Source organism: Neopelma chrysocephalum, unplaced genomic scaffold (genome assembly GCF_003984885.1).
Source record: "Neopelma chrysocephalum unplaced genomic scaffold, ASM398488v2 Primary Assembly neopelma1_62, whole genome shotgun sequence".
Classification (NCBI taxonomy): domain Eukaryota; kingdom Metazoa; phylum Chordata; class Aves; order Passeriformes; family Pipridae; genus Neopelma; species Neopelma chrysocephalum.
The window spans coordinates 9520437-9664615 of record NW_020897719.1 but is presented as its reverse complement, the minus strand read 5'-3'; the positions used below and the strand labels follow the sequence as shown (position 1 = coordinate 9664615).

Here is a 144179-nt window from a genome sequence, read left to right as displayed (position 1 = left end):
TGTCTCTAGTCTTCTACTTCTATTGCATGATTTTTTCTGTTTTGCTTCATTTGGTGATTTGAACACATTTTCAGATAAAGAATATTGCTTCTTATGCATTAAGATAATGCAAATCAATAATAATGAATCAAAAGTGAAATCATTAATAATACACTTACACAAGATGAGAAATGAACAGAAAAGCCTGAAGGAGTTAAATTAAATTAAATGAGACCGACAAAAGAGAAAGAAACTCAGGAAAAATAACCTGTGCTTTTTTGTGGATTGTTGGTTTTTTTTGGTTGGTTGGTTGGTTTTCGGTTGGTTTTTTTTAAGGTAAAGAATATAATCTGTTTTCTATCTGAAGAATAACGGGATTTTCACAAGATCCTTGTTGGCTAACTTAGACACACTAAGATACCAGAATTTTATTATTTTACTCTTCTCTTTGAGTAACCACTAGGACAACAAACAGGAGATTCCTAAGCAGCTGCCTAAAGTGATGGTTTCACTTATTCAGCTCTTTGCACCTGAAGAAACCTGCAGAATATAAGGTGCATTTAATGCAGAGAATAGGCATTATTTGCTCACAAAAACTGCCATGTTAAAATACCACATGTATAGCTGAGCTGGTCTGCACTCTCTGATCCAGCTCACAACTGAATTGCAGATAAAATGGTTAAATCACTACCTCACCTTTGTGTCCTCCCTTTCCCTGTTATCCCAGCCAGTACAGAGGCAGAGCGGAAAGGGTGGCATGTGGCTCAGCATTCCTCAATTTCAAAGCCACTAAAAATAAATCCATTGATAAACAGGCAGGCAGAAGCTGGCAGCTGGTGCTGCAATGAGCATGGGTGTGGCAGAGCCTGCGGGAAGCGTGGAGGTGTGAGTAGGTGGGAGTACTTCTCACAGGGGGTACCCAGGCCCCAAAGGAAGACAACTCATAACGTGGAGATTGGCACTGCATATTTGCAGTATGTAGTCAGTTTAGATTGCGTGGAATGTGGGACCCAAACTGGCTCCACTTAACCCAAAACAGCATCCAAGATGCCTCTGCAAGCTCTGTTTCCATGGAAATTAACATTAGCATCAGCTTCCCTTGTAATGTGACTCTATTACACTGAGTTCAGTAAAACAGGTATTTTATCCCATTTCAGTCTGGGAGAAGATAAGGATTAGTTTGAAATCTGCATGTGGCATTATAAGAGCATGATTTGATTATTCCTTCTGGGCTTTAGATTGTGGCCTACTAGGCTGTATTACGTAGGTAGAACAATACCCACTCAAGCTAAGGCTGACTCACATGCATTAACTCTGCTAAAACCTTATAAAACTTACACCAAAAGGAGGACAAAATAAATTTGAACGTATTTGCCCTCAAATTAGGCTTTATTACTGACATGATTGTCCTTCCAAAAAAGTAGAACTATTCTGATTTCAATAGACAAAAGGTTGCCCAAGCAACTTTTTAAAATATAGGATGTATTTCCTACAAATAAACCCTCTTCTTTACCACAACATTAAATTATTAAATCATCTAAGTAAAGTGAAAAACAGGCTTTTTCTGTAATGACATTAAATAATAAGATAAACTTTATCTCAAACATGAAGCAACGGTGGGATTTGTATGGATTTGATCTCAATATACATTACCAGAAACACTGCCTGATCGATTTCTCTCCAAGCTGTCGAAGAAATGGCAAATCTCCAAGGAATATTCTGGAAAGGAAGTTTTCAAATAAACCAAAAGAGGTTTCAAAGCTATTTTCAAAGCAAGGTAGATCACTGAAGTTTGACAGAATGAGTGCAGTGTTCACTCAGTTTAAATGTGGTAATCTTATTTAAAGTGGTCCGTAAAAGGGCAAATGCAGAAAAAAATGGAACAATTTTCACATTCTCTCTTCATACCTGTAAGCACTGGAGAAACACACAATCTCTGGGGGGGATCATTGTCCCAGTCCATGGTTTATTAATATGAATCACAAGTCGAAACTCAGCTGCAGAATCATTAGTTTCCTTCCTTCTGTGAAAGAAATGTAATAAGACTTCAGATCCCAGCTTAGATTTATGGAATTTGGTTCATATTTAGTAAAACCAAAGATTATTTGGCCCCTCAGACAGAAAGCAACTAAATTCTATGTAATTTTAAGTGTGGTTTTGGTTCTTTTGAGGCAAGGTCTTGACATAAAATAACAGAAGGTTGTACGTGGCCTATTATGCTAGCATGACTTCTGGAGTATAGTATATGCTTTTGTAGAAAATAAAGTAAGCACAAGCAAGGTGCCTCTCCTGAAGTGCAGGAGTGACCTGGTGAATTCAGGAACATCCTCCCCTCCCAACAAATCCTGCAGGGCAGAGTGTGACCATCATCCCACTCACATTATCAGCATCTTACAGCCATGCCATCCTAGTGGCTGATTGGAACAGATATTGACAGAATTGATGTCTTTTTTTTTTTAAAGCTGAGGAAATTTTCTCCGTAAGTCCAAATTTTCCAAGACCTTCTGTGTAACACCCATACTAGTAAAGTTTTCAGATGAACATACAGAGTCTTTGTTCCAAGTCATTATTCCTTCCCTTGCAAACCTAGAAGTATACAATAAATCTAAAATCCTTAAAAATGCATCCTTCTGTCATTCTAAAGCAAATACATATAAAAAAAAACTATTTAAAAATTCCACATAAGAAATAAAATTCTTTCTAACAGAAATGAGGTTATAAGTGTCTTAGTTTAACACAGCTAATTCTATTGGGGCATAACCTGATCTCCTACCCTGCAACAATATACTGTTTATAACCTGTTCTTTTAAATCCGTTCCTGATCAAATCCATCCCCAGTTCATTAAAAATTATTGTACAAGAGTAGCTAATAAAAGAACTAATTGGGACACAGGCCAAATTCTCCCAGCTTTGTGATAGAGTTCTGACATTTCAGTACTTTTAATGAAGTGTATGTGCTGGCATTATAGCGTTCAATAAATTCTGCAGTAAAGATATGGGAAAAAATTCAGAATTCTTTCTTTGGGGAGGAGACAAAGTCAAAGTTTGGTTTTGAAACAGATGGACAAAGCCCTCTTAGAGTTCCATTCTTGAACAAATGGACAAAATTTTGGAAGCTTCTTTCCTCCTCTTGGTTTCATAATCCTGCAAAATCTTCTTTCTGTTTCTCAAGCTTTTAAAATTTCATTGCCTGTAACAAAAGAATAAAACTTTTTTTAGTTAGTTTTATTTCAGTAGTGATACCATAAGCAGAGATCTGAAAAAGAGAATGAATTCTGCAAATACATTGAATTTCTGTCCTGTTGCCAAGATCACTTCATATTTTCATTTCTCCTCTCTTTAGTGTCCCACTGTGTTTGAGATACAGTTTATTCTTCTTACAGCACTTTCCAAAATCTTTGTTCCCATCATCACGTAGGTCAATAGAAGTTCTGCAGTGGACCTCTGTGCAAACAGACTCAGCCTGGACCACAGATATGTGCATACGATGGGACAGATCATGGACAGAAAATAGGAGGGGCCTAAAATGACTAAGGACATCACAATAGGGGTAGGAATCTTGTTCACGCCCTTTCTATCCACACACAAAAACTTATTGCTTAACATGCCAGTGGCCCTTCTAACTGACACAGCTGAAGGCTGGGATGAAACTTTGACTGGGAATTCACTTGGACCAACCCCTTCCTAGAAAACACAGATGTGCACAGTGCCACACATGACCTGGTGGGCAGTTTATGCCTCCCCGCTATTTGCTTAAGAAGTCAGAAGAAGAAACAGGTCTTTCTGTAACTCAGCAGGAAGGAAGAACCAAGGAGCTCAGGCCAAGGCAACAAAAAGACATGCTGCAAAGACTCCTGGCTGCCTAGAAAGTCTGCAGCATGGCTCTGCATATCCAGGTGGAACCCAGAAAGTAGCTAATTTTCAGTACAGTCACAATCTGAAGGCCATTGTCATCTAATAAATATTTCCTGAATTCAATCACCTAAGAGATGTTAACCCATTTCCATTTCAATCCACTTATTTTGACTCTAAAGCTATCACAGGTATTTCCTTTTGTTTGACCTTCTTAGCTGAGTAGGTAAATGCTGGGTAGACAATAAGCAACTTCCATTTCACCCTTATAGACTGGGTCTCTGCCTGTGTCCTTGCCTCTGTAGTGTATATTTGTTGTTTAGAATAAGTTGGAGGAACAATGTGGAAAGTTGATACTATGTCTGCATATATTTTTTTATATTTCTAAGAAATCTTATTTTATGTCCAACATTGCCTGTAGGATACTTTTTATAGGCGTATAACTCAACTAAAGGAAGTTCAGTGACATTTAATACAGAGCGTGATATATTTCATATATCAAAGTTTTAACTATTTTTAATTGTTTGTATTTTGAACAAGGATAACTGACTGTAATTATTATATCACAACTTGTAATGAAACAATTAAAAGAAGAAACAAAAATAATGGATTTGAGATACATTTATCTGTCGACTGCTATATGTCTGTTACCATGCTAAAAATCCTAGACAACAGCCACAAAATTTAGGTTAAGGAAGATGATAAAGCGATTAGTATCTGATCAGGCATCTATAAACAAGCAATGTAAAAAAAGCTTTTTTCACTAAACCCTAATTACTTTGGGAGAAAATCCTTCTTTGCACACAGAAGGACAGATCATGTGCTAGCTCTAATTTATGCTGATCCTTATATATTGTACAGTAGGGATATGCCTTATCCCTTGGCTGTCTCTACGTGACATGCAATTTTTCACAGTACTTCCCAGTGATTTTCAGAATCCAGGAGCAATTCAGCATGGAGAATAATGGCAAGCAGGACCTGGTGAGTTGTGCCTGCTCGAGGCAATGCAGTTATCTTCCAGCATCATGAAAAGAGATTGCATATTATCATGACTACCACCTGCTCTTGTAACAATGGTAAAGTAGCAAATAATTCCTACCTTGTCTTTCACAATAAAGACATCTCTCCCTTCTAAAGTAATTTTAATCTTTTCTCTCTCTTCATTATTTATTCTGTATCAACATCTTAATTCATTAAGAGGATGAAACGATGTAACTTCATCTACAACAGCTACCAGATTTATTCTATCAAATACAAAATGTTTCTTCATTATAACATTTATGTTTATGACCTCTCTGAAGGCTCTGCAAAATCCTTGGGTGATATTACTGGCACAGTAAGCATGGTTATTTTAGGTATATGTTCATATTTCAAGATTAGCACAGGAATTTTTTTTAATATGGCAGTTACTATAGTGACAGTGACAGTTTCAGAGAGGAAAGATGGTATTGCGATAAAGATATTGTACTAAGATTCAGCTCAAGTTGTCAAGAACTCTTCAGAAAGAGTCACATATCTTTTTACTTTCTAGTATTTTTTGATGTGGCAGTGCTTTGGTGAACAAGTTGTTGATCTGAATTACAGAAGTAAAGCTGGCTGAGAGTTGTTCTTTCATTCTGCAGAATTCTTCTACATTTAAAAAATATTTTTATTCTGTATCAAAACAAACCCAAATCTCTTGAAAGCTGTTTTGTGTTAGTAAAATTAATCATCCCACCAAAATCTGGTGTGAAGACCCATACTTTGTGCTGAAGGGGGAACCGATCCCAGGCTGTCAACCTGTCCCAAAAAGCCTAATACTGCTACAGAAGTGAGGAAGTTCTCTGATTTACCTTGTTTTGAATAGGAATTTCATTCTGGATTTGGAAAAAAAACCACTACCTAAAATTTGTCTGGCAATAAATTTGTCATCATTCTTTGATGAATTTCTAATGAATTGGTATTTTTGCAAAGACTTTCTTTTCCCTAAAAACATCTGTAGCCTACACAACTATGCTGCTCAGTTTACAATTATCTACATAAAAATCAAGAGAGAATTGATCTGTATTGATTTCATAAATAAGTGTGTGTAATTCTACAACTTACGAGGCTGAGCTCTAATTCAGGCTTGGTCAGAAGGTGCCTGTTTACATATCAGCCTTTCATCTATAACTAGCAAGCTACAGAAAGCCTGTTCTCATAGTTGCAACCAAATATTCTCCTCACCCTTGCCCAAGATGCAAAGATGAAGCTCTGTAGTCCAAACCTCTTCAAAACACAACTTGTAAGGGGGCTACCATCTCACAATGAGTTGTCAATGCCCATGATCATTATTGAAGTAGCCATGGTATGATATTATATCAGTGATGGCCCAGGTGGTCCATTCTTGCCTCTAAAGAGCCTTTGACAGCTTAAATTTACTGTACATATGGAATCATTCATGGCTGCTGGCAGGTGAAATGCTCATGGCTAAAGTCCCAATTACAGCTGAGACAAGGTTCAGGCTGCTGATCTCTACTCCATTTCAGTAGCTGATTGCCAACTTAGAGCTGGTAATTAACTACGTGAAGCATTGCTGTCTATGGCCTGCAAGTGTAAGCCGTTGGTGGACACAGCCTAGCAGAGGATTGTAGGATGCTGGTCACCAGCCTCAGCTAGGCAGCATCAGTAGTCACTGATTTTTCAGTTGACTCCTAAGAAAGATCAGCATCCAACTGAATGAGCTGATAGAGAAGATTTAAGACCAGAATTTTTGTCCGGTTATAACAGAGAAACCCATTCCTTATCTCTTAGCTACCTGTGAATATTCTAGGGGAAAATCTACAAGCTCAGCTTACACCACTACAATGTTCATTGAACTGTGAAACACTGTCCTGGAGGGACTGGAAGTGTCAACATAATCAGTTAGTGCATCTCAGGAAGCAATTCCAGAGAAGCTTTCTAGGTTATCTCTGTACTGAGGTCTTCAGGATAAAGCCTTACCCAGTTTACCCTCCCAGCAAGGACAGTATGTTCCAGAGTGTCATAATGCCACATGGTAAACTTCTGGTAATGCTGTTGTATCCAGAAACTCCTATGAAGGGGGTGTTGGTCTTTGGTAAGACGAAAAGCCTCTTCTCCCATTTTTCTTTTTTTTTTCCACCTTCTGGCTTTGGTAATGTTGCCTCTAAGAGAAAAATTATGATAAACTCTCTCCCTATTCAAGATAAAGAAGCCAGATTTCCTTATTTACACAGTATTATTGGAGTGGTGTGATGACAATATTGTTATATCTTATTTGGAGGTGATTTGGCTCATGTGGGCAGCATTGGCATTATTTCCATTTGGCATGGAACTGAAAGGCCTAAAAAGCTGATTATACTGAAGTGTTTGAAGGAGGGATTCAGGACACAGCCCCGGGAGCATTATAATCCTGCTCAAGCACAATGTCCCTTTAAAGCCCAGTGTTCCATTCAGTTGTTTCTTCCTTATGCCTGCAAACCTTCTCTATCCTTCAGACCAAAGTTTATTTCTTATTTTGAATAAGATGATATGGGGTTTGAAAGAAATATTGTTGTCACCTGAGTTTACTCCATAAATTAGCTTTTTGAAGGGCTATAGAATCAGAGCAAGTCTCTGTTGGTCCTGCTGGTAGAGGGTAAAACAAACGGTGTTTAGGTCTTAAGAATATAATTTTACTTGAGCTGGTTCTTCAGCTGGATCTGTAATGTTAAGTAAGATGGGTTCAATAGGTCACATTACTTTGGGTGAGTTGGTTCATAAGTGAGACCCTGTTCTGGGTACAAGCTCTGAAATCTACCACCAGAGGAAGACAGATGCTAGAAATGGTTAGATACTTTATAACAGAGTAACAATAACGACAACAACAATAACAATAATAATAGGGTTATAGAAAACAGGGTTACATCCAGGTGGTATACAGTTCACTAGTGGGGTTCTGTAGGACTCCATTTTAGGGCCAATGCCCTTCCATGTCTTCATAAAAGACTTGGATGCAGGACTCGAAGGAATACTAAGTATGTTTGCCAATGACACTAAATTGGGAGGAGATGCTGACTCCCTCAAAGGCAGAGAGACCTTGACAGATCAGGGGCCTGGACAACCACCAACTGTACAAAGTTTAGCAAAGAAAAGTGCCAAATTCTGCACCTGGGACAGGACAATAAGAGGCTGTAGAGCAGTGCCACAGAAAGGGAAAGGGACCTGGGGGTCCTGGTCGATGGCAAGTTGAATATGAGTCAGCAGTGCCCTGGCAGCCAGGAGGGCCAATCGTGTCCTGGGGGGGCATCAGACAAAGCATCACCAGACGGTCGAGGGAGGGGAATGTCTCACTCTGCCCTGCACTGGTGTGGCCTCACCTTGAACATTGTGTGCAGTTGTGGGCACTGCAACATAAAAAAAATATTAAACCACTAGAGAGTGTCCAAAGGAGGGCAACAAAGACAGTGAAGGGCCTTGAGGGGAAGCCATAGAAGGAGCGGCTGAGGTCACTTGGTCTGTTCAGCCTGGAGAAGAAGGGACTGAGGGGAGACCTCACTGCAGTCTACAACTTCCTTGTGAGGGGAAGAGGAGGGGCAGGCATTGATTTCCTCTCTGTGGTGACCAGTGACAGGACCTAAGGGAGCAGACTGAAGCTGTGTCAGAAGAGGTTTAGGACAGATATTGGGCATAGATTTTTTTCCCCCAGAGTGTATTTGGGCAGTGGAACGGGCTCCACAGGGAAGTGGTCATGGCTTTCAGAGCTCAAGAATGCTTGAACAACTCTCTCAGACACACAGTGTGATTTTTGGGGTTGTCCAGGACCAGGAATTGGACTTCGATGATCCTTGAGGGTCCCTTCCAACTCAGGATATTCTGTGATTCTATGATTCTGTGATTCTAGCCTGTTATAAGAGGAAGGTGAGGTTCACAGTGGGAAGAAAATGGTAAAGATGATTTAAGGTTGTCATGATTCAAGCCCAGCTGGAAATTAAGAAGCACACAGCTGTTCATTCAACCCCCCTCTCTCCCACCCACTCCAGTGGAATGGGGGGGAGAATCAAGGTAAAACTTATAGGTTGAGATAAGAACAGTTCAATAATTGAAAATAAAATAAAATACAGTAACAATAGTAAATGATGATAATAATAAGAGAAAAACAAGCAATGCACAATGCAATTGCTCACCACCTGCTGACCGATGCCAGACCCCCCCTTTCCGAACCCAGATTGGCCCTGCCCCCCTTCCCAGTAACTCCACCCAGTTTATATACTGGACATGACGTTCTATGATGTGGAATATCCCTTTGTTCAGTTCTGGTCACCTGTTCCAGCTACGGTCCCTCCCAATCTCTTTTGCATACCTCCTCACTGGTAGAGCATGAGACTCCTGGGAGCAGGGATGGAATTGGGTCTTATCCACCAGGGCAGAGACTTAAGCATGGTTAAGTCAGCACTCGTCTTATTTAGGCTCTTTTTACACCTTCACATCTTGGATTCCTATCTGCACAGTGGCCCAGGTTAAAAATGGAGCTGGAAAATAACCCCACCACACTCATATCATTAGAGCCACCACCCACACTCATGAGATGGATTGGAAACCATTTAGGTTGAGGAACCAAAATTTATCCTACCAGGCTGGGTGATTGCTGCCTCCTATAATGTATTGCTGGTTTGGCACATATTCCCCCAAGAAATCAAAGAAGAGCCTGTTTGGACACAGACTATGCCTGGGGTTTCCTGTGGGTTAGTCCTTGGCATCGCTCTGCACAACATCCAGGATCATTCCATCATGCAAGTTCCTCAACACCCTACAGTTACAAGAAGGAACTCAAGATGCCATCTGAGGTATCTCACTCTTTGTTGCACTGATGTGTTTGTCTTTTAATAATTTCAACATCTGAACTGGAAGGCAAGGCTCAGATTTATCTCACCCATATTAAACCATCTGGAAGATAGATGCTTGGTCCTGACTGATTGTTTCAGCTCTGTTATGTTTTAGCTCAGTTATGGCGTAAGGATACCTCCAGGGATCAGTTCTCATATATCTCACATACCTGTTTCAGTGTGCTCTGAATCTGCCTCTGCAGCTGCCTGTCTCTCCACAGTGATTTCTTAGGGAGATTGCATCATTATTTTCAACTGGATGTCCACTTTTAGATGGCTAGGATATCATTCATTTCTACAGTACTACATCAAAATCTGGTATATCGTAGTCCATACATGAGCCACAGTGGACTAAATGCTAGAACTGCTAGATCACCAGTGCACAGCTTCTATTTTTTTCTGAGGAGCTTTCAGTTAAAAATCTGTCAAAATTGATTCCATATAGATATTGGATAATAAAGTCTTGAGCCCGGTCAACACATTCATATTCAAATTAAATGAAATTTGAAAGGGAATGGAGAAAATAGTGGTCCAGGATCTACACATTAGCACACACAGCACAACAAACAGACTCTCCCAAAGGGGAAAATTATGAGGTTGTAACTTTTGCAGTGTTTGAACTTTAAAAGAAGTTATTTAACAACACTCTTCAGACATAACTATGCATCTACACATATGTAGGACACTGAAAGAATGTAATGATTTACTCAAGGGCAAAGTGATACCCCACTTGCATAAGCTGTTCATCCCTTAGGCAATGTGAGATTATACTGTCTTTTCCACAGAAGCCTTACTTGTGGCATTTAACCAGATCTAACACACTTGCTATTAAAGAAACAGTGGGAGCTACAGTACCATAAAGATTCAAGGAAGACTGCTTAAAGCAGAGGGATTTTATCATATTATAATAGTCGTATTTACTGCAGTTTAGCTCTTTGGATAGTATTTAATATTATTAAGAGATAGTTTTCATAGCTTTAAAGGATATGCAAAGGTACTTTAAAATAATGTTTTTAATATCTGAAGGGAAGAGGATTATGCATGTAGTTTGTGTAGAAACTGTTGTTTTCAACTCTCTCTTTAATTATAAAAGAATAGTTTTAAGAATCCTGATGTTTTAGACTGGTAAGTTTACATATTAAGCAGCTTGATTATCTCAGAATAGGAATTAATGGCATAAATCCTCTTCTGGTACCTGAAGGGCAAAAGCATAATTGAGGAACAGTTTGCAGTGGTGGCTATAAGCCATATGAGTGCTGCTTGGTCCTAGACCAGCTGTATGGTGATCTACTTTCCAGTTTCAACACAGTAGCCTCAGGGCTGCTCTTGCTTGTACCAGTTTCCCAAATCCCCGGCACTGCCGCTGTGATTGCTGAGAGCACAGTGAGACACATGGAGGGGGGAAGGTGCCCTTACCAGAAGAGCCCACAATCTGGAACCTTCCACGACGTCCTGTGCAGAGGAGCAAAGTCACCTATTGAATTAGACTGGCAAAGTTGCTTAGATTTTACGGGTTTTTCATTTTGCTGCTAGAGGATTTTTGTATGGATTTTTTGTAACACTATTGTTCTTTGTTTGCATTTGTCCGAGTGAGGTTGTACTAATTAATATTGATCACTGTGTTTTCATATAGCTTTCCACTATGATGGGAAAGCTGAGATATAAATAGTTTTCAATCATTATTTGGGTATCTTATATATGAGATACTTTTAAAATATTGCTGGGAGGTAATTAAAAAAAAAATAAAGTGCTACTTTCCTTCTCTGAATCCCTCTTTTTTTTTCTTTTTTTTTTTTTAATGTGACAATCATCAGTTCTTTTAGTTCCCCTCATTTTTGCAACAGGAAGTGAAATGACTGTTCTATCTTCAAAGAGGATGGGCACAGCAAAATCTTCATGCTCCTGAGCACATATCACCGATATTAGTGCAGGTCTTGGAACTGGGCTTGTAGGTAGGGTTTTATCTAGGTGGGAGATGCTTAATGCACTGTAGAGGAATTTCTTTACTGCTTTTGGTAGAGTCTATGGAGCAAGTTTGTATTATAAATGTCTGCAATATTTCTGCATAAATGGCAATTTTTCAAATGAAAATATTTCAGAAATTTTAAACAGAAGAGAGAGAAGGAGAAAGATTTTAGTAGTATGGTTGGTAAAGTACTGGCCCTGGGAAGCAGGAGGTGGCCAGTCAAGGCCTTGTAGTTGCTTCAAGATTATCTGTGTTAAAGAACTTTCATTCACTGCATGTAGATCTAGATTTGAAGCTTTGTCACTCTTTGAGAGAAGCTACTCCAAGGACACACTGTATCAAGGCAGAGCAGCAGATCCCAACACACTGGCTTTTACTGAGGCAGGGGTATACCAGGGCAGCGGGGAGAACTGCCAGGAGCCAACAGTGCTCTCATGGAACAGGACTGATTAATGTCTTTATCACTTACATAGACAAAGGGATCGAGTGCACCCTTAGCATATTTGCAGCTGACACCAAGCTGAGTAGTACAGTTGACATGCCTGAAGGATGGGATGCCATCCAGAGGGACCTGGACAAGCTCAAGAACAAGGCCCATGGGAATGTCATGAAGTTTAACAAGAGCGAGTGCAAGATGCTGCACATGGCTCAGGGCAGCCCCCTGTATCAATACAGGCTGGGGGATGAACAGGGGGAGAGCAGCCCTACCCAGAAGCACTTGGGGTGGATGAGAGGCTGGACATGACCCGGCGATGTGCACTCGCAGCCCAGAAAGCCAATTGTGTCCTGGGCTGCGTCAAAGGCAGCGTGGCCAGCGGGTCGAGGGAGGGCATTCTGCCTCTCTACTCTGTCCTTGTGAGACCTCACCTGGAGTGCTGCATCCAGCTCTGGTCCTCAGCACAGCAAGGACCTAGACCTGCTGGAGTGAGTCCAGAGAAGGGCCACCAAGATGATTAGAGGGATGAAGGACCTCTCCTGTGAGCTAAAACTGAGAGAGTTGGAGTTGTTCATCCTGGAGAAGAGAAGAATCTTGGGAGACCTTATTGCAGCCTTCCAGTACCTGAAGGACACCTACAAGAAAGATGGGGAAAGACTTTTTACCAGATCCTGTTGTGATAGGACAAGGGGTAATAGTTTTAAAATAAAGTAATATATAAACAACTATATATTGGATAAAAGGAATAAGTTTTTTTACAATGAGGGAGGTAAAATACTGGAACATGTTGCCCAAAGAGGCAGTGGATGCCCCATCCCTGGAAACGTTCAAGGTCAGGTTGTGAGCCTTTCATCTAGTTGAAGATGTCCTGTTCATTGCAGAGTGGCTGGACTAGACAACCTTTAAAGGTCCCTTCCAAAACAAACTGTTCTATGATTCTATCATATCCTGGAACATATCCTAACCATTTTAAGGCATCCATTTTCTTGATGGAATCGTCAATATTTTTCGCTCAATTGTGCTCTAAGGAATCTCTTTGGAAGGTTTCAGTTTAATTCTACAGTGTAGTGGAACTAAGTAGTCAACCCCCAGCAGGTGCCACAAAACACAGTAATCTTGAATTCTGTTTAGAGTGGATGTAGGTGGGTCTATGTATGGCAGTAATTTTAAGAGTCTTTCATGGTGTCATTCCAAAGATACCCACCTGTAAGTGTAAACCATATCTGCTTGCATTCCAGTCTTAGCAAATATGAGAATCATATAGTCACATATATTTTAGTTTGTTTCCAGTATTAGCTAACAGCATCTCTTTCCTGAACAAATGCTCTTCCCTCCAAATACACATAAAAAAGATATTCAGCAAACTTCATAATCTTAGTAGCAGATTTTCTGTACATAAAATATAAGAGGTTTTCCACTAATTAAGTGTAATATTTCATGACACTATAGGTCCAGAAATAACAGCTTTATCCTTCTGAGTACAAGAAATTCACAGACTACCAATGGAACCCATAGCTAGTTGTCCACCTAGGTCTCTCAATAATGTGCTCAGAAGGCATAATATAGGTTGTTTTCAGTTATTTTATGGAGTACTGTTAACGATAAATAATGTCAATTTAAAAGGAGAAGGATTTGAAAGTAGGTGCAGTACCATTTCTAAAAATGCCCTTAAATATTGTGCTTTCCCTGCCCTCATAATATATGTGACATCTCCCAACATCATATGTTCTACTGGAGGTGTGAGAATTTTGCATACGTAAATTTTCTATCAGATATTTAACTGGTTCATGATTTGCCACTTACTTGTAGATAACTATCCAAAATCCTGATGATATTACTTTTATGTGTCATCAGATAATTTTATATTGAACTGCAAAGTCCTTAATAAATTTTTTTTAAAAATAGCTATGATGTATAAATATATATGCATGAGTTTCCTCTCTTGTTTTAGGCTTTAATTTTATTCACAAATGTCCCTTGATAGTCATTGCGTGAACATCTATAAGGAAAAGTTCTGCTCCAGATCACACAGAACACAATGTGGGAAATTTCCTCAATGGAACTGAGCAATTTGTATGAAGATTAATACTCATGTCTAAATCTTGACAGTAGTATTTTAACCACATTTCAAACAAAACTATACACAGTGTGAGAAAAAGGGTTAATGACAACCTTCCCTGGAAACAACATGGACAAACATAGTTCACTATATAATTTCATTTTTAAAAACTAGATTTATAGATTACATCCAGCTGAATAAATTATTCCTGTAAATAACTGTCTTTCCAACAAGAAGCAGCTGTGTTTTTCCAATACTATTAAAATTTGAATTAATACTTAAAGAAAGAAAAAATGAAGGGAGTAAGTGGATTATAGCCATGACTTGTTCCAAATGACATAATTCCACCACAGGCTCCACACTAAGTATTTATGGTAAAATGATACTTCAGCTTTAAACTATGATTTCTGAGCCCTTATTTGTATTTACTGTAAACTCTTCTCTGTGGAATTGGTAGTCACTCTCATGAACAAAAGAAAGAAGTGAAACTTAACATGAATAAAAAGCTTTTAGTTTAAAATGTGATTAATTAAATCTCAGCTCTGTTCTTCACAGATTTTTTTCATGAGGTGATGGCCAGTAGGGACCAGTATAATCAGTTGGTCTGACCTCTTTCTGCACACGTTTGCTCAGAAGCTGGATTAAAGCATATTTTATAGGAAGATGCATAATAATTTCTTGAAGACCTAAGGTTGTGATGAATTTACAGCCTCCTGATAAGTTGATCCAATTTTTACCTACCATCACATCCAAGAAGTCACATGTCGTTTTAGGGTTCAAAGTTGTTTTTTTCCCCTTTTATCTTCAGTCCCAGCTACTGGATTGTTCCAATGCCTTTGCCTGCAGGACAGTATGTGAACAAAAGCTTTGTTCCTGGATCACATCTCAAAAAAAATCCAGAAGTAGTCCTCAGTGTCCACATTGTAAATTGTGTCTATCGTGACCTGAATTATTTGTGGGCCCCTTTGTACAATCTGCACTTTTTACACTGTTGCTTAGATGGTACTATCGAGAATCAGAAACAGGACCCTAGTAATGATCTTAGCACTGCTGTGTTCAGAGACAAAGTGCCTTCCCAGTTTATTCTCATGTTACCCTTGGTGCATGTGCAAGCTTCTTACTAAATGCTTTGGCTAGAACATTGAAATGGGCTAGCGAAGAACGCTTGGGTTTTTCTAGTGAATCCTTCAAAGGTCTCTCACCTGGGAGACAGCTGGTGTTCTTTGTACCCAAACACACTACACAGCACTTGCTTGAATTAGAGTACATTTTGCTGGACTATGATCAATAACTTGCCCATATTCTCATCATTTACTGCCTCACCCATCTTGGTGGTATTGTTATTCTACAGTTGAACTATATCTTCTATGGGTCATTGATAAAAACATCCAATAACATTGGAACAAACTCTTCTGCAGGTTTCAGGAGGTTTCAGGAGACACTGTGGGTGCTGGATCTAGGACTAAGTATGACATGAAACTCACTAATACCTTAATTTCATTAATATCTTAGTAGGCACTCCTGGGTGGAGATTAGCTTTTCACCTCTCCATTGCCATTCACTGTACCTTGTTTTTGCTGCTGTCAGCATTTGTAGAAGTTTTTGAAACAATAAAAGAGGGACCCTTTAAAATTAATGGTGGTTAAATTTCTCCAGGACAGGAAAGAACCCACACGTGGTCAAACAATGTGACCAAAACGCAGATGGATTTGGTTTGTCTATGATACCATAAAGAAGTATAAGAATAAGGCAAGGCATTTTAACAAACCATTGTTCACAATGCTGGAGGAACAGCATGAAACTATAAGAGCAGCTGAAAACTCAAGGAACAGAGCATTCCTTGGGAAGTTTTGTTAGCAGCTGCAGTGCAATCAAGCAGAGCACAAAGACTGTGCCTAATAAGAACACTTAATAAGTAGTCATCCCACAATGCTGTGGAAAAGTCAAAAAGATACAAAGAGCATTATGATTTTATGTAGACAGAACACACTACTGTTGAATTTCGGACCCTTGCTAAGTCAACATGCAGGTTTTACAAATAGCTATGCAACAATCAATCAGGTTTAGAGTAATGATGTTTTCTCTAGCATGTCAGTTCTCTGTGTTGCAGGTCATATCAGTAATCAGGCAAAATCTCTCATAAGGTGGACACTGCAGAGTGCTGCTGTAAGAAAGTTCACTGACTTATCAAACAGCCAGAGGAAATAGGTGCACGATGAATGGTGCAAAAAAAAAAAAAAAAGGTAGGCAAGAATCTAACAATTTTAATGGAAATACCTCTTCAGTAATATGTGGTTTAGGCAATTCTTCATATGCAGTTCATAGGCTAAACCCCTCCTCTCTTGCTAATACTTTGTGCTACATAGATTGACCTAAGGGCAGGATTTGAACATGATGACATGATGTTGTCCTTGAGGCAGGGATTTTGCAGCCAGAAATGCGGGAATTAGCTTTTTCTCCCCTTAAATATAGATTTACCACCAACACAGAAGCCTGTGACGCATTTTCCTCCTCTACCTCTAATGACACAGATGCCTAAAGTTCTTAGCCTGAAAACCTGAATTTACCTCTGCTTCTCTCTCCATGTAGGATGAATGATTCATTTTGTTCCATGACGCTGTTTCCAACTGCAAAACTGTTACATAAAGGCATTCAAGCCTTCTGCTTTTCATTCAGCTTTGGGAATTTCCTGTACTTTACCACCAAGACCTAAGTAGAGTGAACTTCAGGATGATTTTGAGTCAGGTGCCAGCAATCCATGCAGAGTATATTTTTTTATATTTGTACTATTTTTCCTTAATAGTGCACTTTCTGATATTTAAGTCATCCCACTTCAGTATGTTCAATATATTCAATATGTTTAAGCTAAATACTGCTTCACCTTGTCCATGAAAGATCTCATTTCATATCGACATGACATTTACTCAGTCCCAGTTCAAGAAGATTGTCCTTTTCGGGAAGGAACTCAGGAATCTGTTTAAATCACAAGACTAGCAATGGGAAGAATTTATATGGATTTAACTAATGAATAGGAGTGGCTCACACTGGGAATAGGTTACTCCACAAATTAACTCGATTACTTCTTTTTCTTCTTGTTTATTTTTAAAACAAAAAGTGTATATATGTCTTTTAATTGTGAAGTTCTTAGTCCTAATTATCCTCCTGGTTCTCATTATTATTTTTTACTTCTACTCATCAGTTTTATCTTGTCCATAGATTCTAAGGTACTTAAATATGTATCCCCTGACTTGGTAAGCCCCACACATGGGCAGCATCTGTTCAACACAATGAGTCTTCATAGTGGTGAGAGCTGACCTATATAGAGATGGGTAATGGAGAGTTGAGGTCTTGTCTTGCTTTCTGACCCAGGTTTCCTTTCTTCATGATACACTAGGCCACTGCTTTGATTGTAACACAGTCACCATTCCTAACAAGGTAATTTCCAGTAGAGGAAAATTTTCAGTTTATTAACATTTTTTTGACTTTGGAAAACTGATAATTAGTATACGCTAAGATGGTATACGTCAGGCTTTCTTCTATTACTTCTGAAACAGGACAAAAAAAGCCAGGAGTAATGGAACACTATTGAATTTAGTTTGGAAAGTGTTATTAATATGCTATATATAAAATAAAGCAGCTATTTCTGTGCACTGTAAGCTGTTATTGAAACAGATTAAAGGCAATCACCACAGTATGCTAGACATCATACTATTCTCTGTCAGTGTGTTATTAAATAGCATCATATATATGTCAAATGTGTTCTCTAAGCATTTAAATGCTTTGTTTTGTTTGGGGGAGGAGGGGAAATGCAGCAAAACAGCACTATCAGGCTGTATTTTTAGCTGCTGCAAATTAACATAGCTCCACTGGGAGTAGTGCCAGGAATTTAAAATTATTGTTGAACTTTACAGTAGAATCAGCTACTGTGGTACTTCAATTATATGGAGGGCTGGGGTGTAGGAAAGATTTGAAAGAAAGCATAATAGATTATCTGTGGATATGCTTTGCTTTAGTGCCAGGTGAGCTGAATAAAACATTTCCAGCTGCAGAATATTGAATGTCTGTAATATGTTTCAGTACTGGCATCATAAATGCCTTATAAAGGAAAAACTGGTGCATACAAAACCTATACCTTTTTAACACAGTAGAATTCCCTGCATGCAGACTCTGAAGTAATGGCTAAAAACCCTGTTGTTTATAATCACCATGGGGATTCATATATTCTCTAATGGAATCCCTGCAAAATAAGCCATATGGTTGTTACACTATGGTTTGAAGCAAGAGAGAAAGTATTATTCTGGATCGAATATCAGATAAGAGGCATAAGATGAAACAGTTAATAATTTTCTTTTTTTCAGACAGCAAAGTGATATAGCAAAACCTGTGTTGTAAAAGTAGGGTATATTAGAAAAAAAACCAGCACAGTTTGGAGCCATATTATCTTTTAAATGCTAAGAAGTGAAATGCAATATATATTCAAAGAAAGGTACTAAACTGTTCATGCAGTGTGGCTGAACATTAAATTGATTGTATCAGTACTGAAAAAAGCATTTGGCACCATGGAGGACAGGTCAGTATAGTCATTGCAATCCAGCGTGAGGTCCTAAGAATATAGATAGAACAGAGTAGAAAACACAACTGAAAGTAGTCTGATATTGTGTAAATCAATCTTTCCTGGAATGCTTTGTTCAGTTCTGCTCAGCTTACCTTAGTAGAGCTATAAACAGGAAGAAGAAGGGTTCAAAACTGGGTCATTGCACCACAAATACTAGTGGAACTCATCATTAGCAGTCGTCATTAAAATCAAGACAAAAAAAGGAAGAAAAGGATTAATCTTATGGTGAATGAATGTTGAAAACATCCACAGTTATAACAAACAAGTCACTATCTGATAGAGAGGAAAACCAAGTAAGGAGTGAGCAGGGCCAACACGGGTTCTTCTCAAAGGTTATAAGTAATTTCCCCCAGCTGCTATCAGTTCACTGGCTGCCTCACCAGCTGGCTGGACAAGCTCCATCTACATAAACTAGAAACAGGAATTGTGTCCTTGGTAACAATACCCAGTTCTGGCTGTAAATCTCAAAACAAATAATTACTATGGAAAACAAAACTGAGGTGCCAAAATAATTCCTTGGTTTGTAAAGGGGACGACTCTTAGAAAAAAATATATAGAGGGTATGATAACCATCAAATAGCCTAGAATTAAACAAAAGGGGACTTGGCAGTGCCAGGTTAGTGGTTGGACTCGAGGATCTTTGAGGTCTTTCCCAACCTAAACAACTCTATGATTCTATGAAAATCATAATCCTTAAAGAAGAAATAAAGCCTACAGATGGTTCACTGATGCCAGGCTGGTGTACAAAATCCACTTCTATGTGAAATTCAGACCCTACTGGAAGTAGAATTCCAGTAATGAAACACAAACTGTTTTTATTAATTTCCACCCCAAATTATGGTCTCACTATAGGGTTCTAGTTTTAGCCCTTTGGAGAGCAGAAATGAATGAGGCATTTTCCTCACTTAAGATGTAACATTAATGTGCAGCCTCCACTAATTTCTTTTAACACACAATTATTTCTTCCTTGATAAATTTCAAGTAATTGATGGGATAATGAAGTAGCTATTCCCCAGGAATTATTATGTAATTTACATTGACTTGTCCTAATACAATGGGAGATAATAAAGTTGGAAATATTTTATTTCTTTGATGTTTTCAGCTATTTTGCACATTCATTTTAGACACTAAATATTCAGTATTTTAAAAAACTTCTAAACCTCAGGCATGTGGTGATTTATCAGCACATCACTAATTTGCTCAGTGAATGTTTGTTTTGTTCTTGTTAATTACAAATATGTATGTAATGATACACTGGCTATCTAAAGCCATGGCCTAAGGACTACAATACAACCTAGTGAGCCCTGGGCAGATTTACAGACTTCTCTGCATTAACCTGTAGTTCATGCATCACTGCGTGTTTTCTTCTCCAATTAGAGACCAGACAATTGCACTATTTATAATTACTCAACATGACAAGGACTTACGTAAAGAAACGTTAAATAAAGGGAGATTTAGGAAAAAACAAAGAACAAATTAAACATTTCATTCACAAGGCAGTAAGTTTCAGGATACTAGGATCTCCAAAATGTCCTTTCTATTAGTTCATTCTTTTGTTGTTTGAAACTAGTTTCTCCAGGTGGAAAACACGTTGACATAGTCATAAAACCCCCTCAGAGTCTTACATAGAAAACACTAACACAAAGTATTCTTGATTTGAATAAATATGTTAATGTAGATAATAGTATTTCAAGCTGTGCCTCTTAAGAAACAAGAGTATTTGTTTCATATTAAAAACTAAAGTCTGTTAAAATACAAGATTATTGGGGTGTGTTTGGGTGGTATATCTCCTCTTCAGATTTCTTTACGCAAATTTTTGTGAAGGTAATTCAATTATTTATTCATACTAAAATTTGGGGGAAAAAACCTGCAGAAAGCATGTGCGAGAGCAAGATGTGCTCTTGCTACTTTCCTGTGGAGCAAGACTATTTATAACCCAGTCCAGATCAGAGCTAAGCACTTGAACTTTCTTTCCTTTTGTATCTTCTCCTTGCCTCCAACAGATTTCATATTGCAGGGACTAGGGCAACTCACACTGGCTCAGTAAATCCAGTTGCTTGGTTCAGTAAATCCAGTTGCTTGGTTCAGTAAATCCAGTTGCTTGAATGATTTCTTCTGTAGCAAACTTAGACTAAACTCTTAAGGATACAAATATGGAAGTAATTGCTCCCTTGTTCTCTGATGCAGTCTATCTGGTCAAAAATAAAAATAAAAATAAAAAGGGCTTAAATGTAGTGTTTCCCTTAACCCAAGTCACACTGACAACTGTCAGGGAGCAACTGTCTGTTACGTTATGCCAACAGATCAGAGCTGAGCATCTGTGAGTGTGTGAGGGAAGCGACGATACCCTGATCAGCTGCAGATCTTACCACAGTCCTAGCAAAGGAAAATATTTCTGTTCTGTTTTCAAAATATTTCTAACTTTTCTGTGCTCATCATATCTACAAAGTAAATCAGAGGATGAAAACTGTTTTGCATAAAATCTGATCTGGAAGTATCTTGGGAAGGATAGAGTAAGATTTACATTCAAAGGCAGAAATATAGTATATGAACAAAGCTATGAAATTTTAAATCCTAGCAAAAGTAAGATGAAGAAGGAAAGTGTTTTGGAAGAACCAAGACAAACATAAAACAATATTGCACTTCAAAACAACTAAGCAATAAAGAACATAGCTCGTCATTTGTCAGCACATTTTTGAGTGCTTTCAAACACTGCTCTTTAACATTGCTCAACCTATAATATTTACACAAAAACAAATGGATAAAAATGTACCACCATGAAACAAGGGGCTACTGAGTCCCAAGTGTCATTGCTAATCTGTGCTACAAATCTCCGGAGATGAAAGGGTCCAGGGGGAGTGTCTCTAGATGAAAGAGCACAGGGTTCCTTGTGGTGTCTCTCCTTATGCTAATACTGTATAGTCCCATTTGCTATTGACAGGATGCTGTACACTGAGACATCAACACATATTACAAATGAGCACTGGTTATGTATTGTGTATCAATAGTGTAAAGGAACAGCAGAGGAGAAAACCTTTATTCAGCAAAGGCATGGATAATCTAGGAGCAGTAATGAATCTATAGCAGCATATGTATTTACTTCGAAAAATGTGTCAATAGGTCTCCAAAGACAAGAGATGAAGCTTTAAGAAGTGGTGGGTGGACTGTGGCTTCATGTTTAACTTCAAAGACAAAATTACTTCCACCTAATCAGCATATTTCCTAATATAATCCAGTACAATCTCTGTTGAATATTTCTAGACTACCAATGCATACCACTGTGAAAAAAACAACTCATATACTCTGGCCTAATTCAATATACTGGACTTCTTTCAAACTCTCAAATGCACATTCATTTAAGAAAATATACAAAATCTTCAGTGACTTGCTACCAATGCAGTTCTGTTGCAAAACAAAATGAGAGGACAAAGCCAAAACCAGTTGGATTATACCAGTGCTGGGGACTGATGGGGGCTGTTGGAAGGACATGCAGCAGGGAGGAAGCAAGGTAGTCTCACACACAGGCTACTATTTTCCGGCTGTCTCAACAGTTGGGCTCTTAAGCAGTATGGATGGCCTGAAAGGAAGGTCCAGCACTGGCTTGGACAGGTAGTACTGCTGGAGGTCATCTAAAAATGTTTTCAAGATAAAAGCTTGTATTTATGAGATTTAGAATAATGCTGCAGCAACAAACAATTAAGCAAAGAAACAGAAGCTCTGAACTCTGCTTTATGCTACTCTTCTCAGTAAGGTGGGTTCTTAATCAATGCTTTAACTTTTTGCCATTCTACAGTGCATCTATTGTATAAATGCTATGAAAGACTCATGAAAGCTGTTGTATAGAGGAAAACTTGTGCAAGATATGCCAAAGACTTCGGGCTAATCGCTCATCCTATTTTTGTATCATACAAGACTGTAATGTTTGACAAGGGTAGCCAAGATCAACACACAATTTCTTTGCTTCATGTTGTGTGGAATGCTCATGTTAGAAAACTGATGGTTTATATCATATATTGCAAATATCACAGTAATCATATGAATCTTACCTTTGATACAAAGAATTTTCCTTAATGAAGGATGATGTGTTTGGTGTGTTAGTTTTGTCACCCAAATTGGTCTCTTGTGAAACATCATGTACCTTCCTGACTGTGCTGAGCAAGGTTGTTCCAGATATTCGATGGCTATTATTTTAAAACGCAATTCTCCTTCCTGAAAAGATCATTTCTTTCTTAGAAGATAAACAGTGGAAGGTTAAAGTTAGCCTGAAGGTAAAGTAAGGTCAAAGCTGTTCAGAGTCATCAAACAATTTATCCTGAAAAAAGAATACTGGTAGGCTGAGCTAGTCAAAAGTTTGGTTGACTGAACATTGGCTATCATGCTAGGGCACTCTGTTGACCTTCCAGAATTTGTCAATCCCTTCAGCCTCCCCTGCATTACTGCAGCCATCAAAGAACGATGGGAGCATCAGGAGTGCTGCTACAGTTCTAAATGAAAACAGGGCAAATAATTCTGAAATACTGCTCAGTGCCCTTTAAACCTAAGCATTTCCGCAAGCTGACAAAAAACTTTCTAAGCGCAGTAAACTATTTGGAAAAAAGTCTCTTTGCTTTCCCAAGGAACGTCTGGAAAGTCATGTGGCCTTGATGTGCCTGTGAAATAACATCAGTTGTAAAAAATCCTCTGCCCGCCTGCCCCCTGCCAAATCCTGACAGTCGTGCAGTCTTGGTTATATACTTGTACAAAAGGGAATAGCATTTGTAATTTAGGTTATATATGACCTATACAGCTATGTTTTTCCTAAAAGGGAGTGCCTATTATCAGCAATTGTTATTGCTATACTGTATTGCTCCCCTGATGGTTTACAAGCAAGAATTTCAACCTCAGCTTGTGTTTCGCCTTTATTTACAAAGACCTTCCTTTGCTAGCAGTCCCTGGCTGCCACAACTCTTTCTCCCGTTCTACTGAATGAAGATCTCACAGCTTTACTTCCTTCTCTTCACATGAACTGCAATCAGTTTGACCTTTTATATAGTCTCTTCAGTTTAACGAAATAACATCCAGTCAAGTTCCGTACAGCTCAAGAAGGAATTAAAATTTGTAAGAAAGGGATCATTGTAATCAATGGCAAAAATGGGGAAAGAAATAACTAACCATATTCAGAGCAAGAAAAAACTCCCTAAAAAGCTCCTGCCCTCTCAGAGAAACCAGATGGTTCAGGACTTACATGGTGTATAGCTGTGTTGCTATCTGAAAGCTAGAGAATTTATAGAGCTGCTAGGACAAATCCTGCACTCACCAGAGCATAAATCTGCAATAATTCCATTAGCTTTTATGGATATATGTCACTGCAAGGGAAATCAGAATGATTCTTTGTTTTCCCTGCTTTATGTGATGAATAACATGATCATCATAAATACAGAGTGTCAGGAAAACCCAAGTATTGTATCACAGGGATTAGAATAGATGTCCTTTAATGTGGCTGGGCAGCAATTCTGACAGATTGATGTTCCTAATGAATACACATTCTAAAGTCCAGCTCCCGCTCATAATACAGCAGGTGCAACATTGTTTTCAAACTTGACTTTAATGAGACCTAAAAGAAACCTGGTCATTTGCAGTCTCCTTTTCCTAAGAGGTTTGCCCTAGGCAGTTTTTAAATGACAGCTTAGAAAGTGTGGAAAGAAATAAACAATTTAGGTTGACATTTTTAATTTCCTTTGGCTAGATTTCAGATTTTTATGGGACTAAAATGTTGCAACCTGATGATCCATCTTCAGGTGTTTTAAGTTTAAACAAAGGTAAGATCATAATAAAAAAATAGGACAGTGTATTAACCCTTGTTCATCCTTGTCCCTATTCTGGATATTAACTGATTTTTTTTTTAAGGTAAAGAAATTAAGTATTTTATATTTATATATGTGAACCCTGGATGCCCAAATACAAATTAGCCTTGTACTGGACAGTACTTACAGTGGAAAGTCAAGGTTAGTCACTTATGGTGACCGTTGGAAGGCTGAACTCTTATATGAAGGTAACCATGACAGTCTCCAAGCAGGGAGCAGCTTGATGTATCCAAGTCTGGAAAAGGAGCTGTGAAATTATTTGGCAACAGAGGGGGTGGTAAGCACCACGCCCAAGTTTCTGTCTGGGCTACCTAGACTCATGGGTCTCCAGTTTCTGATCCTGGCCTGGGAGCAAAGCAGGTCATCCTGAGACTGTGTGTGCTAAAAGTGGTGCTTTGATTCGCAAGCTGAAGCAGGTCACAGACAGAGATATTTGGCTCTCAGTCTCACTGTGTTGCTTCTGGAGCTCTGTGACCTGGTTTGGGGAGGAGTAAGGAAGTAAGGAGAGATGTACATACTGGCTATTTTAGAACAGCACAAAATATGTACAGGTTGTTACCACCAAATCAATCTGATCTCTGGCTTTGTGTCTGAATGTGCAGGAGTTGTGAATCATTAGAAATCAGTTCATAAGCCAACGTAACTGCTTGTTTATCTAGCAGGCAATTATTCCAATTAATCACTTCTAATAAATACTTTTAGGGTTAATGATGTATTTCCATAAATAGTATTCCTAGAAGCCATTATGAGGTCAGAAACTAGTCATGATAACAGGTATCCTAAAATATTGCAGATGATATCTACTATCAGCCAGGCATGGATTTACTGAGCAAATATATATTTATAGCCCCATATTAGCACAGCGTGAAGCACCAAAACTCTGTTACACACTGCGGAAGAGATAGTGCCATGGTTGCCACCCATTTCAGAAAAATCAGGAACTGAAAGGAGATGCATTGCAGGCAGTGATGGTTTACTGAAAGGTGACAGGTTATGGCAATAGTACTCTGAAAGGCAGACTTCTGCCATAGCAAAGCTGTGGATGCGAATGTCACAGCACCTAAAGGAGGAAAAATGTCTCAAGGTGTCACACTGCACTGACCTCATGACAAAGGGGGTAGAGGTTCCCGTTCACTACTAGGCCAGCCTGCAGATTCTTGCCATAGGCTCCAATGGAAATATTTTGCTGTTTCTAATCTAAAGCATATCTGTGAGAGTGTATGCCTCACTGCTGTTACTGCCAACCATTTCTGTTGATGTCAAGATGTGCACTTGACATGAGTCAAAGGTTCAGCTCTCTGATCTGACACATCTTTCTGCGTTGTACTATTAAGTAACAAAGTGAGATTGCTTTTATATCCCATATCATGGCCTAAGCAAAATTAAGGTAATGCTGTTGGTGGCATACATAAGTTTCCTTTTTTCATAATAAGAGATTCACACTTTTATTTTATTTTAGATATAAAGAAGCCTCATATTTTTACAGTATTCATAAAAAAATTAGAATAAAAGCGTTAAAATCTGAAGGGTACAAAATTTACACTTTGATGAAGTTCAAAAGTGCTATGGACTTCTAGCTTTTACTAAACATGTCTGAATGTATTATTGTGTTGATTTATGTTTGAGATAATCTGCAACTCCAATGACATAACAGGAAATCTGTATTTTGAAGTGCACAATTATTCTAATTCTCTGTCAAAAGTCTTTAGAAATACAACACCTTTATCCAGTTGCCAGAGTTTGTATGGGCTTTAGCTGCAGAAAATGGACACAATGAGAAGTGTCCCAGCCAAAGACTTCATGGAATTGATATCAGCATAAATTTCGGTTTATCTGAAGTAAAAGTTATTTCTTTGTTTAGCTGAATTTATTTCCAGACCTGACAGAAATTCAGAACACGCTTGTGAATGAAAAATAGACAGGTTTATGAAGCAAAAATGTAATAGATCTTATTTTCAGGATGATTCTAGTTGTTACCTTACGTATTCAAAATCGGAGTGTTCTCATGTTAAAAATTCACCTGTACCAAAGACCTTTTGAGCATTTCCGTTGTACTGAATTTCCAAGTGGAAATCTTCCTTAAGCTGAAAAAACACAGTAGAGAGCTGTAAGTGTATGCACAAGAGAATTACAAACCAGATAAGCTTATTTTGAATAGGACATTTCACACACTTTTTTTCTCTTAGAAAATTATAGAAGTCCATTCTATTTGCTAGAAAAATCTTGAAAAAATTGAGGAAACACACTTTAGAAGATTAGTCTGATTAAATGTAAGGTCTCAACAAACCTGAACACGCCTTCAAGTGTTTTTTTCTTAGCTACTTGAATGTGTTATCTGACATAGTGCATTTGAATTGTCATTTAGAGAAATGTCCTTCAGTAACTCTAAGTAATAAGGTGATAGAAAGATGATCCCCTATTGGAGTTACATTTGCATGCCTTGAAAAACTGATTGACATTTTGCATCTCTGTATGGAGAGCCTGAATGAATGAATTCTGCTCTGCCACACACTTCTGCAACAAATGGATCTAAGAATCCTGATGACAGTGATGCAATCAGGATTCAACTTCTATATGAACATGCATCTGAAATGGCAACCTAGGTCAATAAATACATTTCCTGGTGCTAGCAGGCAGCTGCAGAGTCTTGAATGGCCTAATAATTTCTGCTATAATACTGCCTGAGTCTTATTTAGAGCAAGCAACAACTACAACAAATACTTTAAAAAAATTCTATAATGACCTACAGAAACTACACAGAATAAATCAAAGATATTGGTAATATTGTAGGTACTAGCATGGCAGGATATTTTTTTTATATTTTTATAGTCTCTAGGTACCTAGAACAAAGACTGTGCCTTTCAATATGGAGGAATGCAACAAAAGAAGCAAAAAAACAACCATAACCATTCCACTTGGATTAGGGGAAAAATTCTTTCTGATCCTAAATCTGGCTATCAGTTTAACTGTAAGCTTACTTCAAGTGGCACCAGAAGCATTGCAGCACTGTGCTTTTGCATCCTGTCTAGACATGTGGCCTATTTCCCATTGGCTGGTCATTAGAGGAACAGAACAAAAGTTAAACCAAAAAAAAACCTAGGAGACAATTTATACCTCAAGAGAGAAAAAGAAAAAAAGTTCTTCTTGGCCCAAAGGCAGCCAGTGAATGCCCTGAAGTAGAGAATCAATGTAATATGATATATGCCATGAGCAAGCAGTGATTCAATTTCCTTTCAAAACTTCTTGGAGACTTGGACCCAAAGATTTACATCTATCAAACATTGTATTGGGTATGGGAAGGCATAGCCATCAAAACCAGTTTTCTGCAAGCGTAACTTCTCACTCTGGAGAAAAAAAAAGATAAGATTTTTATCTCTGTAGAATCTAATAATAATCATGGCTAGGCTTCGCGAACGAAGATTTGGGAAGGGCCCTACCCACGTTTGTTGCAAGCGCGTTGATGGCAAAAGGCACAGCAGAAAGACTCCTTAGGTGGTATATTCTGCAAGGCACGATTTTTTCTGCATTGTCTTTTCTCCTCAAGGGTGATCCTGCATGCGTTCTCAAAGGCATCAGCAGCATTACAGATAGTGTGTCTCCAGACCTCCCGATTAGAGCCCAGAGTAGACCAGTTATGTAGATCAATATGGCCAAGTCTGAGATGTTGTTTCAGGGAGTCCTTGTATCTTCTCTTCGGGGCTCCTCTCATGCGGCAGCCGGTGGCAGGTTCACCATAAGGCAGGATCTTTGGGAGGTGGTGATCTTTCATCCTTGAGACATGCCCTGCCCAACAGAGCTGTGTTCTCAGCAATAATTACTGATATAATAAGGCATTTCAAAACCTGAAGCAAGCAAAATAAGTAGCCTGCTGGTAGCTGGTCATTTGGGAAACAGAGAAGGAAAGCAAACGCGCAGGCAAAGAAACTGGGAGCAAACGTTTCACAGAAGCATGCACAGTGCCCCGTAAGAGCCTTCAACAAAAGGTACATACTATTCTGTTTCCATATCCGTATTAAGATTCATTGCTTGGACATGCTATTACTCAGAAGACCAGTGCACAAGAAGATGTATGAGTAGAATTGGGTACTTGACTGGATTTCTGGGAAGTCTCATTTCGTGATCTAGGCACCACACTTAAATTCTGTCACAAGAAGCATTTTACATCAGTAGAAAGAAATAAAATTGTGGTGATGGTAGTGGGGATCGTAGGAAAATGTGATCCATATGCATCTGGGGATGTAAGAGTTTTAGTTTATTTCTGTAGCCTCTGAAGTTCTTTTTTCTGATGTATTACTTTGATTTTGTGGTTTATTAAATTGCCTGTTCCTTTGATTACATAGGTTAATCAAATACAGAACCTATGGAAGGTGAATATATTACCCTCATTTAGACTAATGTATTTGTGTGTCTGTGTGTGTGTGTATTTAGGGACAGAAAGAAAATAACAAATTGTTTTTATTTCTCTTAACTTGGGAAGAAAAATATTCATTATTTTGATTGGAGGTAAATTTGTTTCCAATAATATTGTTTGTGTTGCAGTAGTGCTACAATTCCAACTGGAGATGAGGGCCTTGACTTGGCATTTGTTATATACATCTATAACAAAAAGTGTGCCTGATCCCAAAACGTTATCATCTGCACAGTTAATGAGAGATAACAGTGGATACAATAGGCCAGAGCAGAATGAAGAAATGGAGATACAGTTTAATCAGCATAACAGGCATCAACCTGAAATGAGCCAAAGACTGATCTTACACTGCTTACATACAGCGTTCTGTTATCTTCAGGCACCCCTGTTTTGCACTGTGTAGAAGGAAAACGTTTTAGAAAGGTCATTCCCTTTCTGGTCATCATTTGTTGTCAGTGATTTCAATGACAAAAAGAAGACTACCATTAACTGAGTATATACATATTATAAAGAGAGATGTTTACTCTGATCCACGTGATCATGGCAATTAAAAAAAAATGGAGTCTTCCTGTACAAATAATATTTTAGATTTCAAAAAATGGTAATACAAATGGCAGTAGAAAAGCAAAGGTATTCCAAAGGAAAGAGTATGTACAGTCAGATTTGCTAGTAAGTAAGTAAATAAATGTTCATTTCCACTAGATAGGACTAGACAAATCAAGAAAATGGTAATTTTCTTTACATGTATTTAATACTATCAACATGCAAACTGCTTAGATTGTTTATAGCTAAAAGTTCCGTTCAGTGCATACAATGTGTGAGAAATTTTGACCATGTCACACATTTTTATTTAATTCCTTTTAATGGCAGGTATTATTGCATCAAGCCAATTTCTAGCAGACAATTTTCACACTCCCAAAATCACAATGACTGAGCAGATATGGTCACTTAGGTTGTATTTTTAGGCAGTTTGGCAGTTGCCAACCTGTTGAATGTTGCATAAATGAATATATTTTGTGGTAAAAATTCTTTTCAGGTAGGAAAAATAATTTGCCATAATTCACAAGCTGACACCCACCTTTAATTTTGAATGTGTTGCATTCTTGAAAAACTAGAAAAAGTAAAATTATAGCTTCTGAAAAAATACAGCTTCTTCAATATTATAAATCAAAAAATCTTTCTCCAAATACATACTAATAAAATAGATTTCTCCTGTGCATTTAATACATAGCTAGTGACTCATGGATTATAGCTCTTAAGCACTGAACTGGATAGCCGACAACCCACAAAGTGAGAAAATGCCTTCCCTCTCCTCTGGACAACCTTTTCCCAGGGCTTCCTGATGAAGGAGGAAAAAAAAGGCTTCACAAAATGTATTTTTTTCCCCAGTTATTGGGGGTAGGTTTTCACTGAATTAATGATTTCCTGATTTCACATTATAACGAACCGCAGATTTCTCTAGTATTAGTACCACAGAAGCTGCATGCTCCCCTTGTCCTCTTTAGGCTATCTTGCTGCTCAGCCTGCTTCTTCTGATGGCCCCCACCCACTGAGTCCCATCAGGAATGGATGTCCTGGAAATATACTTGGAGTAGTGATGAGGCTATAGCAGAATGAACACATTGTCAAACTGAGTATTTCTTTTATTTATTGATTGAAGGAAAAGATAGCTACATATTGCAGCTAGTAAAATAGTTCATAGTCCAGACCTGAGCTTATATATGTATGTAGCAAATTCAAAATATCACATAACCAGAAATCCAATACTTAGAGTACATAATACCACAGCACATTGCTGGGGCTAGTCTAGGTCCATACGTGGGTGAGGTTTATCTGAGGACATACATGTGATTACAGAAAGACACTGCTTTCTGGCTATTTTTTGAAGTAGAAAACAATCCTTTCCAAAATATATAGTTTTGCATATGTATTGAGAAAAGGAAGACGTGACATTCATTTGATACAAGGATGGACTAATTATCAGGCAGCCAGATGGCAAAATACAGACTATAATTCACAGACGAGCATTCAGCACAGATCAACACCTCCTGTATGGTTCCCACACCCCAACAGCATAAAAACACAGAGCTACAGAAACTAAATGCTGCAAGGGTCTCAAGAAACCATCTAATTCATCTTCTTGCATCCAGCAGGGAAATTTTGGGGCAGTGCAATACAATTTTATTCCACAGAAAAACGGTATGAACAAAAGGTTTCAATAATTAAAAATTCCTTAATATGCAAAATGGACAACAATAACAAATCCCCCCAAAAAACAGAGCAAAATCTTGAGGAATTCACCAAAATCCAAACCACAAAAACCTCAGAGGAGAGAATAACCACAACACACATCCTGACTGCTGCAGACACATGTGTTTCTTTAATGCAGTTACAAGTAGAGCATGCAACAGGAACCATTCATTGCACATAGGATCATTCACATACATACTGAGCAAACAAAAAAATACATTTCTATAACATGTGCAAAAACCCCCAGCATCTGACAGACTGTAAAATGAACTTTGCTGTAATGGGCTTACAGAAAGGAATGTGATGGACAAGTTATAAGAACCTGAATAGAATATAAACAACATTCACCACACATCAGAGCCAAGAAAAGGCAACTGATGAGTCTGCACAGTCAGGGACGCAGCTGCCATGGGCTGGGTGGATGTGGGACAATGTACGTGCTCCTGCCTGCCATGTAACACAGACCATGAGCTGTCCTGAGCACTTGCAGTAAGAAGGGGACCTAAAATATATGAACACTTGTAAATTTATCCTCATAAAAATTGATTTTAAGGGACTAATTCCTATTCTTGGTCTGGACTCATACATACAGAAGTCAGGGGTCTTCTTTGTGTAACTCTTGATTTGTACAATCACACCTGAGAAACATTGCTGTGGCACCCTATGGTGTGGAGATCAGTTTTGGGTTTGTCTGCCTTTGTGTCGTAGTGCTGGTGTACAACACACCACCTGCTGACTGCTAAGGTCCAATGGCAGAGGATGGCATCTTTGTGGTTTTTAATTAATTCTGTATTTCTGTGCTAGGATCTGTAAGATAGAAGAGATGGTAGAAACCTTCTTATGCATTTGCAATTATCTGCAGAGAATATATGTGTCTGCTCTATGCTTGGAAGAGAAAATAAGAGTCAGAATATACGTACTTAATTAGTGCCATTTCTGCACAAAACTCCATACTAACATTCATGTTAGTCTGATATAAGGAGCCGCTGTTGTTCCTATTTCTTAGATTTGCTGTTGGTTTTTTGTTGTGGTTTTTTTTCCCCTTCCTGAATAACAGAAAGCAGGTCAGGAATTTTGAGTTTCTTTCCCTTGAAAACTTTACTGATGAACACTGACCAGAGCCACTTCTGTGCTGGCACTGGTGGTAGACAAGACATAGCTCTCAAAGAGTCCTGGGCTTTTGGTGCTCTCCCATGTGAGCTGTGGGTGACAAACTCTGCTCTAAAGTTGCAAAGTTGCCACAGCTCAGGCTTCTGGAAGCTTGACATTCATAGGGTATGTAACACCAGGAAGACAATGGTGAGCACTGCAGGATATCTTTGACTTCAGACATATGTGGGATATGCAGATCACAACTGCTGCCTGGTTCTGCAAGCTAACGGGTTTTGCCTGTCACCTTTAGACCCAAATCCAGTGGAGTTGCATGTTTAAATGCTGGGAAAGGGTACATACATTAGAACATTGCAACTGGATCTTTACCTAGGACAGTTTTTGAGGGAAGGGAAAGGGTTTTACCTTTGAAGTTTAGCCTTCACGCATTTGCACAACTCCTGTGGCTATCAGTGGATGTTAAGGGCTTTTCTCCTGGCTGGTCTTTTGAAATTTAACTTTCTATATGAACTGCAAATGTAATAGGCATATACCTTTTGCTTATATTTACATTTATAAACTGACAAGTTTAGAATATTTTGTGACCTAAGTACATAATGGAAAAACAATATATCAATGAAATGGACACATAAAATGTGGGAAATATGTTTGTGTATGCATATATATATAGTAAGCCACAAATTTAACTACCTTTTCTACAAGAGCTATGGAATGGCTGGTAGCAGATTTGTTTAAATTAACCTGGCTATATGAGATTTAACACTGGGATGTAATAAGGCTGCAAATGTCATTTACTTAGCTGATATACAATTATCTTTCATATTCATATTCTGCTGGAATGCTAAATAGAAATTTGAATTTCAGGGCCTTTTTAATAGACTAGACTCTGAGAGTTACCTTCATAAAAACACTTTCCCTCCTCCTCCATTCCTCCTGTTGGAGATGACCTCTGCCTGAATTCTGCTCTTCCTACAGTACTTTAGATGCTCAGGGAAAGGTTGCTGTAAGTCAAGAACCCAGAGGAACGAAAGTGGCTTTGTTGTACAATGTGAAAACACTTAGGAAGTATGTGAAGTGGGTACTATGTACTTAGTTTCCCTGGAGTTTCATTTTCATGAGATTACAAAACAGTATATTTCAAATAACAGACCAGATGGGCTGTGTTTCAGTGACTGCACAGATTCCCAGCTCAGATGTTCCCAATAGCTCTACTTTCCAAATGGGAAGGATTTTAGGGCTCCCACCATGAACTGTCACTCCTTACTTCTACACATGCAAAATCTTTTTGAGGATTCATATTTTTTGTTGCAATATTTACATAGTGCTTGACATCTGCAAGGTAATTTAACAATCTTAAGAAATATATTCAGACAACCATATATTTCTAGACACTTTTTTCTGCAAGAAGCCCTGTAGCAGATCAAAGGGAGTTTTTTTGATTTTTTCAGAATACAAAGTGCCAACTCATGTAGTAACAACATCAGAATCATGTAGTCAAATGACCTAAATACTCCAGGATGAGGGTGGTTGCTCCTGGAATTTGATAGCTACCTCTGAATTTCTTGATTTATATCTGAGGCCAACTCTGCATTTGAGCATGAATTAAAGATTTCTGCAGTCTTTCTGAATTATTATTGTAACTATTGCAACTACAGAAGATAATTTAAAATATCGACACAAAAAGCTTTTCCTTCTTCTGAGCAAGTTTCTGTCCTTACTGGAAAAGAAAGCCAGAGGGCAAAGGAAAATATTCCACTTGCAGCTGATCACTTTGCTGAGAATAAAATAGAAAATGTATCCCATAGTGATGTCTTAGTGACACTCAGACTCTGCTACACAAGTGTAATTACTGTGAAATCATGTCCTCTGTTAAGGCCATTAGCAAGAACTGATTTTGTAAAATCTTTTCTATGTATTTACCCAAGGTTAAACCTGATCTGCACTGTGACATTATCTTGATAAAGCAAAGGATCCTAAGAGGTTAAGACAAACATGACTTGAAGACAGGATATTTTCTTTCCAGAACATCCATATTCACATGAATTGTCAGCTAAAAGCACATATGATGTGTGCTACAATCACAGTCATGACTACAGTGGGGCAAGAGAGGCACCAGATGGTGACAGATGTGAGGGCCATCACCTCGGGGTGCTCCACAGGTCCAGGGCAGACTCTGGAAGAAGCATTTGGCAGGTGAGAGGAGCAAAGAGGGCAGTGAGACCAAGGGGAGAGAGCTCCAGAGAAAAGAGCACCAGGGGGAATAAAGCAAACGTGACTGGCATACCAAAATGTCCTGCCCTTGTCTGAATACAATAAACAGCCTTGTGCATGGACCTGCAAGGCCTGTGTATAATCAGTGCTCGGTTAATCTATCTTATTAAAATCATATTATCTGAGGAGAGAGAAAAACCCACAAGCATTTACGGCATCCGAAATTCACTCGTATGAACAAAACCTCTAGTATTGCTTTATATATGATTTCACTTACCTCTATTTCATACTACTGTAATCCCAGTTAGAATACATTTTACACCATGACATCTGAGGTCAGAGTGAGTCCCTTACAAAAGACTTCAAGTATTGTGATACTGGAGGGGACCTTTCATCTTGTGGGTTAAACTTTTTTTACTGGGAATATTCAGATCATACTTTTTGTACACAGTGTATAAGGGGCCATAAAGAACCTCTGTGGAAATGAAAGTTTGAAATCATTATGCTGAAGGTTTCAAATATTTGTGAGACTCACTGTTCAGAGATTGATTAGATGTACAATCCTGCCAGCAAAAAGGATTGTTCTCTGCAGATTACCTATTGTTCCTATTTATGCCTATCCCTTCTCACAGATCATGCATTGCATTAAGTCTAACATGTAGGTCAGAAACCTAGTTTTGAGATCTTCTCTTTTAATTTCTTAGTCTGCAGTATTTGACATTAAACAAAGATTAATTTTTGCATATTTCAGTGTGGGTGGTGATTTTGTTGGAATCTTAATTAGGGGGCTCTAAGGTAAAATTCTAACCTCTGTCATGCTTAGTTTGTAGCATTCATGGAAATACATAATGTATACTGTGCATCTTCATAAGGGAACTTCTCTTCCTTAAACTTTTTGCATTAGCAACATGGTCCCCTGTTAAAAAAAAAGTCTGCACAGAAAAAGTGAATAGTATAACTCCATTAGCATCACCCCTCCCTCTATCAGTACTGTGTCCTGCTGCTCTTCATTCCACATCCTTAACTATGTGCTGCAGGATGGTTGTCATTATTCTGCTAAGAAATGGCCTCTGTAATGCTGAAATGCTATTAAAATGTGGGGAACATGTCTAAATCCACTGCAGCCTGCTGAAATAAAGTGAAGAGCATTATGAGCATCACACTCCTCCCTGTAGCACATGCATTTATAAGACTCCCCCAGGCACTGCATGACATTGTGAGGACACAATGACTGAAATAATGAGTAGCCACTGTGCAGTAAAATGTCATTTTACGGCAGGGAATCTGTGTATGGTAGGCATGGTGCCACACAAAGATTGATTAGAACCAGATGGTAAGAAATGCATTGCAGTTGGCACCCTGATGAGCTTGCTGCAGTGAACATTAAAACAGTGGACTGGTCCTCCTGAAGCATACACACCTTCCCTAAGGCACTTTTCCAAGTTCTAGATATTGATTCTGGGATGGAAATTGTTGTAGTTGACCACACTGATGTATAAATGTAATTCTATTGGTGGTGTACAGTACAGAGCTCACATGCCTACCAAACTCCAATCAAGACAAGAGTTCCAACATTCCCTTTTCTGTTCCAGAATTCAGAAAACCTTCACTCAGTTCCTGTCTCTACTGTACCACTCTAATATCATCCTTGTGAGTAAAAGCCTAATCCAGTTACTGTTACTGGCAAAATTCCCACTGACCTGCATGGAAGGAGATTTTAATTCTTAATATTCATGTTTCTCATCTAGTAAATAAAGAAGATATTTCATTTTTCCTAGTACATCTGTTTATCTTTTCTTTATTTAGACTATATAATCCTTTTGGAAAAAGACTCGCTAATTTGTGCTGTTGTCTAAAATTAACATCAGTAATAACCCATGTCATCCTCAAATCATGTGACAGCCCAAATATCAGTAGGTTTCTAAAAATCAAGCACACTCACCAACAGGTAGAAAAGTACAGCTAACGATTTGCCAGAGGCTTACATGATCATGCAGTGGCATGCAAGTGGTCCTGTCCTATGATTAGTCATCCAGTACTTTTCCCACATATTCATGATCAGCACTATACCAAATGCCCAGAAAGAATAAAGATGCTGTCCTGCAGTTCAGTGGGAACCTAGAGCAGCTCATCTGCCTCAAACACACAGAACAATTAGATCATTCTCTATACTCTTACAAAGTCTGATTATTGCAGCACAGCTGAAGCTTTGTGAAGTGGCCATTCTCTATTGAGCTAGATTAGTATGATTTAGAATATTAAACTTAATCTTAGATAATATCTAGCACAATATCTACTTCAGCCTCATCTGAGATATTTCTGGGTTATAGTGATATAAATAATACTTAAATAATTACTGTGGGAATTAACTGATATTTAACAATTTCAGTTTTATTACATCACTTGCCCTTCGAAAGCCAAAGATGAAGTGATAGATTCTATAGGAATATTTGATGCTTATGGAAACACAACCGTAATTAATGACAACAGAAAAATCTATCGAGACAAAAATGGAATGAAATGTCATCGCAAGTTTACAGTTAAAAAAATATATGCAACATTAGCACATAATAAGAGAATTTGGTTTACTTGTTCTATGTGTTCAACTAAAGTTTTAAATATGTAAGTACCGAAATCATTCTTATTCGGTCCAGAACTGCTGAATTTTAAATTTTATTTGTAGTTTTCCCTTCAGTGTGACAGTCCATTCCACTGGCAAAACCATGTATTTTTACAATCTAGTAATATCTTCTTCCAGTGTAATAGATTTTGTCTTACACTACAGTACAGAGTGAATATTTTTCCGTTATAAGTAGGACTGTTTTCTCACTTCAGCAGAAAAACAAAATACTTCATTTTCATACCACCAGCATTTAATTTACTTTGGTCTATTTTTCATTCTAGTCAGTTGTGTAATTCATGCCCATCTGTTTCTCTGCAAGCCAAGTGATGGGTTTTATTTTTGAAATGTGTTCTTCTTTTTGTATATTGCAATAAATCTTCGAGTAATATTTTGCTGATCGTTTGACTATTTCCACTTGTTGTAGAAGACATTTTAAAAAAGAGCACTAGAGAGTTCCTTAACATCCATGAGGTTCCCAGTAAGTGCAGAAATTTTCTTCAGTCACAGTAGAAAGGAAAGCAGGAGTGCCAGGTTTATGCTATGCATTCACAATCAAAGGCAAGTTCTAGTTTCTAAATGCAAACCATTTTATATGGTCCCTCAGCTCTAGAAGAATATAGAAGAACAAGGAACAGAAATCATACCTTAAATCCACATGGCAGCATTCTGCTCAGATCATGAATAGACAGTGGGAAGCAAAACACACAAAAGAGGAAAAGGGAACCAGTTATTTAGCAGTAAAAATAATGAAATTATTCTTGGAGGTCACTTATAATGGAAGATTAGATTCTATAGTTTCAGGTGAAAATAATAATGTAACTTGAAATGGTGTAGAACATTTTTATTGGCATAAATTATACTGTTTTGTCATAACTTGTCCTACCTGTCATCCACACCAATGGGAAAAGTCTTGTTCCCTACCTTAGAAGCACTTCTCAGCTTGCGTTCCAGCTGCTATGTGAGAGCAAGATCTCTTTACTCATTCCCTTCCCATGTGGGAGAGACCAGAGCAGCTATTAGATTCATATGTTTACAATCATTTTCTCTGTACCATATTCAAGGGAGGAAGGAGAGCACAGTGTGTCAGAGACCAAACCACCTCCAAGGGATGCTCTTGGAGGGAGTAGGTTACCCAGTACACTTTGCCCAGAGCTACCCTGAAGACACAACGTGGTCTTTGGCTTTTTGGCTCCTGTGGCAAATAATCTTTCTCTATTCAAACTTTCAGAAAAAAGTCAGTTGCTTTAATAAGACATTTCAAATAATATCACATGGTGGTGAATAGCACTGTTGGCAGCAGGATATCACTTTACTGTCCTTCTATAAATATAAAAAATACAGAAGGGCTCTGCTCTCAGACCTCACTTTCATTTGGAAGTAAGCTATTGGTTCCCTAAATTTGTGTTTTCTACTGCAGGGCTGCTGTAACAAAGTGAAACAATCATTTCTAAGCAACTCTGAAGATACAGTAGACTAGTTTTGTCTGGTTTGGGGCATACTTGCTTTATTTTCTAGCCTATCTTTCCAATGACATGAAGTTTACAAAATTACACCCTTTGTTTCTTCTTTTAGCAGTCTGGCAGGCAGTTCCCCTGCCCACCCCACTCACTTCTCATTATTTTTTATACTCTTTGACCAATTTCAACCCCATACAGCAGATGGTTAGAGATCTCAAATACAACAAATGTCTACACTGAAATCCAGCTGCTGATTAAAGAAGAGAGACCCTACTGGCGCTTCCTCTGAAGTAAAGGCAGAGAGAATTCAGTGAGATTTCTTTAGCAGCATCTAGCTGGTCAATCAGCAGACATGCCCTGACTGGCCAGTTAGCATCCACATTTTACCAGGCTATACAGCTAAAAGCAGAAAAAATAGCTTGGACTTATACAAAGTGCTGGTGTGTTGTCATGGGAAGAGCTGGGTTAGGGAGGTAGGTAGGCTGGGGGACTACTGTGGTGTGAGAAGAGAGCACAGCATGGGGCTTTGGGAGGAGGCAGTGTGTACTGCAGGGGAAGATAGAAGGGTGACAGGTGTCACAGCAGCGAGGCAAAGGGACATAAGGATGAGCTGAGTGTATTGTGGTGAGAGTATTTTAAAGTATATACTTAATTCACACATACTACACAGACCCTAAGAAATCCAGCTTCACCAGTTTCACTAACTGTGGATTAACTGCTTTACCATAATTACCTCACCACGACTTCAGGAGTGAGAAAGAGTCCATAGTTTCGAAATCCTGACAGAACTCAGACAATTGAGCATGCAGTATGGGCCTTCCTGCTGTTAAGCAGGCAAGACTGAGGAAGCCCAGTAACAACTTCGGGATCAACTCCAGCAATGCTGATTCAAAGGGATCCCAGAAAGGTCAAATGAAACAATCACTTTTTATTTTCCGTGTACAGACAAATCAATCTGGGACTAGATTGCATATCTTTTATGTTGTGTGACTAAATTTTACCTGGCTCATTGCATTTCCATTTTGAATTCATAGCTTGATTCTCTGCTATCTTAACATGCGTAACTACATTACTTATTAATTTCCACGGATCTGAATCAAGAACATGGAAGAGCAGAACAGGAAGCGATTTTCCAGGCTTGCAGAATTCTCAGCCTTCATTCACACCTTATCTAACTGCAATTGATATTTTTCAAAAACATCAGAGGAAACAAGACAAAATGTATACCTTCATGCTGGAATACCCATGTGATGTGGGGATTCACACAGGATCTGCATCACCACCTGAGCATCCAGAGGAGTTAATTTAGAGGGATTCATATACAAGCTTATAGCAGTTTATGAATTTTTGATCTTTAATATATAGTGTGTGTACATAAACATACAAAATACAAAAAGATATACACCTGGATCACTTGTCTGTATAATGTGTGATACAGAAAAATCTGCAAAACCTGTCTTCCCAGCCCTGTCATCAAGCATTTCCAATTTTCAGATTTTTGATGCATACATGTTTGTGTGTGTGTATATATATAAACAGAGATGCGCATATGCAAAAATTTGATAATGTTGTCAGCTTGCAAGTATGATTACGGAACAGCTAAGTCAAAATTAGTCCTTCTGCATGCAGCTCCAAATGCAGTGCAGTGAGGTCGGATGTCTGTTCACCTCAGCCATCAGTGAAGCCACAGACCTGGGACAAGCCTAGCCCCATGCAGTTAAGGTGCTTTACTGTTTGTGTACTCTTTTGTTTTCCCAGTGAAGGTAATCTGTGAGGGCAGCTAAATTACAGAATGTGATAGCAATTCCCTCTCTGAACAGGTCCAGTGTCCTAGCAGGCTGTAACAGTCCTTGATTGGATTCATCAGCCGAAAGGGAAAGCAGTGTGGAACAATTAGAGAGAGTTATATTCCTGCTGAGTTGTACTGATGGGCAGATAAGCTGCTGCATTATGCACATGTCCTTTAATAGATTAAATAGTTAAGCAATAGGTGGACATCCCTTCCTTAGAGTTTAAGATCATTAAGCAAAATTACTTGGAAGCATTCCTAGACTTGCAATTATTCCTATTAGATTTGATAGTATCACAGAATTATGTGGGCAGCCAGCATCTTTTCTGATTCAGTTCAAGTGATGGGCTTCATGCTGTGTAATTTGAAGTACAGTCATATTACTACTTGCCTTTATTTTTTTCCACATTCAAATATTTTTCTCTCAGCACTGTGCACACATGATATCTTAGTGCTGGAAAGTATTTGTGCTATCTGCCTTTCAACAAGCCCTCCTTGTTCACCAACAATTCACTTAAAAATTAAATAGATCAATAAAGCGACAAAGCAGTTGAGCGGCCATTGCTGACTGCCTCTTCCTTGGTAATGGTCATCAGGCAAATATACTGGTATGACTTTTCTACATAAGGAATAAAAAGACAGCTAACTGTACAGACTATCTGGATGAACGATTACCCCATCTCCCCCAGAAGATAATTTAATGAAATAATCACACTTTATCTCCAAAATGATAATATTCTATGCGGTGCCCTGGTAATAATATTGTTGTTGCTTCAAATTACATTATATGAAGGGGCTCTTTTTTTTTTTCTACTAGTACTCACTTCACATTTATCTAGAACTTGGCTGAGATCCACCTTTACTGCACAGAGAAGAAAGAGCAATTGTGTCTCCAGTTGTTTGCTCAAACCTCTGTGAACTTCTTCTGACCACCTGGAAAGCTCCAGCCACAAATGAGTGTTACAGGCACATCACTGTTCTCTTCCTTTGGAAAGATCTAACTGTCACTAAATTTGGAATCCAGATGAGCATAGGAGGGGAAAGAAGAGTAAGATGAAAGCATAAGCAAAGTTCTACTTCTTATACCAGTCTGTGTACTAACAGGCTGTTTGTGTAGCAACTGGTAATGGTCCCTTTACTGTCTCCAATTCATCTAACTAAGGGTGTTTGCTGAAAGAGGCTCTTGCTGTATTTGAATATGTAACTTTATCCATCATTGAAAGTTATTATTAGAAGATGGTGTCTCTCAACACATCAAAACATTTTATTTAGATGGAAATTAATGATAATTTTCAAGTACCAATTCTTAATTTTATAGTATTCCATTACTTAAGAAGTCAAAATACTTACAATAGAAATATTAGTGGAAAATACCTAGGTCAGCTCAGAGCAAGTATGGTCCAGCACAGTGTCTGTCTTTAACCTCTCTGAAACAATTTCTTTTTGTCTGCTACACCTTCTTATAAAGACATTTTGGTCCACATGCCCTAGGGTTCCAAAGCTATTGGCGTCTATCTCTGACTCTCCAGTTGCTTCCCCTCTCTAAAAGTTTATTTTGATTGGAAACCTGTTTTAAAATTAACCTTTATTTATGACTTAAAATAAAACAATAAAATACTAGTATGTATTTCCGTTCTTCAGTTTTTTCCTCAGAATAAGCACTTTCTAAGCTTAGATCAGGTTCCTCTTCTGTTTCTAAGATATGGCTTCACCTCTAGTTAGTCCATTCCCTTTCTTCTATGTTGTCCTGATTGAGCTTATTCTGAAGGAACCTCTTGAATATCTACCTTGTATTTCAGGTAATTTTATGCTCAGTCAGACAAAATGATCAAAGCTCTCAGGAAAAAATCCGTTGTTCTTTTCAGATTTGAAAAATCTGTCTTGAGAAGTGACCATTTCTTTCACTCAATGATATCCCATTTGAATGGATCACTACAGAAGTTCAGACAGCACATCTTTTCATGTCCATACAGGTTACAGGACTTTTCCCATTACATCACATGACAGGAAAGCACAGGAGGCTGAGTAGTTCCATGTTCAAAATGGAACCTATGGTTTAACATAGATATACAGAGGAACCACACAAAGTTCACCAGATGATCACATGAGGTTTACAATACCTGCTTCGTGATAGTAGAGCTGGAACAAACATAGAAGGGTGAGTAACTGTAATTCTATCATGAAAAGCTTTTTCTTCTTCAGTTCCACCCATGTGTAGCAACTGAAATCATAAACATTGGTATGGCATTTTAAGTGACAGGATTCCTTACTGCCTTATCAGTAGGGGCATTGGTAGCTGCTTTCTTTCTCCTCTGTTGCACTCACAGACTTTGTGCCTCTCTTCAGTTGATTAGTATTTTGAATTTTGCCACAAGATCATTCTGTTTCTATAGTGATCTTGGCGCCACTAGTGTAGGCTCATTTCCTATCAGTCATGGTTTACTTACGTCAGCAAGTGCATTATTTTCAACTACGTTTCTTTCATTCCTGCATCATGTAGGTCATTATATTTATACGCAGTCAATAAGACCAACAAGTTTCTAAAATGGCCAGAATATTTAGAACAGTCTGACAAACTGTACTATATTCCTGCCTATTAATGTGCCATCATGTTGGGAAAACAATGCATAAATAAAGACTAATTAGGAAAATAGGTATAAAACCCAGACAATTTCAGTACAGTGCTCAGAAACAAAAACCTAAGAGATCCAGAAGTTAAAAGGCCAGAGTATGCTAGTTTTACAGAAACACAGGTATAGCATCATAAAAAATAAACCAGGGGCTTATCAAGAAAAAGAAGAGGAAAAAAATGCTAAGAAAGTCTTCAGAAAATCCATTATCACTGCTTCTCCTTAGTTGAGGCTCTGGCTATTTCTTACCATAGCACAGGGCAGATCCCATGTTCTGAACTACCTTTTAAGTAGGCAGCTGTAAATCAGACAAATGAGCTTTTCTAATTCTAGGTACTGCAAACACTTCACAATTGTCTACACCAATCTCTCTTTTTAGCCTTCAGCAGACACTATAACGATTTTTTGTTCTCTTGGACTATGAGTGTATATGATGAAGGAGGCCTCTGTTTCCAAACAAGGAGGGAATTCAAGAAGAATTTGTCACTGAATGGGACAGCTAGTAGACTAAAAAAAAAACTTTCCCCAAAAGTGTTCTTCCAGTACAAATAATACAAAATGTACTGATGTAGCTTAGCTAGGACTATGAAAAGAGGGATGTTGTTCAGTTTATTTAATTATATTTGACTTTCTCTGATTTTAGATTATGTTTTCAATAAAAGTATTGGAATTCTAGATTATCTTGAGTTAAGCCTTTGCAAAGGAAATTAAAGCAAGTAGAAAATGCTTCCATGCCAATGGAATACAACTAGAAAAATGTAAAGTTTTGTAGTGATGATGCGTAAATTCCTTTTGGTCAATATGTTCTACATTTCAGTAACATGCATGTGAAGAAAAAGAAAGGCTAATAAGAATGACTTTCCAGGGACAGAAATTGAGGTACAGCTACTGAATGTCATGTTTCTATTACTTCAGTTAATACAAACCTGAGAAGGAAACTTGAAACCTCAGACAAATTTATTTCATTTAGAACCTGAGTACATCTCTAGCCCTGTCACCAGTATTGCTAGCTGTTTTATTAAAGGTACATCCATTAGAAACAGACCTAAGGACTTTACAAAGCCTCATTCTAAAGTAACATTTCTGATGAGAAGAAAAATGTTTATTTCAGGATTTTTAGGGTAGGGACCAGTTATCATTTGCATTTGTGTTTCTCTCAGCTCTTTGAACAAATTATTTCTTTCCTGTAATCCTGCTGGCTAAACTGTGCAAGAAAGGTTCTTCTTGTTAAGTAACAGTATAACCTTCAGTAAAGCTGCAAGAAAAAGTGAACTAGATGGGACAAGTGGTTTAAGCACTTATTTCCAAGCACTGTGGAACACTGAATTGAAATTTTTACTTTTTTTCTTTTCTTTTCTTTTCTTTTTTTCTAATAGGTCTTTGAAAAATACTGTTCTGGCTTAAGCAAATTACAGGTCAGGGTCAGGTCTGCAGTTAGTGTGCATTGGCATTGATTTATTCTTTTGGCTATTTTGTACAACAGCCAAGAATCCAGTCTCCATTAAATATGACAAAGTTCAAGGATACAAAAGAAGGTGATATCTCTCTACACCTACAACAGCTCATGTCCAGATTCTCTGAAATCTATATGAACAAAGTGGGACCAAGGCTTCAGAATCTTAAAAAGCCCTGCCCCTGCTGTCTCTTTCACAAAATAACCAGTTTCATAAGTGTAAAGTCCTAACCTAAGGTGCTTGTGATGCTGGATTTGGGTATCTCCAAAGCTAGCTTCTAGCTTGCTGGGCAATCAGGCAACAGGCTTCTTTGTGGATCTGGTTCTGAGAGAAAACATTGCTGAAGACAACTGAATCAAGCATAATAATATCATAGACAGACACTGAAGTGGAAATGAGATGACAGTTTTAGTTAAAGTCAGTAATTAAATAAATAGCTGACTAAGGAAAACTTCTGATCAAAGAATCTTAAAACAAATATAACTTATTCATAATGAGAAAAATGAAGGAAGTAAACAAGATACACAACAGGAAATAAATAACTTGAGGCCCACGATTCACTGTGTCAAATTACTAGAAATGGTGCAGAGTTACTGAAAGTAATATCCCAAAATGTAAGAAAAATAGAGAACATCAATACACATAAATATAATGTTCATTTATCTGAGGTTTTTAAATCAGGCAAGTGAGAAAAAAGACAAACACATTGATCAAATGAATATCAGGTAAGAAGGAGGAGGTTTTTACAAAGATGTATAAGATTGCAGCAGGTAGTCAAAAATCAGTATTACAAATAAGGAAGGATGTGACTCACACTTATTTGTAGATTGCTGTGTGAGTTCTGTTACATAAACAAATTGGTCAGGCTCTAGTACAGACACATCCTGAGTTAGCCTGAAATTTGTGGTTACCATCATGTAGTACATCTTGGCTTCTCAGAACTAAGCAGTGACGGCAAATCCATGTGCTCTGGAAGTGCTATCAAAGGAAAATCTCTGCTATCTGAATTAAAGATCTTCCTAAATATATAAATATATATGAACAATAGGATGTTATATGCATTCACATTCATTATAAAATTACAGTATGTTAGTTTCCTTTTTTAGAAGACTAATTTAATTTCTTCATTTCTCTGCCTTAACATGTCTTTGTGGAATAATCTTTTAATTTTTAAAATAACTGATTTCCCTAACATACTACTTCATCAAAAAGCACACATACTATTGGTAAGATGCAATGCTTGGACAACAACATTCAAAAAATGTTTGTCTAGCTTTCATGGAAGCGTATTTATCTCTATGAAGGGCCAAAGGATTGTAATTTTGTCTCAGTTGCATATCTGTCAAAACCATGAATGAAATAAGTGCTCCTCATATCTTTCCAGTTGGAAGCAGTGAAAAGAAAAGCATTCAGTGGCCTCAGCAACTGGGCAGTCATGTTTTGGAACTGAGAACTGTTATGGAGACTGCTGCCCTCATTCAATCGAAATGGAATGTCTGGACTTCTTCACTGGAAGAAGACAGGTTCAGTCTTTTTCTGATTTTATCATTTTTCTTGCCTACCTGATAATTTTGCTGGCAAGCATGCTCTATGGGTATTTGAAGCAGCATAGTACCAGTCTGATTAGTCCTCCATTTTCCGAAGCATCTCAAAGCAAATTTTCAGACATCAATAATCATGACAATTTTCTGCCACATATCTATCTAAAGACATGCAACTCAGGAAACAGAGTGGGAGCTTTACCCTCCAGTATGGGTCTCATCTGCAGGTGGCACAAACCAAGAGCTTCCAGTTCCCCTTTGCTGCATTTCACACTCTCTCTGCACAAATATTAGTGTATTCAAGATGTGGGAGAAGGCATTCTTCTCTGTAAAAATATTTTCAGTCACACAATCTCTTATTAGTGTCTCCTTGAGCCTGTCCTGTCCGCAGTCTCATTTTCTTTCTTCAACTGGAAAATAATTAGAACTTTTTCTCTTCCACTAATTGATAAAAGTCTAATAATTTCTTTCTCTAATTTTCTTATTACTTAGTTCATGTCCTGAGACAGTAATTTATTTGCTTTGTTGTTGGTTATATTTTGTCACTGTCACTTCACAGGAGTTTCCAATATGCTGCTGATTACATTGTCCCCTTTTTCCATTTTTCTTTGCACTAACTGGAGTATCTTCTTGGCTAACCTGTTTAATTTCATGGGGTATAACTGGTCTCATACAGTATCCCCTTAAAAGTGGAATGTACCACGTATATGTCCTGTTACACTAGTGATGACTAGGTAGGCAGGCAATGCTAGAGAAGGAAGAGCAGCTCTCCCGTAAATACAAGCTAGCGTCACGAATGAAATGAAGAAACTTATCTCAAGGTAGACACTATCAGACTACACCCTGCCTCTTTCACAAGATTTAATTTGTTGGTTTGTTTGTCTCTACATCTGTATTGCAACATGCAATATTTTATTTTATAGCTTTCATGTTCTAAGGCTTTCTTGAACTACTATTTTGAACTACTCAAAATAAAGTGCTGGTAAAGATCAGTTTAGAGCTAGGCACTTTAATCAGGGAAACAAATGAAACAATAATATATTCCAGTTCAGAAACTTTAAACAGCCTACTGTAACCATATTTTTATTCAAATCCCCTTGCTGCAATTGCAAAACAATATCGTGATAAAAATAAAATATTAGACTTGGCACAGTAAGTCATCTTTGAACAATTTATCAAATTCTGAATTTTCTGCAGATTAAAAATGCTTTCCATCAGAATGCAAAATTACTTATACTGTGATGTGTCTAATTGCATATTTTCATCTTCCATTGGAAAGGCCCATGACGATAATTAATACCTAATGCTATATACACTGCAGTTTGGGGTGTTGCCTAGCAACCAGCATCCTGTAGGCCTCCTAAGGGGCCTCAAATAAAGGCAGGGGAGCGATCCTTTCACACTGTTATGGACAAGAAGCAGTTTTGTTCTAGGTTGCTGCTCTGTTTTGGTTGTTTCTAGAGTGATCTCTGCAAAACAACTCTCCCTTAAGAGGTCATATATCTGAAAAGCTTTTCAAAGGCTAAACAGAAGCCAAAAATCCTGCACATGCTGATTTTTGTATATTTTGGGATACCTTTTACCTTTGGAAATACAACCACTATTCTCTTGTTATATACCAATAAAGAGTCTTGTTTTCAAAAGAAGTGTTTCTGTGAGTTCATTTATACTTCTAATTGGAATAGCTTACCCTCCACGACAGGATGTCATGTCAATGTTTTTCACAATCAACTGTTTTTTGGACAAACTACATATTAAATTTAAAAGAGGACTTGCATTGTGAAGTGCTTTTCTATAAATATTGCTGTATCTCAGTGGTACATACAGCAGAGAGTAGAATAAACTTCATTGCAAAGCAGTCCTTCTCAGCTGTAAAAGCATTCCTTTTTGACAGTGTCATTTTTTAAAGTACCAGTTCATTTCCACTGCAATTTCTTTATTTTGGCACAGGAACATCTAAATCTCATTTCATTAAATGTATATATTTACGCAGATGGTCACTTCAATAAGAGCAAGAAGTTGGAAACCAGTATTCCAGGGCTTCCCTTCTCAGCTACATTTTCCAAACTGTTCTATGGTCCTTATCAAGTCACTGATCTTTCCTTTGTCTTTGTTTTTAGATTGAAATAATGGCCCAAGTATTGTCAGACCCAGAAAGATTGTGGTGCTTACTTAGTAGCTGTTGTTTATTTGATAGTCCTTAAGAAAAAGCCACCAATATCTATCAGGATATATTTAATTATGTCATAAATAATGCAGAATTTATATAGTTTTAAGCTAACACGTTCAACATTATTTGAATAGAAAAAGATATAGCAAAAATTCTGATGTTAAAGTGATCATTTTATTGACAGGACTATGTAATACATATTCCAGGATCTGGAAGAGGTTAGGCTAACTGATTAGTAATCCAGTCCTAGGTTAGTATGAATCATATTTTGTAGTTGCTTTAAAATAACACAGATCAAATATTACATAAATATTTCTCACTCCAAATCCACTGACTTTCTTTTTTTTCTGTCTTTGTTCTGCAGCAAGATTATTCAGTCTCTTGAGATATTTTGTAAAGTCATTATATTCATACAGATTTCTGGCTGCAGTAGATCTTCTGTAGAGCTTTTGGTTTTATATTCATGGTCAATGTTGAAACCTCAGAGCAAATTGTCAAGGCACAGAAGGCAAGAGAGTCCCCAGCATCCATTGCAAGCTCATGAAACTCAGGAGCCTAAACATTATTTTTACTTTTGAAATAAAGCTAGTTCATATTCATTTTTTGAATTTAATTCCCACTTATTTCCCAGTGAGGTAGACAAATGACACATTGGGGACCAAAGTCCCATACAGTCTAAGTGACAGTGTACAATATATCAATCTTGAGGGACATGCTGAGCAAAATTCTAATGAAAGATAATCTTATGGATATCCAGAATTTAAATGGTACGGCAAAGGCAGAATCCCTAATCCCTGACTTAAAGATTTTAGTGCAGTTGTACATTGAAAGATGCTTGACAGGAAAAACTAGACAGGGTTATCTCTCTCTTGCTCATTGCTTTTCCTCTGTCTGCCTCATTTACATAGAAATAAGTGATTTTTGCATACATACAGAATGCCACATGAATTATAATTTCGCCTTTTTAGCTTATGATTTCACAAAGTCTGTTGCAGTGAATTATTTTTTTCTGACTAAAACATTCAGAACTTGTTTTACCCATAAACTTGAACCACAGACTTTCATGAGTCTTGGCAATATGATCACATTTGTTCAGTTTATGGAACACACATACACACACACACTGAAAACTCTTGTCTTTTCATAGGATAATTTTTCAACTTTGAAAGTATACAGAAAGTTACATTGCAAAGGTTGAATTGCATCGGTGAGTAAGTGCATCACTTTCCTACAGGCAAGTAATTTTGCTTCTTTATTCTAGTAAATGCTTGTTTTTCAAGTGGGAATTAACTCCTCAGCACAATGATTTCTGTTTTGTGTCAGCAGCACAGGAGCTAATTCACTGGGGCTGTGGTTCCACAGTGTCAGTGTCGGAGCTAAGAACCTATTGAAGCAGTTTTGTTTCATTAGCAAGGGAATTTTTCCCTAGTGGAGCATTTCAATACGAAAACATTTCAATGCCAAGCCTTCACACAGATGTTCAATCCAAGTGCTAAGGTAGTTACCACCTTAGTGAGACTGATCCTTCTTGCCAATGAGTTGATTAACCTTCCTTGAGGTTTTATTTCTACAGTTACAGAGTAAAGGTCCTCTTGAAGCTGTTTCATGTGCTGAATGCCTGCACACAGCGCTGTGCTTGCCCAGTGAGCTCTTGGAGCCATAGCAGGGCTTTGGTAGGGAGGACAGCCTCCACTGTGTGCACTACCATCTCAATTCCAGGCTAGTTTCTTCTAGAATACAGAGGTCCATTTTGGCAGTGGTACAGCCTCAATTCTCCAGGGGGGCATTTAGCAATCCAATTTTGTTCACAGGATGTCAACAGCAGAAGAAAATGTCAAAATTAACCTTTCGTATAGTGAAAAGGAGCAAGTGCCTAAACGGTAGGGTTAGCAATCAAGGGATTATTGGGGGGGGGGAAGAAAAGAAAAAGAAAAGATAAAAAGAAGATATTCTGCAATAAAGTGATTTAATAATCATTGAAAAAATTAATTGCATCATGTGGTGATTTGTGGGCAAAGAGTTAAATTCCAGAATGAGGTAGTGTACTTCCCAGCACTGCAGATCACTGCATAACTCCTGCCAGTGAAGGAACAAATTCTTCCACGTCTGGCACTTACACCATGAATTCCCCTGCCTCCTGCCACTACAGCCAATATGATCACAGCAGCAAGCATTTCTCCTGTGTCCAAAAAAAAAAATGTGGAATTTTTGCTTGGAAGTGCTGATGCCTGTAAAAGTATGTTAGTCATCATGCCTACTTAGGGAAACTGGTTTTGAGAATTCTTGATTCCTGTACCTTTATTGCTTCAGTTAGAAATCTCTTCTGGATTTACTTCACATTCCTTACTGGTACCAATGAGAAGATGAATGAAAAAGAGAAACGAAAGAGGGCTTTTAGCTTTTCTGAATATTTTCATATGTTTTCGGTCTGATAATTTTAACTGTCGTATATCTTTCTGGAATTTAAAAAGCTGTATACACTCCTTTTTGTCCTGACAACAAATGAGTTATCATTTTCTTCCTCATAGGAAAGCTTGTGCATTTGAACTCCAGGGAGATAGCGTGTGATCTTTTTGCATAACACAGCCTGCAAAACTTCTCTAAAAGAAATGTTTCAAATTCACAGGCTGTACCCACTTTTAGTTTCTGGATTCTATTCCGGGCTCTGATTTCCAAAACTTAGGCACAGCAAACACTCACATTTTAGATTCCAGTTGGAATGAGCTTTACCTCTCCTTGTGTTAAAATGAGGTCTCATTTAGAATCCTCCTGCTCAAGGTTAACTTTTTGAATTGTCACCTGTAATTTTTAGATATTTACAGGATGTTACACTATTGGCAGAATAATGTCATTCAAGGTGAAGGCTCAGTGATAGCAGCTTTCTCTTCCTTTGTAAAAGATACTTAAGGATCTTGTCATTTTGTTCTTTCATATGATGTGAGGTTTGCGGTAGGCACTAAACGCTTCATTTTATGTTTTAAACATTAAAGCACAATCCATAAACATTCAAATAACCTTTTCTGAGATGTCAGTAATGCTGACACAAAGAACACTGTATTTTGATTTTTTCCTTTTTTTGTGCACTTTTCCCTTTCTAAGCAGACTACAGCCAATTTTCTACACTCCAGTCATGCGAAGCATGTTACCAGCTTACAGTAATATTCAGCACCATTGAATTTATGCTCATAAATCAAGAATTCCAACACTTTTTTTATCACCTATGCTCCTTCTACATAGTCAATTAAAGCATCTCTTCTGTTCATGCCTATTGGAGATTCTATTTTGTTCTCAATGCTTTCATTTTTGTCTCCTTCTCACCTTTCTTTTTAACGTAAGTTTAACACCACCTGCCTTCTAGAATACTGATTCTATTTCTATTGAATTGCACCTGGACAGTGGTGTGCTATCTTCCAAAGAAAGCAAACCCTTCTTTACAAAGCCCAAGTTAATGGTTCAGAGCTCTGTATTGCTTATAAGTCTTCAAAATCAAAGTTCCCTGAAGAGGTAATCAGTGCAGTATTTGAATTTTGTTGTTTGGCTTGGTTTGATGAGTCCTAGATGAGGGTGACGGTGGAAATGTCTTAAGTTGGCACTGGGATGACCTTTGGAGAGATTGTGATGATAGAGTGATTAATCACTTTTTCTCAGATATCCAATATTCTGTAAAAATTTATCTTGGAACTTCAGCGTCTCCCACTTGCTTTAAATTCAGACACAGGCTTTTTTTTTTTTTAAAAAAAAGGATTTACATAGGTTTTTTGGTTTGTTTTCCCATGTAAGTGTTTAGTTTCAAGGCAGGAAAGCCACAATAGATTGTATCATTGAGATACATAGCAGTTTGCTTCCCTATCAATGTAAAGCCAAGGCACACATTTTCTATCACAGCAGTTGTGTGCTAATGGAGGGAACGTGCACCATTCAGCCCAGCAGTTGCATCCTGCAAGGTGTGGACACATTACACTGATGTGTGCCACCTCTCTCTAATCACAGAAAAGAAATACATTTAAAACTACACTGTCAGGCCTGCTCCTAGGCTTGAGCTTTTCTTTATGTCACTCAAGCCAGATAAAACTAGAACAGCAGAAGAAGAGTTAATTGCATTCAATTTGCCAGCTATGTGCTAGTAGTAAAACAGTGAGCACCTTCCTCTGTGAAAAGCAACTCCTTTGCCTTACTGTAGTGATAAAATTGTCTATAAAGCAAAAGCAATTTCTTCTCCTAGAAGGGCTCTGACTTAGCCATGCATTAAAAAAGTGTTTTGCCCTGTATAATGCAGGCATAGCAATGACAGTGCACTACAGGAGCAGTCATGAGGTCATGCTGTCCCTCACTTTGAATTCATTCATTATGTGTGTAGATGTTGTATTACCCAGGGTTTAAAGCCAATTGTGAGAGAGGATGTCAGTAGCATAAACCAAATAACCAGGGAATAACTAAGACCTTGTCCAGAGATGCAGTACTAACAATCAAGGAAAAACATGTTTCCTACTTTGAAGATGATCCCAAGTGTGAGGTGTTCTTTGTGCAGGAAAACTACAAACACATTTGGACCCTACCACCATCATTGATGATGCAGCGGTTGCTGTGCAGCACAAGAATCTACTCCCAGTAGCGACTGGCAATATCTAATATAGATTTTAGTGCTCTCATGCCAACCATAAGCCTTGTTGTTCTCATTAAGAAAAAGAGTGAAGAAGCATAAACATGTAATATAGTCTCATACAATTACAAAAATCAATAATATTTTCAAAATGTTGTGACAATTCATTTTTTGACATAAAGAAGAAATATAGACCACTCCTCCTTCTAAAGAATGTCTGTCATCTTTCTGACCACAACAGCAGGTCAAACTACCTACAACACTTAGATGACATGCTGGATATTTGTTGTCTAGGGACAAGCTTTGAAATTAAGTGTTGCTGGTCCATCTATCTTATTAATTTTTTGCTGGCTGAGATCTGAGCACTCCCATCTCTCTCAGAGATCAATCTAAATTTATCTTCAGATGAGGAAAGAGAGATCAGTTCTCAAGTCTGAGATGGAAAGCTATGACTAATCTAATATTCATTGTTATTTTGATAAATGTACACTTGGTAATTGATAAAATATCAGCTAAACCAGTTTATGATCTCAGCAGAGCAAGAGATAAATAGCGTAGTCTTTGCTGCATCATTGCTGTGATGTGGATGGAGTTAAAAAATAGTACTTACACAGTATGTTGCGTTCATGCTTTGTACCAACTCAGAAAGACACATAAGTAACTGTGATGGTCAGCAGATGATTCTAATGAGACAGAGAAATCCTGGCCATAACAATGGTAGATAGGAATCAATAAGAGAAAATATATTCTCAAACAATTTTAAAAACTTCAGTATTTAAAGCCATTCTGGAAAGGATTAAGTATGACAGAGTTCATAGGAAAGAAATGACTTTTTGTTGAGTTTATTGAAGGCAAAGCAGCAAACACTCTTCCACATTTACCTAAATAACAACTATGAGCCATGTATGTTACTTTGCTGTCAATAAAACCAACAGTTTATCCTAAACAAATTAAATGGTAACAGAGTGCTGGGAACTGAGAAAAACAACTTGGTTTAGGTTATGTGTCATCAATAGAGTTTCTCAGCTTCAGTGGTGGAAAGGATGTGAGCACTTACTACAGTTATAAAAATGTAAAACTTCAGTAGGAGGAGACCTAGATAATTTTTAAGGAGAAAGAAAAAAACAAACTCTAAACCAGAAAATATCTGTTTAACTCGATTTTATATGCCCTATGATGGATCCTATACACTGCTTTCTGCTCACGCTGTTCAGTGCATATTTACGTTACGGTTGGAGTTTATTGTGCTAATCATTCATCAGTTCCCTTTCTGGTAATGTAAAGGGGAAACGTTCATGCATGTTTTTACTTCCATCCTTAGGAACAGCATGCTTAGAAGAACATTTGCTGTCTTTGATCAAGGCATTGGTCCACTTCTGTCTGGTCACGGTGCCAAGGGAGTTAGTCCAGCATGAATCTAGACTTTAGGCAGGCCTACGAAAGAGGACCCCAACAAGGCTCAGAGGAGCCTGCTGTTTGTAGAAGTTATATGTTGCTGCAGAGTAAACAGTGTTGCAAATCCAGTTTATAATGGATGTAAAGTTGGTTCCAGTGGAGCGTACATTTGGATTTGGTCTTGGTATAGGTCCCCATTGTGAGAGCAAAGCAGACTTTGAGGAACCTGGAGATGGGCAGTGCAGCGGAAGTGGAGGGGTGCTCCTGGGTGGAGGACATTGATCCTGCATGGTAGTGGGTTCAGCTTAGCTGCCAAAACCTTCCTCTGGAGGTCTTAGAACAGGATTCAGCTTTGGTGCCTGCCTGGAATGGCAAAGGGCAACCCAATGAGGGTGGGCTTCTGCACTGGGTCTGAGAGGTGCCAAAGCATTGGGCCTGATACGTTGGAGGTCCACTCTTACACAGGCTCTGAAAATATGCCTTGAAAATAACCCAGCAAGCAATGGCTGGCAGCAGAAATGTTCCCCCCAAGTCCCTCCACAGGGCACAGGGAGGGACAGATGACTCCTCCAGTCAGCACCCCCAGAAGGGAAGAAGCAGAGATGCCCTTCCCTCAAAGACTTCATCTGGTTTAAGGATCTCACTGATCAGGTAAGCCAACCCCACTGCAACCCCCCTTTTTTTTATGCCCCGTCCATAATCGTTCCTTTCCTTCTCCTGCTGCCAAGACGCGGGGGAGGGCAGGGAGGAGAGCAATGCCTGCGTGGGGCCCGGGTAGCGCGGTAGCGAGGACACTCCCCTCCGCCACCATTGCGCGCCGGCCGCCCGCGGCGGGGTCTCGCTCCCCCTCCGCCCGGCCCCGGGCCGCCGTATGGCGGACGGGGAGGGGGTGGGTGGGGAAGTCCGAGTGCCCGCCGGCGGGAGTCGCTCGCCTCGGCCGGCGCAGGGGCGCCTCGGCTCGGCAGCCCCGCCTGCGCGGCGCCGCAGGGGTTAAGCGCCCCCGCTCCCGGCGGGCTCGCTGCCGGCGGGGAGCGGGTTAAGCGCCTGGCGGTGACGGATCCGCCACTCGGCTCCGCACCGCGCCCCGCGCTGGAGCCGATACAGCGGGAAGATGGCGACGGAGGGAGCGAGCGGCGAGCCGGGCTCTGGCGGGCAGGAGGACTCGGCGGCCACGACAGCGGTAACCGGCCTGGCGGGAGAGGGGGGTGCGACCAAGCTGGAGCGAGGAAGGCTACCCGTGGGTTTGGGACGAAGCGGCGCTTGGAGACCTGCCTCCCCCGCTCCATCCCTCCGCCCTCCTTCTCCCCCGGGGCGGGACGGGGCTCGCTGCAGGACCCGCCGCCGCCGAGCCTCGTCCCGCCCCGGGCAAGAACAGAGAGGGACGTGGGGTCTCCCTCCCTGCTGCCCCCTCTCTTCCCTCAGCGGGGGCGGCGGGTTCTCTCCCCCATTGTTCCTTCACGCTACTCCGGCGCGGGGTGGGTGTGCGGCGCCCGTGAGGGACACAGAGGGGGCTCCTCTCCGCGTCTTTTTTTCTCTCGCACCCGCCTCGCTTTTTGCGCCGCTTCCCACAGCGAGGGGGTTGCGCTCCCGCTCTCCTGGCGGGCTGCGGTGCTGACAGAGGCCGGGGCACCGGGACTTGTCAGACCAGGGTGGGGGGGAAATGTTGCTCATTAACCCTTTGCCGGGCCCACAAGGCGCTTGGCTTTCGCCTTCCTCCTGTGAGGCGTTTTCGGCGCTGGGGCACCGTGCTTTCCCCCGCCCCAAGGCCCCGTCCCGAGCCGGGTGTGTGGAGGCGTCTCCGCTCCCGGGCCCGCGCCCCAGGGGCAGGATCTGGCGCCCCGCTTAAAATATCTCCAAAAGCTGAGCAGAACCTCCCTCCCTGCCGGTGTGTCCTTTCAGCGGGCGGGGAGGCCGCTGGAAGGGAGGCGGAGGGGTGCGGTGCCAGCCGGTGGTTATAGCGGTGCCGGGGGGAGGCTGCACTCCCCTGGCTTGGCGCTGGGCTCCCCGACCCCAGACAGGGAGGCAGGGCTCGTCCCCTTGATCGCTCTGCGCCTCCGCTGGGCTCCGGCTCCTCGCCTGTGCTCTGGCAGACCCCTCTCAACCCGGCAGCTCTCCCTCGCCCGGCGCATCCCACACCTGTCGTAGTCCAGCCTGCCTAGGGACCTCCCGGGCGAACCAGACCCTGGTACTACTCACCTGGCTGGCAGCCGCAGGTCCAGGGTCAGGCTGTAGATGCTCAGCCTCGTAGCAACATGCAAAGTTCAGGGCAGTAAAACTGCGGTGGTGTGCCTTCTGCTTGGGATCGTTCCTGAAGGCGATGACCCCCGAAGAGAGGGGACACTAGTTTCTCTGAAATTTAGGTTATTGCTGGCATTTTATTTTTTATTGCCTTGTTTACTTTCAAACAGGCTCTACTTCTTATCTGAAGCCTTGTTCCAGCTGTGTACTTAATTGTCCTTGTGTGTTTTAAAATCTGCAGTGTTGTGGAAATTTATAACATTTGTCTTTTAAAACAATGCCATAACCATGGCATAAATGAATATTAAGGAAAAAATTCATAAAAGCAAACAAGTATTTTAAAGCCCTGGTTTCGACCAAAAATATTTGTACTAAATTCTTTGGTATACTCATATTAATACTACCTTAATTTTCAGTTTTAAAAACTCAAACTAGTAGCTTGTAATCAAGTAGCACTTTTATATTGCCCTGTTAGGCAATGCAATATAAGCCACTCATGCAATTTGGTGTTCTCATTGTGAAAGGTAGAAGTGATAGCTCTACGCTGCACACTGATTTTAAAATTTGGTTTTAAAACTGAAGAGGTAAGGATGTAAACTGTGTTGCTCCCTAACAAAAATAATACCTATACTTGAGCCATAACAAAGTATATTTTTAAAAATTATTGCTTTAATTTGTAATTTACCTTCAGTCATTAAATATTTAATAATATTTTTATCTTTTTTTCCTTACCAATATAGGCATTATATTGTTGATTTAATTTTATCTCTTGTACAGGAAAGTAAAAAGAACATCTCTGTGCAATTAAATTATTTAAAAAAGATGTTCACAATACTCCAGTATTTCTTTTGAAGGGGTTAGTATGAATAGCTTATTTTCTGTCTTTAAACAGAATTATGAATTGGATCACCTTGCTTACTTTTTGGATAACAGTAATCATTTAGGTGAATATCTTTTAATTCACACTAAACTTCAACTTATAACGAGCTACTGTGTTGGGGCTTTTTGTTGGCCTTTTTTTTTTTTTTAGTTGTCAGAATCTTGATTGCAGAGATGATGCAGTAAAAAGCTATGAGAACAGTATTTGTAATAGTAATGTGTTAATGTGTAAATTTTATGGTGTAAGCAGAAAGTGTGTAACACAGGACATACAGTAGGGTTTCCTGATGCTAAATACGGTTATTGTGTCTTGATACACTATCAGTAACATTACTGGAAAAAAAAGACTTTTTCTGATCTTTTCAGAAGCACTGTAGAAAAGGAATGAAAGTGCCTCCCTCCCTCCTTTTTTGCATTCACCAGGGAATTTGACTGAAAAAATCTAGACTGTTTTATAATGTGTTACATGTAGGAACAAGACTGATAATCTTGTCATTCTGAGTTTAGTTAGATGGAGCACAGAATTTGGTAAACCCATCACTTCTTTCTCACAAAATACTGGTATTTTTATCATTGTAAGGATAGCAAGGAAGAATGGCAGGGGAGTGGTTCTTGTCCTTTTTCATACCTGCACAGCATGATTGCACTGAAGTCAGGGAAATTATGTTGGTGCAATTTGGACTAGAATTGAGAGAAAACATCTCTGTGTGTGTTTTAAAACATCTCTGAATGACTTCCATCTGCATAATGTCTACCAATAATGGTTATATAGTAGCAAGAAGTAATCCAATTTGGCAGTTTTTTGTTGAAACATTGAACATCAGCCTGCTGTGCATAGAGGGTTGGCTTGTCACACACGATAGCTTTAGTGTAGCTGTAACAAAGCCTATGAAAAGCCTGTTATGTCAATCGTAAAGTTTGTTAAAATTATTCAGTAAAATTTTGGGGTTTTATTTTGCTTGACCAGTGATCAAAAGCATAAATGTTATTTTCCCCATAAAGACAGTGTGTAAAGCTGTACATATAATGGATATTGATAGAGTGGAATCTTGACTCCTCTAAAATGTGTAGGGATTTTGCTGCTGTCTTCATCAGTGAAAATTACATTGAGAATGATGTGTGCACACACTGAAGGATAACTCTGGGTTGCTGTGGGTCACGTAACAGTACAAAAAAATTACACTACATAAAAAGCTATCAATAGTAAAAAAAAAAAGATAAGTGAAGAGAAATTCCTTGACACTTTGAGGTGACATTTTGGGGTATTTTATGCTTAGCTTAGTATATTCACTATCTATCGATCTGTAAGAGTGTTCATAGTAGAACTGCCATTCTGGTCAATATAGTGAAATGCTAAATTATGGTTTGATCATATCAATTATACAGGCTGATTTAGATCAGTTGGAAAGATTCTTATCTGAAAAATACTGCAAGTAGCAGAAAATGAGACCACAGCCTTGAAAAGCAAAGACTGTATCTTATTAGAGATTACATCCTGGAAAATGGTCACCTGCAAAAGGACTAACTACCACTGTGCTCATCTGAATACAAGTTCTCAGTGTAGTGTTATTGTTCAGAGAAGTTATTCTCTTCTAGTGAGATGTGCGATGCTGTTGTGGTGTTTCAGCATGTAGGTGAGATGCTGAGAGAGCACAGTTCTGTCTATTTTAGCCCTGCTGCTCTGCTGTGATGAGAGATTGGTCTTGATCTGTATTGCAGTGATATACTTCAAACCTCCTTTCTTTGTCTCCTCCCTCTTCTCCAAACTATGGCACTGCCTTTTCTGTGTCTTCTATTCCATGACCTGCAGCACATTCTCTCTTCCTGTGAAGATCCTTGGGGATGTGAAAAGAAAGCCACAGAATGTAGACCACTTAGTAAATGTTCCTTTCTCTTCCAAATGTAGACTTGTTACGCTGTCTTGTCATTAGAGGTGAAGTGCAGAGGGGCAATGCTCTGAGCCGGATGTGTGAAAGTGGCATGGAGGTGCAAAGCTGTAGGATGCAGTTCTGTTGTTTTCCCAACCATTTTGACTTCATTTGTGTAAGCATTGCTTTGGCCTCAGAGGGGATATAGCAAGATAGGAATAGAGATGGAAATAGGGACAGGAAGGAAAGAGGTCAGGAAGACAGCAGTCTGAGGTCTGACTCTGCACCTGCTCCTACCCAAGAAAGGGATCAGTTGATTTACAATACCTGTATAATTCTTGAATATGTAAACCAGAAGGTGTCAATTAGGCTTAGGGAAAATGTACTGGTATGTACTTTTAATTGACAAATAATATGTAAATTAAAGCTTTCTTGGGCATTGCTCTTTCAGTTCTCTCGTAGCCCAAAATAACGTGTAAAATTCTGGAAGACTTAGAGATAGCTTCAACAGTGTGTACATATCTGTACCTAATCATATACTATTTGCCTTAAAAGTGACTTATCTGAAAGCAACTTGCTGAATATAAATTATCCATTAAATCTAAGTAAGAATTTAAACATGATTATTGAAGGTTTATGGGTCTAGATCCATAAAAAAAACATGTAGTTACCTAACCTGCACTGCAATAAAAACAATGAAGTACCTTTGTGGCTGTTAATAGATTGCAAACATGTTTTAACAGCTATGACAATATCTGTGTATGTATAAAGGTCAATGTCTTACTAATTTTGGAGGGGTTGGGGGCTGGGTTTTTCCTTGTTTCCAAAATAAATTTCCCAGCTCTGAGGTATAGTATATTTATGGTTAATGTTGAAACTGTTAAAGGTGCTGTTAGTTCAAGCCAAGAATACCCACAAACAGCTAAACAAAACCTCCCCCATACCTTTTAAAGAAAACCTTTGAAAAAACCCAGAAAGCAAGAGAGCTGTGCTTGGGAGGAGGAGTGCAGAGTAAGCTATGGTGAACAGTCCAATAAAAGTCATTGAGCTAATGGGTGGGCATAATTAAATGCATATACAGTGACTTCATGATCCCTCAGGTGTTACTGTGAAATTATATATGAGTCTTGAATGTTAGCATCAGATGATAGTCTCTTCAGCAAGAAGCTCCATGTTAGTTGAGGAGCAAGTTCAGCAACATTACTTTTCCTTGGAAGATATTTCTCTGCCTTCATATTTGTTTCTGTTACTAAGAACATTCCTAAAGGTCATATCTTACTTCTTAAGTTCGTCTTAGGTGAGGTGGGAAATGGACATGTATTTTTGCATCAGATAACTTCTGGTGAAGTGTGGGATCATAGATTCTTACCCCAGTTTCAGACTAAAGAACAAGCCTTCCACAGCCAAAGCAATAAATTGTGAATTTCCCTGAAGTGTTCATGAATACTATGTGATATTATAACCACTTCTTTTATCAGTTTCTCTGTTTGCAGAGTTTTCTTTATTAGAAAAAGGCTAGGATTCATTTGACCACATACGCACTTCCTTTTACCCACTTCAGTTGGTGGGCTGAAGTGAGTGGTTAGAAGGAATAACCTAGTTTAGAAATAAGTTTGTGAGCTTCTCTGGTTTTGAGTGAAGTGACTTAGGCAACTGGCTCTTGGAGGTATGGATGGGGTTCAAGACACTTAAATTTAGGTGTCTATATGTATGCACAGTGTTTGATATCCTATTACAGTCAGTGGAGCCATGAGCAAATAGTTCTGGTGGCTGGTTAGCTGAATAGCTTTTTTTGTCTGTTTGACTAGGCTGGTCCCTAAAATGGACATCAGGTACCTGGCTTACATAGCTGGTACCATTAGGTACCTCACTTGCAAACATACATTCAAGGCACCCACCTTTAGATGTCTTGGTCCTATATTGCAGGCTTCCCTTAGTGGCCTGTATATGATGCTCTGGAGTATCCTAGCTGGCATTCTGCTACCGGTCCAGTTGCCATGGATGTATCTCCTAAGTTCTGTATCATATCTACCTGTCCTAAAAAGCTATCTCTGATCCCTGGGACATTTCAAATCCCACTAATACTTCTCCATAGGCAACTAAAGAGAATTAGTCAAAATAGATATTTATACTTGGTCAGATGAGTTGTACCTGGGGGATATACTTGATGTTGTAAAACATATGAATCATGGTTGTTTCCCTGGTGCAGTTGTTTCATGGGTCTGACAGATGTGAGGCCATTGTTATACTAGAAGTTTACTTTGTATAGCCTAATAGGTAATAGCAAACCATTTTTATCTTTAGAGTCTTCTCTTGGAAGTCCACTTTCTGAATCCTCAAGATGATGTGCTTTGATTGGAACTCAATATAAAATATGTATCTACAAATGTAGATATGTACCTTTCCCTTTCCTTCTGAAAGGACTATATTTTTTTTGACAGCTTTTCCCTGTATGTTTTCCTGTACACCGTTTTTATACTTCTCCCTGCCCAATTCCCGCCCTTCCACTTCAGCCCTCAATTACGTTCCATAGGTTTCTTTCCCAAGTCCTGGGTTATTACCCAACTCCAATTTTAAAAGGCTTTCTGAGCAAGAAGGAGCTTGTTTTCTATGGTCATTTGTGATTAATTCACAGCTAAGTTGTTTCTTGCCTGTGTTCTGTTTAGGGAGAGTACAAAGTTGAGGCTTTTATACTTTATCTATTCAGGCTTCTGCTGCAGGCAGCGGAGTTTTTAACAGTTGCTGCAATAGCACAATGAACAGAACTTTTAGCTCCTGAGATTGCCAGTACTGTCAGCTGGGCTAGGTCAGCAAAACCAACTTTTGGCACTGCCAATCCCTTGCAATATTATTTTCTATTTTTTTTTTTGTGAAAGCACTGTGATGAATTTAACCATAAATACTTTTACTGTTTCTACTTCTAAATTTGTATGCTTGTGGGAAGAAGTCCATTCTGTTCCCGTGCCTCATGGTGACCTTCCAATTCCATCGTCTTTCCATCTTTTCCAAAGGCAATTGAGGTGGTAAAGCGTGTGTCCAGTTTGATCACTGCTGTCCTGAGTAGTCCTTCTCTTGTTCAGAATTGATGCTTTTTTTTTTCTTTTTGGTTCATGGCAGAGCTTCTTTTAGCCTTAGCAATGCTGGTATCATTTTGCCTGTACTGTTTTTGTGGTGCAAACACAGGTAGTTGAATGAGTTTTAGCTAATAAGCAGTTTGCTCTGTTGTTGGTGCACTTGCTGCCAGGCAACATACACCCATTGCAAAACTGATCTTGAAAAATAATGTGAAGTTTTAGAGACATAGAGGATTGAAGTAGTCTTTTTAGGGTACTTTATTCTTATAAATCAAATAAACCAGACATTTTAAAATCTGAAAGAGGTAGAGAAAAAATTATCTTGTGTTTTGGTCGTTCTTACCAAATGTCTCCCTGGGACAACATGTTCAAGTATCCCTGTTATAAAACCAATACAATGCCTGGCTTGGTTACATAGTTGTTAAGCTGTTGGTTAAATTGTTACAGCTTGGCATTCTACCAGAGGTATTGTAGCTAAACCTCAGATGACACATAAGCCATCAGCTACTAACGCTTTTATTTTCTGGAGATCTAAGATTTGTTGCTCCACTGGAAGATGTTAGGAAGATTACTTTTCTAGATCTGATCAGCAGTTTTCTCTATGATTTGGCCAAGCAGTGCTCCATCTGAATAAGAACTTTGGGCAAGCCCACCATGACTGACATCTTGATTCCCAGAAGATGGCACAGAGTGTTTAAGAGGGAGGATAGTTTCATTTCATCATATGCTTTATCTACTCAAATGTCTTAAAGACATTTTTACAACTATGCTTGAGAATATGTTAGTTTTTTTAAACAATATATTTTAGTCTAGTTAAGAAAGGCTACATTGCTGCTCTGTAAGTGTTGATTCAGAGATGTGCATGGGGAGAAGGAGTGGTAGCGTCTTCAGTGACTGCCATGCACACTCCTACCCTGTGTGAGTGGATTCGAGGTTTCTCATCCGTAGTGAACAAGTCTAAGACGTCCTTAAAGTACTAAGATGTCATTCCAGTTTCAGAATTTGTCAAATACAGTTATGAAAAAAAAGCTTCAGTGGGCATAAAATTATTCATAAACAAGATCTGAAAAATGATGGTATTTGTCTTCATTCTAAAAAGCACCCTTTCTGTTTATGGGTCTTTTCTGGTTGATTGTGGACAGTTTCAGGAAGTTTTGTTTGTTCTTCATATGTATGTGAAGACTTGTCTGGTGGAGTGTGTAGCATGGAGAGTGTGGGTAATAATAGGTTACGTTTCCTGTGCTTAAAGATCAGAGGGCATCAAACAAAAGTAGCTGCTGGCAGACTGACAGCAAAGGTGGTGGTTCTACATATAATGTGTAGTTGTGCTGTGGAATGTTGTGGATTACATAGAGATTCAAAAAGCAAGGGGGGAACTCACAACAGATATGTCAGTTGAGGGCTGCTACATGCAAAATGACAATTTCTGGCTCAGAAGGTGAATTAGCTGCATATTGCTTGAGGTTAGGAGAGTATTTCTGGGAAGTATCATTATGGGCTTGTCTTGTTCTAGTGCTGATTTCAAGGCATCTATTATTGTCTGCTTTTGGAGCCAGGATGCTCAGGTAAGCAGGTTTTTAGTCGAATATGCTAGAACTGTTCATATAGACAGTGGTTTTGCTAGTTCTTATTTCATGTTTTTAAAATTAAAAATATAAAACCTAAGTTAAATATCTTGTTGGTATGTTTTTCTATAAACATTTCTGTGTGTTTATTTATATCTAACCATAAATTACCAGAGGGCACTCTTAGTTTCTAGTTTTTGCTGTCTTTTCATATGTTCGTGTGTACTTGAAAAAAATTTTATGTAATTGTTTGATCAGATGCATAGTTAAAAATCTCATTGCTGCATCACATATGTTGAGGAACATCTCTGGTTTGTTAAGACTGGAAAAATGTTTTCATTTATGTCTTGGGGAAGACTGCAGAAATTAGAAGTTTCACCTGTGATGTACAGTCTTTTGACAAAGAGCTGTCCTGTGTTATACCTCCTAACAGGCTGAAGTTACTGATTTTGGGCAAAAGACTAGGATCATGTTTCTTGTATTGTACTTTTGTGGATGCCCCTCTTAACTTTGTCCCTGTCTATCAGAAACCTTGGGTGACTTTTTGTTGTCAGAACAGACAAGTATATTTTAGAAAGGAAAGGTAGTGATTAAACCATTGAATGGGGACTTAAAAGACTGTTACTGAATATTATGTTTTATACTACTCGCTTTATATGTTTGGAAAAAACTATCTCTGCATCAGTTTACCATCTGAAAAATGAAGATTTTTTCCTCTATTATAAAGGAAGTTGTATGAATAAATCAGTTTCTATCCTTGAGCTATTAGATTTTATGAAGTGGTTCATAGAAGAGGGAGGGTGGATAAGTGGGTCCTACTATCTGACTGAATTAAATTTAATAATTAGAAATGTTGAGAGGGAAATCTGTTATAAGGTAAAATCTAGTGAATTGACACTAGATTACATGAGGAACTGTGTAAGTTTAGTAACTTTTCACTTTGTATGTGTCCTTAGATTAGTGAGCACTGTATAGAATTGTGAGAAGCACTGTGAGAAACTGCTGCAGCATATATTGGAAAAAAGCCTTCAGAGAAACCAGTTGCTTTTCTTGATCCATTGGCATGGAACCTAAGAGGTATATTTTGGATTAGAGAAATAGCTGACCCAGGTAGCAAAAATAGAGGATAACTATTGTTCAGTCTAAAAATTTTGGTTAGAATGGATGGCCCTGTCCTCAAAACAGCTATGCTTAACAGGAATAAGGGGCACTGGAGCATCTCTTATGAGGACAAGCTGAGGGAACTGAGCCTGTTCAGCCTGGAAAGGAGACAACTGAGAGGGAACCTCATCAATGTATATAAGTATCTGAAGGAAGGGTGTCAAGAGGATGGAGCCAGGCTTTTCTCAGTGGTGCCAAGCAATGGGATACAAGGCAATGGGCAGAAACTGATGGACTGGAAGTTCCACTGAATATGAGGAAGAACTTCTTTACTGTGTGGGTGACTGAGCACTGGAACAGGTTGCCCAGGTTGTCCCTCACTGGAGATATTCAAGAACCGTCTGGACACAATCTGGTGCCATATGCTCTAGGATGACCCTGCTTGAGCAGGGAGGTTGGACCAGGTGATCCACTGTGGTCCTTTTCAACCTTACCTGTTCAGTGATTCTGTGAAATTATTGCTCCTCTTGTTGATCTATGTTGTTCACCTAAATGAAGAAGCTTAATCAAATGTACATTGAATGTAAATAGCTGAAGTTCTGGCATACTCAGTAGCCATTTGTGCACCTCTGTGTGTTTTAACTACAAAGTAAAAATAGAACCCAGTAAATCTAACACAGTTATAGCTTTTGGCTATTTTTGATCTATGGTTGTCTAGCCTGAGGGAAGAATAACTGTTGTACCATCCTCTTGCCTTGAGAAATTAGAAATCATACTTATTTTTTGTGCTGAAGTTAAGCTCCTGAGTACCTGAATGCTTAGCTTTTATGTCCCTCAGGGAAAATTGTGTATCCCAATACACTGTTCACCTAATTTGGCAACAGATTACTTCATACTGAAGATAGCTGAGTGTTTGCGTCACAGGGCTTTTCTAGGAGACCCATCTACATCATAGCAAAGATTCTAATGTTTCCCTTGCAGAGAATAGCATATTGAAAATCAGTCTAGGCAGCTGAATCTAGTACATGGAATAAAAATTGTTTTATCTCCCTGCAAGTAATTCCCTTCTAAATTCATTAAGTGTCTACTTGTGTTAGCATTGTGGATATTGATGAACAACAGATTTGTATTAAACTTATCTACCTTTGTGTTTTTGTGAATATTATAACATTCCCCTCATCCCATTTCCAAAATCAAGACTTCCAGCCTTGTATTCTTTTCTAATGTAATACTTACTCCTTCTCTCTGCATTCTTTTAGTTAGCCAACTCTATACTTTTAGATGAAGACTTTATGCAGTACTTGAGATGTGGGTTTACCAGGAGTTTATATAGTGGCAAAATGAGGCTGTTCATATGTAAGTGAAGAATTATGTACCAACTCCCACATGAAGTATCTGTCCCTGCCACTTCTCTATCCTTTTTCCAGGTTATTGACAAAGAAGTTGAATAAAGCTTGTCCCAGAGGTGCCCCCTGCTTACCTGTTTCCATATTGAAAAGCGGCTGTTACCCATAATGTTTGCTTGCTATCCTTGAAATGTCTTTATTCCAATACAGCTGGATAGGAGTTTCTGTATAATATTAGATATAGAGCTTTGTCCAAAACTTCTTGAAAATTCGAATACATTAGTGTCCAGTGGATTCCCTTTACCATTACTATCGACATTGTTACAGAACTGTGGCATTTTGTGAGGTGTTTATGCATATGCTCAATGATCTTATTCATCAGTATAAACTCATTCTCTTGTTTTGCTCAGGGTGGCAGTCAGACTTACACTGATCTTGGTAACTGTGGAGTCAGAAGATATTGTTGCTATGAACGGTCATTTGTCAGTGCCTCTTAAACCTGAACTGTTCCCTCCATCCACACAAATAGGACTGCAAATAAAGCCTACACATAAGATTTCTTGTCTTTTCACAAATTGTGCTTCAGAAATTCACATTCAGGCCAGTATATGGTGATGACTTGGTAGCTGTTTGCACAGGTGGATTAGGCGTGCTGTGGTCAAGGTCCTTTCCTTTCCTCTTGCCTTTCTCCCTGATATGCTATTTCAGGTCTGCTGAATTGTTTCAGCCTCTGTGAAGCTGCATACAGGAATTGTCAGTCACAAAGTTAGCTGCTTTACCATGTCACCCTTATCATTCACAAAACTTTGCAGGATCAATTCCTTGCAACAGTGCAGTTTGAAAAAATCATACGGGAGAGCTTTAATTTCTTCCCTTCAAATAAAAAGAATCGGACTATTTGCTACTAATTTTGACTTTATATAGTACACATAAAGACACCTGAACTTTTGACAGCTATAGATGGACGCTCATATATCTGGGTTACAAATCTGCAGTAACTGTTGTAGTCAGTGTGCTCATCAGTGTTTTATTTCTTACAGACAAGAGAATTTGATGTGGATAACCTGAGCAAGGCAGAATTGCGAATGCTTTTGAGTATAATGGAGGGAGAACTAGAAGCACGAGACCTTGTGATTGAAGCCTTGCGGGTAAGTTACTGGGTTGTCATCATTTGGTTTTTGGCTTTATTTTAAATTCTCTTTTGCCACTTCCCTTGTATTGTACAGATAATATTATTAGTGGAAGAGTAAATTGTGATTTTAAAGTTTTAGTTTGAACAAATCTCAGTAATCACAAAATATGTTCTTGTTTAATTGTTGCCGTTCAGTAATTCTATGTAATTTTCTATAAAATGTCAAAAAAATTTCAAAGAAATAAGTGAAAAACCTGCAAAATTACTTCCTCTTTAAAATCTTTTATATTCTAGACTCTGTTATTTGTGAAAGGAAGGAATATCTTCAAAGGAAAATTCAGTCCATTCATAATTTGTTCTAATGGTCTGTATTTGATTGTATGTTCTATTCAGTGCTTTCATTTTCTGTGAGATGGAAGGAGGGACAAAATCAGATGGTCATATTCACTTAGGGAAAAGGTTTTGTGGGGATTTTTTTGTTTACCTCTGTTTTTTAATAAAAGGTGAAATATGAGATATATACTCTTAACTGCCCTTGCAAGACTTGGTAGGATTTTTACTGTGTTAGTTACCTGTAAAGGTTAGTTTTCTGCTTCAGAAGGTTGCAGTCTGAAAGGCAACTTAGAAAGTTCACTGGAAATGTACAAACAAAACTGTCTTTTAATCAAAATATGATTATTTTAATGACTGTATTGATTTTAAAGTCAATCTGTAGCAGAATAAAATTTAACAGACCTGCCAAACAAACTATAGGTTTAGGGAGAAAAGGAGTCTTACATGGTTTGAAAATATTTATAACTTCACAGGACAGAGGGAAATTGTGCCATTTAAGATATTGTAAAGCAAAACTTCAATGTAATAACGTATATCTAATACTAGTTTTTATTAGTATGTGTAATGATTATCAAGCAGTGTGGGAACATTTTTCACTTGTAATGTCACAGTAACAATTGTAAATGCATTTTTATTCAGTTTTAAGTTATTTTGTGATGGATTCAGATCTCTTGTTGCAAATAGAGCTTTAAACTAGCTGTCATTGATGTATTTGCATTAATAACTGAAGACTTTACGGGTATAAACCTCTCTTATAAAATACAATTTTCATTTTGTAATGACAATAAGACACTGGAAGCAATATTCTTCTGGGGGATTACTGTACTTTGAAGTTATTTGGTGTTTGGCCTTCAGTTATATGCATATGTTAAAATGCACTGCCTTTTCATCTAGCTGTTTTACAATTTCACAGCTCATTTGCCTGGCCTAGGATTTTTTATTTTCCCTGCCTACCAGTTAAGGTTTTGTGGAAGCGGAAACGGTGTACACACCACATCCAGAATCTTTTTTTTTTTTTTTTTACTCTTCTAACTTTGAAGGAATGCAGAGAGAATATTCAGGCAATTTTCTCTAGTACATATTCATGAACAAGCTGCTGCACTACATACCAAAAAATGTATGTATTGAATTTGAGCAAAAGGGAGGAGAAAAAAAAGGGGAAAAAAAGAAAAATTCAGTAAACATTTCTTGATAGTAAACATTAAACATGCGCAGTCCCAGGAATTAAAAAGTCTGTATGAGATTCACATGCATCTGCTGAAATGGGTAGTATGTACACAGTGGGTTTTGATGATTAATATCATGGCTAGGCTTCGCAAACGAAGATTTGGGAAAGGCTGTATCCACATTTGTTACAAGCACGCTGGTGGCTAATGAGGCCAATACGAGATAGATGTGTCCGATTGCAAAAGGCACAACAGAAAGACTCCTTAGGTGGTATAATCTGCAGGACACGGTTCTTTCTGCGTTGTCTTTTCTCCTCGAGAGTGATCCTGCATGCGTTCTCAAAGGAAGCAGCAGCGTTATAGATGGTGTGTCTCCAGCCCTCCCGATTTGAGGCCAGAGTAGACCAGTTATGTTGATCAATATGGCCGAGGCTGAGATGTTGTTTCAGGGAGTCCTTGTATCTTTTCTTCAGGGCTCCTCTCATGTGGCAGCCAGTGACAAGTTCACCATAAAGCAAGACCTTTGGGAGGCGGTGGTCCTTCATCCTTGAGACGTGCCCTGCCCAACGCAGTTGTGTTCTCAGCAACATGGCCTCAATACTCATAAGTGCTGCCTGTTCTAGAACAGATGTATTGGTCGTGTAATCTGACCAGTGGATGTTTAGGATTGTACGGAGACAACGTTGATGGAAACGTTCTAAGGGACGCAGGCGGTGGTGGTAGATGACCTATGATTCAGAACCATATAAAAGGGTAGACAGCTCTATGGCTTTGTAAACACTGATCTTGGTACTTTTCTTCAAGTGTTTATTATGCCATACTCTTTTATGGAGTTTTCTGAAAGCATTATATGCCTTTGCTAAGATTGATATAAAAAGTAGGTCAATTTCACATGAGGTATATAACTGCTGAAAATTGGGGGTTGAGGGTTTTTTGTTTGGCTGGATTTTGTTTGGTTGGTTTTGGTTTGTTTTTTTTCTTTTCCTGCATGTCAATTTTCAGTTCCTCTAAACAAAGTCCATGTGTAAATTCCTGAAGGCTTGCCTGGCTACCTGCACTAGTACTGGGAAACTTGGAAGTTATGCCTGCTGAAGAACTGTTGACTGATATGTTGTAGTATAATACTTTCGGATCTTCTGGCTTCTTATTTGGGAAGGCACAAGTCTGCAAGTAGAGTCTCCAAGTAGCACACAAAGTAAGCAACTAGATAGCCAAATACAGTTATACACTTTTATAAAAGTGTACAACAAGAGAATTCCATTGAATTGTGTCAAATTTGGTACTTTGATTTGCTTCAATAAATTGGCATACATAGTTTGCATATCCTTGAAGCAAGAAAGAAATGGTTTTCATATAAGAGAAAAGACTTAAGTTGTTGTTTCAAAAAGAGATGAAGGTCTGTTTCAAAGTTAGGAAAAGTTTGTGAGTATTTTTGCAGGAGTTGGTTTGTTGCGGGGTTTTTGTAATCCTACTAGTAGTTCAGGGCTGTTTCAAAGCCTAATTTCTATGACAGGTCACAGCCTGAAAATTTCCAACCCTATACTAGAGAATGTGTATGTTTTCTTTTCCTCTTAGGTCATCCTCCTGTCAGCTTAAAGTCACTGGCATATACATTTATTAAGCAATTTTTATATGGTCTTGGTTGTTTTGCAAGACTACATAACTGGATCTTTTAATCTTCTCTTAAAAACTGTTCATTCTCTGTCCGTTCTTTTGGTGGTGTCATTTCAGATTTTTCTCAATAATGATGTAAGCTTAACTACATCATTCCTAAATGTGTGTGCCCTTATCTGTACTAATTTTGAAGGGTTTCACAGTACTTGTATATCTATTGTAAATACCTCTCCTGAAAAGTTTTGGCACAAAAGGTAATCAGCCTTGACTGATCACGAAAGAGCTGGTAAGAGCTGATAATAGTGAATATAATTGAAGACTGACTCAAATGGTACTACTCTTAATTTGCACCTAGTCTGTATTAGTCTGTCCTTTTCCACTGTATAAATTCTTACACTGATCTCTCTTATTTACCGCTCACTAATTTTGTGAGTCTGTATCATGTGCTTTACCGAAGATCTGAGGTAGATCTTGTGGGTTTTATTCTCTGTCTAGAAAGCCAGTTATGTAAAAAAACCCCACACCTACCTTCAATATCCATTGGTAGGATTTCTTTTCAGGCTGAGTCTTACAGGGACATGGTTCTTACAGTGCCAAAGGGGTTTTTTTTTCTTGGTATACATGCCATATCATCACAGTCTACATCAGAGAAAATGCCTACTAACTTCTCATTTAGCACTTTTAAATGTTGCATAACTTTTTCCTGCCTATTTAAAGCTTAGTTTCAAAAGAGTGCAGTCCAGTGAGAGTAAAGAAGAAATGCTTCAGAGTTTGTTACTTGACTTTGAAAAGATTGAACTAGGAAATTTCAAGTCTATCCACTGGGTATTGCTCAGAGTGCAGAGTGTCCATTCTGCCTATTCCGTGTAAATAAAAAAAAAAAAAATTAAAAGTTAGAAAGGCCAACAGTTTGAGATTATAGGAAGAAATCATAGTCATCCTGGGGGCAGGGTGGGAGTGGGGAGGGAAGATAAGTTTAGTTAGTAAAGTTTAGAGGAGTTTCCATGTATTTTATATAAGGTTTTGATACCTTGAAGAGGGACCCCTGGTGGCCTAGTGGTTAGCATGCAGGACTCTCACCGCTGCAACCCAGATTCAATTCCCCGGTCCCCCGGGCAGATGGAGCTCATTAGCCCTGTGAGGCCATCCATCTATGAGAAGGTCACTCTAAACAAACCTACGTCCTGAGGACCTCACTGCCATTGTCCAAGCTCGCTTGGCCCCGGCAGATGAACCTTAGGATTAAAGGGTGGGCTCAGTTCAGCGCATGCTGTGTCTCACCTAAAAAATCCATTGCGCAGGCTGGAAAGGTAAAAGACCTTTCCCAAAATCTTCGTTCACGAAGACTGGCCATTATTCATTATTATTATACCTTGAAGACCACTTTTGAAACAAAACCAAAACTTCAAAATCAAACTGCATTTGTAAGAAATATGCAGATGACATCTGTTTACTTTCATGTTTTCACAAGACATCGTTGTTAATTTATAATATTCTCAACTGATTCCTGCTTCAGCACTAGGAAAAGTTACAGTAATTACCAACCAGACCAATTTAAGTTGCTAGACAAGTTCAGCCCTGTGAGAACCAACAACCTTGGAAAAGCAGACCTTTGTCATGCTTAGGGTCAAATTTCCAGCTTCATTCTCCAAGTGAACAGTTAATTTACTGTGGAGAATGGCATCAGGATTCACCTCAAAGGAGGTGATCTTTGTGTAAATCTTTCTCATTTGCACTCTACTTCTTTTTTTGAAGCTGTTATTTCTGTATTTTAGTAACTTCATGACCATGGTTGCACTGCAATTAAAATTAGAGTCAGATTAACATTTAAATCATTAAAGTTATTTCATTGATGAGAAATAACTTGCTGATTAATTGCTATTGGGAGTGCATATAGTTAAAAAAGGAGGGAGACTTAACTCTAGCTGCTGCCTTCATCTGTCTCAATTATCCATATAAACTGTCTGCCTGTAATAAGGAGATAATATATTCCTAATGTGGAAGTAATGTGGCCACATAATCAAAGCACAGGTCTGGCCTCCCACAACTGTGATCTCATACAGCATTCATTTTTTGTTATTTTTTATCCAGCTGAAAAGTGGTGGTTGTAGCTGCTTGCTCTAGAGGAGCATATGAAGAAATGATGTGCTAGTGTTAGCTGTCAAGCCAACTAACTAAATACTGCTTTTAGTGGTAATTCTCTCATAAAGTTAAATCATTAGTAGGTTATTTTTCATCTAAAATTTTAAAGCCCTATTCAGTTTGGATTTCTGTTTATTGTAAAAATAATTTTATTTGCCTATGTAGACTTCATTAGGTGTTGAATAGTAAATTGAAAATGTATACTTGCTTCTATGGTATACATTAATTAATGTAAACAAAAAAATGCAAATTCTTACCATACTAGATTCTTTAATATACCACATTGCATGGATTTAGAACAACTTTTTTGATTGATGGGAAAAATCACTAATGAAATAAAAAAATGTCTAAAACAACTGCCAATACCAATGATGGATATGTTTTTGTTTAAGTAAAATTAACTACAATATCAACGACATTACATGTGGAGCAATATCTTTCTCTGAGCTTAAGCGAGATCCAAATCAACAGGTTGTGCGTATGTCATGGCCAAGTCAGAAAGATAATATGTGAATGGCAAGGTGAACTTGGTTGTAGCTGTTTCTTCAATGTTGTAAAGTCCTACTGTATTTAATTTCTACTGTAACTTCCTAAGGCATGAAAGCTTATCTTCTATGTGTGTGTTTCTACCAACACCTATTTAATCTTTTACCCAGTTTTTGCAAAATCTGACAAAATGCCAAGCATTTCAGAAATAGGTAGTATCATGAAACCAGGCAGCTGAGTGAGAAAATTTATAATGTTATTAAGGCCTTAGTTGGAGGAAAGGCAGATAATTGTGCTGTCTTTTATTGAGCACTGTGTAGCAACTGTAGATACAGAGTTAGGGAAAATCAGACTTTGTCTGTTTAACTGCTCAGAGAATTTAAGTTAGACTATATAAATTTATAAAAAGATAAGAAGAGAAAGATCTCTGCCGTGGAAGTTAGTTCTGTCTGAATTTTATTTCCCTGAATCTAAGCATTTTAACAGGCCTGCAGGTTAATCAATAGAGCTGGAAATGAATCATAGTTTCTATATTATGTCCAAGTAGAAAATCCATATAAAATAATAATTACCCTAGCAAGGCATCTGAGTTCTTGAGGAGCAATGGTTGAATTTTGTAATGAAGCTACAAATATTAAAGTAATGAAATAGGTCAAAAGACAGGAATTAATGCATCCTGTAACAATACCTCATAGACACATTTAAGTTTAATAACCCATTATATTAGCTTTATTTAAAAAGCTTGCAGTCTAAAAATGCAAGATTTAAAAGTAAGGATAAACAACTTTTAAGAGAGTATAGTGATTACTATGTAGTAATCTGTTTAGATTTGCACAGTGTTTCTTTGAAGTAGGTAATGCATAGTATGTTAAATGCCAGTTTTCAGGTTCCAGCTCTCCTGTTAATCATTTTAAAACTACTGGGATATCAGTATGCAATTGCCTGAGAAATTCAGTAGTTTAACACAAGTCTTCCAAAAAAGAGGTTTAATGCTTTTTAGGAAGATCATTTGTTTTGGAATGATCAGGTTGTTTCAGAAATTTTCTAAATAACTAGTTGCAGTGAAAAGACACTCCATTAGCAAGGCTATAATGGTATCATCCAATATAACTTATAAACCGTGCTCTAATTTTAGAAAAAATATATATAATCAAATTGAATGTTGATTTTGTAAAGTATGGCATTTTGAAAAAGCAGATAAAATGTTTCTTTGTATGAACATTCTATTAGAAAATTCTAGTGATATGGGTAGCTTATAAGATGTTAGAGTTTATTATGATAAAGGCTATTTTTTACATATCTGTATAACAAGTGTGTGTGAATGAACTTAGCATTCCAACCAAAAGCGTGCTTTAGAAGAAACTAAGTCCATTGTTCTCACCTAACTTTGCTTTGCTTTGCCTCACAGATTTGCCTCAGACTCTGTAAGCTGAACTGAGAGCAGAGTTAGTCCTAAGTAAGACTTTCTTCCAAAAGGCAGAACCATAGGCACATTCCCCTGGGCCAATTATGTGGCTCTGCAAACTTGTTGCTGTTGTGCTGCGCTACCTGCTGATATGGACATAGTCCCTGTGTACCTAGAAATTCCCTTTTCCAGGGTTTTTTGTGTAAATATAGTATGAAATATGAGTCGATTTGGTCTAGATTTAAAAAAACCCTTAAACTTGATATCCCTCTGTTCACTTTCTAAAACCAGAAATTCTCCAGTGTTTTCTACTGTTATGATAATTCTTGAATTTAAGACCTGGCTTGTGAAACTGCCAGTTAGGTCATTGCAAAATGCTCTTCTGGAATCTCTTTCTCCCCAAAGGAGTTTGCTTTCAAGTCCTGAGATGTGCATTGTGGAAGGCTTTTATTAGTGAACTCATCTTTCAATTTTGGCTGACAATGATTAAACACTGAACAGTATAGTTTTATTTTAATCTCCTTGAAAACATGAACTATTTTGATGGTAACTGTTAAGTGTGCATATTTCTATACCACTTTTGCAATTCTGTAAGCATATGTGAAGATCAAGCAATATTTAAAAATACACCCTGAGCATATCATAGTGTATTATAACAGTATACTGTGTAACTAAGTTAGATTTTTGGGGGGTGAGAATGATACTGGAATTTCAGTGCAAAAATGTGGGGCCTTTCATACCCAGCTCTGCATTTTCAATAATGAATTAACTTTTCCTTGGAAAAAAAAATAATTGGAAGGAGAGCTGTAGATATTTGCAAACTGCACTTCTTTACTTTGACCTATCTACTTTCCACTAAGTTTTGTCTAGCAAAGTGGTTTCCTTTACTTGGTCAAGACAGACTTCTGTCTACTGTAGGTTGAGATATTAGTTAAAAAAATTTGATTTATCAGTTAGAGCTTCCATATCCTTTTAATGTTATTTGTTGTCTTCTGCATCTTGTCATGGGGTGATACTTGGTTGTGCCTGTAATTTTTAAGTTAGATATCAAAATAGAATTATTATCAACACAATAATTGTCAGTTGTGTATGAATAAAGTTTTTATCCTGAACTACTGCACAAAGTCAGCAAGACTTTTACTCTAAGACTTCGTACTTATAGAATGAATTTTTGGATTAGAAGGGGAGAGCTCTAGGAGCTATCAGGAAAAATGAAATAAATCTTTATAGTTTAGTTGTTCTCAAATTGGCTGATAGGTAGAAAAATTACGTGGATATTAAGTGTAATCTGTCAAAGGGAGCTACAGCACCTATAAATTATGAAGACCCTTACTTGCAGTAATTATGCTAAGTTGTGAATTTAAAATGCGAATCTGAGCTTCTCCTCTACGCATGAATCCCATCCAGAGTGGATCTAAGAGCACACAGAAGGTGGCTTTAGAGGTTTCTGGCAGCCAGTAAGGCAACCTGATTTGTAGCAGGTGTCTTTGAAAAATGATAACCATGTAGAAGGAGGAGCAGTAGATGTTACATTGTGTATAACAGAAGGTTATTGTTGTAGATAGTATGATGGCAGTTGTTGGCCATGGTGGCAGAAGTGAAGCATGAAATAGAAATCAGATAATGCCTTGTTGGCATTGTCATTTTTGCATATTGCAATTTCTTTGCCTAAAAATAATTTTTAATAAATATTTTGGAGTTAATGATCTGCAGATTGTATCCTTTCTCATCTGATTACTACTTTTGGTTTATTGATTTAATGGTGGTTGCACAGGCATTTTCTCTGCTCCTAAATATAGTTTGTCTTTACCAGTCCAATGAGTCTGGTTATGATTAGAGCTTTTACTTTCTTAATAATGGTTTACTGTACTTTTCTGAACATGTCTTTGAAAAAGTATTTCACTATTGCAAGCTATTTAATATTGATTGCAAGAAAAGAATGAAATAGGGATAAACCTCAGACAGGTTAGTAGATTAAATGATTAGTTTGGAAGTACTTAGTTTGGAATTGTTTCCTTATCTGTGGTTTATTTCAAGTTTTAAAGTAATGTAGCATGCTCTTTGAACCTAATTGAAAAAGTGTTTTTTGACACAACCTTAATGTTCAAATTTTGATTTGCCCCTATTTGATCATGGTTTATATATTGTATTTGTGTTAGTTTGTATTGCATTGTATTTGCTTTTCTTATAATCAGTGGGTTTTGTAGTAATAGTTGTGTAAGCATACATTTCATTATAATGGAACCGAGTCTCACCTTTTCCAAAAGATGTTGGGACTTCAGGAGCAGCAGTCCCTGGACTGATTAACCTGGATGATCTGAATGATCCCGATATTTTGATGCATATGAAGGCCTCTTCTAGAAATAGCTGACAAAATTGGTTTTCAGTTGTGTTATATCACTTCTTATGGTAGTTATTTGCTATTTGACAAAAGGGGACATTAAGCACTGAACAAAGCAAAACTTTTGGTAAACCATATTAAATCAGTCCTGTATCTGTGGTTTTTTAACTAAGCTTAAGCTTACTACTCAGGTAAATATCCTTATTCCAGGCTGTACTAAAATTGGAGACTACAAGCATGAAACTATGAGGCTTGTTTTCTACCATGAAAGCATTGTGGCCTTGCACTGCTAATATCCTTTTCACTCTTCATTCCAGCAGTGACTCTTAAACTGATCATAGTCTCTTTTTGTTTTTCACATAAAATCCGAATATCTTTATTGTTGGCAGGCATGTAACTGTTAATTTAGCTGAAAGTATTCTGCTGATTTCTTATTTGGATAATTACTTTGCCTTTCCCACTTGATTCCTCCTACCCTCGTTTCATCTTTCTGCATAATCCAACATAAAGTCAGTAGAGACAGATACACACAATATTTGTAAAAATAATAATAAAAATTTCCAACATCGTATTGATGTAAGTGTTTCTCCATTTCTGTGATCTTTGTGAATTATACAGATGTGCCTTTGTTGTTAGAGTGACTTATTTAAAATATTCTATCTGTTTGCCATCATTACTCACATTGCTGACAATGAGAAATGTAACTGGGTCATCCTATCTGTATTATTATGTTAGCTGAAATTTTCCATTTTTTAGTTAAGGGAACATGTATAGGATATTTCCTTTAAGCTAATAAATGGTACAGGTAATTTTGCTGAAGCAACACTAAAGTGCAGCTGAATACAGCTTGGTTTGTGTGTCTCTTCATATTACTGTTGCTTAAGAAAAAATGTATAAGGTTTGTTCTTGATTCTTCCAAAAATTATGATAGTAATTTGTAAAAAATAATTATGAATAAGATAAGAGATTTGATTGGGGTCCTTTTCAACACCTGTGAAAATACTCATACAGCAGCAATTACTCTCATTATGCTTGGGTGTATGTGTTCCCACGCTTTTCTCCCTCCTGCCCTGTTTTGATGCTGTTGTGACTGGTGGACTAATCTTTCCAACTGCTACTCTCCCAGACAGAGACATCTTAGAAGCTCTGGCAGTGTAGTAAAAATACTTAGCACTAGGTCTCTTATTAAAGCCAGCATTCCATTTTTATGAATAAATGGAAAATTTATAAAATAGAGCAACAAGGATTATAGAGAATTCTCTCTGAAATAGCAAAGTAAAATTTTAGCTACATATTGTGGAATTATAGACTGCTATATGAAAGTTTTTAAACTAGGAACTCTCTTGGTGTTTGCAAAGGGAATTCTAGCTGGAAAATTGCTTTGAAGTTTCAATAAACAGCATAAAATCCAAAATGTACAATGTGGGTGAGTATTGTATGTACTTTAAAATGTTCCATTCTAGCAATCAAAATTATTAATTACATGTATTTGTTCATTCAACTTCTTCACTAGAGGTAGTAGCAAGAATAAAATTCTTCTTGGAGGTAATATATATTCCTCTCACAATTTACCTTCAGTTGAGTACTGAAAATAATTTGAAAACATGGAATCCCCTTAATCTACCTCAAATAAATCTATATTGTAAATAGATTAGACTAGTTCAGTTGAAAGGGACCAACAATGATCATCTAGTCCAAATCCTGATCACTGCATGGCTGAACAAAAGTTAAAACGTGTTTTCAAGGGCATTGTCCAAATGCCTCTTAAACACTGACAGGCTTAGGGCATCAACCACCTCTCTAGGAAGCCTGTTCCAGTGTTTGACCATGCTCTCGGTAAAGAAGTGCTTCCTAATGTCCAGTCTAAACCTTCCCTGCACAGCTTTGAACCATTCCCACATGTCCTCTCACTGGATCCCAAGAAGAGATCAGCCCCTTCCTCTCCCCTCCCCCTCCTCTGGAAGCTGTACAGAGCAACGAGGTCACCCCTTAGACTCCTTTTCTTCAAACTTGAGAAACCCAAACTCCCTGGCCACTCCTCACAGGACATTCCCTCCAGTCCTTTCACCAACTTTGTTGCCCTCCTCTAGTCACATTCAAGGACCTTCACATCCTTCTTAAGCCATGGGGCCCAGAACTGCACACAGCACTCCAGGTGAGGCTGCTCCAATGCTAAATAGAGCAGGATAATCACCCCTTTTGCCCAGCTGGTGATGCTGTGTTTGATGAACCCCAAGATGGAATTTGTCCTCTTTGGCTGCCCAGGCACACGCTGCTGATTCATGTTGATCCTGCTGTCAGCCAGCCCCCCCAGATCCTTCTCTGTAGGGCTGCTCTCCAGACCCTCCTGCCCCAGTTTATGCTTGTGCCTGGTGTTACTCCATCCCAGGTGCAGAATCTGGCTTTTGGACTTGTTAAATTACTATTAATCATGGCCCTATGTTCCAGTTTATCTAGGTCCCTCTGCAAGGCCTGTTGTCCTCAAGACAGTCAACAGCATTTCCCAGTTTGGTATCATCAGTAAACTTTGTAATGGTCCATTTGTCTCCTGCATACAGATAATTGATGAATGTATGGAACAGAGCCAGCCATAGGATTGAGCCCTGAGGAATACCGCTGGTGACTGGACACCAGCCAGATGTAGCCCCATTCACTACAACCCTTCAACCAATTCTTCACCTAGCACACTGTGAACCCACTCATCCCACAGCTGGAGAACTTGTCCAGAAGGGTGTTGTGAGGGACAGTATCAAAAGCCTTACTAAAATCCAGAAAAACTACGTCCATCACCTTCCCTTCACACACTAAGTGGTTGACCTTATTATAGAAGGATATGGAATTAGTTAACAGCCCTTTCTATTTGAGCACCTGTGTTTACTGTGTCTGATGATGGCACGGTAAATGCATACTTTGCGTATTTTTTCAAATTCAATTTCAATGCAGTAATGTGGGATGGTATTTTAACTGAGATTTTGATAGCTTGAAAATATGAAAATCTAAATGCTCTAAATTAAAAAGAAACACATATTGATTTAGTGAAAGTTTTACTGCTATGCTTTTGGTATTTTTTGTTACTGAGGTGAAGAAGCTTTTTAACTGCTGAGCATGGAGGCTAAAGTCCTCTTTTTGATTAGAGATAAAATCAGATTTCCTTCAGTTCTTCAGAAGAATGGCTGACAGATTTCCATGCAATGAATTATGAATTGATTTGCATGAATTTGAACTATAAATTTGAACCTGGAAAAAAGTCATGACAAATGGTTATTTAAAGTAACCAGAGAGCTCAAGTCTCTTCTATCAGTTGAGACTCATTATGCGTATGAAAATCTGTATTATTTTCAGAAATAAATGTCTGGGCGGTTAGATAATCAGAGCGTCAAACAATGATTCTTCCTGACAAAATATTGGCCTATAATTTTCAAATGTTTTTTGCTTAATTGAGTAGCTCCAACAAATCACTTCAAGAAACTATATAATGCCACTGAAGAAGATTTATAAGCATATTCTCTTTCAGCCATCTTCCTCTTAAAAAAAAACAAAACACAACTATTACCCTTTCAGTTTTATTTAGAATGAAGGGCTCACCTTCATCTTTAACATAACATATAAAATACATTTTTACTGCCTCATCTTCTGTCCTGGTTAGTTTCAGAAAACCACTCCCTAATTCATATGTCAAGAGAAAATATTAATATGAACCTGTCAACATCTGTTGAAACAATTTTCATATATGTGGAAAAGGAAATTAATCAGAGGAACAAATGCTCTTGAAAGGAAGGAAATTTTGTTTAAGGGTTCTGGGGCAGCTTTAATTCAGTTCCATTGTTCCATAGCAGTGTAGGACATGCAGTGCTATTTTTGACGTTTATCATCAGTTGCTCCATGGAAGACTTGGACCTGCTGAACTTGGCAGATAAATGAAGAGGAAACTCTGAGATACATTGGGGGGAAAATGCAGTATTAATTTTAAAAACACTGCTGGTTATATATATTCTGTTACTGATTATGTCGTCTGATTATGAAAACTTATTTCAGTAAATGTGTGCAACTAATATCAACATAAATTATTAAGGAAATAAAAATAATAATATAACTTATGTGCCTTATTTTTTTTGTTTTCATTATTTGGCTTATTTTTTGTATATTAGTTGTATAGTAATAATAATAATAGTATTTCTTTTTCCTAACTTTTTTATGCTTTTAACTGTAAGTCCACAGTAAGATGGATACTATTTGAAGGCCTCCCTGCCCCCTTACTTCTCGTTTCAGTAACAGGGGCAAAGAATCCAATTAGATTTCATAATTTTCAGTTTGGTTACTGAAAACAGGTTTTTGTTTTCTTCTGAAGTGGAATGCAAGAAACAAATGATTACAGACAGTTCTTATATAGGATTTCCAGCTTTTCCCACAGGCTATCATCTAGATATCTCCACTCCTTTTGTTCCTCTCCCTGCACACGCTGCTGCTAGTCTTCATCTGCCAGCAGATAAATGGGGTCAGAGCCTGCAAAAAGTCAGCTTAAGACATGGAGGTTTCTGTGAAGGAGCTTGCAGATAACTTGAGATAATTTGAAAAAAGTTGGTGTAGGGATGAATGAGGTGTCTTGCTCTATGTGGTAGGAGGCAGGCTTCCTGAGAGTCATAAAAGAAGCAGTTAATTTTACAGCCTGATCCTTCAGATTTTTGTTGGCTGCAGACTTAGAAAACTTGAGAATAAACCTTTCCCTTGTGTTGTACAGCTGCGTAATCCCTAGGGATTGTTAAGTACTAATTTTTTATTTTTGAAAATATCACTAAAAGTTCTGTTTTCCAAGTCATCAAAAGTATTTTCATGATTCAAAGCAAGACATAAGACATGCTGTACCAATAAGTATTTGGTTGTTTTTCCTTCCTCTGAGAGCTTATTTTTGTCATTTGTTAACTGAGAAGATAACCAGCACCTACAAGCTAAAAAAATAATAGTCCTTGAAGGAATCACTAATTATGAAGTAATTAGGTTGGAAGGCACCTCAAGAGATCATTCGGTCCAGTCTTCTGCTTAAAGCAAGGCTAAGGTCAAATGTGGATCGAGTTGCAAATGGCCTTATCCGATCTGGTTTTGGAAATCTTCCAGTGGTAGAGGTTATATGTTTTCTCTGGGCAATGAGTTCCAGTGCTTATCTGCTCTCAGTGAGAAGAATTTGTGTCCAACTCAAATTTCTCTCATTAGATCATGGGAGAATTGCTACTTGTCCTGCCAGTGTACAGACCTCAAGCATCTTTCTCCGTTATTGCCCCTGTTTCTCACTGAAAATCCTATTTCTACTTAGCTCTTTCTTGAAGAGAAAGATATATGTTTTGATCATCTTTCACTCCTCTCTGAAGATATTTTTCAGATCAACTGTACTTTTTTTGGTAGTTCATCTTTGATCTAACATAATATAACAGGCAGCCATAAAGAAACTTTGGAGTTTAATTTTTTTAAGTAATAGTAGTTTTATTTTAATGTTTTGGATCTTGTATAAGGATTTAAAAATTCTATATAAATGTGATGTTCTTATTGGACTGAATTAAAAAGCTTTAGTAAGTAAGTTTAAGCTTTTGTTCTATTGCAGTAGTGAATTTCATTAATTAACTATTTAAAGGGGTTTTATCTTTGGGTTTCCATACTTTGTCTTGATTTCCTTGTGCTTACTGTCACTTTTCATTAGCAGTTACCTGATGGAGGATTAAGCTCAAGTCTTGAGGCATAATTTTGTGTACCACTGACGTAGTGTACACTGCAGAAAGTATCACTTCCTGTGGACATATTTTCATGCTTTTAAATACTTCCAGTCTCAGTCCTTCCATTAAAAGGCTCATTGCTGTGCAAGCAGGTATGTGCAGAAAACTAAATCTGATGGTTTATAAATTCATATAGCACCTTTCACAATGCAGCAGTCCTGATGACCTCCTATAGCAGGTGGATATTCTGTCTATTTCTGAAAATGTTCTGTATATTTCTGAAAATGTTCTGTTTGAAAATGAAAATTCATTATTCCTAAATCAACATTTAATGTTATTTTCTGTATATACTGCTGTGCGGTTGAAGTTAATTTGTGAAACACTGCTAATGTTGCTTTAACACAGCCACCAAATTATGCAGAGACTATTTTAAAGGTATCATGGTTTGAGACAGCCCAAAATCCAATTCTGATTCCTAGCCCCCCTCCCACATCTCAACCCCATGTGAGATGGGTTTTCCAGACAAAAACACAAGACTCAATATGGGGGGAAAGGAATATATTACAATGACTATACACACAAATAAATACTATAATACACTGCATACAATCTTAACTCTATATCTATCTCTACCATGACAATAATATTTACAATTGGCCAAATCTCTTCTCCCTCCAAATAAAAGTCCAGGAGAGAAGAAGAAAAGACCCCTTCCAGTCTCTCAGCAGCAGGTCTCTCTCTAGGCAGCAGGTTCTCTTCTTCTCTTCCAGGCAGCAGTTGCTGGCTCTCTGCCAGCACACACGAGGGAGGCCTCCAAGCCTCTCTCAGCCCTCCGTCTTCAAAACGGGGGTCTTTCCGTGGGCTGCGGTACCCCAGACACGGTTGCGTCACCACGGTCATATCACGAAGCACAGGGGTCTTCGTGACGGTCTGGTATCCTCAGGGGAAATCAAGCCCCTGTGCAGAGCTCCCATGCTCTGACTCAAAGATGGCTGCCAGCTTCTCTGAAGCTGCAGCAGCAGTGCGGGGGGCGCAAGGTCACCCCACACACACATTCCTTTGGCCGTCCTGGCTGAGCTCTCAGGAGGCCATGAGCTTCTTGCTCCTCTCTCAGCAGTGCTAAAAGCACTCTGAGGCTCTTCCATGATCCCTCCTCCCAGGAGGGGTCTCAAAGGAGTTTGGGGGGAAGTTTGGTTTTTCAGTTCTTACCCCCTGAAACTCTGTTCCTGCAGTGGCTCGGTTCTCTTGTCCTGCTTTCTGTTTTCCTTTCCTTCAGACAGCTCTCTGTCTGCCGAGGCTACATGCCGGCTTCTGCTGCCCTTTCGGTCCTTATCTGTTGGCTCTCTGCCACTGCTCTCGGACGCTGCTGTCTCCGCTGCTGCTCCCAGCGTCTCCCACTGCTGCCTACCGGGGAGAAACTCCCCCAGCTCCTAGCCACAGGCACTCAGCCCAGCTTAAAACTGTTCCGAGTCCCTGCAGCCCCCCAACCGGGGGCTGGGGGGGGGCAAAGCCTCCAAGGGGCTCCTCGTGGCCTCACCACAACATGGCCACCTCGTCTTCTAACAAGTACCACTGCTTCTTTTCCAGTCCAGAGAGATATGTTTATATTTTGCAGGAGCACTGATTGGGTCAAACCCCAAGGGTCACCACCCCCTCGGGGGTTACCACTTTTAGCTCCAGGGGGAAAACCTGGTTCAAACCACTACATTCCCCAGATAAAGACTGCCATAAAAGCAGTTATCTTGGTATTGCTACTGTCATAGTTTGAAATTGGGCCCCCCCGAGAGTAGGGGGGCTCAGAGGTGATCGGGTGCCAGGGCAGTGTTCCCTGGAGGTCCAGTCACCACTCATGTTGTTCACTTCTGCTCAAAATCATATATACACAGCACCGGAAGCTGTTGGCAGTTTTGCTGTTGGTGTCTGCTGTGTGTAGGTGTAGAGGGCCTGGGGGTGACTGGGCTCCTTCTTCCCCCCTCTGGGGGGGAGAGGGGAGCCCTGCGGCCCCCCAACTCTGCCTAGGTCAGAGTTAGAGGCAGCATTTTGAGTGTGTGCTGTGAAGATTCACAGCATCTGAGGTAAGAGGAGAGAGGCAGGCTTTGCAGCCAAGCCCTCTTCTCCCTGCTTTTTGCAGTTAAGCTGTAGAGGGGGGTCTTTTCTTTCCCTCCACTGTAAAGTGGAGGAGAGGCTCAGCACTGAAGCAGAGCCAAGGGGACGGGCTGATAACAAATCAGCTTGGCGCTCGGGAGAGGAATCACAGGCGAAATTGGGGACGGACCGAAGAGAGGCCCGGAGGATGTCTTTGCCGTGATCTAAACCCAGGACAGCCGAAAACCCGGAGGAGGAATCAACATTCCAGGATGCGGACGCTTGATAAGCTGGACTACACTGCAGCAGCCTACGAACCGAGGTATGAGAGGACAGACTCAAAACTATCTTCTTGGACTTCATGAGGAGAGAAAAACTGCAGCAAACAGCTGAAGGTTGGTTAGGGAGTGTTCAGGGACCCAGAACACTCCCACAAGAGAGAGACTGTGTTACTTAGCAGCCTTGGAAGGCTCTTCCTGGACTAAAGTTAAAGGGAGGGGCTTAAAAGGACTGATAGAAATGTAATATATATATATAGTTGCCTTTAGTTTGTACAGTATATTTATTTGTGTAAATAAATGTATATACTTCCCTCTTCCCCTATAGAAGCCTCTGGCCTGAAAATTTCTCTCCGGTGTTGGGATAAATTGTGGGAAGGGGTGGGGGGAAGCCTGGAAATTGGATTTTGGATTTCTAATGTGGCTCAAACTCTACCACAGCTACTAACTCTTATGACTTGAAATTCAATGCTGAAAGATGATATAAGAGAGAAAAAATTTCTCATTCTAGCATTTCTATTTCTCCCAACTGAGGTACTTTAGTGAATTGAAAAGGGACAGAAGTATTATTTAGAGGCTGGAGGAATCATGTAAAAAGCTTCAAGCCTAGCTTGTCTTTCTACCACTTTGTGTCAAGTTTTAGGGAAATACTCAACGTTTCCTTTCTATCAAGTTTCTGCTTTGTTTTTTATTCTGGTACCTTCTTTTTAAATCATACATCTTCATTCCACCATTGTGTTTTGTATATTTAGTCCTTGTATAGAAACATGGAAACATTTAATATTTTACATTTAGCTCCCTTTTGAGTTGGAAGCATTTTTAGATGATTTTGCTGTCTTTGGTTTGAGAGTTGCCAGTCTGTTTTACCCTGTGCTTAAGGTTATGCAATTATGGCTTCAGCCAGTCTGTCATCCCAAACCATTTGCTGGTTTTTCTACAGTCTTTTCCTATAGCCACTTTAATTTTTGTTTTGATTTTCATTCAGATGGAACTCAACCCTACTATATAGTTTCATCTTTTCCTTAGTTAATGAATCCAAACCCCTAGTCCTGTTACTATTTTGGCAGATCCACACTGAGTCTTTTTGTCTTGCTCTGTTAATCACTGTGCATGTTAGAGAACTTTTAACAGTATATTCATATTGCATGCATACAGTATGTGCCAAGAGGACAGCTGGTCATAGAAAAAACTGGAAAATACACATTATTTCACTGATTGACAATCCGTGTTTCCTTAAGGGCACGACTGATTGCCTTTGCCTCTAAGAAAGGTTAATCTTCTTGGCTTCTCTTTTTTGGTCTCTGGATTTAAGGATGGGGGCTCTGGTGGTCTTTTTTTATTTACAACTGAGCTGCTACATCTGTTTTTTCCTTTAGTTTGATATCTCACTTTGTATAAGCTAAGTGGCTTTTACATTGTTGATAATTTATATATGGACTGTGCCTCCATCTCCATTTAAATTCTTAACCTGCTTTGGTTTGTTATCCTGTTTGGCTGATCAGCAAAATAATCTGTTTATGGTTGGATTTTTGGCTTTGATGGTGTCCTTTACAAGAAGGTTGAATTCCTAAGCTGCATACTGTCCTGTATCTTCATCTTACAGAACCATGAGTTACAAATACAGCCCCTCTCCCCGGCTTTGTAATATTAATTTTTGAGCTAGCTATTTTATTTTATAAGTTAAAAATCAAGGGATTAAAATATTAGACTAATTAGGGATTATTTCCAAGGCACTTTATAAAAAATAGCTAGGTTCTATCAGTTTGTTTTTGTCTCTTCAACCCGTCGCTATCTGACTTTGTAAGCCAAACTAGACTTTAGGTCTGAATGAACTCTGTAAGCTTTTTCTGAAGTTATATTCCAGAGACCTGGGTTTTTTAATAAATATTTTCAAGTTCTATTTATACTGTTACATTGAAAAACAGACTAGAATTATTTCAAGCATCAGAATATGTAGGCACATATTTACCGACAAATTCTCATTTACCACAACATTTCAATTTTGTAGACAATATTTAGGAAAAAATTGGGCATTCACTAAGGTATGTTACTTGTAGTTAGTCTTTGGGGAGTTTTTCTAACATAATTCTTATGTTCTTCTTTGTTATCTCGTACCCTGAAATGTGTGTTATCTTTTGTGAGCTTTTCATATGTTACAATTTTAACTTCAAGCTTTCCAAATGATCTACTAACCCATTTGGTAAGCATTAGGCCTCTTCCTTCTCGTTTGTATCTCAGAATTGGCTTATTCTTCCTCTTTTTTTTTGCTTATTCTTCAAAACTGGATTTGAACCAAATCAAAGATAAATGTTTTATCTATTTTTGGAGGATTCTTTTTTCTGATGGTGTTTCTCTGCACTGTGGGTTTTTTCCTGATTTTTTGAGATAGATTTTTCTTTTAGAGATTGTAAATTAATAGCTCAAGAAAATACATTAAAAAACGAGTAATTTAACTTTCCCTATAGTTTAAGTCTCTTTTATGTGTGGATGTACTCCAAAGAATGCATTTAGTTTTATTTCTCTGGTTTTGTTTTGTTTGTTTGCTTGTTTGTTTTTTGTTAGGCCCGGCGCAAAGAGGTTTTTATCCAGGAGCGATATGGAAGATTTAATCTGAGTGACCCATTTCTGGCTCTTCAGAGAGACTTTGAGGCAGGTGCTGGTGATAAAGAAAAGAAGCCAATGTGCATGAACCCTCTGTCCATTTTAGAAGCTGTTATGGCTCACTGCAGGAAAATGCAAGAAAGAATGTCAGCTCAGTTGGCTGCTGCTGAAAACAAACAAAAAAAGGTATCCTGCTACTGACTTTTTCCTTTTCCCTCTCCTGATTTGTTCTTTCATGCCACTTTTTCAATTTGCATCTTTGTCTTGATTATCATTGCAAGTGTTATCACTTAATTGTCATATAGAGGGAGGTGCTGGTTTTCTAGTGATATTTTTTGTGCACACCTCATTTGTTCTGTGAATTTAGCTCTACTTATGGAATAAATGAAATATAACTGGTACAAGTTGATGCAGTGAATATATAAGTAGATATCTCAGTGTGAGCTGAGACAGCATCATCACAATGTATTTTTAGACCAACACTATTGAAGCCTTGAGGAGTACTGTTATTTTTGTTCTAACCTAAATAGTATAAAATAAATAATTTATTTGCATGCTATATTAGGTGGCCCTATTTCATAAATCAGTAAAAATGAGTTATAACTCTAAAAATCTTTTTTTGCATATTTTAACATTTGCTGCAAAAAGAAAATTATTTTGGAACAAGTATGTTGCAGGAAAAAAAGTGTCATGTTGAAGATAAAACAATGTCATTTTGAAAGTGAATGGTTGGTGGCATATATTTCACCAGTATGTAAGCCATATGTTCCTAAAGCATAGCTAAATATGAATATGCAGGGGAGAGTTTTCTGAGAAAAAAAGGGGGGAACAGTAATATAATAGACTAATTAGACCAGGTATTTTTGAATAATTAGAAAAAAAGTGCTTTCTGTGTGTTTAGTCATCCTCACTGGGTAGAAGATGAATAGAATGTCTTCTGCAGCTGTGAAATAGCTTTTTGGTGACAGTTTTACATGGATTTAAAAAAACCCCAAACAGCAAACATGCTAAGACAATTGACAAAGAATAGATTTTGGTAGTGATTGCTCTTTGGGAAAAAGTGTGCACACAAAAGTACTAGAAGTTGCTGGAAATACAGGCTTAAATTAAATCAGCAAACCTTTTCTTGTTATTTTAGCTCTGTTGTTTAGTTTAGTTTAAGCATCCTTGCTTTATTAAGACTTCAGAAAAACAGATACTGCATTAAAAAAATTAATATTACTAGACTTTATGTATTATATGTAAGTCTTCAAACAGTTTAGTGCAGAGAACTGTTACTTGTACTTACCTAGCACTTCTTTCTGAGAGCTCTTAAATATTAATTTTCTTTTTCATATGGTTTTTCAGTAAATTAAGGTTTTGGGAAGGAGATTGTCTCAGGATAGAAAAGAATGAACAAGCTTACTTATTCTGGCTGAAGAATGTATTGGAAGAGACCCTGACGTATTTACCAGGACAGTTGGATTAGTGTCTTGTTTCAGTGCATGGCCACAAGTCTCTTCTTGTACCTAAATTCTTCATCTGTGTCTGGCATTTAGTATATGGACAGATACATGCGCCTAAGATGGACTTACATATTGAGAATATGTCAGGGTATTGATATGTAAATTCAAATTGTCAATTTTTTTGGCTCAGGCTTATTACCAAAGTCTATATCTGTAAGTCTCCTTGTACAGGAAAGGATGCTCTTGTCTTTTGCTTTCTAGAAGAATATATGAGCTTTTTTTTCTTTAAATCTTAATTTTGAGGATTTGAAAACAAACCACATGTTGTTGAGCAGCTGTGTACGACTCTCTACAGACCTTATGTCTTCCTCTTTTAAAGCCAATAAGAAATGCTATTTGTGCAGGGCACCCTCCTAAACTCTTTGGATTTGTGGCAACCGATGATGTATCTTTCAATCATCTCCATTCATTCACAAACCATTCATTCAGTGTTTTACATTTCCTTACTTCCACATTTTTCTGTCTGTTCTTCATCTCTCAAATCCTTCCATGGAAGGGAGTGATGAAGGTGTTTTGAGGGATTTCTAAAGTGTTCGACAAAGTAGGGTGACACAGTGTAAGAAAAAAAAATCAACCTAGACAAATGTGACCTAAATACAAGCACCTCCTCCCTCGAAGAATGGTTCCTCCTTCTCTAAATGTGTGATGCCTCTATCTTCATGTTTGGAATTGCCTCACTGTCTCACTCTTACAGCAAATAATGAAGTGTGTCTACAGCTGTGTTTATTTTCTCTGGATATTACTGAACTTTAAACAGGCTCGGACTGAACTCTTATTTCTGGAGACTTAATATCTATGTATATAGTCATCTCAAAAGTATTCTATGAATAAAATTTTTATTTAATAACAAAAAACAAAATGTAATAATATGCCAGACCACAGAATCAAGGAGGTGCACAAAGGACTGTCACACATAGGCTTACCGTATACAAACACCTAATTCCCTGATGTCGTCTGCTTTGTGTTAAGTCTTCATCCTCTTCCCTCTCTTTGAATGCTTTTCTTGTAGCTGCTGTGGAAATTAATTTTGAGTTTTCCTGGGAACAAAAAACAGACTATCAAAATGATAGTTCTTGATTTATCGAGAGTTTGCTGGAAAGTTAATATTGGGATGCATGCTCAAAAAAAGACAAACGTGAGTTGGAAAAGGCCTGTTGATGTGATTTAGTCTAACCTTGTGCTTAAAGCAGATTATGATCAGCAGTACATCTGGTCATCTGTAAATTTGTGTTGCTTAGTCCTGAAAACCCCCAGGAATGGCAATACTGCAGCTTTTCTGCACTGGTATCTTTGTGAAGCACTTTTTTCCAAGACTGAGCCACTTCAAGGGCAAGTTTTCTGATAACCTTTTGTTATGGGGCCCCACTTGCCATTATTAAGGACAATTTGACTCTTGTCATCATTGTAAGGGCCCATCAAAAGGATCTGGTATGTTGCTGTTAGATCATTCCTCAGTCTATTTTTCACTAAACTATGCAAGCCAAGCTTCCTCAACATTTTCTCAGAAGGCATGCTGTCTCTCACCTTTGAAGGGCCTTTGCTGGTTAGTTCTTTGTGAATCACTGTATTTTTTCTCAGTATCCTTTTTACCCCTTTTCAAATCCTTCTTGGACACATTTCCAGATGTTTATATTACTGATATGTTTTAGTGTATGAATATAGTACATTTTGCAAAAATCAGGTTGTAGTTAGTTCATAAACTCATAAATAATTACGGCTAGTTCCAAATCTGTCATCTAAAGGAAAAAATGCAGCATAAATATTCAGAGGTTTTTCCTATTCAAGATGATGCAGCCAAAAGAAGAACAGGGGAGTGAGAAAGAGATACACATAGGAGACAATGAAAAATGAGGAAATAATGCTGCTTTTATTTCAAAATCAAATAAAGGATTTACATCTATATTGGGGATTATAATAGTATGGTAAGCTGATTTCATCCCAGCTATATAGTGAAATCTGCTTGTAATTATTTGAAAGTAATATAATTTCACAACAATTAACGGAAGAAGTGTTGCTGCTGATACAGTTTGTTTAGCAATGACTTGTAATGCCATAGCTTATTCTTCATATGTTTAACACTGTTTTGGGGGGCTCTGAGCAACCTGATCTAGTTGAAGGTGTCCCTGCCCATGGCAGGGGTGTTGGAACCAGATGATCTTCAAGGTCCCCTTCCCACCCAAACCATTCTATGATTCTATGATTCTCTTTTTAAGAAAGGGTGGATGTCGTTTGTGAAATGCTTTGTACAGAGTGTATTGATCAACCTGATAAAGCTCTAAAACCCCAATGGACCCCCTCCACTGCTAAACAGGTTTTGAAATATTTGAAGCCAAGATGATGTGTAAAATGCAGGTATCGTTTTCCAGAGTGATTTCTTCCTCTTAGTTCACTCTTTCTTACAATAATGGTATGATTTCAGGAAGAAATTTTTCTATTAGTAAAGTACACATCCCATTAATATTGCCATTACGTCTTTATGCTTCTTCCCATTCTTCTGAAGAAAGGAAAGAGGAACTTACAGTCAGATAACATGATTAGAAATGTTGGAAGATTGAGACACAAATTCATCTATAAGTGTAAATTCATGAAGGATTTATTTTTAATGTCATTTCACATCCCTCCCTCAAGTATCCTCTTGTGTTTGAATTCTACTTCAATGTGGGAAAAACTTATCCTGCGAACAATGAGCTGTCGCAGGTGGGATTTGTTTCTGTTACAACTGCAGACTCTCTCTCCCTCTTGTGCTCATCTTTTGATGGCATGAGTTTTAACTCTAGTCTATGGTATAACTGAAAAGTAGCAAACTGATATTTAAAAATAGTATTTATATTAGCTTTTGTGTAAATGCAGTTTAGTTAAAAATTAATTGTAGACACATGTACAATGACATGGAAAAAGCTTCCAGAGCTAAGAAATTTAATTTCCTTTTAGAAAGAACATGGAATAGTGTGCTCTAGCAACAGGCTTCTGAGAAAGTTATTATATTGTAATGCCTGGGGGTTTTTTATGCCTGTGTGTCTGTTTGTTTGTTTTCGTCTAGCAACCAAGACAATATTTTAAACTTTGACTGAGAGAGAAGATATTCCATAGTTATTACCTGTCCCCTGGGCCATCTTTTTTCCAACAGGATAGCTTACAGTAAATATATTCATGACACTGTATTGTCTTAAAAACTGAAATTAGTATCATTTTATTGTGACACTATAATCTGATTCTATAATCTATGATTCTTTTTTCACCTGTTGAAGTGAATCACTTATTCCAAGATCTTAAATGTACTGCTATTTGCCACAGCTTTTCTTAGATTTTATTTTTTGGGTATTGTGAAATGTGCTCATATTGTAGAAGCAAGAAACAGTTTTCTGTTGCAGTCAAAATTAATCGTTCATGTTTGTGAGGACTTGATTTATTTTTTTCGTAGGTACCTGAAAGAATTTTTCCAGAAAAGATGCCCACTTAGAAAATGGACTTTAGTGGTACAGATTTGAATTGTTTTTTCTCTATCACTGTCTACATAAACATCCAGTAGAACTGACAGGGCTAAACCAATAAAAACAGTACAGGAGAAGGAATGGTCACCAATATCTTGGGGTTTTGTTTGTTTGATTTTTTTATCAGTCATTCAGATTAGCCATATAGGAAGCTACTGCATCAGTATGCGAAGGGAGGAGCAGGAAGAAAGAAAATAATTTCTCTTTTATTTTTGACTTGTGTAAAAGTTTTCTTGGGAAAATTTAAAGTAATTTTGGTTACACTGTTATTAGTAGGTATTTTAAAAATGGTGTATTAACATATTTTTCCATTGCTTTTCTAGAAGAATGTCTGTGAGTAAAAGCATAAATGGCAGGCAAGATGAATTAGAGACAATGGCTACATGAATTAGGGGAAAAATTATTCTTACCCGTTATTTGCATTTTAGTAGGTAGTTTTTTTGATTCTAGCTTATAACATAATTTATACATCACTGATGTCAATGAGACTTTCCTCTATTAGTAAGTACAGGAAGATATTTGTGCCTGTGCCAAAAAGTTGGTCTCAGAAATGAGTGTCTTATTTAAAAATGTTAAAACAAGACGTAAGATACTAATTATGGTCATGATGAACTTAATCTCCTTCAGTTGGAGGAAGACCTAAAACCTAACCCTTTAATTTCTAGTCTCAAAGACTTTTCGCAAAGCTCATCTCTTGCTTCCATCTGGTTCCTTAGCTTAAAAGATGACTTTCTATTGTGTCTTATGTCTTATTTCTGGAGAACAGGTGGCTCCAAATCTCAGGAATCACAAGCATTTAATCACTTTGGGGAGTCTCTGTGTTGTCAATGGAGGAAAGTAAAGTAGTTTCTAAATTGCTCTTCAAAGGTGGCGCTCTCTTTCTTTTTCTTGTGGAAGATTATGTGCACTTGTGTTAGATGTCACAAATCCCTTCCTGGGTTCATTTTAGGCATATTCCTAAATATCCGTGTCAAGTTAATACTAGGTTATTATGGAAGTCTCTATCTTGTTAATGAGAATTATTTTCTGTGCTTTCTTACAGTTGGAAATGGAAAAATCTCAGTTACAGAATCTTGAGCTGGAGCACAAAAAGCTGTCCGCTTGCCTTGAAGAAGAACGTGGAAAGAATAAGCATGTAGTATTGATGCTAGTGAAAGAGTGCAAGCAGTTGTCTGGCCGAATTGTAGAAGAAGCCCAGAAGCTGGAAGAAGTGATGTCAAAATTTGAAGAGGAAAAGAAAAAGGCTACTGAATTGGAGGAGTCTCTTACAGCTGAGAAACAAAGGAGTACACAAATGGAAGCTCAAATGGAAAAGCAGCTGTCCGAGTTTGACACAGAGAGAGAGCAGTTGCGTGCCAAACTTCATAAAGAGGAAGCACACACCAGTGACCTCAGAGAAGAGAGAGATAAAATGATCAAAATGATTGAGCAATTAAAAAAGGAAAATGAAAGCAAAGCTAACCTTTCTCATAAAAATAAAGATAGGAATCTTGTTTCTGTTTCAGTTGAAACAGAAGAGACAAGTTTGAAAACTGTTGCCTGCCAAACAGATACTGTAGTGATGGACAGTAGCACAGAAAATGTTAAGAAGTTGCCTTTGACTGTCTCTGTAAAGCCTTCTGCAGTGACCCCACTTGTGTCTGGCAATATAAAAATGAATGTGTGTGCCAATGCAGCATTTGTGAAGCCTGTCATTGATAGGCAGTCTTCATCTAGTGAACTTGTCCCTCCTACAACTCCTGTTCTTGCACAGAATCAAAACAGAATTGAGGAAAATGGACCAAGTACAACCTCATCCCCTGATTTACCAAGTAGCACTTCCCCTTTTTCAAATAGTAATTCTCTTTGCACCCCTACCACACTGACTGCCACAGCTCAGAATTCCTCACTCACTTCGTCTGTACACAGTTTGCATTCACCAACTGCCAATACTACTGGCCATCCAAGCCTAAATCCACGAATCCAAGCAGCTAGATTTAGATTTCAAGCAAATGCAAATGATCAAGACCAAAATGGAAACACAACCCAAAGCCCTCCCTCAAGGGACGTATCCCCTGCTAGCCGTGACAACCTAGTTGCCAAACAGGCAGCTCGGAATACTGTTACCCAAGCTCTTTCAAGATTTACAAGCCCCCAGAGTAGCGCTCTGTCACTACCGGGGACGTCACATTCAGTGGAAGCTGGCACTTACCCCCCAGTTGGTAGAATGACTTTAAAGACTCCCAGTGTATCAAGAATTGACAGAGGAAACCCTCCACCTATTCCTCCTAAAAAACCTGGGCTTTCACAAACTCCTTCTCCACCACACCCACAGCTTAAAGTTTTAATGGATAGTAATCGGTCCCCAAATATAAGTGCAAAAACTGACAGCAAAACCGCGACCTCACCTCTTTCAAGTTCACCACAAGGAATCAGGGTAATAAATGAGGAAATTATTTCTAAGTCCTCACCTCAGCTGCCACCAAAACCTGCTATAGATTTATCTGTGGCACCTGCAGGCTGTGCCATACCAGCCGTAGCCTCATCTCAGGTGGGTGCCTGGCCTTCCCACTTTCCTGGACTGAACCAACCTGCATGTTCAGAAAATTCCTTTGTCATTTCCACCACCATTGCCTGTAGCTCCTCCATAAACCCTGTTAGTGCTTCATCCTGTAGACCATGTGATTCAGACAGCCTCCTGGTAACAGCATCAGGTAAAGGGATTGATATGCTACAAACTGTCTCCCTCAAAAATAACACTGTGGTTTTCTTATGCATCTCTTGTTTGCTTTATTTGTCTTCATGTAACTTTCTCTTTTTTACTTTCTAAAAGTTGAAATTTTCGTTTATATTTTTTCCACATTCCAGGGGTATCGGAATTCTTTTGCTGATTTAGTAAAGTTATAAATTAGTTTGCTTCCTTAAGGAGGTCTCCAAATTGAAGGGTTTTTTTTAAAGATAAAGAGGACTGATATTTAAAGTAAATAAGCTGCAGATTGTGTTATGTTAAATAATCTCCTTTTAATTTTTTTAATTTATTTTTGGTTAATGCTATTATTTTGGACTTCAAAATGCTTTCTCAGTCTGAAATTATGTTTTGAATATTACCTCTGCAGATGATCTTCCATGGAATATGTAGTTCAGTGCTTTGTGAATCTTTTCGGAAATAAGGCATAGCTGGGGCTATGGTATTCTGCTATGGCATTAGATAGTTGCACATTAAGGCATATAATTGCCTCAATAATAGTGCACTTTCCTATATATCCCTACATTCCTATAGAGTATGTTTCATTTTTATTTCTATTTTTCTATAGTTCTCCTGGGTTTAGTTGTAGGCTTTTTTAATACTCATGTATGGCATCTCACAGGTTTACTTCAACAGATATGGGCAAAAAAACTTTCCAACTTTGCTGTTGGAAAGTTAAAATCTAACTGTTGATCGTCTGGAGTCAGTGCATGTGTCTGCTACTCATTTTGCATTGTGGGGACTTCCTGGTGTGTCTAATCTGCCACCAACTTCAGAGAATCTTCTTGATGGCAGTTAAGTAAACAAAGGCAATACTGATCTACCTTTCAATTAATTGTGGGTCTCCTACATATCTTTTTGTCAGCATATTTCCCTGCTGGGATCAATAGCACTAGAACATTAGGTAGAAGCTCCTCTTTAGCTTGCACTGCAATGAGGAAAAGGAACATGCAGTTTTGGAACACTTTAGACCTTCATCAACATTGAACAACGTTTGAATTGTCTCAAACTTTCAAGAGTTATTCTCAATTCAGTTATGGTACTTCAGTCCCTCATAACACTAGTCCCTGCATCATCATTATCTGTGGGATATAAAAGCCCTGCACAGCTAATCTTCCATCACACAACTAACCACTTTCTCTTGGTAGCTGCACCACTAACTGATAAGGCAATTGAACTCATTCACAATTCCTGGGGAAGCTGTTCCAAAAGCAGTGTGTGGCAAGCTGGTATGTGCATATATAGGAGATTCCAGGGTTCTCGTTGTTAAGCAATTTTTATTCCCATTCCACTTCATTGAAGACTTTGTACCTGTATCAAGAGTAATCTAGTCATCCTTTTAACATTTGGTTGTGGCACCATACTGTCGGAATCCCCTCTCCTTTCTGAACTGTGCCATAAAAATATGAACTCAGAAATCTTACCCTTTCATTAGTCTACTACTTCTCAGAGTCAAAAACAATGGGATTTGATGACTGCCTTTTAGTTTGCTGGTTTTCATATGGATGTCCTGAATTTTCATCTTAAATTCCTATTCCTAGATGAATTGATTACCATGTCAGATGGGTCATTTGTCTTCCAGTATTCCAGGTATTTTCCAAACTTAATTTGCCTTTGGGTGCTATTAGGCTTCATAATGGAATTAAAACTTCTTTAAAAAAAGATAAATCTAAGATTTTATGAACATATAACAAATTACTGGCAAAATCAGCTCCAAAATGAATAGTTTTTGTAGACAAGAGATTGTCTCCTATCAGCGTTACGTTAGGCTGTATATTTCAGTTAGTATTACGTTAATTATATGATATTTGGAAATAATTTAGGATAGTTCTGGGTTATTCTTTAAAAAAATAAATCTCATACCTTAAAAATGAAATTACCAGTGCTTGACTTCATGACTCCATGTATTGTTATTGCTTTAGTTTGTCCTTCGAAGTATAAACTTTTTTCTTAGAAGAACAATCAGCCTTTTCAATAGGATTCTTCCCCCCAGAGAGTCAGTTTGTGTTTCTCACAAAATTTGTGACAGTTCTCAGAGACAATTCTCAAAGATAGGATTTTTGTCAAAAATGGTTAGTTTTTTAAAATTGTGTTGGTTTGTGTTAAGATTGCCTTTCTTTCTTTAACTCTCTTCGCTTGTTTTTGGGAGGGATGGAAATATTTGTGTTTGTTTAATTCCCTTACAGTCCTTGCTCTAAACATTTGACGCTTGTAGTAGTTTGTAAGCAGCACTGCTTTTTGTGATTTTTTGCAATTGCAGATGGGAAACATATCCCATGATCTAAAGTCTGCAAAGAAAGAGTGAGTAAACTCTACTTAGTTGTATGCTGTTATTAATATAGAGATGTCATTTTAGTATCTCCTTTACTGACTACATACAAACTCAAAGAACCTTAATATCTGTAATATTCAGGTAAATATTCAGGAGCTTCTTTATCTTTTACCCAAATTAATGCTTATATTTCATTGCACTTATTCTTCAATCCCATTTTATTTATATTTTTAAGGGACTTAATCTATTTTGGCCAAGTGTTCTGATAAACTGCAGAACTAAATACACTTTGAGCAACAGATGTTATGCAAGTATGGAAAGACATTTCCTTCAAAATTTTATGCTAAGAAAATAGTTAGATTTTATAAATATATATGGAAATAGATTTTTGTCTTAGAAAAGATAAACCAAATTTAATAACGCTGTTTTTGTTAAGATGATGTGGTCAGTAATGTCTGAATTCATGTCACTTATTCACTTTTTTCAGTTTCTTTTTTAAGTATGACTTTTCTTGAGGTGAACATCTAACAAACTACAAATACTGCTGAAACCTCCTTCCCATATGTGCGTTTTTGTGCCCTTTAGGGACAGATTCAGTTAGTTTTAATGATCTGGTTGATTTTAATCTGTTTTATTTACTTTATTTTTTAGAAAATGTTCAGAATTTCAAGTTTACTTTCAGTTAAAGCAGAGCACAGTGAAATCTTTTTCATATTTTGTTGTATAGTAAGTAGAGAGCTTCAATCAGAGTTTTTTAATATTTTTAACAACAGAGCAAACCAAATTTAACATATTAAAAGACATTGAAAGAATCCTTCATTTTTATATTTTTTTGTTTGTCAATAAGTTCATGCATCTTTCTTCTTACTATGGAGTCAGAAAAATTGATAATAATATAATCACTAAAGTATTTCAATTATTAATTTTAAAAGAGTTTCCTAGTTAGTTTCTTTAGGAACATATCAACAGCCTGATTTTCAGTAAGGAAGTGTCTTGGTTCTAGAAAGAGCAACTTTTAAGAGGAGCAGACTTAAAATCAGAGTAATGATCTTGTCAGTTATGTGTTCTGCTAAATAATAACTGTCATAATAACTTCGCTCACAGACGGGGCATTGTACCATGTGTTGCTCTTTTCATCCCTGGTGGGAAAAGACACCAGCTTTTGCCATTAATGTTAAGCAGACTGCAGGTAGAGAAATTACAAGGAACGTTTATGGCACGATTCAAAATCTGCAACAGTGTTTTCATTAACTTAGCAGTCTTTGAAGAGGTGCCAAAATGCTTCTGCTCTGTTTGGATTTCCACAGTTCAATGGCTGTAAGACCTCAAAATGGAAACAAATGTAGGCATTTGGATTTTCATACCCCTGGGATTTCTGCCTTCACTTTCTTCTTGGTTTTGTGCTTTCTATGTCACTCTTCAATTAAGTATATTTTTTTATTTTGCTCATTTGTATAAATTTGTAGAAATCAATTTATTCTCTCTGTACAATTGGCTTTGAAGATAAAAGTGGGAGGGGAGGTGAAGGACTGATCTAGGCTCTGAAATTAACCATCTCACATTCTGAAGCTGATGCCAGAAGCTGTTTTTGACTGTCCCTCTGCCTTTCATCACTGCATGACCTACAAGCTTTCACAGATGCTTCACATTTCCTAACTTTTTGCATCTGTAATGATGTGCCTTATTTATTGGTATCTTCTAATGTTGATGTATTTTATTGGGTTAATTGAACTTTATTATATTGCTTTACATTGATAATAGAAGCTAAAGTTATATTTATGTTATTACCTATTTTTTTATCTTTTTCAGTAGAAGGTTTGCATTTAATGGTAACCTAGTATAATGAATTTCATCACCGAATTGCAACATCATATTTTGCATTTCAAGAAGGTGAAATGAAACTTAACACGCCACATGAGGCATAAAAAAGTTCCTTTCATTTTGACATTTCTGTAAAGGATGCTTTAAAAACAAGCAAACAAATAAACAAAACACATCAAAAATATTTTCAAAAAGGAAGGGAACCCAGAAATACTATTCATATTACCAAAATTCCAGTATATCTTTGTTAACAAATGTTAGTAACTGGAGTGCTGCCCTGAGCAATGTCCACTGTCAGTTAACTATTACTAAGACAGTAGAAACTATGCAAGTACTATTTTAAGAACGTTTATATATGTATGTATATATATTTATAAATAGCTGCAGCACAGTTAGTTTCAAAGAATAACAAAAGATTGGAAAAATAAAACCACTTTTATAATGGAAAGGAATAAGAAAAGTTATTCTTTTGACCTTAGGGAATTTTGCCACTTAAAGGATGCAGTTTACTTTGTATATTGCTTATTGGTTTTTTTAATAAACTTCAAACCTCAAAATTAAAAATACTGGACAAGCAAATTTAGTAAGAATATTGATAGTCTGAAGTGAGCTTCAGAATTGAAGTTATATGAAGATGCATGGAGTTAACTCTGCAATTTATCATTAATTTAAAGTTGGATTTATAAGGTAACTTCATAGCTCTAGTGATGACTTCTTATAGTGAGTATCAAAAATGTAAGTTAAATAATAAGCTGATATTTGTGAAAATACTGCAAATGTGTTTCCTTTAGATACTAAACTAGTAAACTTAATTTGAATTGACAAATTTAGCTTACTTTAGAAACAAATATGAGAATGCTCCAAGCATTTATTGTTTTGGTTTTTTGAATTGGAATCAAGCTACATGTTCTTCATTGGTGCTGCTCAGATGAATGATGAATTCTTGTGTAAGTCTTGACATTAATTAAAATTTATCCAGATCTTACAATCTATGGAATTCTATTGGGCACTTCCATTTAATTTCGTTTTCCAAAATGTGAAAGAGATCATCATGGCATAATAGAGCTGCTGCCATGTACTATTTCTAGTTCAAGGTGTTGAAGCTTGGATAGCACTTGATCAGCTTGAATGGAGCTGAAGGTAATGCCCTGCAGCTCCTCTTCAGTCTTGGACATTGCAAAAACACATTAAAAGCTGCATAAAACTTGCTTTGTGTTGTCAGATTTCAGCCTCATATAGTAGCCTATTTGTGGCCACAGAAGCCAAAGTTACGTATTCAAGAGATAAATATAATGTGGATTTTCTAAAGGTAATAGTGAAAAAAATTATAAAACCCACCTTTCTCCATTTTCTCTTGCAGTCCTTGATCAAGGAAGAATGCACAAAATATTCCATGCCTTATGCAGCAAACTTCATATTCTTAACAAAGTCCCTACTAAAGCTGCTAAGTAATCAACAGCACATTTAACAACTCCTAAGCTTTCAGAGCCTTGGATTGAATATTTTTTGTTAATGGGGTGACTTGAAATCTTTCACTCATAAATTTTATATAACCTGTTATTCATTCACACTGGAGCATTTTATAATATATTGTTTAAGTATCACTGAGTAAAAGGAACATTAACTTAGGGTAGAGTTCAATAATTAATACAGTTATTTCTGTATTATTTGTGTAAATGATTTCTAAGGTTTTTTTCAAACTTATTGAAAGACACCTAAAGTCATTAAGGGCTCTCTGTGTGATTTATGTTTTTAACTGCAAGCGAGTTATATAAATATTAAACATATAAATACTAAAGTTTACACTAAGACTATGAGGAGGATAATATTTCATATGAAAATAAGTACTTTGTTTTGAAAACCTTTGTATAGGTACTTTTAAAAAATCTTCCCAGCCTATTGCAAATAAATTAAAACTTGTGTAAAACTTTTGTTAGTTTCTGAATTTGAATAATACAATTTTTTTTGAGACATCCATCTGCAGTTGATAACAGGTTCCACATTGACCTTTTGTAATGAAATCCCATTCATTTGCATTAACAAATGTCACCCCTGAATTCAGGTTTTATTTTTCAGAATACCTTCTAATGTGTAGACAAAGCATCATCATAAAACTTGTGCGAAACTAACAATTGCTGTCATTTTGAAGATACTTTTTAGCTTTTAAAAGAAAACAGAAAATGCAGGCCTTTATTTATGTGTCTTCCATCTAATTTCTGTTGCTTTAACTCACAGGCTGGTCTTCCTCCCTAACTCCTTTGTTAACAAGTGGTGGTCCTGTCCCCCTGGGTGGCAGGCCCACCCTTCTTCACCAAGCTGCTGCCCAGGGAAATGTCACTTTATTATCAATGCTGCTTAATGAAGAAGGACTGGACATTAATTACTCTTGTGAAGATGGCTATTCTGCCTTGTATTCTGCTGCTACGAATGGACATACAGGTAAATTATACTAAGTTTTATCATGGCATCCATGTAAAGTAGTGAAAGCTTATTTCATAAGTTTTTAATATTCAATTAGGTCAAATGCATGTTTCTTAAAAATATGAAATTGAAACTGAAATATATAGATTATATGACCAAAGTCATGGTATGGTATAGCATATATATAAGCAATGCTTCTGGAGGCAGAATTTTGTAACACAGAAAACATTTGAAAAGAAAATAGCTTGTGGTAGCATTCTACAGGAACATCCATTCTAATTCTCTACTCCTTTCCTGTAAAAAGCCACCAGATATCATCACCCCCTGTTCTGTGATGAACTAAAGATCTTTTGTAGCAATGGCAACTTGAAAGAAAGAACTTTCCTCTCCAGGGAGTAAGCAGGAAAGAATAGGTCATCACCAGGGTTTTGATCTTCTTCAACAGCAGTGAAAATGATGGAAGATATTGTCAGAATAGTGTGTTTCTTGGGAAATAAAATGAACTGTATTTTTGAAATAAATGAAATATCCTTTGTTTGTTCTCTAGGCTCTCCTGAGAAAATTAGCAGTTTTCTTTCTCTTCCCCCACTACCCCAACCCTCCTCTGCCTTGAACCTTTCAACAGTCAGTCTTCATGTTTTATGAATATATTTATGAAATGCAGCAAGTATGTTAGATATGAATTTCAGGGATACAAACTCCAAGTAATAATTTTCAGACTTTTAACATAAGGCTTTGAACAGCAGCTTCCTTTAGAAGTCCAGTGCACATTACTGTAGTTTTTTCTAATTATGTAAAAATCTCCTAGTTTCTCATACTGCAAGTAATATCACTGTGCTGTTTTGGACAGTAAAGATGAAATCCAGCAATACCAATGACAAAAATTCCATTAATTTTTAGTAAAGGCAAGATTTTGTTTCAGAGTAGAAGGTGGAACATAGTGCCATTAAAGCCACTGCTTTCAAGAGTACTTTGTGGTTTTATTTAACAAAGTATTTGTTAGTAACTTGGTTAGAAAACCTTGATCCAGTGTTCCAAATAGTATTTTGAGAAACTATTTCATAACTTTTCTCAGGTATTTTAAAAAAATAAAAGTAAAGTTAGGATACAAAATCCGTAGCTAGGCATATAGAGTATATTTTTTTGACATGTTCAGGGTTAATTTTGCTACCAGGCATATGGAAGGAGGAATTTTCCCTTTGCTTGAAACAATATATTTTGTCTTTGCTTGCTAGGCGCTATGGTTTATTTTGTAGAAACAGCTGGGCCTTTTCACCTGATAGATTCTTTCCTGTTGCCTAGATCTTCAAAACAGTGGAAAAGTCCTTTTTTTTTTCTTTTGCGCTTTTTTATTTTTTTTCAACTCTTTATCTGCAGTATTAAGAGTCCGAGTTTATTATATTGTGTGGATTTATTTTTCTCCCCTCACTGAAAGGATGTTCAGTGGATTCTTCTAGGCTTACATTGACTTATCATTGCTGGTGTTTGTGGGAGATCAAAATTGACCCAGTTCTTCTTTACTCATCTTGTATTCCAAAAATGTTTCAAAGAAAATACCCCAATTTTCAGTTACAATTACTGAGCAGCTCTTACTGACAGCAAAGGCAATTTGGTTTCTTGTTTTATTGTCAAAATTTCAAATACAAGAGGCACTCGGCAGAACTGTGAAAAGACAGTAATAAAAACAAACACATGCATATGCATCCTGTAATTGTTTAGTATCTTTTACTTTTTAAGATAAAAAATATATTACAGAAGTTACTCTTCTATTTATAGTTGACAGGATGTCAAAAATACTTTTGTTGTACAAATCATCACATTTTAGCAACTAAATTAATTGTATGAACTCTGAATTACAGAATCACCCAGCAGCAGTGTTGATGTCTCCTTAATACATTATATGAAAATTGATAGTAGCTTTATAATATTTTTGGAGGAAGATTTTTGTATATATAATCCTTTTTCATTACTTGCTTTTGTTCCCAAGTGCATGGATAGATGCAACAATTCAAAATGGAGACTTTTAAGAACAAGTTTATGTAAAAATATATAGGTTTAAGAAACAAAGAATAGAAATAAATATTATTAAAAGTTCTTTTCAATAGCTTTTTTTAACTAACCAGGTGGAAAGAAATTACATTTATTTAATTTAAGGGTAAAATAATTTATTGTTCAAAGTTTTCATTGTGTTGAGTAGGGTTGTCAGTGGTAAGTTTGTCTTTTGGCTGGGTTTTTTTCCTTAGAATCATACGATCACTTAGGTTGGAAAAGACCCTTAAGATCAACAAGTGTAAACATAAGACTTAACACATAAGCTTAACTTAGTGGGTGATGACACCATGATTTAATTTACTGTGAATGTTTTCAAAATGGAGTTAGTGACTAAGTGGATTTGGAGATTTCCAGGACCCTTCTAAGTCAACTAACCAGATTTTCCTATTTCTCCTGGAAAAGATTTGGCCAGAAGAAAAGAGTAACTCTAAACTTGGCAAGAGCAATCATAGTGAGTACCTTCCTTCAGAAACAAACACCATGTTGCAGACAGTGTGGGAAGAGTGAAAAGTGAATGATTTACACACATTTTCAGTGAAGAAATACAGTATTTGAGACATGTAGATAACTAGAAAATGGTAGAGCACATTGTAACCAGCATGGTGGCAGCAACTGTTGCATGCTCTCAGCCCGTTCTCTAGAGAAAATTGAATTACGCAAGAAAAGAGAGCACTGAAATATTCTGTCCTAATTAATCCTTATTGCAAAATATGTAGCTTTACTGCTTGTAAACAGTTGCCTTTTGAGAGCTGCAGCAGAGGATTTTTCCAGCTCATGAAGTTAATAGCAGGTGCTTTGTTTCTGACACACACTGTCCCTAATTCTGTAGGTCTGAGAGAGAGAACTTCACCCTAAAAATATACACTTTCTTTGTGTTAGAATGGACATGAGGAAACTGTTATTTTTATCATTTAACCACTAGATTTGGATAGCTGAACAGATTGCTTTGTCAGGCTGTCTTGGTTTGATCCATTAGCAAAGCAGAAGCCACTTCTGTCTGTTATGCACTTAACATGTACAGTAGTTCTCATAGCTAATAGATCTACATAACTGTATTGTGTTGTAAATCCTGACCATTCTCTGCCATGTGAGGTGGTTGAGAAAGACAGAATGAAACAATAAAGAGTTCCTGAACCTGAGAGATGTGAAGAGAATAATAATATCCTTTGGACTCAGCTATGTGCTAATCATATGCATTTATGGTATAATTGATTCTCTTCTGTCCTGAGTATTTGGAGGCTGTGGCACCCTGATTGATAGGAAAAAACTGGAAAATGTGGGAAGTAGAAAGGAGTGAGGTGCAGAGACATACAGCTACACGGAGTCAGCTTTGTCAAGCCACCGGATGTATCTGCATGGTGTTTGCCAGCACTCTGGAAGAACTAACTACCCAGCTGTGGTGGAGAGCAGTAAAGTCTCCAGGTGTTTGTGCTAATTCATTCCATGTTTTGCTTTTATTTTGACCAAAACCTTTAACTTAGTGACAACATCAGTGTCTGTCTTGTGCCTGCCCTTCCACCCAGTGCTCCCCACTGCTGATCATTTCTATGGCAGACAGGAGTGAACTGGAGTTAATGAGCCTGGAGTGACCCAAATTGCCCAAATCCCAACAAAAAGTCCATCCAGAGGACCCAGGCTTCTTGGAGATAATTGCTCTTTTACTTGACATGCCACCAGAACGTCTTGTAGAGATTATTCACTCACATGATGTGCCTTATGAAAGTAGCTGTATTTCCTCATGCCCGCACTTCCTCCTTAAACAGCTCTTTTCAATGAACTTCTTCAGAAACAGTATTTTCACAGAGATAAGCTACCACCTGAATGGTCTGCCAATCAATAAATGAACTGTACCTTTCTAGAAAGGTAGTCTTGTTCTGTGTGTTCTTCATGGCTTTTGCATGGCTAACATATGCTTTATGAAGAAACAGAAGAGTATTCTAGTCAAATACTTGAAAGTGCTAGATGAAAATTTCTACAACATCCCTTATAAACTTTAGAAATATTACAGGATGTCAAGCAGGAATCTGTATTTTCAAGTTAATCATTTATTATAAGACTGGGAATGATTATGTAAAGAAAAAAAGACAGGTCATTCTTAGCAGAGGTATTTTTTGAGTTAAAAAGCAAATGAAAATACAATTTTATTTTAAGTCGGTATTATCTTACAATTGGAAGGACTGGGTAAGTTAGTTAACTGAGAGCTTCTTTGTGACTTAAAAAAATATTACAGATCAGGTCCTGGTAGCTTATTGTGACAACCAATTTTACAACAACGACAACAAAAAAGTCATTTCAGATCAGATTACTTATTTCAAAATTAATCTTAATTTACAATATAATAAGGTAGAGTGTTTTAAAATCATATTTCTTAATATTAAATTATTTATTCAATCAACTCTCTAACATCTGTATTAATATTTGAAAAAATTATAATGGGAGTAAATTAACGAGTGGTTTAGATTAGTCAGATTTCTAAGTAATTCTTAATATATGTTTCTGGTGTCTAGAGAGAAACTTCACCAGCAAAGCTTGGCTTCAGGATCTTACTGAGTGCTGGAATAGCATTCATTAAGCCTGCTCAGAAAACAGGTCAGGAGTTTATAAATGGTGTTGTAGCTGAGCTTATTTTCCAAGTAATAGTTTCAATTAAAAAAGACTTGCTTTATTTTGGTCTAGAACCAATTTCAAGAATGAGGAGCAGATTAACTATTTTCTTCAAACTTAATTGCATCAAATTATATTCCAATTTGTGGATGAAAAGCAGTCTAATTACTATGTAATTAATTATCTTTATTTAGCTGTAGGGATGGTGAAATCAGGCTGGTATTATTCATAGCATGTCATTTTGGAAATATATGAATGGGAATGGTTTGCGGAGGTTTGTCAGCTTATTTTATTTGTCACTGCACTCCTAAGTCAAAGTGTCCTAAAACAAGACTGACCAGTGTGTTGCTTGAGTTATGTGTGGCTTGTGAACATCTCCTCTGTGGCCCTGGTATTTGGGATTTATCACTTGACTGCCAGTAGGCAGTGATGCCTTTAGGGGCTCCTGGATAATTCAGATTCCCCACTTCAGAGGTAAAATAGGTAAAAACACTGTGGGAGTTGCCAGCAGTATTCAAATCCCAGCCGAACCCAACCTAAGGCTTCTGCAAAAGGGTGGTGGTGCCCCCAGGGAGTCAAGTCTCACCTCTGCCCTGCAAACTTCTTCCTGTCCCCTAAGGTGTGTGACCTGTAGTCCAAAAGACTGGCTGATGTTGCCCCTTGAGCCTCTGGTAATTTTAACTGCTTGGTTTTGTTGACTCAGTCTATGATTCTGCTCCATTTTTAGATTGTGTGAGGTTGCTGCTGACTGCAGAAGCACAAGTTGATGCTGCTGATAAAAATGGCTTTACACCCTTGTGTTCAGCAGTTGCCCAGGGACATGTCAAGTAAGTGAAGTCTTTGAGATTTTGGCTATCAGCTGTTATTCTATTTTGTATTCTTAGTACTTTTTTCATTACGTTATTGTTGCATTCTTAGGTATAAATGCATTTAACTATAATTTATTGAAAGCATCTACTTAAATGCCTTTTTTTGTTGTTCAGCTGAAGGTTTTTCTTAAGCAACTGTCATCAAATGCTTATCAGGCTTGTGAAATTCGGTGTTTTGCATTCACAGTTTTTAAATCTCTACAGTAGTTTAAGATTTACAGGTTTAAAGTAACCTCTCTTTATACCTATCTATAAAATTATATCTTATACTTGTCTATGGGGGGGATCACAAGTAGATCTGTATCTGTAAAATCAGTACTTTATTAAAAATATTTAAATGTTGTAAGTTATAAAGAAGTTTTGGATGTAAAATATAAGACAATTTTACTGTTTTATTGTTTGCTGTAGGTGTGCAGAATTATTAATTATGTATCAGGCTGATATTAACCATGCTGCTGAAAGAGGACAGACGCCTTTGTACTTGGCCTGTAAAAATGGAAATAATGATTGTGTTAAGATATTGTTGGAAGGTGGAGCAGATCGAACAGTAAAAACCAATGTAAGTTAAAATAGTTTGTAAAGTTAAAGTACCTTGTATAGCACTGAATATTTACATTAAAATATTTATTTAAAGCTTTCTTTAAAGCTGGAATAAACTGTGTAATTTGAAAATAGTATTTTGTTCTTTTTATGATACTTTCTGGCTTTTTAAAAACCGTATATTATGTAAAATCTCCAAAATTATGTGACTCTCATATCATTTTACGTATTTCAGATTTTACCTGCAGTTTGCTGCAGACTTTTCTCCAGCACTACATTTGTAAAACAGAACTTTTTTGGTCTGACTTATTTTTAAAGTGGAGAAGTGAAAATAGGGATTTGCTTACACTTTTTATGCTAGGTTGCTTTATTGTTGTCCTTGAGGGGACAACACCTCAAAACTTTTTGCCAGTATTCTAACATCTCATATATCACAAATGAGAGAAATGGCAAAAAAAAAATTGTATCTAGAGGAGAAAAGGGAGGAGGACTGTCTCAAAATTAACATCTATGTATTGCCTTTTTCAGGTGCTTTCCTAAGTTTTTCCTAAGACTCTTATGTAAACATGACAATAAATGTGGGTGGTAGGCTGTCCAAAAATACAGCACAAGGAGTAGTAGCTTCACAGAACGTTCTGCTTCTCCTGTAATTATTACACTAAATTTTTTATCAGTCATTTATTTTGCATCTGGAAAGTAAATATTTGGACTTGCAATGAGAGAAAGTTGTGATGTCAAAACCATGAAACTAACTCATTGATTAATGCAAAATGAAATAATATTGTTGGTTAGAATCGTGTTAATTTAATACATGATAAGGAAGGAGTTTACTAACAGCATCTAAGTCCTGTATCACTTAGACTCTTCTAAAAATTTTGAAGACTTTATTTGTTGGGCTGTCCTTGGAGAAAGCTGTAAAATTTTCTTTCTGTTACATTTTCTTCCACCCCAAAAACATACAAGCAACAGTTTTTCCAAAGGATTATTATGTCTCCCTTGCTTATCTTCTTAATTTCCAAACAGAACCTTCTGTTCAGATTCATTGCTGGTATAAGTCTGCAAGCATTTTTCTATGTGTTTGGTGGGAGTGTGCTGTTTGATTTTGGGTTTTTTTAGGATGGCTGGTCACCAATTCACGCAGCAGTGGATTCTGGTAATGTTGAAAGTCTCAAGCTCCTTATGTACTATGGAGAGCCAAACAGCAGGAACGCTTTGACAGATGCAGAGCCTAATTTAGACTACTTTGATTTGGAGAAGAGAGAAGATGACTACAGCACTAGAGTAAAGCCTGTTGTTTCTGCAGATCTCATCAACCATGCTGACAAAGAGGGTTGGACTGCTGCCCACATAGCAGCATCAAAAGGCTTTAAGGTCAGTCTGTGTGAAAAGTTACAGTAACCTGATAGAATTTAGGCAAGATAAATTCTTTTATCTTTGAAGTATTGAAATTTAGATGTCAAATCGAAGTTTATTATCCAATTTCTTGGCACACTTGATTTGACAAAGACAGAAGTATACTACCAGTGGACAATTTACCCCAGAACCTAGGTGTCAAATGGGGTGAATTGTCCTATTTAAATGTTTGTTTCTTCGTGGACAACAATAAAAAGACAAAACATTACTTGAGATTCAGGTTTTCAAAGTTAAGGTGAGGTGAATCCCACCCTGAATGCCAATTCAATGGGTGTCATGTACTTACAAATGTACATTAGGTGGGCATAGTTTCCAGTTACAGGTAGGGATGATTTAGCTCTGCACAATTTTTCCTGTGGGTAGGAAGGAGAGGAAAAGCAATTTGAGAATCAGATTTGTGCAGTAATACATTATTTAATTTATTATTTCAGGCAGCCTTTTTTGGCAGGCAGTGAGTATGTTTTTGGGGGGTTGGGTTAACTGATGACAGGGAGAATGACCTGACAGGTTTTACTGATGACAAAGAGGAAGATTTCTGGAAATTGAATATTACTTGAAGATTTTGACATCAGAAGCCATGCACTTCTAATGCTGACTGTTTAAAGGACTTCTTTTTATATGACAGCTGTCAGTCAGATCTTACCATGAAATTTTTACCCAGGAAGAAAATGGAGGATGCTAAATATAGAAGAGAGTAATTTTAAGAAAATATAGTCTAAGACTTCAAAACTCAGCTTGTGATTACATGCCTAGTTCAGTATCTGTCATTATGTTCATTTTTTTCCTGATAAATGTCCTATGATATGTTCAAAATAGATACAGATTTAAGATTCACTTTATTAAGTCACGGTTTTTTAGGGACCAGCCACTGCTTATTCAGTATTTTGCATTACTAAAAGTCAGTGTTCCATTACCAGTGTCTCTTAGGCAAGTGCAGACTCTTATTCTGGTTTCCACTCATCTGTATTTAAATGGAGTTTAGTCTGCAAATACTTAATGTGCAATATATTGGCTCTTTCTGCAATAAGATAGTCCTCAGGAACTTGGAAGCTAGGTTTCATTTTCTGTCTAAAAGTTTCTTTGAGGTGATCTCTTGAAGGTTCTGACACTGGAAGTCTTCATGTATATCTTTCATTAATAAGTCAAGGGTTTGAGTTTCTGAGCACACTCCAAGTCAACTGTTTGAGGTTAGTCTCTTAGGTGATGAAGGCAGTATATAGCTGGCAGTCAGATTGCTGGTTTTAATGTTGCAGAGACTTTATAAAATTGTATTTGATTAAATGCATTTATTGACTTGGGGTATGTTTGGGATATTAAAAAGCTAAAATAGCCGTCTTCAAGTGCTGTTAACAGTTTGCCTTCATTCTCTAATCCATTATCTACACTGCATATCATTCATTCTACCATATGATAGCTGCCTATAAGCAGTGCTGGCACTTGCATATTTTTGTTCCAAGATGGATAGGTGCCATTCTTTACAGATGCTTTCTGCTAGGACATTTTAGCTGTTCTTTCATAGGCAACAAAGCCAACAAAAATCCTCATTTTACTAAGGAAATAGGTTTGTTTCTTTGTTCTGTCTGCTTTACTTCCCACATTCAGCCTCACAGTTCAGTCCTCTGCCTTCTGCTGTCTTTGCTATTCATTGCTCCCATTTGATAGTCAGCGTTAACGAACTAACCTGGCAGGAAAATACACGCTTTTTTCTGCTTGATTTTCTTCTGGCAAACTTAGTGAACTAATCCATTTTTTAAAAGCAGTTTCAAGTGCTGGAACTACAGCCTGGTAAAATTTCACCTCACAGGCAAATATACCTTGAATAACTGCTATGTTTATGAAAGGTCTCAGGATGTCAGATATACTGACAAAAGTTTCTGGTAGAAGAACTACAAAACATTAGCCAAAACTGCAAGAAGCCACTGTTCTGCATCAACATACTTAATAGCTGCTTCTCTGTGTTTTCAAGGTTTTGTTTCCCTGCTATGCTTAACCCCAGAGGTTATTGATACAGTATTAACTAGTATAATTTCTGTTGGCATCTTTTTTTTTTAAATATGGCTACGGGACCTTTAAAATTTTTATACATCTTGCAGTATGATTGTACCAATCCAAATTTATATGATATCATCTTTCTAATAAATTCTAATGATTTTTCCTTTTGATGAGTATATGACTTTTTTTAAGAGGGGATCATGTTGTTGGCATCCACAAGATGTTTATACTCTGACTTAATAAGAATTTCACTGCATTGTTACTGTGCTTGCAGAAATTCAGGTTTACCTGCCAAAGAAGAGGCTTGCAAGGTGATTTTAAAATTATTATTTTTCTGTGTCCCAATCAGATATCAGGCGTGATAGAAACTCATACTTGATTAATTGCAAAGTGAAAATTGGTTTTATGGATTGCTATCTAAATAGATTCATTTATTAGTCTGATTAAACTTTAGAATTGCTTATTTGATGTTGCTTGAACATTGAGCCCAAGATATTCAAACCAGGTTACACAGATAAGCTTCTATTTCCTTATGAATACCTAAACTAGTGGCGAGATATTAGGAATTTCTTAATTCAACTGATCAGCACTTAATCAGCTTGGAGACTGTAGAAGCCTGGCTGCGTATGTTCTGCTTTTTCAAAATCATAATTTGAGACTTTCAGGTCTGCTATAAAATATTTTTACTCTGGTTTTCAACCTCCTGCGTAACATCATTTGGATTTTCATCTATAGAAACTCCGTAGTTGATTATCTTTGGAAATGCATGTGTAAGAATATCAGTTAGGAGTCTAACTGCATATTGGTAGAACGCTTTAATGCAGCAAATGGACAAGTAAATAATATAGTTCCTACCTTTGCAGAACTGTCTAGAAATCCTTTGTTGCCATGGTGGACTAGAGGCTGAGAGAAAAGATAAGTGTAATCGAACATTGCATGATGTTGCCACTGATGATTGCAAACATCTCCTAGAAAACTTAAGTAAGTAAATGCTATCAGCACTATATAAAAATGTTTTTAATAAAGAACTTGTGGGACAAAAATGAGAAATATGGAAAGGGTAGTTGTCACTTCTTTGGCACCAAAATATTAAGTTTCCTTAAGCTAGCAAGTTTCTATTCTTCAAATTTTGCAAAAACATATGATAAAATTTTGTTTGAGGTTATTAAATGACTCATATTTTTGTTTTTAAACCATTTGAAAAGATGGTACACATTGTACATGTGCAAACATCCATATTCTCTTTAAATTTCTGAATTTAATATTAGTAATTACTTTTTCCAAAGCTATTATCCTCCTCTTATCTTTTCTTCAAATTTTTGCAGAAGTAGTCACTTAGTGGTGGATAACTGTCAAATTTCTTCAGGCTAAGACAATCATCTAGTCATATCTGAATCTCTTTTTAAAATATAGTTTTATTTTTCACTTGTTTATTGTTGAGGGGATTGTTTGTTTGATTCTTCAAAAATGTCTTAGAGACAACATTGAACAACTTCTTCTTTCCAACATCAGTAGCTTCTGTCAGAAGATGCTTATTCAGTTGAAACCTGTTATCTTCTTCCTTCTCTGTAAATTTTCTCAAAATTCAGTAGAGCAAACTGACCTGTGTATTTCTTGAGATAGGACTTAATCCATCCACTCACTAGTTCTGTATATATCTCGATGTATTTATATCTATATATTCTGAGAAAAATATATCTATATTTCTCTGTGTAGTGAAAAGTATTGTCTTTGTAGATTTGTATGCTTTTTATTTATCTACTTTTTTGTAGACAACAAATTAGCAAAGCTTTCTGTCTGCTGCTTCTGACTTTCCTCTTCAGCTATTATAAATCTCAGTTCGTACCATTTTACTGCAGGTTCAGAGAGGAACAGCTTACTTTCTAATAGAAACTTCTCCATGGTCATCTTCTTTATCGGACTGAAGGCAATTTCTAATGGCTGAATGTGTAGCCTGTTAAATTAATGCTTGTATTATTTTCATCAATCCTAGCATTCTGTTTCTCTGGTCATGCTTGTCATGGATCCAACTGCTTTTATCAGGTCAGAACCTTTGGTCTCCCCTTCTCTTCTATTCACCTTAAAAAGCCAGGAATGCGTTTTGGGTAAGGTGTGTATGTACCATTCTCTACCTTCATCACAGTTCAGTAAGGTTTTCATTGTAAGGAATTACGTGCATGTAGGACAGGAGGACGTGCTGAGAGAGATCGGAATGATTGGGAGCCCGGATTGCCAGCTCTGCTGTAGAGGTCACATGCAGTGAAGTTTAGACATATACTGTACCTCTGTCCTAGGGGCCTGTTTCCTCATGGAGAACCCTCTGTACTCCTTACAGTCTGTGCTCATTTCCCTGAGGTCCAGCCATCAGAAGGGCAAGCCTTTGATACATTTCTCACTATTCCACATCTGAAGGATGCCTTTGAGTAATCTTTTCCCTATGGTAGGCTACTGTGTTTAAATCAGAACTTTTCTGACATCAGAAAAGCTTCATTGGTTTGTATCAGCTGAAGATCTGGCTTCTGAACACAAAAGCAAAACCAAGATCATATTGCAAGATTCCATAATAAGCTGATTTTTTTTTAATAGTGTACTTATTTTTAATTTCAGGGATAATTTCTGAAAGGTATTGTTTTGGCATGAAAATTAGAAGATAGTTTCCTTTTCAATTTTAGTAACCTAAATGATTCCCAGAGACTGCAGCTTCTGTTGAGTTGTATTCCAAAGAGCAGGATTTAAAATAACTTCATTGGTTCTAGAATGTGCATGTAAATTTCCTATTTTCCCTTTTTAATATTTTGTCGATTTATTCTATACCAAATAAAATATACACTTTCAAGTGATTTTTTTCTCCAAGCTCTTAGCTTTTTATTTAAAGATGTTTGGCTCAGCTGTGTTTTCCACTTGTGCACCAGTGCCAGAAAATTCTTTTCTGAATTGGTAATGGAAATGTGCACAACAACAATAAACTAAAATATTAAGACGCTGTCCACCATCTGTCTTAATTTATAAGCAACTAGTCTGTAAAGAGGAAATATAAAAAGTACGTTTTTTCTTGCTTCCTGTTATTCAAGCATAATAATCCTGGTTTGCTTTTTTTTTAAAGATAGATACCTTGATATTTTCATCACTGCTTTGATGTTGTGGTGGTGATCTGTGCTACTCTTTGCCATTTGCTTCTCTATAGCAGGAGTTATTTTGTAGCTTTTCTTTGTAATATTAGATGTTGGTCTATAATAATGGGATTATTTTAAATTGAGTTTTACAGTTTTTCTCATTGTTGGTATTTTGTTTTTCAACAGATGCTCTTAATGTACCTGTAAGGATTTCGGTCAGTGGCATTGAACTAGCCCATTGGGGTACAGAGGAATTTGATACAGAAAACACAATATGTGCTTTAAATATCCGCAAGCAGACGTCATGGGATGATTTTTCAAAAGCAGTGAGTCAGGCAGTGACAAACCATTTCCAGGCAATCGCTTCTGATGGATGGAGGAGCCTAGAAGACCTGTCATTTAACAGTGCTGCAGAATCCAATATTGGCCTCAGTGCAAGCAGTATATTATCTGTCAAACTAGGTATCAATATTGGTGTAATATAAGAGCAAAACTTGGGGGGGGGGTTCTTAAATTTGTTAAATCTTGTAAGATAAAAGTATCTTTAGATTTCTGGATCTTTTAAAGCTTAGACTAAGAAAGACCAGTACTAGCTATGCACCTTTGAATACTGTTGGCATGAAAGCATTCTTTACTTTTAGCTGTGTTTATGCCACAATTCATTAAGTGCTTTAATCTTGGGGACCATGAGGCCCTATGTTAATTAGTCCTTTACTCAATTTAGTACTCTAGAGGAGAAATCAGTATCACAGGTGAAACAAAACTCTCACCTTGGTATTGTGTGCAGTTTTGGGTTTGACGGCATAAGAAAGATGTTAAGCTCTTAGAGAGCATCCAAAGGAGGGCAACAGGGATGGTGAAGGGCCTTGAGGGGAAGCCATAGGAGGAGCGGGTGAGGTCATTTGGTTTTTTCAGCCTGGAGGAAACTGAAGGGAGAACTCATTGCAGTCTATAACATCTTTGTGAGGGGAAGAGGAGGGGCAGACACTGATCTCTTCTCTGTGGTGACCAGTGACAGGACTCAAGGGAACAACCTGAAGCTGTGTCAGGGGAGGTTTAGGTTGGATTTCAGGAAAAGGTTCTTCCCCCAGGGTGTGTTTGGATACTGGCACAGGCTCCCCAGGAAAGCGGTCACAGCACCAAGGCTGCCAGAGCTCAGTAAGTGTTTGGACAGTGCTCTCAGGCACAGGGTGTGATTCTTGGGGGTGTCTTGTGCAGGGCCAGGGGTTGGACTTGGATGATCCTTGTGAGTCCCTTCCAATTCAAGATATTCTGTGTTACTATGAAAGCAATTTGAAGCAAAGCCCACAATGCATCTTTACAGTACATCCAGAATATACAGTAAATACAGACTGTAAATCATTGGCATAGGTAAACAGAACTACTGTTTTATATAACTTCATTTATCAAGGTAAAAAAGAGAAATCTTTAAAATTGTGAGAAATCAGCTGAATTGTGGTGGTAGTTGTAACAGTTGTGTAGGTTTCTGAAACTTCTTGTAGTTCATCTTAAATGTCTTTCCTTCCTCCACCTGCCCATCAACCAAAAAAAGCCCCTATTCACATTAGACTGGGCAAATATCCTATTTTACTCTATTTTACATGTAAAGATGTAAAGACAGGCTAGCTGTTAAACATGTGTCTCAGTTGACAGAAGACATCAGTATCCTCAGTCGTGTATCAAATAATAGTGTGATTTAGTACATCTCATACATAGAACTGGTTTGTTTGTCAAATTTGTTAGCGTATGCACACAATCTTCGTAAGCAAGTGAATATATTTGAGCATAGGACATTTTATATAGATACAGGGAATATCTCTTTCTTTTATTTTTTCTTTTTAACAGGAAACGTTTCATGGTCAACAGGTCAGATTTTTTCCCAACCCCCATGGGACTTCTTGAAGAACAATAGAGCTGAGCATATCACAGTGTTTTTGTATGGTAATTTTCAAATCATAATTTTTCAGTTTTGAATGTTAAGACACTCTGTATGAAATACATATTTTGAGAATCATTTGCTACTGTTTTTTTTCTTCAGTGCTGCTTGATTCTCAGAAATATCATATCTAATTAATTTTTTAACTAGATTTGAAGGTATTGACAATATTTAGAAAATATGCTGGCATATTTTTGCGTAAAAGGTCCTACTACCTTTTTCAGTTATTTAGTAGTATCCATTGACCCCTGGTGGCCTAGTGGTTAGCATGCAGGACTCTCACTGCTGCAACCCGGGTTCGATTCCTCGGTCTCCCGGGCAGATGGAGCTCGTTAGCCCTGTGAGGCCATCCATCTATGAGAAGGTCACTCTAAACAAACCTACGTCCTGAGGACCTCACTGCCATTGTCCAAGCTTGCTTGGCCCCGGCAGATGAACCTTAGGATTAAAGGGTGGGCTCAGTTCAGCGCAGGCTGTGTCTCACCTAAAAAATCCATTGCGCAGGCTGGAAAGGTAAAAGACCTTTCCCCAGATCTTCGTTCGCGAAGACTGGCCATTACTTACTAGTAGTATCCATATTGCTTATGTCATGGATAGCCATGAATCTATGGTGCTAGGTAAATGCCTTTCATTTATTCAGCATTTTAATTTACATAGCCTCTAATTTTAGGAGCTTACTGTAGAATACTGCATGAAAATCATATGTATCTGTCATACATGCATGTAAAACATGAGAGATTTAGGAAAGTTATTTGTGTATCTCATTTTAAGGACCTCAAGAAGGCTGTCTAAATAGTGTGACTTATGCATCCATGATCCATCTTCAGACACTTCAGAATTACCTACGCCTGGTCAGTACTAAGCTAGCTTCTTTCAGTGTGCTAATTGTTCATAAAAATACTTCTCTAATAGTGTTGACTAAAAAAAAGTCATTCTTTTACTCCATGAAAGGACATCAAGACTTCTAAAAAAATGAAATGGGATGAAAGCTGGTATTTTAAAGTAAAGTTCCCCCTGAATCTTACCCTTTAACTTTAGTCTCATGAGGGCATTAACTTTCTTCTTTAAATAGCTGCTATCTGAGTAACTGAACTGCTTAAAAAATATATTAAAAGCTCTGTGATATCTTATTGCTTTCCAGAGTTATTTCATTCCACTTTTTGAGGGAAAAATAAATTAGAATAACATTCACGTAAGAATGATTTGAAACTTGAATTTTATTACTAGCTTATATAGATATCTCCTGTAACTCTTAGTTTGTTTAATACATCAAGATATAAGGATAATTAGAAGAGTTAACTTTCATAAATCATTTGTTTTAACATTGCATCAAATCAGAATTAGATTAGAATCTGCATAATTTTTGCTGTGTCCTTGGATAGTATATGTTGTTAGAAGAGTTGTAATGCCTCAGGTTTCTGCTGTATGCAGCAATATTGCACAGTGATATGAGTGTATTCCCTTACTGACTTTTTAGAGATAAAGTAATTTTACAGTTAAGATAAATAAAATATATTTTATTCTACCATATTGATAGCATGATCCCATTTCTACTGGAAATAAAGTCCTCAGTCTAAGTCCTTAAGTTGGCAGTGAATTACACTGATGATTTTGACATCATTCTGATATATATTTTAATTCCACATTAAGAAAATATTTGCAATTCCTAAACTCATTATTCCTACATGAATTTTTCAAGTTTTAAAATTTGTTATAACAAAATACCTTGATAGGTAGTTTTACAAATTAGGATATAAATTTATCAATATATTCCCAAGATATTGTATGCAAATATTGTCTACTTTGAAACTAATATAGTAAGGATTATCAACTCCAGTAGTGCAAAGCAAAGAATTTTGTCTGTTAGGTGCTGGGTGTGTCATCTAGGTAAAAACAGAATAAATAATCCAAGTCTGAGCTTTCAAGAATATTTTATTGTCTGTCTGTAGGTTGAACAATACCGCAATGTCATTTTCCATGGTCCAGAAGGAAGTTTGCAAGATTATATAGCATATCAGATAGCAGCCTGCATGAAGGTATTTACACAAACATATCAAGTAAATTAATCTATAAATCAGAGTTTTCACTATTTCACCAAATCTATAAATTTTCAACACAGCAAAAGCAAGTGGCTGCGGGATCCACATGTGAGATCGTTAAAGTTCAAGTGGATGCTGGTTTCTCCAAGGAGCAGCTTGCGGAACTGTTCATCAGTAGTGGTAAGGTTATTTCAGCAGGACTGATTTTGGTAATGTGTAGGAAAATTTTTAATGGTGCAAAGTAAAGAAATACATTAAAACATTTTGCACAGTGGATGGCTTGTTTTAATGGAACCCATAGTTTTTCAGGTGCTTGGGGAAAAATTGTATGAGTCTAAACTGAGGTAGAACTAAGTATGACAGAGTTTCCAGTAGCGAGCTCTGTCAAAAGTTCTTGACATTTAAGTAAAATTAATATTTATTTCTGTCTCATTCATTTTTTTCCTTTTTTTGTGAGCCTCTAAAAATTCATTGTTCTGGTTTGGCTCTCCTGAATCAGAAATAAAGGTCTATTGTTGCCTTATTGAAGATGTTCTAATGTTTAAAAAAATTTTGTCACCCAAACAGGCAAATGTTAGTGTGCATGTGTGTGTATTCTGACCCATTACTACAGGACAAAGTAGTAGGATTAACTGTTTTCTCTCAGCGGATGTGAATAACCACATGTAGATCAAAGTCCAGATACTTGGGTACTCCATAATAAAATATTCTCAGAGCAGTCAGTAGGCTGTACCTGTGCAAACTGGCAGTGAAACTGGTGAGAATGAAAAAAGGAGAAAATAACCAAAGATGAATGACAGTGAAAATGGGCAAGTGACATATGGAAGCAGAAGAATGGGGGCACGTGGGTTAGTCAGAAGTAGTAAGGAGAATGTTAGAAAAAGGAATAGAATAGTGCTAAAAGTGAAAAGTAACATTCTATGTGGAGGACTTTCTCACAGCCAGGTTGTGCTACCTTTTGCCCATACTCATGCATTTGAACCCTGATTTCTTTTATTTTGCCATCTACATTTAACCATCTACTAATACTATAGTATATTGTATATCATATCAAATATGTAATATAATATAAAATATATCTTATATAATGTAGGGGTAATATATAATAAAATTTATAATATTATGCATACATTAATAATATAAAAACCTGAAGAGTGATATGAAGCTTCCTTTTCTTTGGTGCTGTTCAAATTAATTTTGGCTCAAATACAACTTTGCTGTTTGCAGACAGTTCTTAAATATGTCACTGCTTTCACCTCTTTGCAGCTTTCTTCTATTTTTTCCTATTTCTGCTTTATAAGTATTTAGGGCTTGGGAGTTTTTGTTGACAAAAATTAGCAATATAGTTTGAATCTAAACTTGGTAGTAAGACCTCATTCTCGTTCGAAAAATTGGACTTTTTTATTTTGGCCCCTTCTACACCTCTAGGATCCTAATTTTACCTCCAATCAGTATGGTCATAACTTTGTGTTTTAGAAGCTGTCATTTTCACATTTCACTTTCTGTTTTGAAAGAGGCTGAGCTTTGGGCATTTGAAATTATACCAATTTCAGTTGTACCAATGCAAGACCCCTGGATGCATCTCCGTTGTGCTACCATCATGAAACTTTGAGGCAAAGCTTTGCAAGGATCAGCCCCTACCTTTTTGCTTCTCCATATGGGCAGACTAGAAACAAAAAGAGGAATCTGAATCTCATAAGCAAATATTTTATTTGTAGAATTACTAACTTTTTAATAGAAAAAACCTACAATTCAGTGAGACTGAATGCTGTCTTCAACCTGCTCTGCAGTTGCAGTGTGGTGACTTCTATTCAAGTAGGCTTTCATCGTGTAGCTTTCATTGTCTTTCTAGGTTGCAAGAAACTGAACAATCCCCTCTGACCATGTCTGTGCTCATGAACAAAAGCAGAGCCATCCCATCAGGTCATACAGTGCCATGCAGCGCTCTATTCTGTTTGTTCACATACCTCCTGGTATAACTTTAATCTGTGGTAATTTTTCTCTAAGGAAATCCTGGTCACAATTCGGAGGATAGCTTATGCCAGTGATTATTCCCACATGTCATCTTCAGTGCCATCACATTGCTGGGAGAGGAGAGACCATTTAGTCAGAAATCAGCCAGGCTTTGGTTTTTGGCTTACAGGCAAGAATGTCACTAATAGTCTGGTTTGTTTACTGGCTAGTGCCTCTTAGGAAAGCTGCTTCTGTATCAGGAACATACTCGTAATTGCCTGTGCTTGCATTTCAGCATGGTGCTGCTGGTTGAGTCTCATTTTTCTGCCTGCTTCTTGCCCCATTGTTCTACTACATTTCCTCTCCTAAGAGAACACTCCTCTCTAAATGGATCTATCAGACACAGAGGAAGTACCTGTCTTCCCTGCTCTCAAGCTATATCCTCCTAGTAAAACAGGGCAGTAATAGTCAGGAAACTGCAAATAAAAAGCAGTGGTCAGATGCTGTTAGTTTTGCCCTTTTACATGTCAGTTTCCTTAATGACCATTTTTAGTACCGCCTTCAAAAGGTTCTGAAACAATGGAAGGCACAATATACTCAAGATGAGTGTTTTGTTTTATAGATATATTACAGAAGTATTCACCTGGGATTTAGTGTTACAGGAACACATGCAAAGGCTGTCTTCTTTAAGCAATAATATATTAAAATCAGGAATATTAAAGGAAAATAGCTAAAATGTGAAAAAAAAGTATATACCTTATTTTAGTACCTATTAAGATGCTACTGTACATACCTCATACTAGCTCTGATTATTTGAGTGATTCTTAAAGATATTGAAGGAAGTTTTGAAGAGAAAATAGTAGCAAACAAATAGGCAATCTCATAGAATGATTAAGTTTCGTATAAACATGAACTATTCTGAAACCTTTTATCACTATATGGTTTTAAGATTACATGTTAAAAGTTTAAGATGTATTACAGCAAAAGAAAAAAATGTTTTCAAAGGTCTTTGCTATCTTTTCTGTTGTATTTATTTTCAGTGTGCTGAAATCTTTCCTATCTGTGAAGATCCCATTATAGCTATTTCAAGAATTTATTTTAATCATAGATTTCAATTTTTTTCTTAATATACAGTATGATGTTCTTTCTATTGTTTGATTTTATGCTTTCAGTTTTGAACATATACAGTCTGTCTGCTCCTGTGAACATGTTAAGAGGAAAATTTTTTTTAAAAATCCTTTCTTGCATTAGTAGCAGTAAAAACTGCACACATAAATAAAAGTCAATTTTCCTAAGTAAACATTAATGGGATTTTTATATTTCAGCTTGTCTGATCCCTGTCAAACAGCCTTCTGTAAACAAGACAACCATTGTGATTTTAGAAAATCTGGAGAGAGCTTCTTTGTCTGAATTACTAGGAGATTTTCTGGCAGCTCTTGAGAATCGGAGTTCAGAAAATCCTTGCACAATTCAAAGAGGTATTTAAAATACTTGAGATGGAGAAATATTTTTACTACAGTACAGTTGTATGACAAACAGGGAACAGGAGAAAAAATGTAATTTGTTTGTTTTTATATTTTATTGTGAACAGTTGTTCTTAACAAAGATAGCATGTTTTAAAGGTAATTTATGGTGTTTTGTGGGTTTGTTTGTTTGTTTGTTTTCCAACTATGTCACTGCTTCTCACTTTCATATGAAATTATGTCAAAGGTTTGAGTATTTCAGTAAAGTGGTTTTATGGTTCCTTTTTAGCAAATGGAGTTTCTGGTGCTTTTTACTTTCATGAAAACTGCTTTTTACTGGGGACAATCGCAAAGTGTCATCTTCATGGCTCTGACCTGCTGATTCAACAGCATTTCCGTTGGGTTCAACTTCGGTGGGATGGGGAACCAATGCGTGGCTTGCTTCAAAAGATTTTAAGGAGAAAAGTTATAAACAAGGTAAGAACTTGAATCAGCTTCAGCAGTTTTGCTCATCACCAGGTCTGTGAAATGTTTATGATGGTAATGCCGCGTAGTGGGTTGACCCTGGCTGGATGCTAGATACCCACTAAAGCAGCTCTTTCACTCCCCTCTGCAACTGGACAGAGGAGAGGAAAAAAACCAGCAAAGGATTAATGAGTTGAGATAACATCTGGGAGAGGTCACTTATTGATTACCTTCACAGGCAAAATAGACTGAAAGTGGGGATATTACTTAGATTTATTACTAACAGGATCAGAGCAAAAGAGTAAAATAATCGTAAAACCACCTTCCCCCCACACCTACTTCCTTCCATGTTCTCCCTCCTCTCCCCCAGCGGTGCAGGGGGACGGGGAATGGGAGTTATGGTCAGTTGTTGTTTCTGCTGCTGCTGAGGGAGACGAGTCCTTCCCCTGCTCCCGTGGGGTCCCTCCCATGACCTCTCTGGCATGAGTCCATCCCTTGGGCAACAGTTCTTTCCAAACTGCTGTCCCGTGGGTCACTCCTCCATGGGGTGCAGTCCTTCACAAATGAGCTATACCGGCGTGGATCCCCCATAGGGGCCACACGTCCTTCCCAGAAAAAACCCACTCCAGCATGGGCTTCCCTCTCCACAGGCTGCAGGTCTCCAGCAGGACCCCACTCCATCCTGGGCCTCCCACGGGGTCACAGCCTCCTTCATGCATCCACCTGCTCCAGCATGGGCTCCTCCATGGGCTGCAGGTGGGTTTCTGCACCCCGATGGTCCTCCATGGGCTGCAGGGGCACAGCTGCTCCACCATGGTCTGCACCACGGGCTGCAGGGGCCTCAGCTCTGGCACCTGGAGCATCTCCTGCCCCTCCTTCTGCACTGACCTTGGTGTCTGCATTATTGTTCACATGTTCTCACTCTGCTCTTTCCTGGCTGGAAATTTTCACCTGTGCAACAACCTTCTGTTCTTAAATATGTTATCACAGAGGCATTACTATCACTCCTGATGAGCTCGGCCTTGGCCAGCAGCAAGAAGCCCATCCTGGAGCCAGCTGACATTGGCTCCTCCAGACAGGGGAAGCTTCTAGCAGCTTCTAAGAGAAGCCACCCCTGTTGCCCCCTGCTACCAAAACCTAACCACAGAAACCCACTACCTGCCAAAAGCTCAGCAGATAACTAAGTTTTTCAGGAAAAGAGACCCATTAATTTCTGGGAAGATACAGGTTGTGTATCTCTAAATGTTGTGCTTGGCTTTATAGGAAGCTGTGTGGCCATGGCTAATTAGTATAGACACACTGATTGGCTGTAAATAATGATACTGTAGCTACTTGCCTATGCACAGCATGAAACATCCATCAGTAATTTTTTTCAACTTCTGTCTAAGCATGATAGAATCAGTTCAGCAAGTGTAAAATCCCTTTTTAAAAGGATTTATGCTATATATCTAAAATAAGATAGTGATATGTGTGTTTTGCCTAAGTTTTAAGCAGCAGAAAGACTTTTCATGATTTTCAAATCAAAAGGGGGTAAAATATATCATTAAGGAAGTTGTCTTGAGCCAATAGGTCTGTTGAATCTGGAACAAGAGTCCAAAAGAGAATAAAGATGGGAAGACTCCTTTAACATTAACAAATAAATGGAGATGGGAAATTAAAAGAAAGATGTAGGCAAAAGAAGAATTGTGGACTTTTGAAACTTATTTGGAAAAAAACCATTCCAGTGTGATAGCAGCTATTGCTGACAGTCAGGCAGTGTTAGACATAGGGAGGGGGAGTTTAATCAAAACAGCTGCAAAGGAAAATAATCTTGGCAGCAGGGTTTTGAATAGGCTTAAAAGGGGAGATTGTTCTATGAATAGAAAAAACTGTCAGTAATAAAGAGTACTGTTGTGGGACAACAGACCTACTGTCAGTTCTGAGTGTTCAGCTGGATGTATCTTAGTTATCCTTGTGGATGTCATCTCCTGTACCCTTTGCCACAGTTCTCATCTATAAAAGCTTACTGATTCAAAGAAATCCTGAAGAGGAAGTGTGTAGTAACTGTACATTTCAGCTATGAAAATGAGGAAATTTAGAAACATTCCTAGGTATTCTTTAATCACAAGAAGAGGAATACAAAATACAAAAAAAGAGTCATATGAAATGTTTCTATGAAACTCTTAATAGATTACTTTTCTTACATTACATTTTTCAGATGCATAGTTATTTATCTCTGAGTCCGTACAGGCACAGTAAGCTGGAATCGTTATCAGTGATTGTGTAGTTGAGAGTATGAATGGTTACCAGAATCCTTGCCAAGGATGGGGTGGCCATTGTTTGTAGGCATGTAATGGGGTCAGTTGTAGCTGGTGTCTTGCGGATAGACTAGTGTTGGAATGAGGTATAGACCAGAGAAAAGTGCAATAAAAGTATGTAGCAGAATTCTTCTCTATCCTCATGAGGAGAAAGTTTGTATTCTCAAGCCTACAGTGGAGAATATCTGGTGATCTAAGCCTCCTCATAAAAAGACAGAAACACTTTGATCACACATCATTCAAGATCAGAGAGAAGGACTGTCTTCAGCTGAGCCAAGAAATGCAGCAATGCAGACAATTGCAGAAACAGGGGTATTCTGACTTGCTCACAGTCACAGTCTGGGTCAGACTTATTCTGCTAAACTGCTTTGGCTACAAGAACTTGCAGCATCATGTAACAGATGTCATTTTCAAGCTGTTTTTTAGGCTTAAAAGAAATCCTTAGTCTCATCGGTTAGAATTTGACAATGTAATAGGTTTCTACCTCTGACTGAAGTTGAACGGAATTCGGGTAGTAATCTCATTAAGTTTATTTTCTCTCAAGCATATATGCAGATGGTGTCTATATGGAGAAAAACCCATGTGTCTTCCTGTATCTTCCCTAATTAAATATTGAAATGCCCAGTGTGCCGGCACATTTTTTTAAAATACATACATGTGCCATATGCAAACTCAAATTCCAGTTGGTATGGGACTTAAAATAGTGGATTCCAAAGTTAAACATAGAAAGAAGATTAGTATAGTATAAAAATCTAAAGGAAAGTAAAATCACATCTACTGTTTGAACAACGGACTGTTTCAAGGATCCTTGCTCTGTGTTCTGATAATTTGTTTGTGCCTTAATATTCATGTTTTCAGATGAAAAGCTCTTTTCCCCCTAGTTGGAACTATTAGGATATATGGGAACATGTTTTTCTACATTAACTTCAACTGTAGACTGTTAAGAAGCTCAGGCTTTGGTGCTGTCAGTTACTATCCCTGCTGCGTCTTTTGATGCTTCCTTTAATTTAAACTGTTTCAGAGGATAATACTAGGATTAGAATGATGGAGACTGTAATTCAGAGTCAGAGGAAACAGAAGATTTTTCTGGCATTGAAAAATTTGCCCGTAACAAGGCATACTAAAAAATATAAGTCTTAGAAACAGGCATCTTTCCTTCATTGCTACGAAATCCAAAATCAATATGGAAATCCACTGAGCATATGTCTGGATCAGACATTCCTGTTCAGTGTGATTGGATGTTCTTTCATATGCCTTATTTATATCATATGCATTGCCTTGGATATGGTATCCTAAATATTTTAGAAAAGCAGTGCTACCAAAATTTGTGTCTCAGTTTCCCACAAGAAAGTAAAGGCATGTCAATTTATTGATAAGGAGATATCTTTTAAAGTGAGTTGGGCAAATAAGTTTTAATACAGCAAGACTTCAATATACTCCATAAAAAGGTTTGACCAGTTTTTGACTGTTCCTAATTTTTGTAATAGCAATACATGAGTTAAAAACCCCACAAACCTTGGGGTTTCAAGGAAAGCGTTTGTAGCTCTGGTCTTATGTCATGTCAAACATCTTTTCTCTCTGCAGTTCAGAGGCAAAATACCTCCTCCATCTGATCCTGTGTGCAAGATCATAGACTGGATTCTTGCTGTTTGGCACCAGCTGAACTCTTGCTTATCACGTCTAGGAGCGCCTGAAGCGCTTATGGGGCCAAAACATTTCTTCTCTTGTCCTGTGGTGCCAGGGCACAGCCAAACAACAGTCAAGTAAGATTTCAGTTTCCTGTTTGAGGCTGTTCATTGCCAACTAGATACTCACTACAAATGTAATAGTTGTGTTTTCTCCCAAAATCAGTCTTATTGTGATCTTTCAGTTATTTTCTGACACAGAGGTTACTAGATTCAAGAATTCTGAGATTAACAATTTGGTAGAGTCTCCTTTTGAAGTTGTATATGAAGAAAGCTTGGAGAATGATTTCTCACTCATTTAAATACCTGGTATAATTTTAAAACATACATACAATTTCACAGATACGTTATCTTAGTAAATAATGCAGATATATACATTTAGTTATACATATGGTTAGATGTCCAGTAACATAAGAAAATATTTTAAAATGAGGAAAATTCTGGCTTTTCTAGCCTGCAATTGCACAAACATCTGCTCACATTCCAACTGCAAATGCTAGCAAATGATACAAGAAATAATTACAGAATTTTAGATTATATTAATTTCACACTAAGATGTTGTTTGGCTATATTAGAAAGGCAATAAGCCCCTAATTAAGATTCAAACTTATTCAGAATTCAAAGAATAATATTTGATTCTGGATACGTGACAACTTTTCTCGCCGGGCTTCACAGTATTCTCCTGAGTTACCCCACGTCTGTTCCTTATCTGACCTTTCTCCCTTGTACTAGTTCCTGCTGACCTTTCTTCCAGGGGCCTTCACTTAACATGTGCAGTGGTTGTCTCATCTCATGTTCTGTCTGCAGATTTTGATACATTTTGCTTATTCACTTTCCTTTTTTAAAAAAAGTACAGATTATCTAATCTTCAGGTAATTATCAAAGTCTAAATGTGGATATAACATTGACTTGCAATTTTATGGGTGCTGGGAAATAAAAAAAGAATAAAGTATATCATGCATCTATCTCCCATCTCCCTCTTGAATCATGTCCTCTGAAATGTTTTGATCATTTATTTATTTACTGCACTGGCATTAATAGAGGGCAAAACCCCCTATTCTTTAGATGCCTTAATTATATGTATTTCTCCTCAGTGTAACTTTGACTGGTTTCACAAATACTTTATTTTGAGCACAACCCCAAAATGTCTTGTATTGTAGTCATATACCATCTGACTCCTCATTTTAATGTAGTTTTTGTCCACTAATAAACAATTAAAAAGCACAGCTCCAGTGAACTGGACACTTTTAGTTTAGCAGCATGATGGCTAACACTGTGGTCATCCAATAAATAGCTTTTAATTAGCAGCTCACTGATTGCTGTTATTTCAATCTAATAAATCACTCCTGTCCTCTTGCCCCTTCTCTTCACTGTGCTATTCTGCTGCTTTTTGCATTTATTAAAGCTTCACTGAGTCAGTCCAATTCACTGAGGCAGTAGACAGCTATCTACAAACTGGGTTTGTTCTGGGCTCAGTGTCAGGATGAGGCAAGAGGAAGAAGCAGCAGCAGGGAAGGGAGTGAGAAGGCATGACAGGAAATTGTTTCCTGCTGTGTTTCATGTAGCCTCACATGTTTTGGTGAGTAAAGTGAATAAATAAGGAAAATTTTAGCTATGTTTTCTTCTTGGTTTTGAATTAAAGGGAATTAAAGTTGATGTTCTAACAGCAACGACTTTCACTTTGCAGAGGTAGGCCTGTGTTATACCTTTCCTAAGGATCACCTGTATTCAAGAATGGGGGATTTATCAAAATGAGTGCAAACTTAAAACTGAATTTAAATACTAGATTTGAATTTTGTTCAGGGAGCATGGCATTGCACAGCCCATCAGTTGTTAACTGTTAGATTAGAATGGACTCAATTTGTTTTGTCTTTGCAATGGTCATTTCTGACCATTTATACTGGCAATATTGCAAAATGTCAAAAACTTTCACAGGCAGAAATTGAGGGAGAGAGTTCCTTACAGCTAAAATAAAAGCACTTGTTTATTTTGGCAGCGTAACTCAGCTAGCAGAAGCAAACTGTAGCTGTATCTAATACTATCTACACCAAAGGAAGTTTCAAGGAATATCTCCAGTGTGCATTTTACATCGTATTTTAACAACTGTGCTAATTATTTTTCTAAGTAATGTAACTTTATACAGCTTATAAAAGCACTTTATAGCATGGTTATATACCATAAAAGCTCAATCTTATGCTTCATAACTGACCAAAAATACATCTATCAAATGATTCATGCATTCTAATTTCAAAAAATTAAAAAACAAAACAAAACAAAACAAAACAAACAAAAAAAAACAAACAACAAAAAAATCATCATAATATTTTGGGTAATAAGATGGCTTCAGTGTATCAATGTATTCAACAAAACAGTCCACTTAAGTAAAACATTTTAGCCTTCACTTTTTCTGAATGGATTTCTGCAAAGCTGAACACAGCATGATAGCCTGTAATTTCTTACAGACCTTTAATATAAACCATCTGACTTAGTCGTACCATCTTCCTCCTGTAAGAGGGTATAAGGAAAACCAAAAAGAGTTGGATTTGATCTAAAAAAGATTGTCTCAGCTGTAGATGTGAGCTGAGCCCTAAGTCTGAAATTCCTAACCTTTATCCCCAGAGAACTCTAAGTTATAAGAAATAACATTTTTTTCCTAACACAAATTTCTCACTTCTGTGCTAAAATATTTCTCTCTTAGAAAGCAAAAATCCTAGAAGAACCATGTCCCTTTGAGTCAAATTTTTGTAATCAGACCCAGACTCTAAACCAGATAATCTGGAAAATCCATAGTATCCCGGTAACACAGTTCACCGTAGATCAAAAAAACAGAAGGAGAGTGAGAGCACGACTGCTGTACAGATAGAAATGTCTTGTAAACTGAACAAGTTTGGAAGTGAAAGAATACTGGAAGGAGGACAGTCATAAGTGAATATCTCCTTTTTCCCATGCTGGCAACAAGTAGGCAAGGAGTGAACACCTGCAAGCATGGAAACTTCTCCATGCACTTTATTTTTAATATATATATACATAAGCATGCCTTTTTCTGGGACATTCTTTCTTGTAGCCTTGAAGTGGAAAGGATGTTTCACAGTCTTTGTTTGAATGAGGAAAAGCATCAAGTAAATAGTTTGCTAAAGCACCAAAGCAACCTAAAGAAAGCTAGATCAATTAGTTTAATACAAAACAAATAAACTTTACCTTAAATAAAATCAGTCCCTCTCTGAAATGGGGTGCAATACAAAGTCCAAAATATACGTGCTTCTTAAAAATGCAAAATCTGATGCGTTGCCCAAAGTATAAAATCTTGGGGTTTGAGAATTGTCTCTGAAGTTAAGAGATTGTTTTTGTGCCTACAGGTGGATGTCCAAGTTATGGAATGCTGTGATAGCTCCCAGAGTTCAAGAAGCCATACTGTCCAGAGCCTCTGTGAAAAGAACATCTCTACCAGGACAAGCAATAGCCAAAAAAAACCCTAGCCAAGGGCAACAGGCTGTTGTTAAAGCTGCTCTCAGTATCTTGCTAAATAAAGCTGTTTTGCATGGCTGTCCTCTACCCAGAACAGGTAACAGTGAACTGTCTGAAAAGCAAGTAGTTGTACACCACTGAACTGGGGCTTTTAACTTCTTGGTTCCTTTTTTAAAACTTCCACAAAATGTTACTGTAGTTCTGATGGGAAATGTGGGGTTAAAAGTGTTTACAATCATTTAAAGTGAGTTTGCAACAGGCAATTCTTCTTAATGGTGTTCTACATTTCTTTCAGAGCTAGATAATTATATAGCAGATTTTAAAGGAGGAAATTTTCCTTTGTCCGTGGCTTCAAGCTACAAAAACTGTAGTAGGAAAAGAGGTGAGAACGCTTCTTGGAGAAAAGTGAGCACAAGTCCTCGCAAAAAGTCAGGCCATTTGTCCTCCCAGTCATGGAATAAGCAGGAGACAAACGCTGAAGGTAAATAAAGCTTTCTATTTTCAGTTCTGGAAGAGGAGGGTTAAGGGGGGATGTTAAGCTGTATAGATTCAAATCAAACATTCTTCCTACATCATGAATTAAAAATTCTCAAATAAATGACACTCATGTTTATGTTCATCAGTAAAAAATTATTTACTTCCCCTCCCCCAAATTATTTCTTTGTGACTGCGAGGTGTCCTAAGTTTGTTTGTTCTAATGCCCTTCCTGTTGTCTGATGATGAGGTAGGCATTGGCTCAGATGGTGGAAAAATAAGCAGTGGTTCCACCTCGTATCGCAGGGAATAATGTATCAGTCTCTATCCCAATACCAGATGAGAGAAAGCTTTATTACTTTAAAAATAGTCCTTAGATCTGCTCCTGATTTACAGTATACCTACTTTGAGTTTTCTTCAACTTATAGCTTCTCTACAATAATTACTACTATGTGAATCCAAATAAAAATAAATGAATACATTCATCTTCAGATCATGCATCCCTTCTTCAGTCTTATTAGAAAGATTAGAAAAATTTTATTAGAAAAATTTTCACTTTAATTGCAAAAAATAAATGTAAAAAATTCTGTGTAGTCACAGATACTGTGAATTTTACAAAAAGTTTCCACATCATTTTCAGTATGCAGCTTGATAAAGAGGACTTTATATGACTGGGTCTGTGCACGTGTATAAATGTGAAAGTTTTATTAGTGGCTGACACTTTTGAAAATTCTTTCCACCCTAAGATCTTAAGCCAGAACAAGCAGTTTACTACACAGAGATAATGTCTGGATATATGCAGAAGCAACATCATTCTTCCAAAGGACACATATTTCTAGGAGGAAAACTTAATAATAATATAACTGAATACAATATCAAACAGGAAAATTTCTAGGGAACAAAATCAAAGTACTTACTTTGCTTTTAGAAAATGAAGGCTTCTCCTTCACAGGGAAGATTTAGGAAAGGAGAGAAAGAGTCTTACACTCACACACACTTAAGGAACTGTAAGATTCTAGCCTCATATACAAAAGACTGGAATACTTGATGCCTGGTACTTTGCAATGTTAAATTGAGCTATTCATTTTTTCAGCCCTTGTTCAGAAAGAAGTCTACCTTTTCTGAACTGCAACTCTAATGTCCTCATTGCCAGTTCTCTGAATTGTGAATTTATCTAATCCCGCTAAGAGGATTTAAGAAATAATGAACATAACCTGAAGTAGAATGGTTGATGATGTATCTTGTACCTGAAAATGTTCTTGGAATTCAGTTAATATCTGTGAATATAAGTAAAAAAATGGAATGGTCAATAATTTTAGCAGCCTTGCATTTCTGACTCTCAGAATCAAATGCTGTTCCTGTTTCCAAGGAAGGATAAATTGTTTGATTTTACCTCCATAAAGCAAACTTAAATATTTTCCTGTTGACAAGTGATTTCTCTTTGAGAGAACCAGTAAGGGTGGTTCAAACACCTCAAACAGAAACCTCATGTTCTGTATTTCACAAAAGCTTGGGCAACTCATGCCCTATTTGCCGTTTTAGCAGTTCCTAATGCTACTCTGAACAGTTTCAAGGGATGTATTCTGATCTTTGACAGACTGTATTGACATAATTAGCTAGTAAATGGGAACACATTTTCCCTGTTTATCACAGATTTTAGAATGAAGAAATCAACGCACATGGTAATACACTAAGCAGTCAATCTCTCTTTTATGCAGGTATAAAATCTAAGACTGTGTTGCAACCAAACTGTAAGAAAAGAGTTTCTCCCACCACAAAGTAAGTTTTAATTTCTTGTACTTGTACTTAAGAAAAAATAAAGATGATAACATTGTGTTGCAAAGCAGCACATTATAATGAATAGATGGATAGTTTGTATTCGGTAATGTTTTGGTCCCATGTCTGCAGAAAAGAATTATTTTTAATTCTAATTTCTGAGAGGAAAATTTATGTACTTTGATATAATTTTAGAATCCATTTCTGTGATTCAAACCTTGCAGCAGTACATGTCTTTTTATGTAACAGATTAGTCTAAGGCTTAAGAATATTATGCAACACTTACTCTGCCTTGAAAATTGACCTTATGCTTTTCTCAACTAGCATTATATTTTAAAAACTCCTCTGGCTATTTCAGGTTGCTGAATAGCAATTCAAGATGGTACAGTACATGTTCTTTAGTCTAAATGATACAGAGTTTCTCTGAGAAAGTGCACAAATTAGCCAGAGGGAACTGCATTTGAGTCTTTACTTCAATCTGAAATCTCAGTTCTACCTTATTCACAGGCACAGAGAAAATAGAATATTTATGCTTCCAGTATGCCAGAAGTTTTTTTAACTGTTAGGAATTCATTCTGAAAAGGAGAGTGGAATAAAATTGATTGCTCCATCTTTAAGAGATGGGAGTCTTTGAAGATATTAGGCAGAAGAATCCTTTGTTAGAATTTCAAAATGGGGAGAATAACTTGTGTAGAAAGATCTATTATGAGATAACTATTGACAGTTATTGCTGACTGTTAATTAGATGTTGTTTTTTGTTTGTTTGTGGTAGTAAAGGTCGTTTGGAAAGAAATTACTATTTTTCAGGTATTGATATTTTTAAATTCTGTATCGTAGCTTAATTTACGTGTTCTCTCCATTTGTTTGTTCGGGTTTTTTAACCAGATCTTCAGGGAAGGATCATCTGAGAACATTACATCTGGAGCAAAGGCTGTCTGTTGCGTCTGATGATGAAGTAGATCTTGTGCAGGAACTTCAGAGTATGTGTTCCAGCAAATCTGAGCCTGATATAAGCAAGGTAAATGCAAAGCTTTTAAATAATTTACTACATTATCATATTCAGTCATTTGTTACATGTTTAAAATGAATTTTTAATTTACAAGCCCTGCTTGAACTGAAGAAAATTATTAAATTATTTGGGAATAAGCCACAGTCAACTAATAAATTATACATTTGGGGGTAAGTGTTCTGCTTTAACATACACTATTTTAAATTACACCTTCACCAATTTTTGCAGTGAAGGCTGAAATTTACAAGTTCATAGAATCATAGAATGTGCTGAGTTGGAAGAGACACACATGGATCATTGAGTTCAGCTCCTGGCCCTGCACAGAATCACACCATGTGCCTGACAGCCTTGTCCAAACACTTCTTGAACTCTGGCAGGCTTGGTGCTGTGACCAGTTTCCTGACAAAAGGAAAGTGCTCTTTGCAGTACTGTTCCCTGAGTTATGTTTCATGCTCTCATTGGTTCCACTGGGAAACTGTTTTGTAGTCTTAAAGACACAGAAAGCTTTCCCTAATATGTATTGAACATTTGGTTTGTTTAATGTAATCCTATCGGCCATCACAGAACTGGCTCAGAGCTCCTGTGCTGTATAGGCAAAATGCAGTTTGCTGCCCCAAGCAAGAGAGAATGGATTGGCCTAATTCTTTTTCTTTAACAGTGGCAGAAGAGGGTTAAGGATGCTTGCAGGGCTCATAGATCTGGGCTAAGTTTTACACTGGAATGGGCTATGGGTGGTTATGGGAGGCCTGTTGAAGAGAAGAATCTCTCATTTTTCCTTCTACATCAATAGCTGAAGCTGTTTATTCTTTTCCATCTTTCCTCCTAATACAGCTGAAGTAGATGGCTGTGACAGCAGGCTGTGTTCACACCAGAGCAGCTGTTCTAAATCTTTTAAACACAGATAGAGTCAGTCTTAGGCTATTGTCCAGTTAGGCTGTGCATGACATCTTCTAGGATTTTCCTGAACAGGAGATCCATTAGTTTTGCTTCATTAAGTATTCTGTTTATTCTTAGAAGACAATCAAGTTTTTATTAAAAAAAAGAAATATTGTGTTTGGGAAGAGTTTTTCAACCTATTTAATGAAACTCTTTATTATGGTGTTTTGTTTTGAGTTGTTTTTCTTAAAGTATTTACGGTAGTTGTATGAGTCACATGCACCAAGCTGGCAAGCTAATCACTAGTCAGCAGGGATTTACCGTAGCTATCCTTGAAAGAATGGGATGTGCTTAAAGAAATGGTAACGAACTTAAAGTTGTGTTTAATAACATGTAAAGTGTAATTGCTTGTTGATGACAATTCAAGGAAATATGGGTTAGATAAGGAAGGAGATAGATGTCATGTCTTTTGTTCGGTTTCCTCACCATGGGTGGAACCATCTATGGCTGGAATTTCTGTTAATTCTCCAGCTGCCTAATAGAGCTTTGCTGAAGTAAGGGTGCTATTGCATGTTTTCTTTGTGTGATGTTATTTCAGGCTGCCATCAGAATAAGTACTCTTGCTCATTAACTTACCCTTACACTCAAATATGATCCTGCTGTCTCCATTAGGTTGGGATTGAGTACTTTTGCAGTTGCAGAGTTGAATTAGATCAGCTTGCCCCAGGATACAATACTTAGTTTTAAGTGATGACACAAGGTTGAGCAGGCTCTATCTGTTAATTCCTGGTCACAAGGCTTGATAGAAAAAAGTAGGGAAGAAACATGGCAGGAGGAAGAGAAAAAGATCATTCCTTTCTATAGTGTTCCTGAGGGCTGGATAAAATTTAATGGGAAACTGCCCTTAAGCTCCACTGAATAGTAATTACTCTGGAAACATATGTTTAATCTTCCTCTGATAATAGTCGATTTGAAATCTCTATCTCCCACCTACAAATGCACTCAAGAGTAAAGGAGAGGTATTTTAATTGTTGTTTGGATATTTATGCATTACATTGCACAGAAACCATGAAAATAAAATCAAGCCTCCAAAATTTGTCAAATTGAAACATAACCTCTGTGAATAACCATTTTCTTATATCTTCGTTTAGATTGCAGATTCTAAGGATGAGTTATTGATGTTCAGTAACTCTCAGAACATTCCTGTGTTTTCACTAAGTGGTACTAACCCAAGTAAAACAACAGCACAAAAGGTAGGTGAAATGAGTTTTGCAGTAGAATAGAGAAGATGTCTTGAGTTTCTCCAAAATGTGAATTCCTGATTGGATCCTAAGAATTAGTGCTCTGTTTATTACAAGAATAAACTGTCACGATTCTTAGGAAACTTGCTAGACCTACTATGCCAAGTTTCTTCCATGTGTCTTAATAGAAGCTAAAGATTTTATGTTTATGTAAAGCCCTAAGCCAAGTGTTGTTGACATTACATTGACATTATAAGTTATTTGCATCAGATATGAAGAGAAATAAAAACAATGTTCATTGTTTCCCTTCAATTAATGTAATTCAGTAAGTTTGTAAAGGGCAAAACTTCTAAAATTCTTGATGTAAAATTGCTGACTCCTCTGCTGTCAAAGGTCTCCGGGGCAGAAATATTGAGAAGACATGATGTTGCCAGAGTGTGTGAAGAACAGCATTTTTTTAAGGGTATTCAGTTCCTTTTTTTTACCTAGTTACTTGTTAAAACATACAGATGTCTTGCCATATTATTTATGTAAACAAACTTCAGTAACTTCAGAGTAGTTTCAGAGTGGGAAGATAAGCTGAATTCTACTGGAAGATGTAATAAGTCCACTGTCATTGTCTTTTCAGAAATTTATATTATTGTTTGTGCTAACATCCCTACTAAATATGAAGATGAAATTATATCCTGCTCAGTTTTCATTCCTTGGGTAATAAAGCAAAAATTATGCTTTCTCTGTTGTTAAACTTCTTTCCCTTATCTTTTTGCTCCTTGTGATTTTGAGTACATCAAGAGAGCTTCTGAGCTCAATTAACCTTAGCCAGGGCAGAATCTGTATCTGTGGTCTGTGTTCCCTTACCAGGCCCACTGTGTTCTCTTGGTAAGGGTCTTCTAGTGGCCAGTCCCGATGCTTAATCTGACTGTGATAAATTGTTTTCTAGAGACACTATTTTCTGCAGATACAATGAAATAGCCCTGAAAATAGCTTAATTCACACACCTTAGCATTAAAAACACTTAAGTTGGATTAATTACCACTTACAATTCTTTTTCTCCATATCCAAATATTCAAAATGTTAGAATACTCTCTGTAATTATAGTAAAATCCAGAGAACAATTTCCATTAACAGAAACAATATTAACCTTGCAGATCTACATGTAGGTATATTGCTTTTGAATATTTCACTAAACATATAAATTTCAGGCATTCCAAATCACATAGTAGTGATGCCTGGATAATTTGGCTGACCTACCTGTTCCTACTGTAAATTTTTCCTAGTGATTTTTTTTTCCTTTTAAAATTCCTGCTAACAATGGAAGGCATAACTCCATTGACCTGCAGGTAGACAAGCTTAGCTACCTGGGAGGTTTTTGAAGAACTTGGTCAAAAGATTTCATGCAGATTTAAAAAAAATTATCTTTGTGGGAAAATGTTGGCCAAAATGAAGGAAATACAACCCAACCTTCTGCTGGAGGGGAAAGAGATCTAATAGAATGACAAGCTTTGTTGCTAGATTTAGTAATTACATCAAAAATTTAGAAGAGCACGCTCTCCTTTGGAAGCAGAAGTCAAACTTTTAAGGGTAATTGTAGTGATGATGAACTGATGCAGCTGCCAGAACTGGTGAAAGGAAGAAGGGTTTGAGATCAGAAAAGCATCCTTTTCTGAAAATGAAGACAATCCTGTAGGTAACAAAAGCAGCACTGCATGAGCAGAGGAGATCTTTTTAATAGTAAAGAGGCAAATTACCTAAAAGCGCAAAACACCCATAATTAATTATTTCTTTTAATTGACTGTAAGAAAAACTGCTTTCAAGTATGTGAAGGAGAAAGACAAAACTGATGAGAGATGCAAAATCTTTGATCCAGGATGCAAACAAATTGATGGAATCAAGGATTAATAAGGATCAGACCCATGAATGTCCCCAGTCTTTATGTGAAAAGCAATAGTTGATGGTGAAAATGAACTTTTTAATATTGCTGCCCAGAGGGGGATCTGGGTTCAGCTGATGCTTACAGATAAGGTCCTATTTCTCCTTTTTCTCATGAAAGATCCATGTAATTTAGGCCTAACTAACTTCTTTCTCCTTGCCTGTAGAGGAAACAAAGAGTGAAAGCATACCTAAGTTTGGCATTTCAGATATGAAGATTTGGGAAGGGTGACTATGGTCCAGATTTAAAGAATGGAGCTTCTTAGCATAAGTAATTTGAGACACTAAAATCTAATTTTAAGAAAACAATCTGTGAGATTATGGATTACAATCTATAAGATTATTATTACAATCTATAAGATTATGTAACTAGCATTTCAAGTTCCATTCTTGAAGTATTTTTTTTTCATGTTGTTATTCATGGCCTTGATGGTACAAAAAAAAAAGTTAATATCTCTATTCAAGCTGTAAACCTGATTTTTTTGCTTGTAACTATAAATTTCCATTTTTCCCTTTAGCTGTGGCTGCAGCTGTCATTTTTCAACAGTAATGAAAGAAAGAACTTTTTTTTTTTGGGTACCCCTGAAATTGAGACATCTGAGAATCAAATTTAAGGCTTTTTCAATGGCAATGCAAAACCCCCATTGCCTTATTTTGGTATTCTAGGATGTTGATGATGTTGCCTTTCAGTCAAAGAAGAAAAAAGAGCTATGGTTTGGTCACCAAATAGTAAGAAGCTCTCATATCAAAATGCAAAAGATTGTAAATAGCAAGGGTTCCATGGGGATGGTATGGTGGGTTGGTTGCTGGTTTTTCAGGTCAAATAGTGATACTTATTTATACAGAAAATGTTTTTTTCTTTATTCCTAGGATGGAATGTGTCCTCTCAGCAGCAGTCGAACTGTGGAAAGCAGCAACAGTAAATCAAAGACAGAGTTGGGTGTTTCAAGAGTTAAATCTTTTCTTCCTGTTCCTAGAAGTAAAGTCACCCAGCCTTCTCAGAATACTAAAAAAAGCAGCAGCAGTAATACAAGGCAAATAGAGGCAGATAATAACATAAAAAGAGAGAATTGGAATTTGCACAAAAAGAACAAATAGAAAAATCCAATAAATAAACCTGCCTATCTTACAATTTTCTGTGTTCATATAATCTCTATTGCAAAGAACCAAGTACTCAAATATGTAAATATTTTTTAAAAACAAACTGTTTCCCTGTCATGTAAAGTTTGTACAGGACCACAGTTTTATTTCTGTGTACATAGCTGGAAATTATATTGATTTAAACTTAAGAAATGGGCATTTTGCCACCTCTATAGATGGTTGGTTTTTTTCTTCGTTTATTACAAAAATTACTCAACACTGATAATATTCAGGGGTACCTACCACAGGATTCTGTTTGTGTATATACTGTACATAAATATATTCTATTAAGTTCACATGTTAAACTGCATTCAGATGAGTTGCACAATATGTACAACAATGGCTTAAAGCTATTGTTCATGAGTTTAAAAGACATGTTTTTATTTTTGCTTAATGAAAAATTAACGGAATGTGGCAATAACTACAATGATTGGAGATGCAGATCAATTGCTTTCAGCTACAAGCCATATTAAATACTTTGATTTCCCCATCATCTGCCTGCTGAATAGTGATTTTGTTTTTCCCAAGCTTCTCTTCATCTAAAATGTCATGAATTTCCTTTACAACTTTTATCTTTTAAAAAACGAAAGAGATTGAGAAATTAAAATGCAACAGAAGTTATTTTTCCTCAGACTCTTATTCTTTGATAGAATTGAAGAAAATATGATCATTTATTAACTTAGTTTTTCTTGTATACTGTAAAAACTTTTATATACTTCATTAGTGTTTTAAAAGCATCTGAGAAATAACAGTGTTTTACAGAAACAGATTCTACTGAAAAGGAATTTGAGCAAAAGCTTAACTACAGTATTATCCAAGATAATGTAGTAGCAATGAGTTACTATGTAATTATCAATTTCTATTGTGGGTTTACAATGTAATTGCTGTGAAATTATAATCTTAAATTGAAGTTAAAATTAACTCTTTGTCCTTTTTCCCCAACTACTGAGGTGTAGATCATGTTCCCATGAGGGAGGGTTTCTACACAGGGTGCATTTCCCCAGCCTCTCTCTATGGTAGCTGCAGTTACATCCTTGTGATTTGTAGTAACGTGGAAATGCGTGATCGAGATACCTCACCTGTCAGGCAGGGGAAAGTGCAGAGTTTTCTTGCGATCAGACTTATATGCCTTCTGCTGAGCTACTGGGAGATGGTTTGGAGAGCTTGGACAGTGACATGGTCATGCCTCTTTATTTCCAAAGGAGCATTTTTCTCAAATTAAGCCTGAAGGAGGAAAGGATTACCTGTTTCCTAATGCTTCACCTTTGTATGTAAAACAGTCATCCCAGACTCACGTCAATAAAAGTTTTGTATGGCATATTGTCTTTCTGTCTCCTAGTATGTATGTGTTAGCTCTGTAAATATCAAATACTAGAAGCTTATTTCTGTAATCATTTCCTGCACAATATATTTAGAAAGTAACTTGTTTTATTAAGACTTCCGTTTGCTGTGTGATAGTAATATGTGACTGAATACAGACCATTTCTCTAGAGGTTGATTTTTAATTTTAATTTTTTTATTAATTTTATGCTGAAAAGTGGGATACTGCTTTTGCAGGTAGTTTTTAGCAGAATGAGTCAGCTGTGAAGTGCTGCAGGTCAGAGCAATGGGTCTCATCAAGTAGGATCCCTTATGTGCCGACAGGATGAGCAGTGGTGTGATAGCTTGTGTCAGAAGCTCAGGCATGGATTTCATGGTAAGAAGGAACACAAATGGAAAATGCTTCAACATCAGGATTTGTAATAACAATAAATTTATTTTTTTTTAAAGAGCTATAAGAAAATTAAAATCCTGATGTGCTTCTAAGCTAGGTTTGTTCTGCATTGAAAATACACCTTGGAAATGTCAGACTTCCTTTAGATCAAGAGTTAGCAGTGTGCTTCTGTGGGGAAAGACCTTGGGCACGGTGTCCTAAAGCATGTTTTGAGACATATTTTAAAACTGTATACATTGTCTGTGAGAATCAAAAGTCATCAGTGCTGTACTGTGAGTGAAAATCTGCAGAGGACAGAGTAATTTTGATCATCTGTTCATGGTATGAAAGTTAGGTCTCTTGCTAAATTTAGCATTGCCTTTCAATGCCCTCATTATCCTTCCTTTTTAGCTTGATGTCCTAAACTCTCCATCTGCATTTTTTACCTGACTTCTGTCTACTGTCATTTTGTTTGTCTGCCTGTCAGTTCAACACAGTCTGTGATCTCCGTACAGCTTTAATCACACAGTATTTTGCAGATCTCCTAATTGAATCTTCTCTTCTGCAGTAACTGCTAAGCCCTCAAATGGTGAAGACCACATAACCATAAAACAGTTTGCTTGTGAACATACTGACTTCTCTGCTGGCTTATCACTTGGCTTGTGATAGATTGTGCAGAAGCAAGGCCAGGCTCTATTTATAAGCTCAGGGTTTTACTTTGTCTTCAGGTTCTTCCTGTGACGCTACAAACAGCACTCTTCATATGTGACTTGTAATACCAACTATTCTCATTTTGGGTTAGTAATGGGCAAAATCCTTTCTCCCCTTTCCTTCCTGTGTCTTAAGGAGAGAGGATTGAAGTGTGCTATCTCTAGTGGGCCATACTGCTCCATGCTGCATTCTGCTCCCAGCTATTACCCCTTTCCATATCTTTAAAAGAGGTAAGTGAAGAGAGAGAGATACCCTGTCTACATGGAGGAGTATCTCAGAAAGTATAGGGAAGCTTCTAAGGTTGAATCCATCCCACAGGCCACTGAATCAGTGAAAAACTTAATTTTGGCCCCATCTGACTACACTACACTCCTTATACATGGCTGAATGTCTTCAACCAGAGGAACATGAAAGATCCTTCTCATCCGCCAATGACCTTGGTAAGTACTAAACATTCCAGCTCTCCACTTCAAGCCAGTCCTGAAAATAAAAGCTTTCAGCATCTCTCCTATGGTTCTTATTTCTTGATGAAGAATGTGGAATAAGTTCCTTAAAAGAATGTGTGAGTCCATCGAAAATATTTACTTAGGTTATTGGGTTGCTGAGTATGAACTCCAAAATTAAAAGCATGAATAAACCTGCTCCATTGTTCAACAAAGGGGAAAACATTCATTAGCAACAGCAAGATCAGTGGGCCTGAATTTCTGTGTTGCGTCTCTTCCCATAATACAGCTCAAGAGATTTACAAAACACATCAGTGTAAAACTGGAGAAGGAAAACAGCTTCTGCAGGTGGAAATGCCTGGGAAAAGGATGAGGGACCACTTTCTTGGTGCTAGCTCTGGCTAAAGTGATATTTATTATGGTCAAACCATAATCAAGAGACATTACAAAGCAGGCTGTTTTTCAGAAACTTGAAGTCAGAGAAAATGTTGAAGGCAGCACAAGGTGTGTTTGTACTGGGCTGTAGCATCACTCAAAAACCTCTGGTTGTGTTTCGTAAGGGTTGTATTTTGAGGTTAAAGTAAGCATGAATAAACTTAGTAGAAATATTGTTTATCCTAGGAACAGGAAATTGGTTTAGGAGAACATGAGGGTTTGTAAAGGAAATGTGTTACTGTATTGCACTGCACATTGCTTAACTTGCAATATTTTTTAGGCAGCAACTAATGGTCCATTAATGAACAATTGCACATCAGTTTTAAAGTGCTTTTTTTTCCCAAATGTTTAATCACAGCCAAGTAATGGTAGAGCTAAAATGCCCAATAGAAAAAGGAGGAAAAAAAAATCCCCAGAACACTTTTTAGATAAATACAATGCAACAAAGGATGTAGTTCTGAAATTACCTCCAGCAAGTAACACCAATTCTGAATTAATGTGAGGAAATGCTTTAAAAGGACCTTTTTATAAGGTACATTTCAGAGAAATAACTTAAACTTGTTGCTTAAACAGGGTAGAATTCAAGTAGTGTAGAGGCCATTGGCTGTTGAGCAGCTCTGGTGTAACAGGCTGATGGATTTGAGGCTTGTGCAACTAGAGGAGGTGGATCTTAAGAAAGACTTTGGAAAACAGATATTTAATGAAAAAAACACAGCTGGTAAGACACCAGTTAAGCAACTATGAAAGCAAAATTGTTTGTTGGAATGGCAGGCTTGTTTGACCTCAGTAAGATATGAGCAGTTCCTGCTAATGACAATTATCAAGCTGCTTTCTGTAGTTATTTTGTATGTAAGATTTACGAAGAGGGCTAAGTGTGTACAGTTCAATTTTGTTTAGGCTATCCTTGCTTGGCCTTTGCTGTCCCAAGAGTTTATTAGTCCTGTACTAGCAGTGTGGCCACCCTTCTCCACTGTTCTTTACAACAGCTAGAGAACCTCTGCAGAGTAATTTCATTCTTTCCAACTTTTTTTGTTGTTTTTGTTGTTTCTTCCTAGCAGGGTGTAAAATTAAATCTCCACATGTACAATTAAAGTCAGCATGGTTTTCTCTTTGGCTATATATTGTACACACCTATATTTTAATAGTGGAAGTGGTCTTAATGACAAAGTGTTTTGGTGGGACAATTTTTTTTAACTGGTTTTCTTTTATCAAATGTATGCAAAGCAAAGCACATGAAAAGAAAAATTCTCTTAAATAATGCTCAGCCTGTGTTTATGAAGGTCATTGTTCTTTTCTTCCACTGCGCTTAGTTTATGGCCTCATTTTTTTTTCTTTTTCTCTTGTGCTCCATTTTCCACCATGAACAGCATGTGTAACTTCCCAGTTTAGCTTCAGGCAAACAACCCTGGGAGCTGTCATGTCCCTGACAGCAAGTACAAGAACACTTACTGTAGAAGGTAACGTGTTCTTCTTTGTTGTGAAGGAGAGGCTGTGTCCTCCTCCTCATGGAGGTTGGTACCAACTTACCTCCTGTTCCAGCCTGAACTCCAAAGGAGCTGAAGCACTGGTTTGGGATCTTTGATGGAAATAGCACGCTCTTCTCCCACTTGCCCTCATGCAGTATCTTGCCTGGGCTCTTTGGGACAGGCAGTGTGGTGGTGGCAGCTGGGTACTGATGGCAGAAGCTGTTCCGACAAGTGTTGTGGCCAGGGTGGGGGCAGTCAGTCCACTGACTTATTTTTCCTTCAAAGTGCTCCTTCTGCGTGTTTGTATCAGCAGCTTCCATATGTCCTGTCAACTACATGCTCCTGCTGTACTTACCTTGTTCTTTCCTGAAATGTCTCCTTGTCTGCTCAGTCCAGCTTGGCACCTTCTAACTCCAATAATGACCCCAAAATATTAACACTAATAATTGTGCAAGCTTTGAAGCATGCACTGATTCTAATGACACAGTAGTTCTGCTGATTTTTCTGTATCATCTTGTTTATTTAGATAACAGGCTCTCCCACATGGGTATGTCTGCTACTCTGAGTAACATCCTGAAAAAGAGTGATCCTTGGCATGCCTCCTTGGGCTTGGCCACACACTGCAGCAGCCCTGGCCAGATTTGTACAAATGGAGAGTGGGCTGTGTGAGAAAAGGGATAAACAGCATGAGATGAATGACTTGAGGGGATAGGGGGAATGGAGATGGGATTCAAAAGTGATGCTATGTCAATACACATTTAGTTTTCCATTGTTATAAATGCTAAACCAAGCAGAGCTTAGTGGCAGAGAAACAGTGACATGGCAGAATTGAAACTCGAGGATATCCAGAATGCTCTGTGAGCAGGAGACATTGGTTTGTGGAGAAAATCAGGCAGCAAAAGGAAGTGTCCCCACAGACAGAAACAGACCCAGGTAAGTGCTAGAAGACAAACAAGAATAAAAGTACAGCATGAGGGACCAGGCAGGAAAAAAACCTGATATTGCAGAGGGAATGTGTAAAGAGGGACAGAAAGTATGCAATGGGGGCAGAGCCAGAGGGAAACAATGATACAGGGTGAGTTCCAGTGCTCGTGGGCTCAGTCAGACCCAGCGGCACCTTGAGCGTCACGCCCAATGCCCAGCACCCAGCCGGAGGCCGCTGCAGGACGGCGGCGCAGCTCCAGCTGCTGCCACGGGATGCCCAAAAGAGTTTAGTTCAAGCCTTTCTGTAGGGCCTTCGCAGCTATAGGGCTCGGGCAGTGCGAGGGACCCAGAGCA

At 37.6% G+C, this 144179-nt stretch overlaps 1 protein-coding gene across 1 annotated transcript; it reads left to right on the top strand.

The window, feature by feature from the left end:
- The first annotated feature begins 55298 nt into the window (after positions 1 to 55298).
- CTTNBP2 (cortactin binding protein 2) lies at positions 55299 to 139471 on the top strand. The gene is given in 24 exon segments (XM_027682156.1): positions 55299 to 55411; positions 67343 to 67450; positions 87549 to 87773; positions 93626 to 95276; positions 101637 to 101840; positions 107206 to 107305; positions 107756 to 107906; positions 109004 to 109258; positions 112156 to 112273; positions 114592 to 114867; positions 116251 to 116346; positions 117113 to 117192; positions 118291 to 118377; positions 118461 to 118560; positions 121659 to 121811; positions 122086 to 122273; positions 126143 to 126321; positions 129600 to 129805; positions 130004 to 130189; positions 131901 to 131961; positions 132844 to 132976; positions 134995 to 135096; positions 137884 to 138094; positions 138097 to 139471. Coding segments are annotated over 24 exon segments (4971 nt in total). The 5' UTR covers positions 55299 to 55342; the 3' UTR covers positions 138129 to 139471.
- The last annotated feature ends 4708 nt before the right edge of the window (positions 139472 to 144179 follow it).